The 143,006-nt window shown below is 41.8% G+C and overlaps 4 protein-coding genes across 17 annotated transcripts in view; 2 read left to right on the plus strand and 2 right to left on the minus strand.

Moving 5' to 3' along the window:
* Positions 1-16,005: 16,005 nt before the first annotated feature.
* Positions 16,006-17,983, minus strand: LOC104330472 (D(1)-like dopamine receptor; the record flags this gene model as incomplete). The annotated part of the gene is made up of 1 exon (XM_009935695.2): positions 16,006-17,983. A coding segment is annotated over one exon (1,407 nt), but the record flags the coding sequence as incomplete, so codon positions are not given.
* Positions 17,984-38,759: 20,776 nt separating this feature from the next.
* TBC1D12 (TBC1 domain family member 12) lies at positions 38,760-86,887 on the plus strand. Of its 5 annotated transcripts, XM_075423430.1 has the most exons (15): positions 38,839-38,905; positions 38,938-39,835; positions 58,198-58,321; positions 65,626-65,682; positions 71,797-71,912; positions 73,919-74,001; positions 75,634-75,751; positions 76,089-76,195; positions 76,844-76,924; positions 79,670-79,764; positions 80,469-80,540; positions 82,383-82,511; positions 82,833-82,942; positions 84,701-84,959; positions 85,192-86,887. In XM_075423430.1, exons 1-15 carry the CDS (start codon positions 38,839-38,841, stop codon positions 85,258-85,260), a joined length of 2,385 nt encoding a protein of 794 aa, XP_075279545.1. In that variant the 3' UTR covers positions 85,261-86,887. The 5 variants fall into 5 exon arrangements, with proteins under 5 accessions (XP_075279542.1, XP_075279543.1, XP_075279545.1 ...); XM_075423427.1 differs by lacking the exon at positions 38,938-39,835 and having other exon boundaries at positions 38,760-38,929; XM_075423426.1 differs by lacking the exon at positions 38,839-38,905 and having other exon boundaries at positions 39,045-39,835.
* Positions 86,888-87,069: 182 nt separating this feature from the next.
* NOC3L (NOC3 like DNA replication regulator) lies at positions 87,070-104,661 on the plus strand. Its single transcript, XM_075423440.1, has 22 exons — positions 87,070-87,135; positions 87,955-88,159; positions 88,579-88,705; positions 90,975-91,132; positions 91,244-91,300; positions 92,296-92,426; positions 93,040-93,201; positions 93,963-94,056; positions 94,265-94,440; positions 94,658-94,786; positions 95,273-95,404; positions 95,772-95,852; positions 96,432-96,532; positions 97,000-97,072; positions 97,150-97,213; positions 97,300-97,371; positions 98,357-98,538; positions 98,764-98,892; positions 99,514-99,611; positions 101,272-101,356; positions 101,580-102,435; positions 104,574-104,661. Exons 1-21 carry the CDS (start codon positions 87,127-87,129, stop codon positions 101,709-101,711), a joined length of 2,397 nt encoding a protein of 798 aa, XP_075279555.1. The 5' UTR covers positions 87,070-87,126; the 3' UTR covers positions 101,712-102,435; positions 104,574-104,661.
* Positions 104,662-106,356: 1,695 nt separating this feature from the next.
* PLCE1 (phospholipase C epsilon 1) overlaps positions 106,357-143,006 on the minus strand; it is a 167,386-nt gene continuing 130,736 nt past the window's right edge. For 7 of the 10 annotated variants that reach the window (XM_075423432.1, XM_075423434.1, XM_075423435.1 and 4 more), the window contains 27 exons: positions 142,168-142,834; positions 141,491-141,673; positions 140,503-140,620; positions 139,954-140,110; positions 133,703-133,825; positions 133,487-133,623; positions 132,304-132,542; positions 131,222-131,283; positions 130,902-131,067; positions 128,970-129,077; positions 128,418-128,534; positions 128,177-128,335; positions 127,061-127,184; positions 124,211-124,252; positions 123,331-123,455; positions 122,507-122,624; positions 118,159-118,290; positions 116,694-116,984; positions 115,888-116,051; positions 114,696-114,957; positions 113,650-113,768; positions 112,177-112,305; positions 111,225-111,434; positions 109,230-109,391; positions 108,842-109,060; positions 107,870-108,082; positions 106,357-106,802 (listed from right to left, as the gene is read on the minus strand). In XM_075423432.1, the coding sequence (XP_075279547.1) occupies positions 107,900-108,082; positions 108,842-109,060; positions 109,230-109,391; positions 111,225-111,434; positions 112,177-112,305; positions 113,650-113,768; positions 114,696-114,957; positions 115,888-116,051; positions 116,694-116,984; positions 118,159-118,290; positions 122,507-122,624; positions 123,331-123,455; positions 124,211-124,252; positions 127,061-127,184; positions 128,177-128,335; positions 128,418-128,534; positions 128,970-129,077; positions 130,902-131,067; positions 131,222-131,283; positions 132,304-132,542; positions 133,487-133,623; positions 133,703-133,825; positions 139,954-140,110; positions 140,503-140,620; positions 141,491-141,673; positions 142,168-142,834 (4,516 nt within the window). In that variant the 3' untranslated portion in view covers positions 106,357-106,802; positions 107,870-107,899. The remainder of the gene's footprint in view (positions 106,803-107,869; positions 108,083-108,841; positions 109,061-109,229; positions 109,392-111,224; positions 111,435-112,176; positions 112,306-113,649; positions 113,769-114,695; positions 114,958-115,887; positions 116,052-116,693; positions 116,985-118,158; positions 118,291-122,506; positions 122,625-123,330; positions 123,456-124,210; positions 124,253-127,060; positions 127,185-128,176; positions 128,336-128,417; positions 128,535-128,969; positions 129,078-130,901; positions 131,068-131,221; positions 131,284-132,303; positions 132,543-133,486; positions 133,624-133,702; positions 133,826-139,953; positions 140,111-140,502; positions 140,621-141,490; positions 141,674-142,167; positions 142,835-143,006) is intronic. The other 3 variants (XM_075423437.1, XM_075423436.1, XM_075423439.1) reach the window with 1 other exon arrangement.

The following is a 143,006-nucleotide window of genomic DNA, read 5'->3' on the forward strand; positions in this document are numbered from 1 at the left end:
TAAATTATCCTGTTAAATTTTAGCTCTGAACTGAAAAACCTATGTTCTGTTTATAGGCTACTTCACCCACACTGAAGATACTGAATAAGGAGTTGGGTTAGGGCTTTGACCTCAGGGTTTTGAGCTTTTAAAATTCAGTTGAGTTAACCATTTGTTTTTTTCTGAAAACTCTCGTCGCTATGAAGAATCAAACTTATTGCTCTTATTTTAGTCCCTAGGATTGCAGCAACAATTGCTAATGACTGCAAGAATACTTTTGCTTTACAAGTGGAAAGTAGCCACAGTCTCCAGCCCTGTCATTATAAGATCATTTTCAGAGAAGTGGGCAGTGTAAAGAACATTGATGATTCATAAACCTTAATTTTTCTAAATACACAGCGTGAGCATAGCTGTGTTTAACCTACTTGAGCTACCAATTTTCTGATTTCTTGTTACTGGCTCAAGAGAATAAAATCATATTTCATGTGGTAATGAGCGTCGTCTACAGGGAAATAGACTGACCTTCTCAGTTACCTGGTTTTGTTCAGGGCCAGCCAAGCTCTGCATGGTCTAAAAGACAGAAACTGGTGGCTGAAGAACTGCGCAGAGAGAGATTTCTCAGTTTGGTCATGAAGCGGAGTAAAACACTGCCTTACACTGGGAAGGTGCCCAACACTCCCATTCATCTTTGCTGGGCACCTCAGAAGTTCATTCCCTAAAGGGTATCATGTATTTACTGGCTTTACTGGTGGAGGTGTCTAATGCTTGATGTTCGATTATGCTGGGGGATCTTCTGAATGCAGACAGTTATGTGGCCTCCGACCCCGATCTAGAGCACTTGCAAGGCAAAGTTGTGAAGCATTTTTCATCATGTTTGCTCCTCCCATCATAAGCTGGCAAATAAACTGAAAAGATTTTTTGTAAGATTATTTACTAGTTAATATATTTTTAGTGCCTTTAACCTGCAGATAGCTGAAATTGTGGGGTTTGTGTCCCGTTAACAAGTACATAGATGGAACAAAGTGAAACAAGAATTTCCTTGTTCACATTTTGCTTTTAAGTCTCTTTTAGATCCGATATAAGCACTTCTCCAGGGTCAGACATCGCCTTTGTTAGGATTTTTGGCATGTTTGCATGCTGGTTCTTTCCTTTCCTGCCAATAAAGTTCCAATGAAGTTCAACCCAGCCTTTCATTCAAAAGATGGCTTCTTGCAAAATGGTAGAACAGTTAAAGGCGTAGTGTTGAGCAGAGATTAGAAGATTTACAAGTCAGTTTCTTATGCTGCAGAATATGTTTAAAACCATCCATGTGCCCGTCTTTCAGTCAGCAGATCATGCAGCTGCTGAGCGCTCTGCTGGAAGCCAGGCCGTGGCAGGGCGCTTCAGAACCATCCCAGGATATGGTTTCTCTTCAATTCATTTGCTTTAAGAAAAAATGTTCCACATATGTTTCCACCATCTTTTCTGTCTCGCATTGCCTGCAGGTTTTTTCACAAGCTGCTCTGAGTCATCCGCTTTGTGTTCTCCAGCGCTGTGTTTTTCACACTGCAGTTCAGGAAAACTTAGTGATTTGAGCTTTTGGTAGTGGTTCCATTGCTCCATAGGAACTGCTTTGTTCCTCGCAGCATGTGTATGTTCTTTTCTTGCTTTAACTTCTGTATTCTCACCTCAGGTTGTTGTATTTCTGACTAGAGATACATAACTACATGTTAATTTTTCTAAGCATGTCATTTTTCCTAATTTAAAATGCCACCTCTTAAACGTTTTCTTCTACAAGCTGCCTTCCACTGTGAGGGTGCTTCTTTTTCAGTCGTGTAAAGGTTACTGTGTTTTTTCTTTACCTTCACCAGCAGACCTATGAAGCTTTTTCGGTTTTGTTTCTCAAAAGTTTGTCGAAGAGTCATTGTTGTCTCCTTTCACAGAGAACCCACATGACCACTATTTCCTACCTTCATTCTTCACTGTGTAATTAATGGAGTGACCTCAGCATTGACAATGCCCCTTGTTGAGCTTGGTCTGGGAGCTGCTAGAACACCCTTACCACCCAGGCTTTTCTAGCAGCTGAACAAGTCTTCTGAAAGGCTGAACTTCGGCTTTGCCTTTCGCGTTATTTAAGCTGGTTCAAAATAAATCAGCCTCTGCCCTCTAATACTGAAGCAAATCACAGAAAGAATTGATTTCAAGTGCTATGAAACAGAGGACTTCATTAGAATACCAAAAATGACCATTTCCTCTCATAGAACTTACAGCTAATCATTCTACGGTTGATTTAAAGAAGCAGAAAATATATTCCTCATTGTTGCAACATGCATACAGACCCACACTATGCAAATAAAAAAACTATGCAAGCATTGTAGAATGAAATGAGTTGCCTTTTAAATTGATCTTGGCTACTTGTTTTAGACTTAGACAGAAGGAGAGGAGGGGGAAAACCTAACATCTAATCCGAACATTTCTAGAAATGTGAAGTGTTAAAATTAATTCAACAAATGCATCCTGAGACTATTTCTTTGCAGTCTTTCACAACGTGGTGGAGATGACCAATATGCCATGAAAGTCTTATTTCATCATTTAAGTGAGAAGAATAGCTAGAGTAGAAAGCGAGGGAAAAGCCAGAATGATCCAAGAGAACAGCTATTAAAATGTTACCAGAAAATGCTTGTATCAGGTGGCGTGAGAAAGCATTTTTATTCAAGAAGCAGCAGGCACAGCATGAGGATAGCAGACGGCTGGTAATGTAAAACCTGGTACTGCAGCCTGCACTCCCCATTTGCCACGTGTGGGAGGAAGCGTGTTGTACAGATCACGGAGAAAACTCAGAGAGGTGGGACTGCCTCTTATTTCTCTTCTTTTTGTGAAATGCAAGGAAATTTCACATTCTGAAAGTGCAAGGTCTGAGGGTTTTGTTAACAAAATGCAGTTGAAGAGCTCTTCCAAAAGGAAACAAAAATTATAATTATTTGACAACCAAGTTGTAAACAGAAGACAGGGTTCTTCAAAATAGATTAACTATCTTGTAGCTTGGGTACAAAATTTCAAAACCATATATTACAATATGAGTTTTAAAAAATAATAATTTCTATAACAAAAGTATGGGTTTTTTCTGAGGAAAAATGTAACATGGATAATGTTTTCTGTATATCAGCACAATAAAGTACATTTCCTGAAACTGGAGCAAGTTCAGACACCCAATTTGTTCAGACATTCAGTTTATTCAGAGCTTAATTCTTTTACCAAACTGCTCACAAGCTGAAGGCTGGATATTGGTTTTCCACGATGCGAGCTTATATGTAGACTATTACAAGGAAGAGTAAATGTTAAGGGATAATTATGAAAGATGTCACTTACCTAAAAGGTGGGTGTTTTTTCCCCCAAAAAATCCAACTCGATTGTGTAGAATAGTGTGTTTATTTTTGTTTATACTGTGGTTTTATCTAAAGACCTGAGGTAGTGGGGAGAACGCTGATGTGTTAGGCACTAGCAAACGATGAAGTTGGCCCTGCCCTATAAATTAAAGTGACTTTTATGGGGCAGAAATATGCAGGCTATACAAGCCCATGTATACTCTGAGAACATATGATTCATAGCTCCTATATATTACAAAATTAAAACCGGTTTGATATTGTGGTTTTTAAGCAGAGTTCTAATATGCATAAGCACCAAATAGAAAAACCCCGCAACAAACATCAAGGCAAGACACTGGACTAAAAGGAGAACTAAGAACCCAATATTAATAAAAGCAGCATGTTCTTGCTGGTGTTTGTTTGCCTTGATGCTACACAGGCCACCAAGTTTCCCAAAGGGTGTTTTCTGGTTTGATACAAATGTGCGTTCTGTTACCAAGCCTGGGCTGCAAGCACAGCTTTCCAAGCAGTTCTTTTAATGGCATTTACTTTTGTGTGTTAGAAGATGTGGTATTTTATTCTTGTGGTACAAGATATCGAATAATCTAAGTATAAAAATGAGTAATAGTAAACCCTGCGCTTGTACATTTTTACCCAGCTCTTTGGTCTGGATCCCTCAAAGCCCAGGTGCACCGTAGCCTCCAAGGGTTCTGCTGCCGGGCTCTGCCTGCACGCGTAGTCCTAACATGCCTAGAAAGGCTTCTGGTGCACGTGGAGAACTTCACGTAGGCAGCTGTGGAGAGTTTAGAAGTGATAACAGAACTTATACCCAGAACATAGTTTTCCCTTCACATTCCATAGTTGCTGTTCTTCCCAAAGAGTGTAAATACTTTCCCTGTTGCCTTGCTATTCTCAGTGTGTACCAAGGGATTAGCAAAGTAGGACAGAATTGGACAACTGATAAAGTGAAGTTCCTTCTCTTAAGCATGATAAAAACTACTCTAAGAGTTTTTTTCCTCAATTTAGAAAGAAAAATGAATCACAAAACCTGGGACCCTTTCTGTTGCACCTGTGCTAGTGCTTCAAAGAGTTGTGGGGAAACTAGTTAATTCATCCCCTTTGCTCCGCAAGGAAGGAAATTAGTATTATTTTTGTGGTACACACAGAAAAACTGACATGCCGATGGAATACATGTTCCCATCCCTAAATCAGGAACGGCAAAACCCCAGGCATCCTGACGAACAGCCGGACAAGCCTATCCCACTGGAGATGTGGGCTGGCTCTGGCTATGGTTTGGTGAGGTCCGAAGGAGAAAATCTCATAAATAAAGCCCTGCCCTGATACTCCGCTGCTGTCCCTGTGCTGCAGCCCACCATCCCCTCTGCTATGTGGTGGCCATTGCTGGGTGACCACCGAGCCTCCAAGCAGTGCCTGCGTTTTGTTAAGCCTGGAAAGGGTCATCCTCTGGGATCTACATTTTAATCTTTCTGAAGACCTGATGTTTCTGAAAGAACTCTTCCCATTGTGGACTGAGTGCATCCAGAAGACAGCTACTAGTTGGAGACCGGGCACAAGAGGTGTGCAGAGTTAGTTCCGTCACTGGACAAAGCACCTTGCACGTGCACTTTGCCCTTTTGTGCAGCCTCTCCACATCCAACATGGTCAGGTATGTGCCTTTTCTGCTCTTAGCAGATTATAGTTGCTTTCCCCTTTCTGCATCCTGGTCTCTCTGGGCCTAAAAGGCACCATTAGAAATGGAAAATATTTTTTCCACACCTTGACTTATTAGGAGAGCATAGTGATGAGACCTTTATAATTACCAGGTCGGGTGGTAACAGAATGATAGCAAACACCGCAGTATCTGGCAGGGAAGAAACCGTTTGTAGTGTACAGAGGATGTATGCCAGCATGGTAGCAGGCAATACAGAGCAGTGGGATTGCAAGCAGGCAGACTGAAATTAGGAAAATTTATTTTGTGGATGTAAGATTGCATGATGTTAGATGCTTGGCCTAAAGGTATCAAAATTACAACTCCTTCTGCTGGTACATCCAGTCCTTCCAGGTTAGACCCTTGGGGGTGCTGAAGTTCTTTGCATTTTCCATTGTAACATGTACCAGTAGACTGAAGTTAGAGGTCTGTGTTCCTGGGGCAATACACCTTGAAGAGATTTTTTTCTTTCTTACCGCACATATGATACCTTCACTGAGAGTGATGGGTTTTCTGCCTCTCAAATCCTGTAGCCTAAGTCAGAATATAAGGTTAATGAGGAAAAATGCCTGTTTGATTGAAGCTGCATTGTAGCTGAAGCTGAGACAGTGATGAGCATTTTCTGAATGGAAATGTATGATTTTTCTAAGTAATGTAGAAATATTATTGTCCATACTCAGTGGTAGTAAACTGCATTAAAGTATTCCCCTGTTCTGCTGTTCTGTCTTCAAGTTTCTTTCTTTTTTTTATTCTATACAGATTTCCTTCGTCCTCTGTCAGTGCTTTTCCCAGGAATTACTCTTTTGACTGGAGTGCAGGGGAGTAGGCACATTGTAGCAAAACCTGGGGAGAAAAAATACATTTGGAAGCACATGACTTGAGGCATTGTGCCACTCCAAAATTACACATTTCAGCTTTACAAAGTAAGGTATACTAAACAACAACTGAAGCTCCACAAGACATTTACAATTCAGATTTTGTTGCTTGTCCAGCTTGCTTGTCTCTGAAAGTTAGGCTTAAATTCACAAAGGGGAATGTTCAGAAGTGAAATAAAATGTTGTTTCTATAAAAAATAATAAAGGTAATGCATATTCAGATCAGTACAGCTATTGTGCATTATCTGGAAGCAGAAGTGATGGTAGTAATGCGTGCAGTGACCTGTGCTTCAAATAAAATCAGTTTATTTGATTTGTCAGATATCAGCGCAGCACAAAAGGCATTTCACTTTATGTCTATTCGCTTGGCCCTGGACTAGCCCCAGATCTGCTAAGATGGTGCCTCTGCGGATCATCATAGCAACTTTTTACCCCACCTCAAGGAAACGGCTTCCACCACAAACATCTTTAAAGCTACTTGATGTTCCTTCAGTAGCATAAATTGTCAGCAGCACAGGGAATGTCCAGCCCCTTTCTGAAAGAAGCCTGCAGTACGCTGTTATGTCCCCAAAACACCCACTTGTTCCCCGTAACAGTTCTCTATATGTTATGCTTTCTTGTGCCTTGTATATGCAAATTTTATGAAGACATCTAGGCAGCTATCTTGAGAGCTAGCTATCTTGATGGGTATTAAAATCTAGCCTTAAAGGGTTCTCAGAATGCATCAGTGGTGCAGAACTTTTATTGATGGAGCTGCAATAAAAATTGCCCTTTTTTTTTTTTTTTTTTCTTTTTTCCCCCAAGAAGAGTCTTCCTCTGAGTAAAATGCCGTTGGGCTGGGTTAAAAAGCAGTCTAGGTGGCCGGACTGGCCCTGTGGTGAACACCTGTGGTCAGTGCCAAAGCGTTACGACAAAACAGGGGCCTAACAATATGCAGCTGGAAATGAAAAGTGTGAAAGGAAACACAAGCAGAAGTAGTCACTGTTATTTTTTTAAAACTGTTTGAAAGGAGAATATCATACTGGAGGAATATTTGCATAAATGTAACAGCAAATGTGGCTTTTGTTGTTGATGCCGCTTATCTAACGATTTGGTTTGTAAAGGCTTCTCCTCTTCCAAGCTTCTTCATAGATGCTGTGAAGACAACAGCGTGACGGCCCTACCAGCCATGCCGTGAGAGAAGGCGCAGGCGCAGCACGCTGACACCCTGCAACACCCTGCGAACCCAACGGCTGCCACAGCAGGGACAGAGACAGTGCCAGGAGTAACGCAGCCGCGCGAGCAGAGTGCCTCAAGGATGTCCTGTCCGTGTGCAACAGCCACCGTCCCCAGGTGCCAGCATCACGGGAAAGGGACAGGCTTTTAAGAATATGGGCGAAGGCTTTCCTTTTTTTTTTTGGAGGTCCACCTAACTGATCGGAAGATGTCTTTTGACCATTGCTGTGGATGTGAAAGGCTTAATAGTGGGAGTAACTGTAGCAGAGGGCTTTCTGGGTTATGAGAGAGATAAAGTTTTCTCTTTTAAGCTTGAAAGAGCTTCAGACTGAAGGCTAGCGGCACACCAAGGAGATACCAGTCTGATGCTACTGGGCAATGTACTGGGACCTGACGAGATGCATCCAAGTCCTGAGGGAACTGGCTGATGTAGTTGCCAAGCCACTCTCCATGATATTTGAAAGATCATGGCAGTCAGGTGAAGTCCCTGGTGACTGGAAGAAGGAAAACATTGTGCCCATTTTTAAGAAGGATAGAAAGGAGGACCCTGGGCACTACCGACCTGTCAGCCTCACCTCTGTGCCTGGGAAGATCATGGAATAGATCCTCCTGGAAGCTGTGCTAAGGCACATGGAGGACAGGGAGGTGATTTGAGACAGCCAGCATGGCTTCACCAAGGGCAAGTCCTGCCTGACCAACCTAGTGGCTTTCTATGATGGAGTGGCTGCATCAGTGGACAAGGGAAAAGCAACGGATATCATCTGTCCGCACTTCTGTAAAGCCTTTGACATGCTTCCCCACAACATCCTTCTCTCTAAATTGGAGAGATATGGATTTGATGGGTGGACTGTTTGGTGGCTAAGGAATTGGTTGGAAGGTCACAGCCAGAGGGCAGTGGTCAATGGCTCAATGTCCAAATGGACACCAGTGACAAGTGGTGTCCCTCAGGGGTCCGTACTGGGACCGGTGCTGTTTAACATTTTCATCAATGACTTAGCGAGATCGAGTGCACCCTCAGCAAGTTTGCAGATGACACTAAGCTGAGTGGTGCAGTTGACACGCCAAAAGGACAGGATGCCATCCAGAGGGACCTGGACAAGCTGGAGAAGTAGGCCTGTGTGAACCTTATGAGGTTCAACAGGGTCAAGTAAAGGGTCCTGCACCTGGGTCAGGGCAACCCCCACTATCAACACAGGCTGGGGGATGAGGGGATTGAGATCAGTCTGGCCGAGAAGGACTTGGGGGTACTGGTGGATGAAAAGCTGGACACAGGCCACCAATGTGCGCTCGCAGCCCAGAAGACCAACCGTATCCTGGACTGCATCAAGAGAAGCGTGGCCAGCAGGCTGAGGGAGGGAATTCTGCCCCTCTACTCTGCTCTGGTGAGACCCTACCTGGAGTCCTACATCCAGCTCTGGAGCCCCCAGCACAAGAAGGACACGGAGCTGTTGGAGTGAGCCCAGAGGAGGGCCACAAAGCTGCTCTGAGGGCTGGAGCATCTCTCCTAGGAGGAAGGCTGAGAGAGTTGGGGCTGTTCAGCCTGGAGAAGAGAAGGCTGCAGGGAGACCTTATAGCAGCCTTCCAGTACCTGAAGGGGCCTATGGGAAAGATGGGGAAAATCTTTTTAGCAGGGCCTGTTGTGATAGGACAAGGGGTTATGGTTTTAAACTAAGGGAGGGTAGATTTAGACTAGATATAAGGAAGAAACTTTTTACCATGAGGGTGGTGAAACACTGGCACGGGGCTCTGAGCAACCTGGTCTAGTTGAAGATGTCCCCGCTTACTTCAGGGGGGTTGGGCTAGATGACCTCTAAATGTCCCTTCCAACCCAAAGCATTCTATGAATTTACTACAGGATAAGCATGCTTAGAGTGAAAATTATGGTTGTTAATTATTACTCTCAATTTGTTGTCACAGTGTAGTTTGGCAGCACTAATATTCTGCTATAGTCCAAAACATAAAGACAAAATGTCCAATTACAAGTTTGCTGTCTTGAAACCCAGCTCTGTTATCTATTTCCCTCCCTCCGTTAACAAGTGTGCACAAAGAACATTTGTCATGATGCTGCTTCTGTTGACTATTATTGATTGAGGCATTAGTAAATACTCTATGATCTGGATTGGTTTATGCATTCATTTATTTAAACTACTTTGGAAAATTGGTAGTTCTTATCACTTTGATGGCTTGCATCTTTCTATTTCCTGAAATCTAAATGGGATGTTAGACTCTTCAGATTGACCATCAAACAAAAAAGCAAATCTAGCTCTGCAAACATAGTACAGCTCGTTGCCTGTTATCAGGTTTTTAGTATGATCTCTAACTGATTCACTTTCTTACCAACAGCAAAAAATGCAATTAATTTGCACACTTGATCGTGTTCTCCTGTCTGTTACTATGCTGCATCACTGGTGGGTTTTTTTTATTTCCCCTTCAGCTAGTCTGAGTCTAGGGAGTTTTCCCTCTCATCCTAGAGTAGGAATCATCACCTGGCCCAATAAATCACTCTAGACACATCTGACTGCCTGGCCCAGATCTCCATTGACTGTAATAGAAGCTCAGACAACTTGCTCACATGTAGTTAGTTGCCTTTCGTGCAAAGGTCACCGCAGGATTTGAGCCCATGAAATAGTGTATATAAACTCCATTCAGTCGGTTCAGATTTAAATATGGAAAAAGTAAAATGAAGTGATGTGTTCTCACTGAGGGTGGGTGCAAAGACTGAGTTAGTTAAAAATGTATTAAAATGTTGAATTGCAGAAAATGATGAAAATGCCCTTTAAAGGGGAACCTAGCAACGGTTTCTGCAAATTTTACAAATCGAAACATCTCACTACCAAAACTAAAATAAAACTGGCTCAAGATGAAATTCTGCCTCTCTGGTAAATGTAGATAGACCTACATTTTCCCCAGCATCTTCATTCTTTTTATGCTATGCACATGTAAAGCTCCTGCACACATGTCCCCACCTCATTTATCACTCTCAGTAGTTCCACTGATCGGTGAGTTTCCTATCATGTAGCTAGTTGACTTAGAAAAATGTGAAATGCAGGCATAAGCCCTGGGTTTTCTAAAATGTCTCAAATGATTAGACACAGGTAAGGATTGGTGAGGGACAAGAAGCCCAGATCAGGATTACCACAAGTTCTTTTTAAACCAGATATGCTAGGAAAATTCATTACTCTAACAAACATCTTTGTGCCTTTCTTTGGTGTAAATGCAAATCGAGCCTTAAGAGAAGGAGAAATCTGAGGAGTAGCCCGTGCTCAGGGGGTGCATCCTGCTGTGTGTCCCTTTGCTGTGGGGAAGGGGAGGAGCTTCAGGAAAGTGAGTTAAATTATAGCAATGAGATAGATAAAATTAAGAGTTATGTGGTGGGAGTCTGTAACCATGGTGACGAAACCACTTAAGTACATCAGAGTCCCGGGTACTGGACTGGTAGTGCTTAACGCTGCAACCCCCCAGGTGAGGAAAGAAACAATTTATGAAGAATAGAGAATTTTTCAGAAAAGAATTTTTACTGAGAAATACTCGATTGAAATATAGTTAATATGGTATGAGTAGGTGCATCATCTGAAATCCAACACAAGAGGCATGATTTTGGCAAAAGCAAAACAACAGATGCTATTGGCCACCGAGTTTTATTACAGATTTCTTTTTGCTACCTGGGTCAGCTGTTCCTCACTGAAATTAAAGTTTTACTGAAATGTTAGGGCATCAGCTCAGTATTGGAAGGATAAGAAAAAAGATACACAGCTGAGGTATGATCTTGACTTCCTTTAAATTTGTCTTTCCACTGAATTCAGCATTTGTTAAAGTTACGCATAATAATAAACTTGTGGATGAGATTTAATATTTTTACCTTTGTCCTACCAACTATACCTAATAGTTGCTAAATCAGAACTATTTAATTTTCCATTTGTACATGTATTTAGATGGACAGACACAATGTTATTTACTCTGCATTCAACTCAGCAAAACAAATTACAACAATTTAGCAAGAAATAAAGGGAGGAAGAGGGAAGACTAATTTTTGAAAAATATTATCTCTTCTGATGCCTTGGAAATGTATTTTGCAATAGATAAAGGCTAAAATGACTTTCATGAAGTGCCCTTCCTGAAAACCTCCAAGTGGAGGAATCCAAAATCTTGTATAAATATAAAGCTGAACATCTGGCTGCTTAGATTTTGGACAGTGGAATCGTTTTGGTAGTGGAGGTGGTTTCCTTTTGATTTTTCTTTTTCTTCTGCTTTGCTTATTATCAAAGATGGAGCAGCGGGTTGTGGGCAGGAGGGGAAGAGTCAGAGCTGGAAACCTTTTCCCTCTGCAATATCCTCATGTCTGCGTGCATTTGTGAAGGAGAAGGAAGATCAGGAAGATGGAAAACTTTCCCTGCATACTGGATATACGTATAGACTTCTAATCCGAGGGGAGGGAAAGACTGAGAGGAAATCTAATCTTTTTAGGTTTTGCTTATTAGGATTTTGCTAATGGCAAGTTTCTTTGAGAATGTCTTTTTCTGTCGTTACAGTTTGAATTGTAGAATTGTCCCAAGGGTTTATGTTTTCTTGTGCAAAGTGACGTGCTTTTTCAGTCCCTTCCTGTTCCTGGAACCGATATGTGTAGAGGTAGTGCTGTAGCTGTAACAAGCTGCTTAAAGTGGATGGTGATCTCCTGGAAGTCTGTGTGTAATGCAAAATAACACCCTACATAAACAAGATGACAGGCAAACAGATAAGCAATAACCAACAGAACACAAAAGTGTAAGCATAATGTCACGGAGGCATGTGTGTTGCAGTTAATCTTTTAAAAGTATTGCTTAGAAAGCAGGATGAAACTTTGCACCAGCATGGTGTTCAACTACACCTTTGCCGTCCTACTGTCGCCTTCTGCTACAAAGGTGCTGTGTGTAACTGGTGGCACTACATTTGGTCTGAGAACCAACAGCCTGATGGCTGATTATGGAAATGTCACCTGGCATCTCTGCTGGCACCTCTGCCACACAGGGGTGTGGGAACCAGCCTTGGTCTTTCATGAGGAAGCAGTTCTTGTCCTCGCCCTGCTGTGTCTCCAGCTCCAGAGAGCCCTACCTTGAAGCTTGTGTTTCCTTTTCCTTGAAGAACACTCTTTCTAGTCCAGTTTTCTAAGAAGGTATGCACGCATGCATCCACATATCTGTCTCTGCTCCCATGATTAACTTTTAAACCCAATGAACAACTTCAGAGAAATCTGACAGGAGGGGAAAGCTCTCAGCTGGATAAGCATCTCTACAGCCACCCAAGCAGGCTACAGAGACGTTATCCCTATCTCTCATGTGCGATGTAATAGTGAGAAGGGCTGCAGTGTCGGCTCAGCTACAAAAGCTTTTAATTGACCACAAGAAGTTTGTATTCATTTCAGCTGTGTAGCAGCAAGAAATAAGCACTCTCAGGAGGTGTAGCTGGTTGAAAACTTCGCAGACTGACAGCAGGAAAGGGAGTGGGAATTATGCGCCTGAACAGAGGCGGCATTTGGTGAACATCATAAAGCCCTAATTGCTGAACTGGAACATGTTTTGAGTCAGGTGCTTAGACATTAGCCAACAGATATGGCTATTAAGAGTCTTTACATTAACGCTATCTGTGAGGTTGGACTGTTTTGGCACCAAGGCTATTTAAAAGTTATTTTTTAGGTCATTGTGATGTTAACGGTGTTATAAATGTGGAACTACTAGGCATGGAAGTGAAACGCTTTTAGTCAGTAAAATACCTTACATATGTTGTGGTGAACACATAAAGTAGTATGTAGATTTCATGATCTGAGTTACAAAACGTGTTTGAGGAACAGCCGTAGATCTCCCTAAAATAACACCTTCACGATTTGTGATTCATTTTGTCCTGCCAAGCCAAGACAGTTGTGACCCAGAAATGCATAACAAAGTACTACCAAGGTTTTGCCTTGGAAGGTGTTCTTTTGAGTAACTGTAATGGTGTAAGTAGAAAATAATTTTGCCTCTTAATTTCTGTTGAAGTAAACCTTTGGCTTTTTGTAATAATTTTAATATATCTCATCAGACTTGAACCTAACAATGCTAATTGATTCTTGTGTAATCTAACACAGCAGCTTGCCCTGTCATGAGAAAAATGTCAATTAGAAATCACAGTTAATCACTAGCAAAAATTCTTGGGAAAATAAGTCGTGCTCATTTACTGTTCACAGAACTGTGTGGTCTGTAGTATGCTTAACGTTCGGGAGCCTTCCCAGTCTAGGAAAATAAAAATACATACAGAATCAATATTTATGTGTTATTAAATCAGCAACAGCAGAAGATGTAGTCTGAAGGGCTATGCAGTATAGCTTTCCTATGAAGTACCTTCAGTAATATGCCACTTTAAAATGAGTATAAATAGTTTGTAATATGGGATTTCTGAAATTTATTGCAACCTTGAACATTACACTGCACATACTACAATGGACCATACAGCTGTAAACTATTGTAACATGTATCATCTGCACATCACTAATGACCATTACCAATGAGATACAAACAATTATTTCCAGCCTTACTTACAAAGAGCAATGTTAAATTGTCCCTTTAAAAAGCTTCAGTAAAGGTCAGGGTTTTTTCTTCAGGTAAATATCCATTTATTTTCAACTACACTCTGACCTGTTAATGAACCTTATTTAAACTATAGCCACATGCACTGATACAAATAGCTTTTTTCCATTCTTATCACAAATATAGTTTCATAAATCAAAGCTACCATGAATTTCTGATTATTCTTAAAACATTATTCAAATATATTCATTGCTTAACTTCTGCCACCCACCCTGTCACACACGAAGTTTTCATCCCCCTGTGTATTAAGTCCAGACTACTTCCTGGGCAAGACAGCTCCCATAGGCAGGGCAAACCTCCTGAGAAGGTAAATCTTTCCCTTCCATTAATTAACAGCTTTTATCACTAATAATGAAATGGTGTGCACACTAAAAAAAAAAAAAAAAAGCTGCTGTGCATGTGTGGCCTTAACTGCCAGAAGACTTGCCTGCCCTTGAGGAGGAGGAAGACGCATGTGGGCAGGGAGAGTTAAGGCTGAGGGATGGAGCCACCTGAAGCTCTTACGACAGCAACAGCAGTGTAGCAGGTGGTGAGGGGGTCACACGTCGTGATAGTGTCTTATCAGGTGTGTCAGTATCTCCCCAGGATGGGTTTTAGTGTCGAGGGGATGAGATGAGAAGTCTCTTACAGTTCTAAGGCATAATTTTGGGTTTTTTGAGATAAAAGATGCTGACACTCTTACGATACATGTTTCTGGTTTATGTAAGAAAGAAGAAATGTAGCAAGGAAAATCCTCTCACGAATTCATTGACCCTTTAGCATCTGAATCCATGTACAGTTCATGTATGATCACCTAGAAAATAAAAAGGGAATCAAAACAAAAACACAGATCTTGTATCTCTTTTGAGGAAATGCTAGGTTTATTTCAGGGTTGCTCTCCAGAGGAGGCACTAGGCATGCTGTATGATAGCTGTTAAACGCTAAGAAAAATGGGTGATCACTAAGAAGAAGGGTCATACACCAATGTGATCTCAGAGTTCTTATCTGTTTGCTTCTTTGACTTCAAGAAAATAGCCAAAGATCATTGCGTGCAAAAAAAAAATATCAAACATTTTAAGCTCAATGCTTAGGAATCATGTGCTCATAGTGAAGCAGGACTAGAAAAGATCTCAAGAGACCATTGCACAACGCCTCTGCCCCAAGACAGGATTAACAATGCCAATGTCATTTCTGACAGATGTTTAGCAATGTCATCTTAAAGACTTTTACTGAGAGAGATGTCATCACCTCCCCAGGCAATCTACTCCAGTGCTTAATTAGCCTTATTCTCAGGAAGTTTTTCCAAAGTCTTGCCTTGGTCTTTCTTATAGTTAAGCCCATTACCTCTTCTCCTGCCAGTATTGGCCATGAAGAACAGATTACAGTCACACCCAGCTATCCATCAAGGACACGTTCCTGAAAAGAGCAGCATATCAAAAGCAATTTTTTCCATAAGAATTCATGTGATGGGGGGAAATGCATGCAGGGGCTTAAGAACTGCACATCTTTTAAACTCATAGGAAGCAGGATGACTGAGAGGAGACTCTGGGTTTTCAGCATGGATCACTGTTCTGAAAGATATCAGCTGTGCCATCTACAAGATGTCCAAGTAAACTCTTGCAGTTTAACGTCTCTTCTTGGACAGTTGCATCTTCATCACCTTCCTTAGATGAGTCAAGGCCAATCAACTCAGTCATAGGCGAAGGGCAGAAAAATGGGGTAATGATGGTTGTTAGTGGAGCACAGTATTAAGTGGTCAGCAGCAGAACTCCAAAGTGGTGGACAGAGCAGTGGAGGACAGTGAGGTGCCACTGTATTCCCCTAATGTCTGCTGAACCATTTTTCACAGACAGAAATGATCACCAAGTTCACACAGAATTTTCTCTCCCGTTAGCCACCCTACACCCATTTGCTCTGCTTTTTGCCGCTGTTCAGGCCTACAAGTAGTGAAATGGGTTCAGAGAGATGACCTGCTCACTTTTGATTTTGCAGACCAGCTTGCTTTCTGGAAGGATCGGCTGCCTGAACTAGTAGGAGCAGGAAGGATTGCAGCTGCCTCAGCTAATAGGAGCTTAAATTGCTCTGGAGTTGTAGTGTTCGTTCACAAATACCATCCTGCTGTAACCTCAGCCTAATACAATACTACATTTTCTAACGTTTTCTAACATTTCAGGATGAGGAAGATCCTAGCTCAGTATCATTAAGTCTGGATACCAAAGTTTGGCACCTGAAACTGTGTTTGGTGTCCTACATGAAAGTAACTTAATTTTCCAGGGTTTTGAGCAGCCTTTTGACTCAACATAAGATAGTGATGTTTCAACAGAGCAACTTTTATTTAAGAGCCTAAACACAGATTCAGACGTGTAAATCCAGAGAGGCAGCTTTGAAATAAACACAGAAGTAAAACCAAACACAAACCTTTTAAGACCAGAACTGCGCACCTGTATGATGTGAAACCATGAGATGGGGGAAAAATAGCTTTTAGCAATGAAGCTAAATCTAAGATTAGCTTATCTATGTCAGATAATATGATGGAGTCTCAAACTATGAGTTGTTTTTATTTTGATTTAATTATCTTACTATTATTAATAAATATCACAAGTTTGATTGAATCGTGAGGGTGAACAAATGCATGGGAAATGCCTACTGACTATGAAAGAGAGTAAGGGGTGAAGGTGGCCATGGGAAGAGGTTAATATGTGGTTGCTGTCTGCTTTTGGGGTGGACTTCACACACCCATCACCGCTCTAGGGTACGAGCAGCAGGTCCCCATCCCTCGGGGATGGGACATTGTTTGCTGGGGGATGGCCGTATCGCATGTGCAGGCAGAGCGGACTCTCCCCGTGGGATGGCTGCGTGTGTGAGAAACACTCAAATCACTTATCCCTCTGGAACAGGGTGATGGGGCCCCTCGCACCGGCCAAGCCCCATACGGGGGGTAATAGTTTCCTGGGACAGCTCTGCCTTACAGTCAGATTGCAGAATGGCTGGCACCTGACGGCTCTTGGGGCTGATGCTGGGGGCAGCCTGCACCTGAGAAGTCACAGGCCTCTTCTCCATAGACATCTCCTCACTGCTGTCCTCCCCCTGAAGGCTTACGGCGTGGGGTAGAGGCTGCACCCAGGCAGCGACGGCAGCCGGGGGGGCCGACGATGAGGCAGCTCCTTCCTTCTGGCAGGTGGTGTCGTGGTGATAGGAAACCAGCTCGTTGCTGAAGTTGACCCTCTCCACAGTGGACCTGGGTGTGCCGCAGCAGTAGCACCGGCAGCCCAGCAGGTTGCTGAAAGCCCGCCTGAAGTCTGCATTGAAAGCATAGATCACCGGATTCACCGAGGAGTTGGCCCAGCCGAACCACACAAAGATGTTGAAGGTGGTCTGGCCAACACAGGGTGACTGTCCTTCACGGTCACTCTCCAGCTCGGGCTGGCAGAAAGGCAGCAGACAGTTGAGCAGGAAGAAGGGCAGCCAGCAGCAAACGAAGACTCCCATTATGATGGAGAGGGTCTGCAGCACCTTGGTCTCCTTGTGCAGGGAACTCCGCAAAGAGGAGGTGGGCTCCTTGCCGTGAGCCGACCACTGTCCCCCTGCTCGCTCGAGGGTGGAGATGCGGCGGATCTGGGCCTGGGCGATTCGGTAGATCCTGGTATAGGTGACGATCATGACGGCCACGGGGATGTAGAAGCTGATAAGGGAGGAGGTGATGGCGTAAGTGCGGTTCAGGCTGACGTCGCAGCGGGGCGTCCCAGGCAGCCAGGAGCCTGGGTATCTCACGTCCTCAGCTTTATGCCAGTGTAGCTGCACCGGGACGAAGGAGATGAGGACGGAGAGGGCCCAGACCACGGCTATCATGGCACAGGCAAGGCGCCGGGTCATCCTGCGCTCGTAGCGGAAGGGGCTGGCGATGGCCCAGTACCGGTCCAGGCTGATGATGCAGAGGTGGAGGATGGAGGCGGTGGAGCACATGATGTCGAAGGCCACCCAGGTGTCACAGAAGCGGCTGCCGAAGAGCCAGGAGCCGCCGGCCACCTCGGTGACCGCCTTCCAGGGCATCACCAGGAGGGCCACACAGAGGTCGGAGACGGCCAGCGACAGCACGAACCAGTTGGTGACCTTGGCGCGCAGCTGGCGGGAGCGCAGCACGGCCAGGCACACCAGCGCGTTGCCCGCCAGCGTGCTCAGCACCAGCGCGCCCAGCAGGCACCCGGTGAGGGCCCGCAGCGAGCGCGGGCCGCCCCCCGCCATCACCGCCGCTCCCCCGCCCGCGGGACGCCGCCAGCCCCGCTGCCCCCGCCGCTCCCGCCGCCGCCGGGACGGCCCCCCGGGCGCGGCGGGACCCCCACCTCCGGGCGCCGGCCGGGGCTGGGGGGCCGCCCGCCCGCCGCCGCCGCCGGGGGAGCGGGGGGGCGAGCCCGCCGTCGGACGGGGCCGGCGGCCGCGGGGACCCAGCGAGCGCCGTGCCTGCGCGGGGGGGCGGCCACCGCGGCGCCGCCCGGGGTAGGGCTTCCCGGCTCCCCTCGGGCCGCGCCGGGCGGGGCGGGGGCCGGCGCTGCCCGGCGTCCCCCGGCCCCGGGGGAGCAGCGCCGAGCTTCGGGGCGGGTGAGGAGCGGGAGGGCGCTTCACGTCTGGCCGCGTGGAGAACGCCCTGAAAGCGGGGTGCTGGGGGCCGTGCCCTCCCTGGGGCGGCATTTGGCCCGCGGCGTTTTGTTCGGGGTTGAAACCCTGCGCCAAGAAACCAAGCGCACAGAAACCTAGGACAGCCCGAGCCTGGATCCCGCGCGTTTTGGCAGCAGGCTGTGCCCGCGTCTCCTCGGACACACGCACCCAAAACCTGCCTCTCTGTTTTTCAGCCAAAGGTGTTTTCTGAGGTATTCCAACGGTCTTGCATTTGCTGTTTTAATTATGTACCTCTCATATGTGTATGTAATTATATACATCTTGTCATATAAATGTCCTGCATATATTTACAGCCCGCTTTGAATAAAGTATCCTAATGCAAATAGGGTATAATCCTTTATTTTGGAAGAATTTATTCGGTAATCCTGTAATGAGAAAAAAGAGACTGGGTTGTGAATAGAAAATACCAACTCATGTAATTAATTAACACGGCAAACAGGTATTTATTTTTAGATTAGGTATTTTATATTTTTGCCTCTTAATTAAAACTACTTCATCCAGTAGTGCCAATGTAAATAATTTTCAGTCCCGTCAGTATCTGATTTCCATTGTGCTGTCATGATATTCTTGGTAGTTAGAACAGAGACTGGAAATTTTTTAAACAAATTTTCACCAGCAAAGCCGGCAGCTTAGCCTGTAAAAATCAGCATATTTAAGATAAACTAGCTGGATTGTATCAGTTCATAACAGATTGTTAACATTTGGTCGTGTTTTTTAAGATCCTGGTTGCTTTGTGTCTTGGAGACCACAGTCTTCATAATGCAGCCCACTGTGTGGTTCTTGCTGTGACACTGAAAATTGGAAAACATTTCTTGTTAGCGTCTTTGCCTGTAAGACTAACCCGTAATTCAAATAATTTATCTATAGTCTTTGTTAAAACAGTAGCAGCTGTCAAAATAACACAAGGTGTCAGGTAAGAGCCAACTCCACGCTTTGCCTTACAGGACTAGAGAACCATCTGTAGTTCCACGTACATGGATTTTGCCAACATCTGCAAACCACAGCAGGTCTCTGATTTTCATTCCAATAGTAGGTTCTAAATTTTAGTTTGTAAGAATTATCTACACATTTGCTAGTTTGCCTCAAGAGATTTACTCTTATTTAACAATCGGTCAAATGACCCTGCAGAACAGAACGTATTTGTGAAGAATTGTAAATGGGACAGCAGATGGAATTAAGGCAATATAGCACTGAAAAAGGAAGAGCAATGCTTTTGCGTATTCAGCAGACAGCGGTGCTACAGGGCTCTGTTGCGGAAGGTAGCTAGCGTCACCCTTATAAAAACAACTGTTTGCAGTGTCTCTGTGTCTCTCCAGTTCGCAGGATCTCATTATGCTCCACGAAGATCTCTAGCTCCTTTTCAGCATGTATTATAAAGGGAAGCGTATGTGGTTATGCTGGTTTGTGTGCATATTTTTTTATGCAAGTGGATAAATTCATGCAAAATTTTGAGGCTGTTGGCTGAAGTCAAATCTGACTGAGAGGTAGATGTCTCGAAAAATTAATTTCATACAGTTATAACTAAAGTAGGCAACTGGGTAGTAATCAGAACCCCTACTAACATCCTCACCAACAGGAAGGTTGCAGTGCAGACTCAGCCCTCATTAAACACAAGAGAATCCACACAGAGGGAGACATTACAAACGATCTTATCCTAAAGAAAACAGCAACAGACGCATTCATCTTCTTGGATACCAAAGGATCCAAGTGCAAGATGCAAATGCTTAAGGAACTACACAGTGAGTCAGTGGCAAAGACAGGAATAGAAACACTGCCCCGCTCTTACTCCTATATCGGGCACGGTGGAGTGAAGTGTGAGCTTGTCGGAGAGGGAGGAAAGCGACACACAGGGGAAAACACAACGCTGTGTGAAAATCAGCCTGTGCAGTGAGTTGAAAATGCTGTAAACTTTAATTTTAAGGCCTGTAGCTATTGAGTTAATCTTACTCAGGATAGACTAGGAAGGGTGTGAGCAAAATAATGTGAAAAATACTGATGGACTGGATAAAACGGTCTCTTGTGGCTCCAGAAAATTTGCAAGCTCATTCCAGCTGTCAAAAAATAAACTTACCCAGAGAATATACGTAAAACATATTGCAATGTATATAATGTCTCTATATTGCACACTTTTTAAATGCAGTCACTGTATTTAAAATCTCTCTTCCTCCAAGAAGAGAAAGAAGGAAGTCTCGTCAGGCAGACCTATACAAGAAACCAGAACTGGTTTCCTTCTCCTTGTCTCACTTCTCTCTTGTAAAACTATCTCACCCTAGACTCAGTGCTCACATATTTACAGCAGATATTATGATTAAGAGGAGACCTGATTCAGAACTCAAAATTAAGCCTTTGATGGTTTACTGTGATTGCATTTGGAGCTCATGCCTCTGTCGAGGTCCCTGATGCGCTAGCCAGCTGGGGAACTGGAACAGGCTAGAACCCAACGCTTCAACAGGACGTGTATTTGCACCCAAGGGTGCCTCCTGCGAGGGCACGGCAGCTCCCACCTCCCGTGCCTTCGCTCTGCAGGCTGCTGGGGAGAGCGAGCCTGCAGCCAGGTTAGTGGCAGGGGCCGCGCTGTGCTTGCAAGCTGCATGCAGATTGATGCCAAATCTCACTGACGCCACATGGTTTTATGAAGACAGTGACTGTAGATTTCAGCCACGTTTATCCAGTGCCAGTCATTACTGCTTTGTCAAAAGAATATAACACCAAGTGGTTAATTAAATAGTTCATTTAATTGTCCAAATGGGGGAGCACTATTATAACAAACTTCATGACATCAACAACTTCATCAACTTCATCAACATCGTCTTTGGCAACAGGCTAGCCAACCTGGTGTGGAGGGCTTTAAACTGAAGGACTTGGGGCTAGGGGCAAAGTCAGAATGCTCAAGCCATCCCATCTGCCTGGGGATTAACAGTGGCTAATCAGAGCAGAGACAAATATTCCTCAGCTGTGTCCCAAACTGAGAAGCAAAAGACCAACAGCCTTAAGGGTAGGCATGGACACGGCAGATCCTCTTGCACCCCTCCAGGGAAACCAGCATGCTCGAGTTCCTCTCTGAAATGTCTGCACACCAATGCACGCAGCACGGGAATAAGTGAGAATCAGAGATCTGTGCGTGGTCGCAGGGTCACGATCCCATTGCAATTACAGAGACATGGTGGGACAGCTCGCATGACTGGCATGCTGTCATGGATAGCTACACACTCTTTAGCAAAGACAGGCTAACAAGGTGAGGTGGTGGAGTTGCTCTGTATGTGAGGGAGCAGCTGGAATGTATTGAGCTCTGCCTGGGGGCTGATGAAGAAGGAGTCGAGAGCTTATGGGTTAGAATTAAGGGACAGCCTCATATGGGTGATGTTATTGTGGGTGTGTAATACAGGCCACCTGACCAGGAGGAGGAAGTTGATGAGACCTTCTATAGACAGCTGAAAGTAGCCTCAAAGTTGCAGGCCCTGGTTCTCATGGGGGACTTCAACCACCCTGACTTCTGCTGGGAAGACCATACAGCCAGGCACATGTAGTCCAGAAGGTTCCTGCAGAGCATCGATGATAACTTTCTGATGCAAGTGCTAGAGGAGCCGATGAGGAGAGGCGCTCTGCTGGACCTTGTACTAATGGACAAAAAGGGACTGGTTGAGAATGTGAAGGTTGGAGGCAGCCTCGGCAGCAGTGACCATGAAATGGTGAACTTCAGGATCCTGGGTGGAGGAAGCAGGGCGATAAGCAGGAACAAAATCTTGGACTTCAGAAGAGCCAACTTTGGCCTCTTCAAGGAGCTAACCTGGGAGGAGTCCTGTGGGCCAGGGCTCTCGAAGGCAGGGGGGTCCAAGAGAGCTGGTCTCTGTTTAAACGTCACTTCCTCCATGCTCAGGATCGGTGCATCCCTCTGCACAAGAAATCTAGCAAAGGAGGCAGGAGATCCGCATGGATGAGCAAGGAGCTTTTAGCGGAACACAGACGGAAGAGAAAGTTCTAAGGAATGTGGAAAGAGGGGCAGGCCACTTGGGAGGAGTACAGGAATGTTGTCAAAGCATGCAGGGATGCAACGAGGAAGGCTAAGGTCCACCTGGAACTGAATCTGGCAAGGGATGTCAAGGACAACAAGAAAAGCTTCTTCAAGTACATTAGCAGCAAATGGAAGACTAGGGATAATGTGGGGCGGCTGCTGAACGAGGTGGGTGCCCTGGTGACGGAGGATGCAGAGTTACTGAATGCCTTCTTTGTTTCAGTCTTCAGTGCTAAGGCCAGCCCTCAGGACTCCCAGGCCCTGGAGGTAAGAGAGGAAGCCTGCAGAAAAGATGACCTTCCCTTGGTCGAGGAGGACAATCTGGACACCCACAAATCCATGGGCCCCAATGGAATGCACCCACGAGTACTGAGGGAGCTGGCAGATGTCATTGCTGAGCCACTCTCCATCATCTTTGAAAGGTCCTGGAGGACAGGAGAGGTGCCCAGGGACTACAGAAAAGCCAGTGTCACTCCAGTCTTCAAAAAGGGCAAGAAGGAGGACCCAGGGAACTACAGGCCATTCAGCCTCACCTCCATCCCTGGAAAGATGATAGAGCAGCTCATTCTGGAGGTTGTCATTGAGCAAGTGGAGGAAAAGAAGGTCATCAGGAGTAGTCAACATGGATTCACCAAGGGGAAATCATGCTTGACCAATCTGATAGCTTTCTACGATGGCATGACTGGCTGGGTAGATGAGGGGAGAGCAGTGGATGTTGTCTACCTTGACTGCAGCAAGGCTTTCGACACAGTCTCCCATGATATCCTCCTAGGGAAGCTGAGGAAGTGTGGGCTGGATGAGTGGACAGTGAGGTGGATAGAGAACTGGCTGAATGGCAGAGCTCAGAGGGTTATCATCAGTGACGCTGAGTCCAGTTGGAGACCTGTAACTATTGGTGTCCCTCAGGGGTCAGTATCTGGCCCAGTCTTGTTCAACTAACTCATCACTGACCTGCATGAAGAGTTAGAGTGTACCCTCAGCAAGTTTGCTGATGACACCAAACTGGTAGGAGTGGTGGATACACCAGAAGGCTGTGCTGCCATTCAGCGAGACCTGGACAGGGTGGAGTGCTGGGCAGAGCTCAGCCCATCTGATGAAATTCAACACAGTCAAGTGCAGGGTCCTGCACCTGGGGAGGAACAACCCAATGCACCAATACAGGCTTGGGGCGGACCTGCTGGAGAGCAGCTCTACGGAGAGGGACCTTGGTGTCCTGGTGGATGACAGGTTGACCATGAGCCAGCAGTGTGCCCTGGTTGCCAAGAAGGCCAATGGGATCCTGGGGTGCCTTAAGAAGAGTGTGGCCAGCAAGTCGAGGGAGGTTCTCCTTCCCCTCTACTCTGCCCTGGGGAGGCCCCATCTGGAGTACTGTGTCCAGTTCTGGTCTCCCCAGTTCAAGAAAGATGAGGAGCTACTGGAGAGAGTCCAGAGGAGGGCTACGAGGATTATGAGGGGACTGGAGCATCTCTCCTATGAGGAAAGGCTGAGGGAGCTGGGCTTGTTCAGCCTGAAGAAGAGAAGGCTGACAGGGGACCTTATAAATGCCTATAAATATCTGAAGGGTGGGTGTCAGGAGGATGGGGCCAAACTCTTTTCAGTGGTGCCCAGCGACAGGACAAGGGGCAATGGGCACAAACTGAAGCATAGGAAGTTCCGTCTGAACATGAGGAAGAACTTCTTCCCTCTGAGGGTGATGGAGCACTGGAACAGGCTGCCCAGGGAGGCTGTGGAGTCTCCCTCTCTGGAGATATTCAAGACCTGCCTGGACAAGGTCCTGTGCAGCCTGCTGTAGGTGACCCTGCTTCAGCAGAGGGGATGGACTAGATGACCCACAGAGGTCCCTTCCAACCCCTAACATTCTATGCTTCTGTGATTCTATGATTCTAAGACAGTATTTTATACCAGCTCAGCAAGAGATGATGTCTCTCTGCAGAAACTTTGCCAATCAGATCCTTTCCCACCATAATAAATAAGGTTTTTTTACTGAAGTGGTGGTTGACAAATCGAGTAGGTGCAGGGTCTCTGCATTACCTGTGCCTCTGTTTTATGCAATTTAAACAGAGTGGCTCTATATTCTTCTAGTGACTGGACCATTCAAGCTTTGCCTAAATTGAGCTGTAGGTGTTCCCGCAGCCAGACCGGGAACTTGGCTGCAGCACGTCCTGGCTCCCTTCCTGTTGTTGTACCTGAGTTCTCTTCCCATGGATGCCAGCGTGCCCAGGGAGTGACTGGGTTAGCAGACACTGGAGTCTCTCGCTGCAGCTGGGTCAGAACATATCTAGGCAGTATACACGAGAACATCTGGACCTAAAAGTTGAGATGTTTTCAGAGTTTCCACACTGTCAAGATCCTGAGTGTTAGTTAGGGCCTGATACCGGCTGCTAGCAGATACTGAGGCATTTTGCTGAGACTCTACTGAGCTATGCTTTTCAATCCAATGTCTGGAGTAAATCCCCCTTTGGCAACGCCTGGAGACAGCGCTGTAGAGTTATAATTTAAATACAGATTCACTATTTTGATCTTTCAGGTCCCACACAAAAGCTGCGTATTTTTGCTAACAGCCTAACCGCTTCATCTATAAGTACTTTCAGAGTTCTTGCATATGCCACCTGGACATGATGACTCTTACACTTTTAAAACGACAGGATTGCTCGGATTTATCTTGTAGCTACTCTTCAGTCTGAGAGAATACTGTATTTTCACTAGTAGAAAAGATTAGGTCAGGGGTAGCTGTCTTCCCATCATGTTCTCCAGTTTAGAACTGAAGTAGAGAAGACAACATTGTCCTTCCTCGTACTGCCTAAATCTTCTTTGATTATTCCCTTTAACCTCTGGTGATACAGCAAACGCACAGATCCATTTAGGGCCCTTCTAATTTCTTTCTTATCCTCTGTTTGCTGTAGTTTACTATTCCTGAGGCTTTTTTCAGTAGTTAGTTTTGGAGCTGGACCCCAGAAATCAAAAAGACTGCACTTTGGCTTAGCTAACGCTGGGCATTCATCATTTCACCACCCTGGGGTTTTGCCTAATTGCTTTGAAAGGTATTCAGAGGTACACATCTATCTGAACGTCTCTGTAACTTCCTTAAGCAATAGCTAGCACTAATATAAAGATTCTGCCTCCTTCACTATTCTCTTATTTGAGCATTTTTATTAGTTTTGTCATTTTATGGAAGTCTACCATTTCAAATATAATTAATGTGATTAGCATATGACTACTCTAAATAATAGCTACTGTAAATAACAAAAGAGTACAAGGTATATTTAAATGATAAACTGTTTTTTTAAATAGTAGGTAGATTTTAAAATTCTTTTAAAAGGTATAAAAATAAATGTGTGAAGACTGAAACAGTGTAGGAGGTCCAATCAAGTGTCATTTGAATTGCAGCTTTAATGTGAACAGCATGAAAGAGAACAACTAATTCAAAAGGATTTGCAAAGCAACATTTCATAACTGTGCATTTAACCTGAGCTATCTTACTTCAAATTTCTATTTAATCTTTTCTATTAGCGATAAATGCACATAAAGAAATGTAACATTTCTAGACTTTTTCCTTCAAAAAGTCAAATAAATGAGTTCAGCACTGTGCCAAGAAACAAGCTAATACTTACTACTAAATAGAAGAATCATGCTTATATTTCACCACAGATAATGCTAAAAGGAGTCTTTGTCCTTTATTTTAGTCTGCTGGGTAAGGCTTAGTTTAAAGGCGAAATCCATCTTTTGAGCATCCTGCGTTGCACATTTTCAATAGGTCACCTTTGGTGATGGCACTTTTCTGATCAGCTTCAGTAATTCAGCCTGTTCCCCAGGGAAGTTCTGTGTTGATATCACACGGATGAGCTCATCATGTTGTTTTCTTTTATCAAGATATTATTCCTTCCATTATTCTCCAGAACTAGCATAAGTGAACCTTTTGGTTTTTCCCATGTGGTGTTCTCAGTGGCCCAGCTTTTATCTCCACTCGTCCCTCCCCAGCACAGCTCTCGTTAGCTGCTTCCACCAAAGAAGCTCAGGTCAGAGGACAGGGCTGGCAGTTCATCACCGCTGGCCCGCTGCCTTGGACCTTCCTGGGAGGGAGCCGGTAGCTGAACACGAGTATTTTTAATTCAGCACCTTCAAAGGCAAATACCTGTGAGCGGGTACCCTTCCCGATTCAGGCAGGGATGAAATGCCCAGTGTGACATTTTGGTACAGTCCAAAATCCAGAAGGTAAACCCAGAAGCTTTAATGCCCAGGCAGCCCCGGGACAGTGCTCCTGACTATTCTGATCTGGAGCACCATTCACTGGCAGCCTTTACTGTGAGGCGAAGCAGCATACAGGGCTGACTGGAGCAATGGCGGGGCTGAGCTAGCTCCTGACACAACCCATAATTTAGGAGGCAGAAAGATGGTTTTAATGCAATCTTTTCCCTCTTGCACAAGAGCCGTATTTTCAAGTTGCACAGCACAAAAGCCAGCACTTTCTCTACTGAAGAAAGCAACGTATCCAGCTACTTAGGTGTTTTATGACAGTGGCTGCCTCTTTCCAGAGAGGCAGGGCAAAGAGCTTTTTGATTTTGCTTTTTAGACAGAAATGTAAAATACATTACATTGCTATAGTAATCAGTACCTATGTTATTTTCGCCAGTGTTTAATCTAGATTAATCAAGACAGTAATAATGTGAAAAACAGTCTATAATAAAGTGTTATTTCAAAATGCTACCTCCGTATACTTTAGGATACAAATGCTTCATTGACTGTCATTGCATTTATAAAACAAGCTTTAGAATTAAGATTTAAAAATGCAATCCATCATATGATTCCAATAGGGGGCACACAGAGCACTTTGCAGAATGAAAAATTTTTGAAATTCGCTCTTACTAACTGATGTGACAGAACTATTCCCAAATCATGTTCTGATTTCTACAGAAATTAATAATTTGTGCTCCACTTCTAACAAAAATTTATCTGCTCAGTTGGGAATATATCTGTTTAGTTTGCTTCAGAATATGCAAATTTTAATTATTTAGAAAATCAACATGAGTTTACCTTACTTTTTTGCCCATGTCCCCACAATGTGTAAATAGTTTTCTGAGAGAAGTTGTGCGATATTTGCAAAGGATAGACTGCAAATGGATTTTCTGTCTACACAGGGCAGTGCTCAGCACTCAGCATTAAGAAGTGCAATTTAACCTGTGCTCGAAATGATTTGACTTCAACGAATTTCAGACAGCCTCGGCATTGCTTTTTGGTTTGTTTTATGTTTGCTTATTTTAAAGATTTAGTGAAACAGAGCCTGTCAGCAAGCTGGAAAGCTTTCTAGTACCCAGCAGATGTGACAGATGATAGCCACTGAATGTTAGTGTTTGACAAGGACCCTTTCAGTCTCTCGTTAAAAGTCTGCATGCAGCCACTATGGGAGCTGGTTGGACTGCACGGTCAGACAAACACACAGAGGATGTGCAGTGGTTTCTGTCCTGAAGAGACGACCACGCCACTGCCACCAGTAAGGCTTGGTGCTTGGATAACCTGTGTGTGAGGAATAACAACAGTTAGGTACACAGAATGTAAGCAAGGCAGCAGTGGTGCCATGAGGCAGATACAAACCTTTTGAAGGCTTCACAACCCTATATTCATTCTGCTTTCTTTGAAGATCCCACATCCATACAATCTATCTAACCTGTATTTTAGAACAATCTTTGGATACCTCTCAAACACTTATTTGACAGCACAAGCTTTGTATTATCTAAGCTAGGTTATTAGCCCATTCTGGCAAGCAATGGCAAGCCTAATTTACCCACTTACTGCAAGCTCATGGCTGGACTGCAGCATTTGAAGTAACTGGGCATTGATGTTCGAGGACACCTACAGACAAGTGGGCACAACAGGTAAGGTCTCCACAGCCTACACTGACTGCTTTGGAGATTGATTCAGATTCAAGTTCTTGTTCTTTATCTTCAAGGTCTTCCCAGACGTCATGCTGGTAAAGGCCACAGTAAAGGTCATGGTTAATAACTCCTTGGGAACTGTCCCTGGTCAGAAGAAAATCCGTCCTGCAGGAGTTGCTTGATTGCAGTCTTTACCTCAGAAGTTCCAGCACCTCACACACCTTGCCACTTAGTGCTCCATGTTTCTTCTCTAGCAAAAGCTGAGCAAATTTTTGTTTGAATACAAAACAAATAAACAAAAGTCCTTGACTGTAGTATGTGCTTCTTTTCCTGTGGTAGAATATGACAAATATTAGTTGCACTGGCTGTATCTTGATGGTGTGGCAGGTACTTCCTATGAGACGTCCCAACCATTTAGACTGGGGACCAGGTGCCTTTCAGTCTTTCCTTGGCTTTCCATCTATGGAAACCGCTGCATGGAGACATGGAGGCATGATGGATGATTAGCTCTTAACATCGAGTCAAGATAAAATGAGTTATACCCCTGGAACTGAGAAATGAGATGTGTTCCACTGTCCCACAGTTCAGACATAGCCATTATCTAATGGCTGCGCATATAACCGTTACTTAAAGCACTGCTGGGTCGTGATGCTGCAGTGATGAACGTAGCATAAAAAACTGTATAGAAGAACTCAGCAACACAAGCTTTCAATGCTGTCTGGAAAACAGCTCAGGATATGCGTAGGATGCAACACTGCATAATCAGAAGGTGATATTTCTGCATAGTAAATATATGCCTCATTTTTTTTCTCATTTTCCTCATTCCTATCCATCCAGGGTGCCAAATGTCGCATGTTGGTTTTTATAAATAGACAAATATTTCTTAGTAAATATACTTAACAAATGGCCTTAAATAAAACACTTAAGAAGTTTCTCCCCTTTTGCACTGCCTGTGATTAGCTCCAGTTGTACTGCCTGTGCCTGGCTGCAGCGTTTCCCAAGGGACTGTCTGCCAGTTCAGCGCAGCTTAAACACAGAGCAGTAAATTGAACCTTACCCTTTCCAACCACTCCCTGTTATTCTGTTTGCCCAAGATAAGGGAGACCTGTTCTTTTAAGGAGAAACTCTTGTGTACTGGTATTTAGGACCTGGTTCAGCGTTCACAAGAAGCACTTTGTAAACTGAGGCAGGCAACTCCTACTTCCAGCTATTTATTCATGTGTCTGCATCACCCAGCTGCATGTGCTGTGAAGCCAAAAGAACTGCTAGGGTTGTAAAGTAACAGGGAAAAAAAAAATTATGTTTCAGCCATATCACTTTCTCCATCTGATTCATTACATTGCCACACAAGCAGCTGAGATGGCCTAACAGCAGGCAGGATTAGGAAGGTGAATGCATGGCCAGGAGCTGGGACAGAGAAAGGTCTGTTCACACCAACATTGTCACTGAAAAATTGTTCACTCTTTCTACCATTTGCTCTTATACACCTGTGACAATTTCTTCAACTTTCCATGAAAAGTTTGAAAACTTTTATGTCGGTCATCTCTCAAGAAAATGTTTTACAATAAAATTCACTTTAAAGATTTCATTGCAAGTAGTCCTAAGCCCAGTTCAGTTCTCGCTGAATTTAGGAGGAAAGACTCTTTCGAGTTTCATCTGTTTTTCTTGGTGGACTTCTCTTGCCATTAAATTTAGTGGACGGAATTCCAGAGTGCCCAGGACCTGATGCTCAGCCTCAGCAAACGTTTTAAGCACATGCTGTATATTTATACATAGCACCTGTATGTTCAGGGCAGTATAAAATCAGATCAACTACATTATTCCTAGAAAGTTAATATGACCTTAGCTTATGAAGCAAAGAGAATGTGTTTGGAGAATGCAAAGACTAAGTCCTGTTTTTGTAGCCCCCAATGTGCATTACACCACTTTTTTTTTTTTTTTTTAGAGAATACATATTCAATATGACTTGGCAAGAATTAAAAGGAAAAATCCCAAGAACCCATTATTGTTTTGCTGCTTATATTTTATCAGCCATAGAAGTTATTTTATTAGTATTAGTGACACAGCAAGCAAACAGAGCACAAGACTGAGACGGGAATTTGTGATACAGTTGTAATCACTAACAAATCTTTATCAACTACATATTAACTTTACAAAAGCAAACAAAAAAATTATAAAACACTCTGATTGCATGGGACAATAAATGTCGGTAGGAAAAGTGCAAAGTAGAGTCCATGCAGTTGAATGAGCTCCCACAAAAATATTTACCACTGTAGGGTAAGGACCATGCTGATATCCTGCCTGGAAACAGGAAAGGGTTGAGGCTGAATGTAAGTAATTCAAAATGGGTCTAACTAGGGGATGGAATAAATAAAGGAAGAGCTGTTGTTAGTCCTCAAAACCAAAACAAAACCCCAAACAACTCAGATTGGGCTAACTGGCCAAAATATTCCCAGGGAAGGCAGAAAAGGGCTCAGATCTCTGCTTCATTACAGCGAATCCCCTTTCATTTCACCCCAAAAATATGCCTTCACTAACACCACAGCATTACTGCCTGAGGGAGTGAGGATCCCAGGCTGAGGAATGTGAGGTCCTGTGCTGCCTGTTTACCCTCATTTGTTCCTTTTCTTCTGCTTTAGCTGTGTCTGCCCTCTGCCAGCTTGCATCTACTCCTCTGGTGGATCCCAAAGGGCGCAGCTGAACAAAAAGAAAGAGAAAATTCACAGTCTTCAAAAGCAACCTGAGGTTTCTGGCAGGCAGATAAACGAAGCCTGTGGATTAAGTAAGTGTCTGATTAGCTGGATAGAAAGAAGAAAATTTTTAAAATGCCCAAATCCAAAAATCCTTTTGGAACATACCAGAAGCCGGTAATTTTTTTTTTCCTTAATTTCTGTCTTTTGTTCTATTAAGAATCAGTGTAATTACATTTATGTTTGTGATGTGGTAATAAATATTTATATTTGTTTTTCTCTTAACATGGTTTCAGATAAGGGTGATTGCTAGGTAACTAACTCTCTGTCCCTACGGGTTTGGTGACATTTAAACCAGGAATATTGAGATATGTTAGCAGTCTTTAGCTTCTCAGTGACTTGATGGTTATATCCAGAGGGTAACAGAAGTCTCTACACAGGTATGTCATCTACATGACCAGTGTGGCAGTGAGCAATATGGAGGTTACATGGAAGGAGAGTCCCCCAATGACACTCAATAACCCGGAAAGCCTCCTTGCCCCTAGCAGAGCAATGGCAAACATAGCTTACCCCGCTGCAGTGCTCAGGGAGGTTTTGGCACTTTGTCTGAACCACAGCAAGCATAAGCACACACAAGCAAAGCACCACAGGCTGAATTATCTTAATACGGGTATACAGCATGTTTGGTCTACAAGCAGTGTAGTTTAATTCTAGGACTGCGGCACCACTGGGAGTATGCTAAGGAGAAGCTTGCAGTGTGCAGGAGTCTGCCAAACGTCGTGTCCCTGAACATCTTAATTAATTGTTAGTTACACTCTGTCATGAGATCTTGTCCAGAAGGCATTGCATTAAAAGTGCAAACTGCTGTTAGTGGGGTGCAAAGATGTTCTTGCCAGAGTAGCATTGCCAAAGAAATGAGAGCCTCTGGAGTGAACTGCCAAAGAGCACAACCATATTGAAAATAGAAGAACATCTGAGGTTTTGGGAGCCCTAGGGTGCAGTTCTTCATATATCCTGATTTGAGGAAGCCATTCCATATTTTAATTACAGAAGTCATGAAACAACACAGGCAAAGCAATAGCTACATATTGGTTATGTGTGTAACTATTAAATGTGTATTTCAGTTATCAGTATTGGTTGGCACAAGAGGTAAACTAGTATCTGTGGCCTTCCTGTGTTGTTCTTTTGAAAAAGAGAACCAAGTGATAGTTATTGACTTACTTTTTCTACAGTTTGCTTGTTTTGGTTTTTTACAGAGTAGTGTTGTTTCTCAGCAACTGGGAACAAATTATAAATTGACAGTTTCCTCATTCATAATTTCCAGAACTGCAGAGAGTGTCTGATTCATGAGCTGCGGACAGGAACTGGAGATGAGCACAGGAACGTACATAAGAACATAAGAAAAGTCATTCCCGTCAGACTAAGGGTCTGTTCACTTCAGTATGCTGCCTCTAAACCAGAGGCTGGGGCTCTCTTACCACTGCTAGGAAAACGTCTGAGTCTCCCCGGGAGCACAAGCTGCTGTACAAGCTCCATCTCAGTGGCCTCAACTTTGAAAAAATGGATGAGAGTCCCTGAAAGCTCTCTGAGCAGTGGCATGCTCTGACTGACTGGACTGACTGTACCTTGCCAGATCTCTCAGCCAAGCACTTGCCCGGTTGCCCCTTGAATCCCTGCAAGTGTTTTGCATCCATAGCGCCCAAAGCTTCCCCTCTCACTCTTCCCTAGGAGACAGCCCCTTGCCTGTCTGTTGCCTGAGCGCTCCTTCTGTGGACAGCGCTGATGGGCTTGTGAGACTGATTCCAAGTGAGCGTAATTTGCCCATTACAGAAGCTCTCTCTCCATTGCCTACAGAGGGGACCTGTAAAAATGCTCAGAAATAGGGAGGATGAGTCTGGGCCTTGGACTCTCCATCTCTTAGCCTCAGCAAATCATTTGCTATTCTTATCCTTGAAGAAGCATAAATAGAGAAGAGAGGAATACTGGCTGGAGCTTAGGCGACTACATCTACTGTGGCAGACAGCTCTGGCCAAAACAGTTGTTGTGATTTTGGAGTCAATAGGGACATTGTCTTTGCTTCTCACCACCAGACCAGTTTTATAAAGAAAATTATTTTATGTAGTTTCAGGCTTAGCGCTTTCAATAGCCATTCCGATGTTAAAGTTTACTGGTTTATTAGGTTTTGTGTGCAGGCATTCAAAATACAAAGCCATATCTTCTTGATGGCAAAATTCTAGTGATAAGAAAAGACTTAGGTGTTTACTTTTCTTAGATCAGTTTTCCCAAGTCTCATTCAATATCACAGCTGGCTAGCATCTGCATTGGGATATATTAATGCTAGGGCTAGTCCAAAAAATCTCAGATATCTGGCCCTGAAGAGGAAAGATCGTTCCTGGTTTATGTCAAAGGTGTGCTCTTGAAGAGACTCTACCAGCATTTGATGAGCAGTCTGGGTAAACATAGAGTGTTACTGTAAACTAAGAATGTTTATGGTAATATTAGTTTGCAGGCTTTGTGATCTAACTTCACTGTGCTAAAATGATGGTCAAGAGAACTGTAGTCACAGTCCTTTTTTTGCTTTTGTGGTAGAGATCAGTCCAGACAGACCTTTGAACCTAACTACTAGATACTTTTGCTGAAGGTGTTAAACTTCTCAGGTTTTTAAAATTTCCCACTAGACCTGAGCCCCCATGGAGATGCCAGTTTGGTGGGTAAATCAGATCACCACATTATGCATTTCAGCAACAGGTTCTTGTTCCTGAACGAATGCCTTCTGATTTTCTTCACACTGCCAGTAGCGTTGTGAGTCTAGTTTTGCAAGGACTACACACCAAAGTATGCAGAGTTCACAATTACGTGTTTTTAGCACTGTTCACAGTATACTTTGTCAGAAATATTTGCAAGAAATATTTGCCTGTGTTCACGGCCTCATTGAAAACGATTTCCTGGCTTATGTTACTGCAGGATATTCCTTACGCTTTAAACATGGGAGTAAAAAATGGTCTGTGGCACTAAAATCCGTAACTGCATGGGGCAAGGCAAATCAAAACGGAAACCAGAGCTGAAACTAATAACCTAGAATTGTGCTAATTATATGAGAGATGTGTGACATTTCCTAAGTGTTCAGACCTTTGACAGGGTGCAGTTACAGACAGGGGCTGTTCCTAATGAGGGACTGTATTGAAAGGTCAGCTGTCAAAAACAGTCAAGGATGCAGACCGGTCTAGTTCTCAGTTGCCCGTGTATTTAACACCCAACAAGGCTGCCTCTCTCAGGCATCGAGTCCAGGTCACTGAAGCACACTATAAATCTCTGGAACGAGGGGCAGGGTTGCAGTTCGTGCAAACCTTAACCAAAGAGTATTGAAAAGACTTACATTGTTCCTTACATGGTATTTTAATTGTAAACTCTTTGGAGCAAAGTCTACATGCATTATTTATTTCTAGACTGTCTTGGTGAGGACTTGTTTAGCTGAAAGTTGTACGTGCTGCTTGTAACATAAAATAATGGATCCAGTGAAGATTGCTTCCTTTCTCTTTCAATGACTAACAGCAGGAACAAACTAGCCAGATTCCTCTCACTTAGCTCCTGTTTCATCTGTATTCTCTTGCTACCATGCCAAAACTGGCGTAGCACCCAGAGCTGACAGCCTTCTAAGGTAGAAAAGATACTGCTGTCTTCTTTCTGTCATCCCAAATGCCTGGATTATCTTCTCCATAGCTGAGATATTTCACAAATTGAGCTAGAGGCTTTGTTACTGCAGAAAAGTTTTCAGCAAAAGAACTCAGCTTCACGTATATGTCATGTGACTCACTCTGTCTTCACAGAATCTGATTTGGTGAAGTTGGCTCCTTTGTAAGAGTCAGCTTAGAGAGCCAGGAGCACAGAGGATTCTGCTACATGCAGATTGCCCTAATCAGTTTGAGGACAACACAAAATTACTGCCTAATAAGTTATTCACAATATTCAACTAAGCAGCTATTTTCACCAATAAATTATACTATTTCACATGTGAATATCGCTAAAATATTGGGTACTAAGGACCTCACTACCAGATAAGAATTATAGTATAAACGTCATTTTTAACAGTATCAGGCAACGGCACAGTTACAGTATGGTGTGGTTAGGGTAGAATCCCATGTTGTAATTTCTTCAATGTCAAGGTGAAGATAAGAGGTTCCCACTCTGGCCAATCATTCCCAACCTCCAGCCGCAGCTTAACTCTCTTTCACTTGTGATGATTAAATTGGGGGGGGGGGGGGGTTGTCTTTAAAACGCATCAGTGAAATAATATGAGATTTTGATTTTCTGAACCAGACAATTTCACAGATCTGCTGTAATAATTGTAACATGGGACTGCACTCTCGCAAGGCTCAAAGTGTGTTTCTTCACTCCTAGTCCTTTCAGCAACCTTGCTTTTAAAATAGGAGGATTTTATAACCACCTATCTGCTGTTTACTCCCCACTTCTTCCCTGTGGATTGCTGACAATCCTCTACAGACTCCAGATTACCTGCTCATCCTCGCTCATCCAAATCAGAATGACCTTCTAACATGAAACTAGTTGCTCCAGGAAGCATGCACTTTTCTGTAAATTATTGCCTCGGCTTTCAGATACTTGCCTCAAAGCTGTTTCATTATCAGCTACGTGCTGTGTAATACGTATCCCTGCTAATCACATCTTGAATTCTTTAGTTCATTGAGGTATTCATCAGGATTGAGCATTTCTGGAAAATACAACACAGAGTTTCAAAATCCTTATTCAGCTCTAAGATCCATCCTATAGGAGTGATTTAAAATCCAGAATACTATTTGGAAATATGGGGTTTTTTTAAATATGTAAGATTAATCTGCATGTCTAGCATGTCCCAGAGGTGGAGATCAATGCAAACACAGTGAACTAAGTGGTTTTATTTTGTGCAAAACAACCTGCTGTCCTTCGGAATCCCTGGCATAATTACCAACTCTTCCAGCTGGAGTGACTGAAATAAGTTCACCATAAGCCAATCTTGTGTTACAATCTCAGTGCCAGTCTTAATTTTGCTCAGCTTCTTTAACATCTGGTACTGTTTTGCAGGTTCTGCATTAATTAAATCATAGGAGTCTATTCAAGAGTGACACTGCCATACAGCATCCCAGTTAAACAGTGAACAGTTTGTTGAAAATGAGCACAAACACTTCATGGATTTACAAGTGTTTGCTTAAACCTAAAATCCTCACTAGTAAAGACAGATGTATCTCTCATTTTGTCCTGGTGCAGAATGAGCTCCTGGATAATTTGTACTTTATGGACTCACATTGCATCCAGCCCTTCCTTACTTCATGGCATAGAGCACTGCTGTGTTTCCACAATAGAATCACAGAATCAACCACAGAACATTCGGGGTTGGAAGGGACCTCTGTGGGTCATCTAGTCCAACCCCCCTGCCAAAGCAGGGTCACCTACAGCAGGCTGCGTAGGACCTTGTCCAGGCAGGTCTTGAATATCTCCAGAGAGGGAGACTCCACAACCTCCCTGGGCAACCTGTTCCAGTGCTCCATCACCCTCAGAGTGAAGAAGTTCTTCCTCATGTTCAGACGGAACTTCCTGTGCTTCAGTTTGTGCCCATTGCCCCTTGTCCTGTCGCTGGGCACCACTGAAGAGAGTCTGGCCCCGTCCTCTTGACACCCATCCTGAAGATATTTGTAGGCCTTTTTAAGGTCCCCTCTCAGACTTCTCCAGGCTGAACAAGCCCAGCTCCCTCAGCCTTTCCTCATAGGAGAGATGCTCCAGTCCCCTCATCATCCTTGTAAGCCCTCCGCTGGACTCTCTCCAGTAATTCACTTCATATCACATTATCCAGGGTAACAATGACTATGTAGATGTTAAGTGAAATCACTGTTGATCCCTTCTTACAGTGTACAATGTCACCAATTTAAGGTGGGTAGAACAATAACAAGACTAATTTTTTGTATCACCTTTGAAGACACAGTATCATCTACCCTCCCTGTGGCCACTGGCTACTCAAGTACTCTTTGGGATATTCTGCTTACTACATCAGTTTAAATAAAATACAACAGCAGTGCAAGGTGGATGGACGAGCCACCTGCCCAGACCCATAGTCTGAAAGAGGATCCACAACATAGGCTGCACATGAGTTGCATAGTCTCTTTGCACAGAAAGCCACTATAGCACCCAGGATGTACGTTCACTCAGCAGGCACGGTGATCAGACACCATGTGTTTGAGATGACCCAGACCACAGTGGAGAACAGAAAACCTACCATCTCAGTTACAGCAAAAAGCTTAATTAGTTCATCTTTGCTAGTGGTTTGTTTTGACCAAAGTAGCCTGTGAAGTGCTCCCACGAGGCGTTCAGCTGGCATATCCAAAGGATAGGTAATCCTGGCAGTCTTTACTGGGCATTTTTGCAAGCAGCTGAGGCCAGTGGTCCTTTATCTGGCACAGCTGTAGCTGGATAAGGCTGCACGCCTGCTACCAAAGTAGGCAAGGCAAAACACCTCAAAATCAGATTCGTTTCTTCTCCAGCCTCAGGGATCCCAAGTACTCGCCAGCTCCTCAAGTCAAAAGGGGTGAGATCGGACTCGCCGGTCACGTGTAGCACACCCAGTGTTGCACAGCTGACCTCAGAAGTACAGTTACAAGATGACAAGGGGGGGGGGGGGAATCACAAGCTTCATTTTTTATTTCTTTACTACAGCAAAGCCCAAAAGGCTTTATATTGCAAAGTCCTAACAAGAAGTTGTAACACAGCAAAATCCATCCACGTTTTATTTGGGTGAAGAGTCCCAGTTTAAACCTGTCTTTCTAAAACGGCCACAATTTTTAAGAAAAACCCACCAGCAAAGGATGGCTGCTCCTCGCCCCTCTCCATGTGGGGGGTGAGGCCCCTCTCCCCGGGCATGCCCCCCTCGCCTGCCTTTAAAAGCAAGGACCTGCACAGCACCGCGGGACTGCTGAAGGTGCGGTCACCAGATGGAGGACTTCTCTGGCCAAGGGCTTCCAGGAGAATGGTACCTCCCTTGTTACCAGCTGTGAGTACCTGCTGTACGAACGCAAGAGCTGCCTGCCGGCTTGAGGCGCTGCCTCTGGCGCTTGCCTAGACCCAGCGGCAGCCTGCCGGGCCTTGCGCGGGGCCCGCGCTGCCGCCGCGGGGACTCGAAGCCCCTTCGCCCTTTCAGTCGCCTTTTGGCTTTCCTCCCTCCCTCCCTCGGCAGAGGGGCCGGTAATCCCTTGGTTTTCCTCAGGCAGGCACGGTAAGGAACAGGGTGCGGGCACCCGCCGGCGACGCGCCCAGCGCCGGCCCGAGGAGCTGTGGGGCCCCCGCGCCGCTCTGCGAAAGGGTCTTCCCGCCCCGGAACCGCTCTGCGGGTCCGCGCCCGCCGCCCCGCCCCGGCTCGGCTCTCGGGAGCGCGGCGACACCGAGCCCGCGGGAAGCCGGTGCCGGCGCTCCGTGAGCCCTCCGCCGTCCCCTGGGAGGGAGCGCGACCTGCTCCGCGGCCCGGCACTGCAGCTTGCCCCGCCCCACCCCCCGAGCACACCGTGACCCGCGCTACCGGGCGCCCCTGGCTGCTGTTAAGCGTCGCTTTATTGTCGTTATTCCTCCGGCAAAAGGGCAACGGTGAAAACACCGAGCGCGTCCCCCTGTGCGCCCCCTCCCCCCGTTCCCCGCTGCGGCCGCCGCCCGGGGGCCTCGCCGGGCAGGGCGCTGGGGTGGGCGCCGGCGGAATACGGTAGCTGCTGCGCGCGGCGAGCCTTTAGCTGGAATACGGTAGCGGGGAGGCCTCCGAGGCACCTCTCTGGCGGGGAAGATCATGTCTCGTTGGCATCTCTATGGTCCCGGATGTGGTCGCGCCGGGGTGGGCGGACGGGCGCGCTGCTCCCGCCCTGCCTCTCTATGGTGACTTTCCGGGGGGAAGGGCCGGCGCCGCGCGCCTGCGTGAAGCGGGCCCGCTGCCGCCCCCACGCCGAGGCCGCCGTCCGACGCGGTGAGCGGCGCCGGCTGCCAGCGCTCGCGGCGCCGCCGGTGCGGAGGGACGCGCGCGCCCCGCCCCCGTCGGCCCCCGCCGCGCCGGGGGGGCCGCGCCCCCGCCCCGCTGCGCCGCTGGCATCCCCGGGGCTCCGCGGCGGCAAATGGTGGGGCCGGACGATGCCGGAGCTCCGGGCAGCGCAGCCGTGCTTCCCGCGGGCCGGCAGGAGGCGGCGGCGGAGGCGGCGGAGGAGGAGGAGGAGGAGGACGGGGAGCGGGATGGGAGCCGGGGCCTGAGCCGGGGGAGCGGCGGGCCGGGGCGGGAGCGGCTGCTGCAGCGGTACCTGGCGGCGGCGGCTGGTGGGAAGCGCTGCCCGGAGAAGCCCGCCAACGGGGCCGCCTACGGCGTGGGCCCCCGCGGGAGGATGACCAACGGGGACGTCGGCTTCCTGCTGCCGCCAGAGGAGCCGCCGCCGCCCCCTCGGGCAGGACGGGCTGAGCCGGAGCGAGGGGAGGAGGAGGAGGAAGCGAAACTGCAGAATGGGGGCTTCCTCCCCGGCGTCCCCGCGGGAACCGCCTTGGAAGAACCGCTGCGGAGCTGCCGGCTGCGGGGCGAGGCGGGGCGGCGCGGGGAGGCGGCGGCGGCGGGCAGCCCCCCGCCGCCCCTTGGCCCGGGGGACGCTGCCGGCGCGCGGATCTCCCGGGGCCGGTCGGAGCTCGCCGCCCCGCCCCCGGCGCCCCTTGGCTTCACCGACGTGAGCCTGAACTCCCGCAACACCTACGAGGTGAGCCGCCGCCGCAGCGCCCCGGAGCGCCTGCCGCACGGCGGGACTGCTCCCGCCGCCCCGGCGCCGACCCCGGAGCCGGCGGAGAGGGCCCGGCGGGCGGGCGGCGCCGGCAGCAGCTTCGCCGAGTTCTTCGCCAGGTAAAGGAGCGGGCGGCGGCGGGGCCGGCACCGGCGTCCCGGGGGTGGGAGCGGGCTGGGCGCGCCGGGTCAGGCTCTGCCCCGGGCCCGGCGGGCGGACTGTGCCCCCGCGGTGCTTCGCCGCTGTGCGGCGGGTTCCAGCCCCAACGGGCTCCCCGGGCCCCGGCTCCGTGTTCCTGCGGCAGGGAAGGGGCCGTGCGTTGGCCCCGAGGGTGAGGTGGCGGAGACCCCCTCGCCGCTGCCGGCTGCGCGGGCTTCGGGCTGGGGTTTGTCCCTGAGCTGGCTGAGCGGGCTCCGCGGCGCTGGTCGGGCTGCTCGGGGGCGAGGTGAGCGTGGTCGGTGCTGGAAGCCGCTTTCGGGGGGTTCTGAGCAGCGTCGCGGGAGTGGCGAAGGCTCGTAAGGCTTTTGCTACTTGTTGACAGTGTGGATACAGTTCGCTCATTTATTCCAGAGTGGTGTGGAAAGCTTCCAGAGCTAGGCCTTGTGCGCAGACTAATGGGGCTCCCGTTAAGTTTCGAGCACAAAACCAGAAGACATCCAGCTCTTCATTGCCCCGGGGCTCTGTAGCATCGCTCATTCGATAGTGTACTACACAGCAGGTGCATCTTCACTATAGTAATTCATAGCATACTCCATATTACTTTTTTTGCATTTAAAGAGAGGAGTTTAATTTCCAAATTTCTGAGGGTTTTTATTCTCTGGAACTCCGGGGCAGTAGTTACTGTGTGACAGTCACTCTGACAGCACGGTGGGTCTGTTGAGTGTTTTGAGAAGACAGACTAAGATTAAATCTATTAACTGAAGAATTGATGCGGAAGAGGAGGGGTCTGATCTCAAGGCAGGATCGTAGACTGAGAAATAGGCTCCCTCTGCTACCCCTCAGCAAGGGGCGAGATGGATTCCTGCCCGAGGGCAGGGACAGTGGCAGTCGCAGGGTAGGTTTGATGCCTCCACTTTGTTTGAAGGACGGGTTGAGAGATGTCCCTCTGTTTTCCCACTGTTTCTTACTGGTGTTCTTCCCTCCCATACCCCTTTTTTTTCCCCTCATGGTCTGTGGACTGCGGTATATTACTTTCCCTTTTCCTTGTTACCTGAACACTTTGAGCAGTAGCATTCTTGCTGCTTTTTGCCCCGGAATGATAGTGAAAGAAATTCTGGTGATTCTTCCTCACAGAAAAGACTGAACTGGGTGTGCAGTAGGTGTTATTGTCAATATACACTGATGTTTGCTGTCTTCAGTGAAGGCTTGGATAATACATAGAGAAATTTAATTGTGTCTATCCTGGCAAAAGCTACAGTGCTGACACTTCGGTGGAAAAGGGATTTGCCAGAGAGCCAACTTTGTAGCCCCTGCCTGGCCGAGCTGGCTGTGCCTTTTGTGCCTTTGGCCTGGTGAGCAACGTTGGCTACAGAGACTTCATCTGCAGCTCTGCCCATGCATTCATAGAAGTACCTTAGTTCCAACTAATCTCATCTAAGCAGCCAAAATGAGATCCACTAATAAAAACCACTTTGGGTTTGTTTAAAAAAAAAAAAAACAAAAACCAAAACTTCTCTTCCTTTATAGATTTGTCTCCAGATACAGGAATACTAGAGCTCGTAGTCTCCATTGCTTAGAAAAGTGGTAATAATTCATCATTTTCTTGAGTAGTTCTTGTCTTCTGAACCATTTCTGATACTTTAAAAGCTTAGGTTTCTCACTTTTTTAAAAAACTGCTCAGATTCATTCAAAACTGACAGTTGCTGTTGTGAGTGGATTTTTTCCAGTTCTTGGAAAGCGAGTACCTTGGCTCTCAGTAATGAGGACCTGGATTGTTAAAAACTGTCCTGTGATTGAGCATTGGTAGCAACTCTGTCTCTTTGCGAAGCTTCTCAGCAGGTGGTTGCTTGCATTTTTGAATGGGCACAGAGCCATAAATGATGTTGATTCCCAAAGTTTAAGTTGTAGCAGTTGGACGGGTTATATCAAAAGTGCTTGCTAAGACAGAACCACTCACTTGTGTGTTGTCAGAATATGTACCTGCTCCCACAGTGCACGAGAGAAGGTATTGCCTGTGCTAAACACAGGTAGTTCAGCAGTCCAGAGAATCTTATGTGGGACATTTTGCAGTTGTGATGCTCTTTGTCTAGTTTACAAACTGTCTAAAATTTGGTAGCTCCCATTGTGTGTGTTTGTTTTTTTTTCTAGTGGTCATAATTATATGGAAATTCTTTTTAAAAGGTGGACATTTCCTGTTACTTAAAAACTGAGAGAAGGCAAGGGGGAAGTCCTGCTGCCTTCAGTGTGAAAGCTTCATTGTTGTAATTGCCCGATCAGACAAACTGTTCGGTCATGGCAGATCTGGGTTAGCTGCTTGTTCCCATTTCCTCAGTTATCGGACTATCCTGCTTTGCAGTTCTTTGAAATCATCCTTGTTAATTGTCTGTCTTCATTTTGCTGAACCAGAGGAGAAACTGATGAGGTGAGGTAGGGAAAAAGTGAGCAGCATCTTGCCTGAGCTCTGCGACAGGAAGAGTGGCTGTGCCCTTCAGATCGGCAGTAATTATTCTAAGATCATGGGAAAGTTTACATCAGTGATTAAAGCTCCGCCCCCCCCCCCCCCCCCCCCCTCCCCCCGGTATTAGGTGTAACATTTGGCCCTGGGATCTTAAGTTGTATTTGTGCCCAATTATTAAGCCTGTCAAATAAATGCTAACAACTTGTAACTGAAAAATAATCAGTTTTGCTGTCTTTGCATTCTACCTCTTTGTTTCTCGCAGCATGTGAAGTGGGATGCTTCGAGTAAACCAGAGGTATGTGGAGCAGAGTGCCACGGCGAGGAAAATTGCATGGCTATGGTCACTTGTCTGCAATGTGCTACTGTTTTGGTCAGAACATGAAGTGGCTTCTGTCACTGCTTTGTACTCCTGTGTGTGGTTCATAATGCAGACATACATAGGCACTGTTCACGTAGTTTGTGGTCTTACTTAGCAGCTTACAAGCACAGCACTCTGTTCCCAGTACTCCCAGTGGATTGCTGTTGGGCACAGAATGGCTCAGTGAGGAGGAATGTTGTGTGGACAGTAGGATTAAAGCCATGATGGTTGCCTTGATTGCAGTATGCTTTATCCCCCAAAGCAGCACATACAGAGCAGAACAGTAAACCAAAAGGGGCAAGCAGAAGTGAGTATTCCAGGGCTGAGATAAAGCCACGGTGATTCCGAACCTATTTAAAGCTGAATTATACTTCATAGTTCTACGTGTGCATACCAGGCATCTTCTCAGCTTGTGTAGTTATTGTTCCCTTCTGAATTGTGTATTTACTAGATGAATCTAGGTATCTGGTAGTTGGCAGAGTTTCTAATTCCTGGATTCAAATCTTACTTGCTGATGACAGCAGTGATACTTACTTTGTTGTAGTAAAGCACTGTTTTCCCAAATACTTTTTTTCCAGATTTCATCCAAAAGTTTTCGTGATAAAATCTCAAAGAGCTTAATTCCTAACTGCCACTTCTTGTAGGTCTTTAGGAAGTGCTGTGAGCAACAGGTGTAAGGAGTTGTAAGCACGTGTGATAGTTGGCACATATATGCTTAGAAAAGTTGTCTGTAGTCTCATCCTGCCTTCCCTCACCCAGAACGGTTGTGCTTATTGTCCAGAAGTTTTGAAAAATCTTCAGTCGGGGAGATGATGGAAGCTTGAAGGGGGTTGATGTATGTGGGAAGAAAGAATTGAGAAATTGCTGAAGCCCACATCTTTTTCTCCCTGTTTGTAAACACAGTTCTGTGGTTCGATAAGTAGGCAGTTCTTCAAAAGCTGCTAATCTAATTGCTCCTACAAATGTCCTTGACAGAGACTGTGGAGGGTTCCAAAGAGGTTCACTTCCCTGAGTATTGTTACTTGTGTACATAGTAATGTCTCTAGATCTGTAGTTTATATTTCAATTTATTGCTAAGTAGCACTTGCAGCTCTTTGAGCTGTATAGGCATACACCTTGTCTACAGTTACATCTTGTGAACGTTTAATACCAGAATCAGTGTTTCTCTTTGTATACAGAGCTTTTCTGTTTCATAAATCGGCATGAAACTGTGCATCTATGGGGAAGAATCCTGTTTTGCGGGGTTTTCGTCAAAAATGAGAGTTAAGGGGGGGAAGGGTCTGTCCTAGTTGTGACAGATCTTCTAAACCATCTGTTTGCCTAAAGATCAAAGAACAGATTAACGGGGCGCATCACAATGCTTTATTTATATTCCTGTATTGTCCGTGCCTATATCTTGGTCAGTTCTTGCTGACATGTCAAAAGACCTGTGTTTGTTTTTGATTTTGGGGTTGGTTTTCACCCTGCCCACATTAAAAAAAAAAAAAAAAAAAAGAGAGGGGAGGAAGTCCAGACTGCTTCTAACAGTTTGAGGAAATATACTGACAATATATTGGAGGGAAGAGCTAAGGGAATACAACCAAGCTTTCCCCCAGAAATTGTGAGGGCACACTTCACACTTCTGTCTTTGTCTTTGTTGGACCTAGGTTTTTTTTGCCATTTTTAAGCAATGTTGTAACTTAAATGAACAAGTGGATACTTACAATTGATTTGAATTAAAGCTGACTGGAGAAAGTAGGCAAGAGCACCTGGACCCAAATCTGTGACTAACTTCAAACAGTAGTCTTTTTTCCTGTGGTAGTCATGATTATCTTGATATACATAGAAATAAACATTCATATTATCAAAGTGAGAAGATTCTCCGTAGATTCTTCATTTACTGTTTGGTAAGAATGATTTATGAAGTTGTGTTGACACGTTGGCCAGTTTCTGCCTTTCAGTTATATGAATAGCAAATATAATGACAACTTAAATAAATGTAATCTCCAGAGTAAAACAAACTGTAGCAAACTTTGAAGATGAATGCTCAGCTTTTTTTTTTTGGCTCCCAACTTTTTTAGTAACTGTGTACATAGAAAATTTTACCAAAGTATGTAAAACTTCTACTCATAAAAAGGTCAAGGAAATATCTCTGCACACCTGAAGTCTCTCTTGCAAGAGCGGATTCCGCTGTAGCAAATTAAATCTATGTGACAGCAGCCTTGATTTTGTTAGTGAAGCAGTTCCAAGCAGCTCACAAAAATGAGCAAGTCCTCGAGGTATGGGATTTGGATATGCCAGTTTGAAAGAGTTTCATTCCCAGGCCTCGAGATGTATTTTAGAGTTTTGTGTTTCTGAAAAACATTAGCAATGGGTGTTTCACCGTAAGTATGTAAGATGCTGTGCACCCAGGTTGTCATTTTGGTTAGGATGTCTGTTGAGCAGCAAACCAAAGTTAAATTTTGGGTGCGCAAGTGGAAGAACCGTATGTCGGTTGAACTCTGGATAGGTATCAGGTTGCTGTATTGCCCCAACTTCTGTCTGCAGCTCATCCCCCTCACCCCAGCTGACTAAAAAGATGCCAATTCTAAGACCTCAGAGTGATGCATATAATCTTTATTAATTTAAACCACACAAGGTATCATGAGCAATTTCTCTGCTCTCCTTGGTAGACAGGGTAATATTCTACGTTGGTACAAGTATTTGCACTGGGAGTCTTATAATCCTAAGAGGATTCTTCCTGAAGTAAGTTCTCCGTAATGTTATAGTTTTGGGGGGATTTTGTGTGTGTGTTTTTTCAAGCCAAACAGCTGAAATAGCTGTTTAGTGTGCAACAGACTGTTGGAGTTGTAGCTTGTGTTGCTGAGGAGTGTTTTACTGAGGCGTTTAAACTTAACCTGAAAGTATCTTCTCTCCCCCCTTCATTTCACAGAAGGCCTTTTTCATTCCTTGGTCTCTTCTGCTTATTTTGTGTCACAGAATTTCTTACAGACTCAATATATTGAGAGTAGTGTGACAAAGTGAATGGGACCTCTTCTGAATAGGCCATGACTAAAAGGAGAATATTTTGCATGGAAAACAACAACCAAAGGAGGTTGCTTTGATTGCAGCTGGCCTCTAAGAAAATGATAGTTTTATATTTTTGCTCTTCTGGCTGTTCAATTATTCATTAGGCTATTTTGCCTTGATTGTTTAAGAATAAAAAAGTTTGAGGATTTTGGTCACATTTCATTCACATGGATGCAAAAATTGTTGTTTATCTTCTCGGTTTCTGGGAACTGCTGAGAAGTTTGATATAAAGCCGATCTTTTTTTTTTTTTTTTTTTTTTGTCCCTTCTTGGTCTTGTTTGTTGTTCAGCTGGGAAGGGACCAGAGTTGTTAGACTGGGTGGTAGGCATTGCTTTAAGCTTCTCAGCCTCACACTGTGGTGTGGTTCTCAGCCTTTTTATTACTGCTTTCTAAGGAAGTGAAGCTTAGGCAGTCACTGCCTGATCTCGCTGATACTGCAGCCTGTTAGTTAGCCAGGTTCAGTCAAACCTCTCTGAGACTGAGAGGAATCGAATATAAAAATCCTGCAGGTTTTTGAATGAAGGCTGAGCATAAGGAGAGCCTGCAAAAGAGAGACTCTGCTGATTTGGCTCTGTATTTGCAGAAACCAGTCAGCAGGGCAAACCTCCTGCAGAGCGTGATGCTTGTGGCCTGGCACTGGGGTAGCAGTGCGAGAGGTGGATGGATGTTGTGCAGGTGAAGTTATGGCTTCACTTAGTAGAAAACTAGTTTTGTAGGTCATAGACAAATTTATTCTTCCAGAACTTCCGAGTGCCAAATGCTCAGACTGGCGTTCTTGTAAATTCCGTTCCTCCTGACTGAAAATAATACGTGTAGCCTATGGGAGGAAGCTCTTTGCAGTTTTGCTCCATACTTCTCCAAGGCTCTCCTTTATTAAGAAGAAACCATTTCAATTTCCATTGTTATATTGGGAACTTTTATTTAATGTGCTCTCGGGTAAGTGAAAAGAGTCTCTCTTGATCAGGTACTATGATAAAATCTGCCTTGTTGACTCCCCTCGCCTAGGGCAGTTCTGTTGCTCTAAGCAAACTTTCTGAAGGCCAGCTCTAGGAATAGGCAAACTGAGCAATTGTCTAGAAGTAAAGGAGGAAAAAAAAGACACCAGAGAGAGCAACAAAACATCTACAGCTCATCTGCTGGAGCTACAAAACCCTGGGTGTGCTGCTGCTGTCTCTGTGGCTGAAGCCTGGTTTGATGTGCTGAGTGAGATGCTATGGGAGAGGGATGGTTGTGCTGGACACATCTCACTCATGCTGCAAGAACAGCAGGGTTGTCGACACCAGCTGCTCTGCTTTCTGTAGCAGTGGAGGCTTGGCCCTAGCCAGGTCTCAGACCCAGCAAAGCTCAGTCCTGTCTGTATTGCTTCAGTTGCCTAATGCACACACTAATGTTGGACCTTGTCTGTCTTGCTGCTGGGCAATGATGAAGCCGTTTGTATGCTGGATGCTAGAATGGCGTGACAGCCAAACCAGCCATGAACCACCGAAGGTATTTGGGCAGCTTGTAGCTGTGAAATGGGAAGCAGTGCAGGTTCCAGAGCACAAAGTGTCTATGGCTTTTTGTTGTTGTGAACTTTAGGTGTTTTGCAAGTTGCTCGCTGTTCCTCAAATTCTGTAGGCAGCTGAGTGGTAGATTGGGGAATTTCTTCCTTGCTTTGTAAAACTTGAAGCCATCAGGCAAAACTGAAAGGAATCCGGCTCTGACATATTAATATCAGCTGTCTAACAGATAAAAATGGATTCTTGCATTTTTGTAGTATTTCCACAACTTATCACTGAAGCAGTGACATAAAGTATATTGTGAATTGCTAACCACAGCAGAAACCTGATACATTGAGTGGCTACAGAAGTAGCACGGTAGTACTATATTACACAGTCCAGTAGTGGACAGACACTCTGTCTGGGACCAGAAGGGACAAACGTTAACTGAGGCTTAACCAGGCTGGCCGGAGTAGTAAGCATTGCCAACTCTTGGGACAGGCTTCAGAATAAAACTCTGCCGTGTGTTTGAGCTTACAGTTCACAAACTTGTAGGCTTTGTCAAAGGCTGGAAATCTTTCTCACCTTTGTCTTGAAAACCTATCTCGTATAGCAACATTTGGACTATACATATAGTGACTGCCCTGATAAAGCTGGTGACTTTTGCCTGAACTGACAGAGGAGGTTTTGGGCAGTTTGCTTCATTAGGTTGTACTTTCGTGAAGTATCTTGGTGAGCTGACTGAAGAATTTGCTGTTGTCAGGAAACAAAGGGAATGTCTTTTCCCTGCTTCTGGTATTTATTTGATCCTCTGTGAGCTGCTGTAGCTCATTAAGCTGAGGAGTGAAAAAATGTGGATGGTTTTCTTGGGATTAGTGAGTTGAATTGACTTGCAAGATATGGAGAGTCTTGGAATCGATGCAGCAAAGGGAGTGTAGGATATTACTAGTACAAGGAAGAGAAATGGGCTTCCCCTTAGTGGAGCTGGAACGGCTTGGCTATTAGGCGGGTGTGTGGGAGGAGGGGTCGTCTTCCTCTTTAAGTTTTGCTTAAAGTATGTTGCTGATTAACCAGCTGTGGCTTTGCTGGAGTGGATATTCTTGGCCGTGCAAAAAATAGCAGAACATCTGTAGTCAGCTGGTAGAAATTCTCCACTTCTTGCAGCTGTGATCTAGGATTTTGGTTTAGATTCTGTGGGCAAGTGACACTTGGTTATTATTACAGAAGGTTGACCATAGTGTTTGGTGTAGTGTAAAAACAGCTGCTGAACTGCCTGAAAAAATACGAAGATGATAGAGTAGTTTGGTGTAGAACTCTGTTTTGCTTTGAAAAGTAAAGGTGAGACTGCACTGATTATCTTCCTTTACTCTTTTTGTACTTCAGCATTCTAAAATTTAACCACGTCTGTTACCTTGCATGTGTGTCTGCTTCTTTGCTTATGTTTTTGAATGCTTGAGCCTGTTTGTAAAGCTGACCTGTGCAACAGCTCTTTAAGAGTGTAATGTAGACTGTTAAAATACTATTTACCAGTAAGTGTCTGTAATACTGTGAAATGCTTTCAACTCTTAAAAACTTCACAAGAGTTTATGTACCTGTAGTAAAACTGTTTCGCCAGCAGAGTTTGTAAAGCTGATTTGAGACTGGTATCAGTAGTTCTGTTAATCTTTGTGGACTCTTTAAGAGACTAGAAACCTCCTTCCCTACCCCTCAGTCCTTAGCAGCTACTCCTTGACAGTTCATTAGATTTCAGGTATTATACTTAATTGTAGCTGAGGCTGTAGTTGACCAGTAATATCAATGGCAATGTCATAGTTTCATTAAAAAAAAATACTGCAAGCTTGGTCTTGCTGAAGATGCTGTTCTCCTGGTTAGGATTTTTTGGTTTCCTTATTTTAATTCTTTGGGGGGAGGGAGAGGCAACCAAAAACTTGCTTGTATAGCACATAAGGCTGTAGTTTTAGATGATTACAGATGCAGACATTGAAGTTTCTTTGAAGAGGGTGGTTCTCCTTGGGTTGTCTTGGTGTGGAGAGAAAGAAGAGATCTTTGTACTGGTAAAAGGTGCTAAAACTAGAAACATCCTGTAATAGATCTGTGTTCAGGGGTAACAGTTCAAAGAGAAGCTGGTGTCTGGCTTCTTGTAGCAAGATGGTGGAAGATGTGAACTGTAAAATTGGTTGTATCACCTCTCCTCAAGTATTGGGCAGAGCTTGGAAATTTGTGCTTAGAGAAACTATATAAATGTATTAAAAAAAAATGGGCTGATGATATTCTAAGTTATTGAAACTCAAAATATAGAATGCGTAATAAATTCTAAATTTATTAGTGTTCTAAACCTAAAAACAGTTGCATGTTAACTTAAAAATTAAGGTTGAAAAGTGAGAGTAAAAGATGAGTTGAAAAGTGTATTTGTAAATTAGGGAGTATTTGCTCTTAGTACTTTCATGTTTGTGTCACTTTTCCAGCCATGTGAAAGTGAGCAAATAGCTCCAGGATAATGTCATATAAATCAGATCTAAAATAGCAAGGATACCCTGTCCGTTGGTGTAAGAAATAATTACTGTGTGCACTCTGAACATGCACTGTAACTTTCTGGACACACTTTTGTCAATTCCTACAAATGGTATACTGTATATAAACAGTTTAAAATGTAGAAATGGAAACCTACTTTTGTTGCTCTGCAAGCTTAGTAAGTGGCTAATGAAAAAGGTTTTATTTCGTTTTAATGATTCATTATTTATGTTTAGAGTTGAGTTACGTTTGTTTCTGTATGTAAATTATTGAAAAGTCCTCTGTAAAGCAGAGGAGCTAATTATCTATAATCAGTGTTCTTATGTTGTTATTTCCAAATTGCTGCACATAACACCTTGGCAAAATGGACAAGTATGAAGAAAAACGCTGTTGTGTTAAGCAGCTTTTGTGTTTTACACATGGTAAAAGCATGTCAGTGTGAATGTAATAATTCTTATGTGCTTAGTTATAGCCATGAGGGAATAGGGAATTGCAGTCTTGCAGGGGTCTTCAGAATTTGTGCGGACTGTTCTGAAAGTGCAGTTTTTAAGTCAAAATTACTCATTTTAATGCTATACCAATAAAAACATATCTATAACAATTCCTGCGACATAGCTTTTCTAACTCCTCACTGATACAGCTCTCTGCATAAAGATTATTAGGTAGATAAGTGACTTCCTTATCAGTTTGTCTTTCAGCTAATTCACATTTCAACAAATTTCAAACATAGACCTATTTTATATGTCTAGGAAGCTTATTTAAAAATTAATGTAGGAATCACAGACTGTTAGGGGTTGGAAGGGATCTCTGTGGGTCATCTAGTCCAACCCCCCTGCCAAAGCAGGGTCACCTACAGCAGGCTGCGTAGGACCTTGTCCAGGCAGGTCTTGAATATCTCCAGAGAGGGAGACTCCACAACCTCCCTGGGCAGCCTGTTCCAGCGCTCCGTCACCCTCAGAGGGAAGAAGTTCTTCCTCATGTTCAGATGGAACTTCCTGTGCTTCAGTTTGTGCCTATTGCCCCTTGTCCTGTTGCTGGGCACCACTGAAAAGAGTCTGGCCCCATACTCCTGATACCCACCCTTGAGATATTTGTAGGCCTTTATAAAGTCCCCTCGCAGCCTTCTCTTCTTCAGGCTGAACAAGCCCAGCTCCCTCAGCCTTTCCTCATAGCAGAGATGTTCCAGTCCCCTCACCATCCTTGTAGCCCTCTGGACTCTCTCCAGTAGCCCCTCATCTTTCTTGAAGTGGGGAGCCCAGAACTGGACATGGTACTCCAGATGGTGCCTCCCCAGGGCAGAGTAGAGGGGGAGGAGAACCTCCCTCGTCCTGCTGGCTACACTCTTCTTAATGCATCCCAGGCTCCCATTGGCCTTCTTGGCAGCCAGGGCACACTGCTGGCTCATGGTCAACTCTCCAGCCTGTCTAGGTCTTGCTGAATGGCAGCACAGCCTTCTGGTGTATCCACCACTCCTACCAGTTTGGTGTCATCAGCAAACTTGCTGAGGGTACACTCTAACTCTTCATGCAGGTCAGTGATGAGTTAGTTGAACAAGACTGGGCCAGATACTGACCCCTGAGGGACACCAATAGTTACAGGTCTCCAACTGGACTCAGTGCCACTGATGGCAACCCTCTGAGCTCTGCCATTCAGCCGGTTCTCTATCCACCTCACCGTCCGCTCATTTAGCCCACACTTCCTGAGCTTCCTTAGGAGGATGTTATGGGAGACAGTGTCAAAAGCCTTGCTGCAGTCAAGGTAGACAACATCCACGGCTCTCCCCTCATCTACCCAGCCAGTCATGCCATCTTAGAAAGCTATCAGATTGGTCAAGCATGATTTCCCCTTGGTGAATCCATGTTGACTACTCCTGATGACCTTCTTTTCCTCCACTTGCTCAATGACAACCTCCAGAATGAGCTGCTCTATCATCTTTCCAGGGATGGAGGTGAGGCTGAATGGCCTGTGGTTCCCTGGGTCCTCCTTCTTGCCCTTTTTGAAGACTGGAGTGACACTGGCTTTTCTGTAGTCCCTGGGCACCTCTCCTGTCCTCCAGGACCTTTCAAAGATGATGGAGAGTGGCTCAGCAATGACATCTGCCAGCTCCCTCAGTACTCGTGGGTGCATTCCATTAGGGCCCATGGATTTGTGGGTGTCCAGATTGCTGGAGTGATCTTCCCTTGGTCAAGGAGGACTGTGTGAGAGATCATCCTTTCTGCAGGCTTCCTCTCTTACCTCCAGGGCCTGGAATTCCTGAGGGCCAGCCTTAGCACTGAAGACTGAAGCAAAGAAGGCATTCAGTAACTCTGCCTTCTCTGCATCCTCTGTCACCCACCTTGTTCAGCAGCAGCCCCACATTATCCTCCCAAGTCTTCCATTTGCTGCTAATGTACTTGAAGAAGCTTTTCTTGTTGTACTTGACCTCTCTTGCCAGATTCAGTTCCAGGTGGACCTTAGCCTTCCTCGTTGCATCCCTGCATGCTTTGACAACATTCTGTACTCCTCCCAAATGACCTGTCCCTCTTTCCACATTCCATAGACCTTTCTCTTCCACCTGAGTTCTGCTAGAAGCTCCTTGCTCATCCATGTGGGTCTCCTGCCTCCTTTGCTAGATTTCTTGCTCAGGAGGATGCACCAATCCTGAACATGAATATGACAGTAAACCAGATTGTTGGGTGTGTAAAGCAAAGGTCAGAAAAATGTTTTAAGAGTAAATTGGGGTTTTTTTACGCTAAAATAACTGAAGAGTTCTCTTGTTGAAACTATTTTTATTTGTAGATTTTGAGCAAGGTCAAAGTTACCTTCCAAGGAAAGTAAATTAGAGAATAGTAGTCAAGCTTTCAGCATCAAGATTTAAACACAGTATTTGTTTATTTCCAAGATAACCCAGAATTCTGAATATTTTATTTGGAAAAAAATTGTCTTTGATGCCATGCGTAAAGGCTTCAAGTTTTACAAGGATTACTTTCCAAGGATGTCCACAGGCGTGTTTGGGTTTGTTTTTTTTTTTTGTCTGACATGGTGCAGCATTTTGTATTTTAAAATGAACTGTAAGGAAGCTTTGGTTGCTCAGGTGTAATGGTGATGATGATCACATGTTTTATGCTCTCTTCTGAGACCATATCCATGTCTTGGTAGTTGATATCACTTGATTTTTGCCATTTTTCACAGTGCAGGATTAACAGATTGGAGAAAGGTAGGCTCATTTTAATATGGTTTATTCTGTTACTCGCCATAAGTGGTTCAGGCGTAAGATCCAACCTTCCTCTGCACTTGAAATTTGTATATAGATAATCAAAAGCAGCAGAATAGGTGAAGCTTAGGTCTGAAGGTGGAGTTCTAATGATGTGATTCTCTAACATCTGATAAGTAGAATGATGCTGCAACCTTTCCTTCAGTGCGGAGCTGGCAAATCCCTGTTAGGACACCTGTCTGCTTTGGCTGACTATCTTTTGAGTTTGCTGTGCCATTGAAAAATCACTGCGTTACTAGACTCACTGGCTAAACAGTTAGGATGGGTTGCTAGGCAATCACATAGAAAGTACTTTAACAATACAGAGTAAGCTATGCACACCAGAACTGCATTTTTAGCTTGCCATCTTGCAGCTGAGTTGCATTTCACAGATTTCTAAACTACTGTTTTCTTTTTCCTTTGTGGTTGTAGCACTATTCACGCTCCTGCTTCTCTACTGTGCTAGAGCAGTTGTGCTGCCGAAAGACTTGCTTTAGTCCCGTAGCATTCCATGCTTGGGCTGGCACTGCACAAGTGGTGGTGAATGTGTGGGTTTAAAGGTTACAGGTTACAGTTCTACGGAGGGAGACATGAGTCAGGATCTGTATCTTGTTTTAAAGCTAGAGGACTAAGGGCAGATGGAGGCTTATGAACGCTATTTCCAAGTGTTATTGTGAAGAATGCTGGACTCAGATGGAAGATTTGGGGAAAAATGGGAAGTAAATGATGTTGATTGCTTCCAGTAATGCAGTACTATATCTCAGCAACATCAGAGCTCTGAATCATCAGAGGTGATTCTTCTGGCAGGCTCATTTGAGGCTCAAAGTTAAAATTGGAGACCCAAGGATGTGCATTTGGAGTGGGGAGGAAAGCAACTTCGATTTCTGTTGGGATGCTCAAAGCAGTGAAATGCTCATAGCCTGTTACTGACACACAGTGGAGTTGTAGAAAGGGAAAGCCAGTATGTGTGATTTTTGTTGAAAGAACTGTAGCACAAGGACATCTAACTTAAAACTAGATTTGAGTTTGACGATTTTGGACAAATGGAAGACTATCACAAGACTACTTGGTCTTGTGAAGACATGAATCAGTTATACCTAGAGGCAGAGTGCTGAAGTTGTATGTAGCCCGGTGCCTTTCCCTACCTGCTGATGTTCACGTTTGCTGCTATTCAAAACACTTCAGTTTTCTTTGAGTGGCCATTATGCAAATATGGTAGCCCAGGTTCTAGTCGAGTGTTGGATGAGATTTAAGATCAAGCTTGAATTAATTGTCTCTAGTATTTTCCAGTAACTTCATCTAAAATTTGGAAATCTGTCATGCTCTTGGGCTGGCATATAGCTAGCTCAGGTAGTGGAAAAAAGGTTTGTGTTCAGGTTTTATGGTGGTGATAGGGAAAGCTAAAACCCAAAAGTAAACAAACAAACAAAAAAATCCCATTAAATATCAAGTTCCACCTATCCCTCTCTGAGACTAAATTCCAACTGCCTTTAGACTTTACCAATTTATCTTAAATAGCAACAAAAAAGTGATTGGAAAATCAAAAGCAGAGTGGAAACAAGCAATTGCATTACTAGAACATCACCTTAATGCTACCTGTGGAAATGGCTAACATCTTTGAATTACTGAACCATCAGTATGGTGAAACTCTTGCACAGAGAGCTGTGGGCACAGGTGGGAATAGTTGATGTTGTTAAGTAAGGAAGAAAACTGCCACTTGTAGCTGTTACTGTAGCTGTTGTAGTTGTGCGATTGTGACAGCCCATAGGTTTTTGTGTAGTGTAATCCAAACAATGCTAGGAATAGATGTCTTGGTATGTGCCAATAACGGCTGCTTATTCTGTGGCCCTTCAGTTATTTTCAAGCTCTTCAGTGCACCTACTGAAACATTTTTGAGTGTCATTTGAGAGTGTTAATATGTGTTCCAGAGTGGTTGTATAAAACTAGCAGGGAAAAAAACTGACAGCTCTTCCACTGGGCTTAAAACCAGAGCTTAAATCAATGAACGAATTTAATACTTGTGTCCCACAGGTCCTTTCAACAGAAAGCATTATTCAGTTCTAAAGTGTAGGCTTGTATTTAAGGAATTTTGAAGTTTTCAAAAGGATTTTGAGATTCTGTACCAAAGTGCTGTTGACTTTTCAATCCATCTCAATGGATGACTTTTCCTGGGATCATTGAAGCTCATGAATATTCTAAGCAGCAACAAATATATCAAATCTAGTACACTTCCTGCAATTCAGTGAATGCAACTTGTAAGCCTTCACAGATGCTGTTCCTTAACAGGGCTTTTGTAAGGCTTTACTGTTGTCAACAGCGCATCAGATGTGATACTGTTAGCTGCCAAAATAATCTATTCAAATTGCCCTTCCGTCTTTAGCAAAGCTTATTTGTAAACGTCCCATTAATTTCTCTTGGATTGGAATTGCTATGTGCAGTTTATTCTGACATGATAGAAAGTTTGACTAGCTTTTTGCCTTCACAAGAAACAGACTTCAATGAACATCTACTCAATAAAAGTAAAATCATATATTTTTCACTTGTGCATTCATAAAAAGTGAAACAAGCCTTTGCTTAATTTAGTATGCCAAAAATATTAAAAAAAATTAAAACCCTTCGAGATTCATTATGGTGGGGACTACATTCTGGAAGGTTTGTTTTAATGTCATTTTTGTTTAAAAAAAATTTAAAAATCAAATCTCATAAAAGCCATGAGCATGCTTAAATCTTTTGTACAGGAATATTAATTAAAATCTTCTGTGTGTTTACACATTTTTCATTTTTAAATATGCTAGCTTGCTAGTTAATCATCAAACAGCTTTGGTAGAGTGACAGATTGCCATCAATGTCAAAGGCATATATCTTTTCAGCTTCCACAAGTGCACGAAGCAGTGGAGCTGAACTGCTGGGTAATCCTGGTGCTGTTCTGTAGTATGTGCAGAGACTGGATGATTGTGGCTATCCATGAAGCCAGGATGCATGGGCTATTTTGTATTTCAGAAACAGTGCTCTAGAATGGATCTTCCTGCATACCTGTCTCTGGGGAAAAAATCTCCTCTGATTAAGTTCAAATACAGCTGCTGCCGTAGTTGCAGGTATAAGGGCAAGGCTGTAGCACAGTATTTAGTGACATGATCGTCTTCAGCATACTTTGTCTTGTTTTCTTGATGTTCTTTGAACACTCCTCCTTCCCTCCTGAAGACAGTGTAAAGCACTGTGAAAGGTGTCCTGTACTTGTGAAATGAGTCTATTATTTACGTGAGCACACTTCTAAAATATTTTTTTCTTTTGTGGATGGACCTGTTCATTTCACTAGTGGTGTGCAGTCCTGGGGCTGACTGAGGACAGTGTATTTTAAAGATGTTGGTACCATGGCTTGGCTCTTTCATCAGCCCTTCCTTCCAAGGTCATGTGTCAGAAACCGCTAGTTTGGTGTTCTGGGTTCTTGCTTTGCTTCCACAGGGATGGCCTAAGATATTGCAAGTTTCCGTGATGGGGACAGCATTGCAGGATATGTAGATCACAACCAATGTTTACTAGAGGACCTTGTATTAATTAAGCTGTTAATAGCAACACCTTGATTCCATTAATAGCAGGTAACTATTCGTATGGTGCAAGCTTCTCAGATGTGCTTACTCAGTTACTGGGTTGGGACAACAGCTGGGAGACCTCCACAGAAGCGGTGGGGTGTACTGATGCACCAACAGCTTCTACATGGGCATTCAAAAATAAAAAAAAATTTGTCAAAGCACACTCTTTCTTCAGGTGTGTCTGTAATCCCATACTCCCTGCCTACCTATAGGAGCTGCTGCTTTCTCAACTGCAGTCTCTTTCCTTATTGTAGCAACCTGTTGTTGATGGTAGTGTGTGGCGGTGGCCTTGAACATCTAGTTCTACTCTCCAGCTTGCTGTTTTCTGGTGGCTAAACCTTCAGCTACAGATACAAGTATCTGTAGAGTCCGTTCACGCAGACTAGCACAGAAGGGACTTTTGTGACAGGCTTAGCTTGTCCCAAATAACAAAACATTCTGGGCACTGGAAAGATAGTTTGTACTTGAAAGCTATACAATGTCTTACAAACACTAACAGTTCCTAATTGTAAAACTGTGCTACCTGGTCAGAAACCCTGACAGTGCTGGAATGTGAGACTAACTGTGCGCTTTTCAGACGGGTTGGGGTCGTTGATGTGTGCTACTTCTGTGTGGGCGAAGCTAAGAGGCTGTGTTCTGTGCACAAACGTGACTGCATTCAATTTGAGAAGGAAATATGTTTTGAAATACAGCAGATGCTTGCTTTAATAAATCTGGGGATCTCTTTCCAGAGGAAGAGTGTGAAAGTACAAAATCAGCTAGTTAGCACTGCGCAAAAACCTCTTCCAATAGAAGTACTCAATATTCTGCTCGCTCAGAGGTCAACTTGTAAGCATCCTGAGAAGTAACCTTACAGACTACTGAACTTCTAATTCCCTCTCTGTTAAGTTTCTGGAAAGTAACTCTCCAATATTCAGAATAAATGCACTTCTTTTATTTTTAGAGCACTCATACATGGCATCCTCTGTGGGAACTTGTGATGGAGTTGAATAGTACAGCTGTGTATCTAGACAAATGGTTGCTAATATGATCTTGTTATGGTTAGCTTTCTAAGAAGTAATAGAGCAGTGCAGTCATCTGGCTGTTTGAGTGTAATTGCTTTAGCACTGGCAAAGGTTATCTGCTGAACTAAAGCTGTGTGCATGTTCCCTTGTTTCCTAGTCCATGTTATAAAAGTTGAAGGTGTGAAGACTGCGGAAAATGGTAGTAGAAGTAATAGTTCACCGTTTCTTTTTTATATTGCTCAGTTACACAGTGATTTCCAGCTATTTTCAGTCTCCACATAGCTTCATAAGACACACTAAACCAAATCCCAAACAAAATCCTGAGAGCTGTTGCATGCTACTAACTTACATTTAAGAAAGTGTCTGGTATTACTAAAAGAGCTTTGATATTACATAAAGCAGCTTAGAATTCAGAGGTAAAACTGAGTGTTAAGTACAAATATTAGCATCAAAGCATCTGTAATGAAAGCTGCTCCACTTCAAGTTTTGAAGTATAAAAGAAAGCTAAGGTAGCACATTATGCATTTGCTGAGCAGTAAATCTCTACGGTGGCGAACTTGGTTTAAAGAAATGTAAGTGGGTACAAATACCATTTGTTTATATGCTTATAATAAACAAAAAGAAAACCCTCCTCTCTTTTCAGAAACTTTTTCACTAAAAGGACAAAGGAACTCAAACCTGCTGTCCAAAGCGCTCCTGGTTGGAAGCTGTTTGGAAAAGTCCCACCCAGGGAAAACCTTTTGAAAGATTCCAAAATTATTCAGCAGGTGAGTAAACATCACGCAACTCTGGATACAAAACTTGTAAAAAAATTAATGCATCAGTATTGCAGTCCTCTGCTGTTATCTCCACGTCTGGGAAGAACACTTTTGGGGCTTTGTCTAAAGAATAGTAGTTACTGAGAAGGAGTTTGAGTTTTATGATTATCTACTAGATTCTTTAGTACATCTCAGTGCTTATAAAAAGGTGGTATGTGTTCAAGAAGCATTTAAGCTGTTTCAGTCAAAACATCAGAACTTAGGTATTAATTTCTCCTAAAAATTTGCCTTATTTATCATGATATGGTACAATTTTTTAATGGTGGAGTGATTGTGAAATACTGTAGACTTCCTTTATGAAGTTCAGTTCCAAATTACTTTTGCATGTTTTGTGCAATAAAACCAGTCATACCTGTATACTCGTTTTTTCTTCAAACTAGATGTTAATCTAGAAAAATTTATCCTTTTCAAGCATTCTTGGATATTCTAGTGCTACAAAACTGGGTGGGGGTTTTTTTTGTTTGTTTGTTTTTTTCTTATTTGGATCTAACTCATCTTTCCATAGTCCCTCTTGCCTGGAAGACTTGCTATCTGGGTAACTTTGACAAATTGCTTAGAATTCTGAAACATGTAGTATTGTTCTGTTTAGACTTTTAACCTCACTGAAGATATTTTTGTTTCAAAATAGTACTGTAAGTTGAACTTGTTTTGGAGTTACTGAGGTACTACAGAAAGATAATTCTGATTTCCTTCCTGTAATAATACAAAGTTGCACTTCCACATATTTGTTCATGTAGAGTCTGTCTTTAATTTGATAAAATAGTAATGAAATGGCATAGTCTTTAAAGATGAGCAATTGGGAATGTAACATTAACTTAATGTTAACACGAGATCCTGAAGTTGAAGGATTTGTTGACACAAATGTGAATGTCCCTTGTGTTGGTGAAAAGAGTAACCTGAATCTTTTGAGAGCTGCTTTCTCTGTCTCCTTGCTTAAATTCTATATAAGCTGATGTGTTTGCAAATGGCTGTGAATGAAGCAGTGTTCAGCCATCTTCTAGAAAGAGCTTCGTGGTGAAGAGGGCTTTTTGGGAGCAACTGAAGTGAAAAACAAGAGGTTCTTTTTGAAGGACTTCCATGTAATGGGACTTACCATACAATAAAATGTTGTAGGAGAATGATGAGATTACAGAAAGTGTGATCTTGGGGGTTGGACTAGATGATCCTTAAAGGTCCTGTCCAACCTAAACCATTCTATGATTTACTGTGAAGTAAACCGAATGCTTTTTCAACACTTTTAAATAAGGAAAATTATATTTGAACAGTTTCCCTTTTTGGGTGGGAGAGGGAAAGTGTTCCTAGTTTACTTGCAGATGAATGCTGTTGGCCTTGTGCTGTGAAAATACTGTGGTAAAAATCCAGATGTCTCTTCCATCCTGAGAAATGGAGAATGTGCATGATGTTACCAGTCATCTGCTTCCCGTTTTGTAGTAATGAAGATGTTTGTTCTGGGGACCAACTCATATTCTGCAGAAAGTCTTACTTGCTGATGCTGTTGTCCCTCAGTGGCTGTTTTTCTTTTAACTGTAGTGTTCCCATTTTTTTTTAACTTCTCCAAAATGGCAGAAAAGCAAATATATTAAAACAATGTGTTGTCTTTAAACATGATTGAGTTGGTCCTAGCTGCTAGTCATGGGGCTTGTGTTATAGTGGATGACAGATTAGGGTCACTATTGGATTTCTATAATCTTGAGTAATGTGTCGGTAATAGCTAATATTTTTAGCTTTTAATTTAGCTAAAGCACGCGTGGTCTTTAGATAAAGCATCATGAGCTAAATACGTAGTTATCAAAGGGAGATCCAGATTGATGGTATACTCTGCACAGAGTTAGATCTGCAATACCTCAGAAAATTTGATTCTTAAATTGAGGTGACCTTACTGTCCCCATATTTAATGTATGTCATATGTCTTGCATGTGTATTTGAAATTTACAGTATAGCTCCTTGTGCATATGCCTTTGAAGAAAAGCCAGTGGTTTCTCAAAAACATTCAAATTTGCTAAGCCAGCAGTGTGTTAGAATAAATACAGGCACACTTTATTGTTGCTGAAGGTCAGCGGAAAATAGTATCTTCACTTTTAAATGGCTGACTGAAGTCCCTAGACTAAATTCCTCGCTATACAGGAGATGCGAGTGAAAGAAGCATCGACAAGAATGCAGTTATGAGGCCTTTAAGAAGTTGGTAGAAACATGATTAAAGCTTAATATGTTCTCTTTGCAAGTAATTCTGTGAACCTGGCAGAATACTTCATATCTTACATGGAGTGTCTCTACAAACTTCCACTTTTGACTTTCTAAATGGAAGTCAAGGGATCAAGTATGATCTGAAACACAAAACTCACTTTTTTCCCCCAGTTTTTTTTTTAGCCATCTCTGGTCAGAACAGTGGCTACTAACTGTTTACCAGCTTTTGTAAAATGAGCTTCTAGGTATAAGGCTATGCAAATAGAATGGGCTTAAGCTGTAGGCGAGCTGCCTGAGGGAGTTTACGGTAGTTTATTATTAGCAACAAATCTGGCCGTTCCTGAACAGGTATGGTGTTCTCGATGGTTGAACACAGTTCTGTGACTTTACTGATGCGAGTGGCCAGCTTTGGGAGGGTGCAAATAAACTCTTGATTAAGGAAGCTCAATGAGTCAGCATCCTTCAGATGAAGAGTGAGATCTTAAGAAGCCTTTTTGCAGGAAAAATTAACTCACGACTGGAAAAACTTTGTAACTAATAGAAGGAAGTTGTCTTTTGGGTAAGAGTAATACTTGCATCAAAGCTTTATGGCAATATTGTGAAGCTTAAGGGACTTTTCTGTTAGTAAAACAAGAAAAAAAATTGCATCGTTGTAGATTTATAGTAAAAAGGTTGGTAGAGCTCACATGCCGTGTTTCCATCCTGGCTGACGGAAGCATCCTATGTTATCTTTGTTTTGGTAAGGATGATGTAGTAAATCAGTAATTACATTTAAATGAATGCTGGTGGCTCCCAGTCACTGTCTGTCAACTAGACACTGCTATATGTGTCTCTCCAGAGAAATCAGGTAATGATTCTAATACCTTGAATAACTTCCAAGAAAATCTGGACCTCAGTTTGGGATACAGTTTCAGACATTTTTCAGACAGCGATGCTAGCCAGCTCTGCCTTCAAAGATTCTCTAATGAATATTACTGTAAATAATTTCTTGCAAGTTTCTCGGCATATGTAGAAGAGGACAAATATTTGCGTCGAAAAGCAAGCTGCAGGGTTTGCCTGGCCGGGGCGATGGCAGTGCCCTGCAGCGGTGCCGCCGACAACGTGCTCTGGGCAAGATGCTCGAGCTCCAGCTGGGTCAGAGGCTGGAAGTTCTTGGCAGCTGCATCTCCCCGCTCGCAGCTGCTGGCACGCTCAGCTCTGCGTGGATTTAGAGCTGCCCAAGCAGGATGTGATTGAGGCCAACTCTTTTGCTGGACGTCTCCCTCCTCTGGGCTTCCTTCCTTCACTGTTTTTTAAAAAGGGAAAACAGCAACTGCTTAGGACTGCAGATGTCAAATGCGTTTGATTTGAGCAAGTGTGTCTTTTTTCATGAACTGCAGCTAATAAGACGGGCTATTATGAGAAGTATGTGGTCATTAATAATCAGTCTGGTAAATTCTTTTGGGTCTGTACAGAAATCTGCTTTAAATTAGACTGCTGAAATATTTTAATATAGAAGCATTCAAAGCAGAAACCAACTTGTGGGCTGATGTGTAACATTTTCGTGTGTATTGACTGAAGTGCAAGTTCTGTTTAAAAATACAAGCTCAATTTCATTTTTTGTGCTTATGGTTAATAAGAGAGCTTTTAATCTATGAACAAAATGATTCTGAATATCAAGTAATTAAGTTTAGCTCTTGCTTTTTATTAAAGCAATCTTGAATACTTTATTAATTTGGTTAAAGCAGAATGGTGATTTTTTTCCTAATATGCCTGAATTAAAGTAAACTCAAAATATGGAAATATACAGTGCAGGATAAAGAAAAGTAAAACATATACCAAATTCAGATATCAGCAATTTTAATAATGTACTGTCAGTGACAGGCTTAAATAGGAGCAGGAAAAAAAGCACTGCTTTTCTATTTGAATCTAACACACCGTGAAAAGCTTGCAGTGATTTGGAACTAATTGCTTATTCAGAAGTGAAGCAAAACCATCTTTTCCACGAGCTGTCACCTTGCGTACAAAATGGAAGGTATTAATGTTAGACAGTCAGTTAAATACTGACTCTGATTTTGATGACTGGGTCACTGTCCTACAACTAACCTCAGAAAATACTATTTTTGGGTGGCTCTGAAATACTTTAGAAAAAAAAAAAAAGGTAAATTACTGTACTTGAGGGCTAAGAAACAGTGTCTTCACTTGCGTATTTTTCTGATGTTGTTGTCGCCAGTCTGAAATTTAACAGAGAAATGGCATTCACTGAATCAGCACAACTCCCATGGTCTCCCGGGGACAAGAATTGTGGGAGGTTTCTCTTCAGAGGAACAGATGCACTTTTGAATCAGTTTTCGTACAACTCGGACCTTCTAATTTGCAATATTAACTCTTCCCTCCAATTTTTGTTGTTTCAGTTTAACATGCATGAAGCTCCTGATGCTTAAAAAGTGTGTACGGCATGTTTATCAACAAATCTAAGCATTTGAATGTCTAAGAAGTAGGTAAATACAGTGCTAGATGCTTTTTCATAGGAGTGGTTCTTAAGCAGATAGTTACCTAGATAGAGGTCCTGTTGGATCATCTTGCACTGGAGAGAAGAAAAAGGCAAGACTTCTGCATTTTTAGCAGATGCAGGTAGAAATACATTGCTAACTAACTGCCTTCAAACCGGGACAGACAATAAATGGGGGTATTGGGTCTTGGAAGGAACATGTAACACATGAATAACTGCCTGCTAGCAGCAGTGAGAAGGCTGTGATGGTTTTCTTTGTAGGCACTGTAGCAGTCAGATTCTCAAGACTTGGCCGTCATCTTTCCGGAGTCACATGTAGTCAGTAAAATGCTATGCTAGAGATAAAACAAAGTGTTATACTGCAGTTTTTCGAAGGCATTTCCCAGCATTTTAGACTTTTGCAGTGATTATCTTGTCAATAACATGGTAATGAAACTGGTAGGCCATCGATGAGACAAATGCCTCCTTTTGTTTGCCTGAAGGACATAAAATACACTTCAGCTCCTAGTACCAGGGCTCACTCAGCTGCTTTGACAAGGTAAACTTGTCAGGGAGAACTTCTCATGATGTCAGTGCTATGTTGGTGGCACAAATGCGTCTTCAGGGGTGTACTATACAGTCAGTGTGAGACTAATGTTTTGAAAATACTGTGGAGGTGTTGACCGTGCTGATGTGAGTTCTTCCGATTGCTGTGTGGTGTTTTGGCTTTTTTTTTTTAAAAAAAGTCTTTGAGGTCAACTATGAAGAGTATTGAAGCAAGCTTTCTCTTCCTGAAGCCTGAAATAGAAAGCATAAGCTTTTTTTTGTATGTATTAGTTTCTGTCCTTGAAAGTTGCTGGTTTTTGGGGAAATAAAAAAATTTAGAAACAATTGAGGTTAGGAAGATGGTAGAACTTCTTTTACCTTGGTTTGGTGGGACACTGGAATTTTTTTTTTTTTTTGTCTTCTAGGCCCTCTTTTTGGTGGGATGCCTCCTGCTCTTTTGGGTCTATGAATTTCTTTAGCGAAGGATGGCACGGATAAAAATAATTTATTTTTGTAAATTAAAAACTTTGCTTTTTCTTCTCTTAAGAAGTGAGCTTTTGCAGGTTAAGCAGACTTATGCTGATGAACTTGAGGTGCTGCAGTAGCAAAATCATCATCTAGGCAGGCTGTATCAAAGTCCAAAAGGATAGGATTTAGCAGAAAGATTCAGGTGGTAAAGATGCTGTCTTTTGTGGATGTTTTTTAGAATTTTTTTTTTAATATAAGCCTTATCCTCTGAGGCTGGCATGGTACTTCAGTATTGAAAAGGAGAAAATAGTATGGCAAGGGAGAAGGAAGCCTTTAAAATGCTTTTTATTAGTCTAGGGTATGCACGGTACAAGAACGCTGCAGATATGTTCAGAAAGAACGTTGAAGGCATGATGAAGAGCTTGTTTTCCTTCTTCCAGGTGCTGTAATCCAGTGCTTAAAAGCAACGGCTGTGTCCATGTGTTGTGTATCTGTCTGTGTCCCCCCCTTTAAGTTTGGGTTTTCCATCAGGAAACCAGCTTTGACTTTGGAATGGAAACATGCAGGGCTGTGGCTGTACAGTCTCCTGTAGCTGGGCGTGCTTTTGGCTGATTGCCTTGCTACAGTGTGGTATGAGAGGTTTCAGACTGCTGTTCAGAATCTTACTTTAATTTAAGTGACTGTTTCTCAAAGCCTTACAAATGTATCATGGTTCTCATCAGGTCACCAGTGAGGCTGAGGCGTAGTCCACTTCTGAGCTTTCAATGTAGAAATTCTAAGTATAATATGGCAGGTGGGAAGGTGGAGGACTTACAGGCCCGCTTTAAGTCACTGTGCTATTTAGTGACATTTTTTGCACTCATGTTAAATAGAAAACCCCACTTAATGTGAAAGTTCTGTTTGCACGTTACCCTAGCATTTTGTGTCTTGCCAAATGCTTGTTCAAGTCCACTTATGTTTCTTTTCCCTTTCTCCACAGTGCAAGTGCTACTCTTGAGAATTCATTTTGATCTTTAAAGCTAACTAGCTTATGGGTAAAGATCTAGTTGGGTGTGGGATGCAATCTTAAGGTGAGCTGAATGACAGCAAAATCTTCAAGATTCGTTTTCAGAGCAAACAATTTCTGTTTTCTTGTGTCAGACTATAGATGATGTTTTGTTCTTTCCTTTTTAACAGTGTATCTTACAAAGCTAGTGTTTAAGTAGGTGTAACTTGTGGATGGTGTCGACTAGGGAGAGACAGTATGTCAGGGAACGCCTTTTGTCATGCACCTGGGATGTGCCATGGAAAAAGATCTCTCTTCGGGCAAAGGTGCTGATTGTAGAAACTACAAAACTTCAGTTAAAATGGAAAAATAGTCCAACAGATGTCTATACACATTTTGCACAAGTGGGGAGTCTTTGTATGTATGTTTGTATATTCTGAGGCCTGGAGAAGAAGGAGGAACAGACACACCTGTGTTTCTTCAAACATAGAGTATAAATACTCTACATGTGATTTTAAATTTTGACTTGCATGTTGCTGTATTGTAATGACATTTTCCTTCATTTATTCACTAAGGCTTTGCTTCTGTTTTTCTCATTAGGATGACAGTTCTGGCAGTCTTGCGTCAATATCTGCTCTCAGTCTATTAAACACAGGGGTATGAAATTTAATATATATATTTTTAGTTGTATTCAGTGCCATGCATGGGACTATGTAGCACTCATTAAAATAGAACAAACATCACATTTTCACAGTAGCATGAATATTTTATGGTACTAACCATCAACTCATTAGATACCATTAGTATAATAAACAGACGAATAAACTTCACACATGAATCTCACTAACAACTTTAAGTGATAGAGTATTATTGTTTGTTATTGTTTATATTGCATGTTATTGAATAGCAGGAAATAGGTAATGCTGGAGCTTGACAGTAATTTACTTTCTATGTTTGTTGTGCCTCCTTGCTTAATGAGAAAAGTTGTGAAAAGGCTTAACTTGTAATATTTTTGAACACCTTGTATTAGCTTTGAAAACTGATATTGTAGAATCTTTTTTTTTCCCCATGTCACTAAGTCACACAGGCTATTAACAGTGGCACTTCAGAAGTCCAGACACTTTTAATCACTATTTCCAATATGAAATTGGAAACCTGGAAAAATGTAGCGATTGAAACTTCTGTTACATGTTACATCTTCTCTTTGCTGTGACTGGTATCCTTCTGAAACTGGTCCAATGCACATGCCTGTTCCTTTGAAAACTTTTTATGTTAATCCCACACTCGGTGTTAAACAGGAATAGTAGAAGTTGACTTTTTAGTTCTATGGCTCTGTTACTCTGACTTTGTGAAACAGAGCAGTAATGTAGCTGCTAGTTGATACGTGATGCCTATGGTTCACGTTACATGGTCCAGCCACTCTCAGCTCTTCTTTACTGGGCCCAAAGCCCATGGCTTCATGCTCGTCTGTAAACAACAAAAGATGCAACTTGATGCTAGTTGTTTAATATCCAATTGAGGGGAAAAAAGTAAATGAACAATTGAAGATGGATGGCATTAGTTTGGAAGGTTGACCTAGAAACTCACACAGAACGACAGAATGGTAGGGGTTCAGTGTCTGTTTGGTTGTTCTCTTGTACTATGTGAAGATTAGTATTTTTCCCTCCTTCAATAACAGTCATATGCAGGGCGCATGCTTTGTTTAATTGGAATATTGTTGACATCTGCTTGAAGCAGAGGCAATCCTCAAGACAGTGAAAGTTAATTCAGTGTTGCCTGTCAGGTCCCTGTTTCCTCCAGAATACCTAAAACATAATTGGATCTGTGGTGCTTAGTCTATATAATTGGTACTTTCAGGACCGTGAGGACTTTCGCAGTCCTTGCAAGGCTTTTATCACTCATTTCCAGGAGTTCAGCTTTTGTTGTTGGATCCTAGATAGGTCAAAACTTATCCCAGCAAGATGCATGTTAAATTTCATGGTCAGTATTTATTTCTTTAAAGCTCTATAGTTTGGGCACTGTAGATGCAAGTTTGTCTTCTAAAATTGAATCATTATTTGCACACTTAATTGAATACTTTATCCCTCCAAGCATACCCTGCTTAAGGTCAGCTAATGCTTTTGGAATGCTGCGATGCAGTTGGCTTTCCTTTCTGTAAGATAGTTTCCTTAGATGCTGGAATAAGCAGCTATGGGCAACTACACGTACGTTACACGGTGCAATCCACAAGTGCTTAGAGGTATCTAAAATAACTCTGAATAGTCTAGCTGTCCTGTACAGCCATCCTGAGGAAGGATGAAAGAAACTTCAGTTTCTTATGTTTTCCATGTAGATATCAAAAAGTGCAGGCAATAAAGACCTCTGCAGGCTTATTATTTTTCTTTTGTTTAAAACACCAGGGGATTTTTATATTTTGTTTGTGTGGTGGGTTTTTTTTTTTAGAGAAGAAATAGCTTGGGATATTTTTATCTTCTTAAGCACAAAGGCAGTTTATAAGCAAAAGACTTTTTTTTTTTTTTTTTTCCCCCTAGCCTCATTTACCTGTTACCTGTCTGTAGGTTAATAGGCTTATCTATTTCTGTAGGAATAAATACCAGAAATACAAGTCCCTCCACATACCGAAGTGCTCTTAAATGTACTGTCACTGGCTTTGTCAGGAAAAACATGCTTTTAGCTTGTTAACAGGTTAATTATTGGCAGTAGATGAGAGGATGCAGTTCCAGCCTTAATAAGGAGATAACTCTCTATTAAAGCGATACTCTCTACTAAGAGTATCTAGAAGATAAGTATCTAAGAGATACTCTCTATGAAAGTTGAGATTTGTTTTTCTTTTATTTTGAGATTGTGAAATGTTCCATAACTTTCAATGAATGCCAGATACGCTATAATAAAGAATTTTTGAACATTCCCTAAGCCACAGAAACCATACATATGACCCTTCCAATTTTTTTTTTTTTTAACATAAAAAGGTCTTATGTAGTCTTGAATCTTAGCTGTCAACTGTTCTGTCCTCTGGTGTATGCCCTGCATGTTAAGCATTTGACAAGGCATTTGACTTTAAATTGTATTTTTACCTTGTCAGGGAAGAATACTCACTCAGATCTTTTGAATTGAAATTCTGTCAGCGCGAGCTTTGTATCTCATGCTGAGAATTTTAGATTGTGCATCAAATAAATGGTTAAGGCTATTGGATTCTTTGCATCTAGTCTTACAAAATATTCCAGAAAAAAAGGATGGATATTTTAGTTGCTCAAACTAGTGAGTTCCATGCATGTCTGGTTCTGGGATGTAATATTCAGAGAAGTTTCCTAGAGCACAGGCTTCTTGAGGAAGAAGCATCTTCCATTGGTAAGTTCTGATACTTTGGAATGTATTTCATCTTGGGGAATGTGCAGCCATGGCAGTTTGAGCTGGAAGCTATTTTGGTCTCTGCTTTGACTCCTCCTAGTAATGCTTACAGTTTTCCCTCTCTGTTAATGTATTCTTTTCTTGCAAAAACCAGCTGTTCATGAAACATACTCACTTCCAGAAACATAGTTGGGTGATGAGTTCTGCCTTGTGTGGAAATCCCTGATGAAGATTCTTCCTTTTTTTTTTTTTTTTGTTTTGTTTCTCTGTTGCTTTGGAAATAGTATGTCAGTTCTTAGCATGTGCAACAGCCAGAAGCATTAGCACCATTCAAGCATGTTACTTGTAATAAAAAGGTGAGAGTGGCTTCGTTTCTAATGTCCATCTTGCAGTGCTTTTTTTTGTTTAACTTTCATACAAATTAGGTATGTAGGAACATTGAAAAAAGTGGTACCATTTGAGCGTCCTCATCTCTGACCACTAAATGAACTTGATTTTGTGGCTTCTGTTACAAAGTACTGGAAAATGCGAAAGTAAATCGGAACTTCCACCAAGAATGTGAGGGATGGCATTGCTACTCTACTGCAGCCTGGATGCTGATCTCCAGGTGCTATCACAGGATGCATGCCTAACTTAAGAATGTGCTGGGGTATCCTGAGGAATAAGGCATGGCCCGAGTGCCTATAATGTCTCTGTGTTCAGGTGGAATTAAATAATATTAGGCTTAAGAATATGTATATTCGTTCATACAGTGAATGTTGTTTTTCTGATTTTTCCTGTGATTATGTGAATTACAACAGAACTCTACCAATCCTATATGTCCAGTTGTTCACGATACTTGTTTGAATGTGCTGAATGATGTTCGATGCGTATTATTTTAATCAAAAGTTTTCTTGGTAATTGCGCTTCAGAAGAAGAATATGTTCTAGGAAATTTGTATAGCCAGAGACTATGTTCTTGGCCAGAGACTAAGAAATATTTAGAATTAAGTTGTATTTAAGAACAGTTGGCTAGTAACTTTTAAGTCATTGTGTTTACAAAGAATTAGGTTTTTAGTGTGCACATATGTATAAATGATGATAGTAAACAGTTCCACTTTTTTTTTTATAAGGTGTGTATTTGGGCTTTTTTGAAGACCGAAAAGCAACAGAGCTCCTCTAGTTGAAACAGTAGGCTGATTTCTATAGATTTGTGCCTGTCTTTCCAGGGCACTAACAAAATGAGGTATTTGGTACACTGCCATGGGGCAGACTATGATACAGTGGTTACAGGGTGGAAGGGTAGCTGAAGGCGGCTTGAGAGGGGTGGAGTGGAAATCACTTCCAAAGATACTGAGACTGTTTCAAAACAATTTTTTGGCTTGTTTGTGGAGGTGCAAACACCCTTCCTCATCCATTAAACTATTGTTTTGACTCCCACAAACTAGAAAAAGAGAAGGACAAGAAGTCCAGATCACACCTCAGGATCTGACAAGTGTCGTGGCATGTAGTGCATATGGCCTTACCACTGTGAACGCACCGGGTCTGCTCTGATCTCTGATGTTAACAGGTTGGGCCTGGCTGGTACTTGGATGGGAAACCACTTGGGAGTACCAGGTGCTGTAGCCTCTGCCTAGCAAGAGTGGAGCCTCTATCCTTGGTGACGTTAAGAACCTGGCAGAACAAGGCCCTGCTGTAGTTGACCTTGCTTTGAGCGGGGAGGCTGGACTAGGTGATCTCCAGAGGTCCGTCCCAACCTCAGTGATTCTGTGATAATGTCCTCTGGAGATGAGATTACCATGACTTCACTGAGGTGATACTTTCCAGATCATTTAATATATTATGCCAATGTGGAGGAACAGAAGTGTTGTTAGAGATTGTTAAAGTGGGTAGGGTAAGGAGGCTGTTGAGCAGCAAGCTTTAAGCCACCTTAGTGTTGGGCGAATGATTTGTGTCTTCTCTGGAGATCTGAGGCTGCATTGTTGTGTTTGTAAGAGGTCTCTTCCCGTTTAACTTAATGGACTTCAACTGTGTACTGAACTTTTAAGTTATATAATGGATTTAAAGTTGTCAGCTCTGTTTCTGTAATGCTATCGATGAACACTGAATGTATGAAGCCCTCTGTTTCTCCCTGGGAGAACTAATGCATACAGGAAGCTGTGTGTTAGGTGTGAGATTCATTTGGGAGCAGTTTATAGACACAAGTTTATGTTTGATTGGGAAGATACATGACCTAATTGGTAATTGATAATTTTTTTTTATTTTTGGTTACTTATACATAAGATGCTTTGGTTGTTCCAAGACTGAATTTACTTACACGATTATTAAAGCAACAGATGTACAAGAACAAACTGTGTTTAGATAACAAAAAAGCTTGTACAAATTAGAGTTCACTTGGCTGTGCTTAAGAATAGAGCTGTGTGATCTGTCAAAGTACATTAGTAAAGTGCCTTGAATTTGTTATCTTAAAAAGATGATTTTTCAGCTCTTAGTATTCTATGTTTAAGTTCCAGCAAGTGGAAGACTTGCAGAGAAACTAGTATTTAGCCTTCATGCCTAAGGAGAGTGTGAACACACAAGCTAATTTAATGGTTTGGGAATAAGTTGAAAGTCTCCTCACAGATAATCTTTTAAGATTTGATGGATCATAAGAATGGATTTCCTAGTAACTTGGCAGTAAATTTTTATTTACAGAGACTAAAAAAAAGGGAATGTGAAATTTGAGTTTTTCGTGTGGCTCTGTCTAGCCTTTTTCCTGAAGACTGTCTCATGTTTCTGTTTTGTTGAGTTGCTCTGTGGAAAAAGGAATGGAATTCTTTCTCTCTCAGAATCTTCTGTGTATTAAAGGCTCTTAAATATTTCTTTCTTGCATGTAGATTGCATGTTTTAACCTTTGAGAAAGAAATAATGTGAAACAGACTTGTAATGATAAATATACTCAGGGACAATGTAACAATAGTGTAGGTAGTTCTGGATCATGTTTCTGAAGCCTTTAGCAAGGCTTATCTACATGAAGGATACCTGATATTAAGGATGGCTAGAATAGAAAAGAAAGAAATGAGGAGACACACACATTCTTGGTTAGGGGTTTTTGTGGGGGTTGTCAACTTCACAGTTTACTTAAATATACTTGCGCACTAATTAGTTTGGGGAGATCATGCAGATTTTCTAACTGTAACTGATCCCTGGATGCTTAGTAGTAATATTGAACTAGAATAGGCCAAAGATTAAGTTGATGCAAGAAATTGCTTCCTCATTCATCTTTACTTAGCAGTCCTGGAAAGCTACACTGTCTTGCTATAAGCAGTTTCAATTTGTAATGTTAGCTCCTTGCTGTTGTAAATTACTGAATATAATATATTTTAACATTATTTAGTAAGTGTTAAGTAACATTAGAAGTGAGGCAGAAAGTTGAAATTTAATTTTTACTAATAATACTGTTTAGGAATATGAAGCACGGACAGGAAGAATGTATAAACCTCCACCTCCATCAGCAAGACGCAAAAACATTGAATTTGAACCACTTTCAACTACTGCTTTGATTCTGGAGGATCGACCAGCGTAAGTATGATTCTGCTGTGGAGCTGATGGCGACTGAACTTGTTAGATATGCTTCTGATGAGCTAAACTTCCGAAGTCTTACACAAAAGTATCACTGGATTATTCCACCCCAGCTAATAGCCTAACAAATACATCTGGAAGAACATTTAAGTATAATACAGTCTATATGAAGATTTCTTTCTCACTATAATGGGGCCAGCAGTTTGTTATCTACTGTGTATCACAGCTTCCTGTGACAGTGTTGTGGGCATCCTTAATTGCTAAAATTCCTGAAGACTTTTATGGATTTCTTCCCTGCCATCTCAGTGTGCACTCCCTTCTCCTTCCCCTATTCTGGAAACTTAATTTTTTAGACCAGTCAGGAAGACTAAACAGTGGCAGTTGTTACTTCAGCAAACCTGGATTTGACTTACCAGAAGAGTCTTTTAAAAAACTAAAAAAAGAATAAGTATTAGGTAGGTAACCGCAGGAGTGGGAAGAATTGCCTTTGAAACACAAAAAATACCTTCCTGTCACAAATGTGAAATGCTTGTTTTGTATCTGGCAACTACAGTCAAACGCTTTGTTGGTACCGAGATGATAGTGTTTACCGATACTGTTCCTTGCCCCTGTTCCAGTTATGTTTTCATGGCTCCTAAAACCCACAGCTCAAGGCAAGGAAACAGCAGATGAAGATGCAACAAAAACTGCATTAAGTACAAATAAGAATAGTAATGAAAAATGGATAATAAATTGGTCAGTATTTTCAGCTATAGTCTTCAACAGTTTGAAGGAATGAGGAGGACCTGCTGACTAGGAACATGCTGCGAGGAAAGCAAATGGAGCAAAGCTTCCAAACTGCACCTTGAGAAGGCTTGTGATGGCACTGTTAAATGCTTGCTCTAATCAGTTCCAGTTAGAAAATGGAAAATAGAACTTATAGTGTTTCCTTTGATACTTTCTCTCGTGGTATATAAGCTCATTCAGTGCTAAGACAGAAATATCCTGAATGGAGGTATGGATTGCTATGATGCTTTTTTTTGGATGCGTTCTTTCTTTTACTGTGTGGTGGAGAGTAAGGTATGCAGTAACTGGTTTGCTAATGCTTTTCTGTACTTTCAAAATATCACAATTCACAACCTAAGTATCTTTTTACAAATTACACTTTTGCTTGTTTCAAATTGGAGTGCCATTCCAAGTGTGTAGTGTGTTGTCGCAATGTCATCATTGAAAATATATTCTGCTCTCACTTCCGTTGGAAATATTAATATAATATATTGTGTAAGAGGAGATGGAATACTACTCTCTTTTACGCTAAAATGACAAAACTGTCTTCTGTTTATTTTGAACCTAAGTAGACTAGAGATTGGGTAAGAGACTGAGACCAAACATTGTGTTCTGATTTGTTTTGGAGTGATTCTGCTTGGTCGAAAGGTAGTGTGTCTTTGGCAATTAGGGGATCACTATGCAGCCAAAACCCAAACGTGTTTTAAGCTGGTGGTCTTGCAGCGCTGCAGCAAGCTTCCTTAGCTTTAGCTCTGACATAAATGAGGGTCTGTCCTTTCTTCCTTTGGGAAACCTATCTTCTTTTGTGGGAGTTTTAAAGGGCTAACTGTAATGAATAAACCCAGTACCTTTTATGGAAAATACCTCATTGTAGATTTCATATGAACAAATAGAGTATCGATATGCAGGTATATTTAATGATTAAAATATACATACGCAGAAATGTATTGGAACACATAACTCTGGAATATCAGTGTTTCCCTTTTGTCACTTCATGCAAACTTCATTTGAGCATCATTCCAGATGTTCAGCAAATCCAGTAATGCTGCTTTGGGGGAGTCTGTAGGAGAACTAATCAACACAAGCAGTAAACATCTGGTAGTTCCCTACTGCCATTACTGAAACACTGATGGTGTGACAACCCCAAAGCTCACCTTAGAGAGAAGCCAAATTAAAACATGTTTTGAAATGGTTCAGAATGTCATTTGTGTGTATTGAATTCAGGAACAACTTGTTTTCAGAAATCTTCCTGCCAAATCAGTGGAGGAGGCTTTACGTCACCGCCAGGAATATGATGAGATGGTGGCAGAGGCAAAAAAACGAGGTATGTTAACTGCCAATGATCACTATGGGTTTGTTTTTAACTATGCAGCAAAAGAGAGTAATTTCTGGCTTGTAGGCTAGTAGGTACAGTAAAGAACAACCTTGGTTAATATCTAAGTTATTCTGTGCTACGTATGTACACACAGTTTAAAACAGAACTCAGTTATCAAATTGGTTTCTTAATCCACCACAGTGACCATAACTAGGTTCAGAAGTCACTTTAACCCTTTCTTTAATTTTTGAGTAAGAACTTGATGATTTTTTTTTTAAATTACTTGCGTAATGTGATCAGCTAGAAACTTGCTGCATACTTGGACTCTTTCAAGCTGTGTTGCTGCAGTTGCCACTGTGAGGCAAAATATAATAAAGCTGACTGCTTAAAGATCTTTTTTCCCAGGAATTTGAGATCAATTGCAGTGTGAAGACAGATGAATACTTTGGGGTTTTTTTCCAACCAGCTGTACCTGTGTGAACCTTCCTGCTCCCACTAGATCTATTTTTTAAATTAAACATATCTGTAGCATCTGGTAGTGTGTCAATCTATGAATAGTTGTTGAAAGGACTTCTGTATTCTCATGCCCAGTATTCGGGGATTAGGCTATTTTAAGAATCTGTGCTGAATGTTTTACTTGGGCTATTGGCAGAGATACAGGCTTCTGAACTGATTGAGCCTCTCTGGGTCTGTGGCAGCTTACTCTGAAAGATGTAATAAGAAATCCAAGGCATTTGACAGCTCATTTCATTCTTCTCTTGTGGTGTGCATCTTGTAAGGTGTGATCTGTGGTCCATGTTCTCTAACTGCATCTTTGGAGGGTCAGCCATGTGCAATGTTTTGGTGTGTGTGCCCCAGTATTCATTAAATTAACTGTTGCATTGCACAAAGCTTCAGTAAAAACTTAATGAAGCTGGTCAGCTGTATTGGTTTACCACGGATGGCATGTTTACTCTGTTGATGTGTCTAATGCCTTGACAAATAGAAAATGTCTTCCAATTTCATAGTTGTTCTTACTGATGTCAAGATAGCACTGCTGTGTCCTTTTAGAATTTTCAATAAAGAGGGATCTACAAATGGTCCTTTTTTAACATAAGGCAGAATACTTTTCTCTTGTTCAGTATTGTGGCTTTGTCTCAGATCTTTAGGTACTCTTTCCAGAAAAGAAAATACATAATCCTTCCAGGTGGAAGCTTCAGTAAAATTTGAATAATTGTAAAATGGGTGTAGAATTGCACTTCTGAATAATAATTTTATCTGTAATTGTTGCTGATTAGTCTAAGTAAAAAGTCAGGTTTTGGTAGAAAGGGTGTGAAATTCATTACAGGAAAAACAACGCTGATGATGTGCTTGCTTTTTAGTCATTCTGTGTACTGCAGAAAAGAGTGCTAAGTTTTCTAGCCAGATTTTTGCTTGTCTAAATCACTGTGTACTTGAATAATTTAAAAGTAGCTTAAATTTAAAAATTGCCTGAGAAATACACCTACAATCAATAGAAATAGTACCAGGTAGCTCTTGTGCAGCTGTAACTTACCCTTGATCTCCTTCAAACATTATCTAAATACTTATATAATAGCTGAATTATTTACCTAATAATTCATATACACTAATACAGAATTATTAACATGTTGCACTTAACAGAAATTAAAGAAGCACATAAAAGGAAAAAAATAATGAGAGAGCGTTTCAAGCAAGAAGAGAATATCGCTAGTGCTATGGTGATTTGGGTCAATGAAATACTGCCTAACTGGGAAGGCATGTAAGTAAAATTCTGTTGTAAATGAGACAAGGCTGGCTTGTTTTTGCTGTGGAAACAGAGGAACCACATGCCTTATTTTCCTTTTCATTTCTCTTTTGTCAAGAAGTCAGTTTTTGTTGCCATGATAGTGAGAAGTCATTACAGAGCAACATGAAATGTGCATTCTGGGAGCTTAATGTTTTGTGTTGTTTTAATGGGACTTTAGCATAAGCAGAGATCCTTGAATATTGATTTGGGAAATAGTATGTTATTTTGCCTGTAAGTGGCTCAATGATTTTAGAAAACAAGATGTGCAATTTGTGCCTTTTTTCTCCCCTACCCTGCTTTGCTATCCTAGGCGTGCTACCCGAAGAGTTCGAGAGCTGTGGTGGCAGGGGTTACCCCCAAGTGTACGTGGGAAGGTCTGGAGTCTAGCTGTGGGAAATGAATTAAATATCACTCCTGGTATGCCTTAACAGATCACATTTTAATGCAACATTAAGTTGGTTATTTTTAAAGAAAAATTTAAACTTTTGTTACAAAAAAAATAACTGAGGGTATATTTGCTTTTTGGAAAAACTGTACTTAACCTCAGGAGTAGATGTTTTTTACAAATAGAGGTCATAGACTGGTAAATTATGGAAACAGTTCAAAACCTGCTTACAAAAACATTTTAGCCTTACAAGAGTTAAGGTGGTCCTCCCCACCAAAAAATAATTTTTGTGTTTAAAATTGAGAATTTCTAGCTTTGCTTTCTTAAGGGGTGGAAAGGAGAATTGCTTTATTTCATAACTAATGATTTTGATGAACTGGAAGTGTTCTAACCTGTTCACAAAAATGAAAACCTGAATTATGTCAGACATGATTTCCTTCTTGTAATTTGCGTCTTCGCAGAGGAAAGCGTAATACAGTGCACACTATAAAACTGTGTATAGTGGTACTCCCGTGGTTAGTGGTAACCACCTAATAGATTCTTCCCATGCCCCCAGTCGTTAAGATGAAACCAAGCAACAAACCCAATGCCAAGAATGCTTAGTGTGCTTTGGTTTTGGATGGGTGCTTTTCTTACTTAGCTCTTCCTTCTTTGTTGTTGGTTTGTTTTTTTTCTTGCAGAACTTTATGAAATCTTCTTGTCGAGAGCTAAGGAACGATGGAAAAGCTTCAGTGAGACAAGTTCTGAGAATGACATAGAAGGTGAGATCTCCTGAATGCTAGACAGCCTCCTGTTCACTTTTACAAACCCAGAAAGTCTCGCAAGTGCAGCTGCAATTGCAGTGTTAGGAATACTTGTTAAAAGGGCTGTGGGTCATTCCCTGCTTAAAAGTTTGTTTCCTTGTAACGAGTCAGTGAGTGAGGAACTTAACAGTATGTACTGTGTCAGTGAAAGGTGCATTGAAATGCTGCATGTGCTAGTTTACTTTCAATTGAATGTGTTTTCCTCTGAATTCCTGAAATACCAGGACTAAGCTCTCATGGCAATTTTAGATGAAATACGAAAAAAGAAATAATGCAAAACTAAATTACAGTATGTGCTCTTGCTTAGCTCTGCTTAGATGGTTCTTTTGTTGGTATCCCTTCCACAATTTTGGGAAACAAAAAAATTATTCTGTTTTTTTTAATTGTGGAACTGAAAGGTGAAGATTATGTAACATACTACACATTTTGGATCCCACTTGGGTTTCCTTGGTTGCCCACGTGGCCTTTCCTCCCTAATCTATTAAGTGGGGATGTTAGCGCACTTGTATGTATAATGGAGTTTTATCACTGGCATATTGCTGTCTCCTGTGGCTGTTCTCCCTGTTAAAAATAGCATCAATGATGTTTATATGGTGGATATATCCCTGTTGTAAACATTAACTACTCATGCTGTTAACAGTTACTTTTTAAAATGCTGTCTTAAGTGATACTGTCAGTACCAGCTGCTATGAAACAACTATTTTTTTGGGTTGGTCTCTTTTTTGGGGAAAAAAAATTCCATTGTAATACAAGAAGTACTTTTTGTTTGCGCTTATCATAGCCCATCCTGACTGATTGGCTACTTTGACTGTAAATTATTTGGGCCTTCGTTAGGCTACCTCTGTGACTCGTCTGAAACTTGTGTAAAACAAATTGGCTGTGTACATGTCTGTAAATATGCCTATCTTTGGAAAACATGTTTGCAGTGCCCCTTGGTTTGCAAGGGTGTGGGGATTTGTGTGTTCTTTCGTTGTGGGGTGTGGGCTGAGTGTGGGGGAAGGCTCAGGTAACTTCTTTATTTTGGAAAGGTGGTAGTTCTGGATGGGCGTGAAAGAGGGAAAGGTCCAGTTTGATTGCATCAAATGTCCTGGGAAATGCAGTAATAAGGGAAAAATTAAAATAATAGGATTTTCATCTCTGGTTGAAAAGCAAACCAGCCCACTGTGCTTACTGCTAATCTTTGGTAGCAAAGTCTGGAAGATCAATTACTGTAGCCTCATTTAACATATTAGACTAGTTCTGAAGGTTTTTCATGTTTAAATATCATTAACACTTTATTTTGGCAGATTAAAGCATGAAAAGTGTCTTTTTGTGTCTTGAAGAAAAAGCATTCATCAAAAGATGTGTTCTCTGTGAGATCTGTTCAAAAGACCCCCAGCAACTCCTCTTTTGGAGTTGAACTGAATTTCTTGTATAAATCCAGAGCTGCTTCTGCTCTATACAGTAGATTATAATATTCCTTGGAATACTCTAAATGGATACTGTTCCAAATGAAATGATCCCAGATTAACCAATATAAACCTGTTCCTTTTGAAAGAGGAAGGAGGGACTAAGCAGCAGTTCTTGAACTTTTTATTTTAGATTGTGTATGTTCTTTCCCTGTAATAATAATTGCCTTCTTTCTCCCAAATTCCCCTAATGCAGCGTGCAGCAGTTCCACTCACTCCTGAATGCAACTACCTTAGTTTTAGGAGGACTGGAAGAAAATGCAGCTTTCCAGGCTTCAGCAGAGCAGGTTCTGTTTAGCCTGTTCACCAAATTCTGCAATCTTCCACTTCTCAGGTGGCTCTTGACTGGTTTAGACCTCTGAAAGAGCCTTTTGCCTACATGCCACATGTATTTTTCTCCTCTCTATCACTAGTGAAAGCTGCCTTCTTTCCTGCCATCTGAGGAATGCCACTCCTAAGGATGTGAAAACATTTGAGTCTAATGAGAGCTCAGAAGTAATGTAACTTCTGCAGATCATAACTGTGTGGTAAAGTCTAGAAACTTCAGTGAAGTTTATCTGTATATTTTAGTTACCTTCAGTAAAAGTGGGACATGAGAAAAGCATGACTTTAAAAGTAATATGCTTGACTTTGCACGTAAAGAAGTGCTGGCTTCTTGTGATGATGCAATTCATCTTTTTCTTCTAGTGTACAGAGTATATTTCAATGCTGCTGGTTGAAATGGGCCACTAAGTGAGCCAATTAGGAATGAAAATTTTCAAAAGTGAGGTTCCACTGGATCATCTTTAGATTAAGAGCAGTGCTCTCACTCTGTGCTCTTGCACAAACTCAGTAACTGAAGTCACAGTAGAAGAAAAGTAAGAAAACGAGGTTTTGAGGACTGGCCTGGGCAAAGTTCAAATTCTAGTGAATACAGGGCCAGTCTGGGCCTGGATAGAGTGTTATACAGAAGAAAAAGGTGACCTGTTGTTTTTAACTGTGAATGGTGTAAAGGTGTATGACTTGAAAAAGAACAAGTAGACAGGTAGTAATTACTGATAGTTTCCTTCACTTTTTGGAGTTGATGGCATATACCAGATCTCAATGGACAGTTTTAGCTCTTGACATATAGCACTGTAGAAGTGCACTCCAAGAATTAGAACTAGGTAACTTTTTTTTCCTTAGATCCGAAAAGTCTTTATGTGCCTATGGCAGTTTTATTCTGAAGTTTGTAGAATTTAATATCAGTTTCAGTAAGTGTTGGTTTTGCTTGCAGATGCAGGTGCATCTGTTGCTGATCGTGAGGCCAGTCTGGAGCTAATTAAGTTGGATATATCACGCACATTTCCATCCCTGTATATTTTCCAGAAGGTGAGATTTCTGTAACTTTAGTTATGACAACTTTAAACTTCTGAATAGTTAAGCAAGAAAAGAAACCTAGCTGGCTAAACATGGAATAGTTTTTAGAAGCTTTCTATATAAAACAACAAAAGTAAAATTAGTTCTCTTCTACATACAAAAGTAAATAGTCATCTGTTTTTTATTTTTTTTATTTTTTTTTAATGAGAATAAAGTAGGGACACTTAAAGATGCACTATAAGGCTTTTTCTCCTGGAAAAATTCAGTGTGGTTCCAATAATGTTCATGACATTACATGAAAAAATGAGAATATTCTCACGGCTTCTACAGAAATCTTGATGTGTTTTCAGGCTTTTGGATTATATACACATGTATATAAAATAGCATGCACCACTGTAATACAGTAACTTGGGTTACTAAGAATTAAAACATCTACTGTCTCTGCAAAGGAAAAACCAACCCTGGATGTGTACCAGATATTGTCATTTTCCGTTATGTACTGATTTCAACTGAATTATTTCATAGGATTATTGGTCTGTTACTTTAACATCTTAAAAGCATACATGGTAATGCTTAGAGTAAAAACTGGTGGTATTCTAGATATGACCAAAGCAATAACGCACTGGTTTGCTTGCATCTTCAAATACTGACTTGTTATCTTCCTGATTTTGAAAAAAATTTTTTTTCTTTCCCCCTCCTCCCTCCCTCTGTATTAGGGTGGTCCTTATCATGATCTCCTGCATAGTGTTTTAGGAGCATATACATGTTACAGACCGGATGTGGGATATGTAAGTATTTGCTGTAAAGTACTTGTAACATGGCAAATAAGCTTAAGACGTCATGTGTTAAGAGTGTATTTAATAAGTAGGTTATCTAAGCTTTATGCTACTAGCACTTAAAAATAATTCAACTTTGGCAGTTGCTTATTTCATAGAAGTTACAAAGATGGTAGTTCTTATAGATAATTAAACAGCTGAAAAGGTACTGAATGTCAAGGATGAGTATACTGTCTGACTTGCATGGAAAATTTTAAATGAATGTGTTCACAAGGCATTGTAGTTCTGACAGACCCACAGTATCTGTGGAAAAAACCAAAATGTTAGTGGACTTCCAGTGAGCACTTGGCCTGTTCTGTTCTGGTCCCATTGCTGCCATTTCCATAGTGATGCTCTCTGCTTCACTACCATTCATCCTAAAATCCAAAAACTCCTTAGCGATATCTTCTTGTCGAAGATTAATAGCTCCATCTGAGTTCAGTGAAGATTGTTTGCAGCATTTTTTTTTTTTTTAAACCAAACCGAAAACCCATTAAAAACTGCCCAAAACCCTGCAAACCAGCCAACTAAACCTAACATTTCTGAATGGTGTCAGCTTACAGAAGCAATTAAATAATACAGATGGGTTTTTTTCTTCTTTCTTTATTCCTGGCAGTAGCTAGGAACACCTTTCACAAGGTCTAATCGCTTCTGGGTGAAAAAGAAGAGTTTTAAGTCTGATCCATGCAACAAAGAATTTAGCGCAGGGTGTGTTTTCCTGTCTAAATCGCACATGCTTGGGACTCTACATCAATATCTAGTTGGTTTTTCATGTTCACATGTTTTTAGCCCTGAATTCTGTCATCTATTACTTATTTGTGGAGACCCTCCCATAGTGTTTAAGTGAGATTCCCAGGACCTGCAGAGTTTGTACTGCTTGTTCCCAGGGTGGAGTTTTGAAAGGCAAATAAATAATTTTTCATGGATAGATCTTCTCTTTTTCACTAGGAACACAGAGAGCCTGGATATTCCTGATCAGGGGTGGTGGGGTGGTGGTGTGTGGTAATGTTAATATGGCAGTAAATGTAATGTAATCTTATTGCCACACCCATCTATCCCACAAAAATTGAAAGCTGAGGGACTGGTTTTGATGCATATCAATGCTTTTTCCCCCTGTTTGGTTAAAATACTGAGTGCATGTTTTTAAATTAGGAGCAGGCAGCATAAATGCCTAGAAACAGCACAGTAATCATCAATTGGAGTTGAAATTGGTAACATTTTTTAATACTATGAGTATTCAGATCATCAGTTAACAACTACAAGAATAACGGTCTTCACTTTTATTGCAGGCTGAAGTGTTTTTGAGAGAGTAATCGTGGAAAAATGTAAACTTGCATTGTAGCTAACCACTTAAAAGTAATTTTGTGCATGTGAACAAATACCGTTGTATTGACTGTTCTGAAACAGAATTTTGTCTCAATTCCAGCATATCTGTCTGGGTCTAAACTGTCCCATATGTGAGGTTTTTCTCTATGTTGGCTTTTCCCATAGCTTAACAATGAACTTACAGCCAGTTTTGGCTCTTATGAGCTCTGTGTCCAGGCTCTGTGGTTTTAACTTTCTTGCATTCCAAGTCCCAAGCACTTGTGCTCATGAGACCTCCCAGAACTTCCTGAAGAAACACTCTTATGTCTTGCTGAAATGAAATTGCTTGCATGCATAAAAATTTTTGATCCGTATTGTTTCTGTTCATCTGGAAATGTTATGCAATGGTATGTGATGTATTGCAGACTGTAAATGTTTGCATTTCCAAAGATGTAAGATGTACTGAACATACTCACCTATATTTGCCCGATGCTTTTCCCACTTTTGAAGGTACAAGGGATGTCCTTCATTGCTGCTGTGCTCATTCTCAATCTGGAAGAGGCAGATGCTTTCATTGCCTTTGCTAACCTTCTAAATAAGCCATGCCAGCTGGCCTTTTTCCGTGTGGATCACAGCATGGTATGCACAGAGTTTTCTGGTTTTGAACCATAATGTTCTTTTGACTTGAAGCATAGTTGATTTACTGATGACTTCCTTTTGACCTGTTGAATAATGGACAACTTTAACCTGTGGTTACAAAACTGAGAATACCAGGTACTAATCCGTAAAATGCATCCTAGTGTTTTGATTTTTTCCTCTAGAAACACTTACTGTTTGTACTTACCCTAAGAAGTCATATTGTGCTATGTTGACGTCCTCAGTTCTTGGTGGGGTTTGTGTAACTTCACAACTAAACATTATTTTGATGACTGCTCATGAGGTGCTTTACTGTCTCTACAGATGCTGAAATACTTTGCAGCCTTTGAAGTATTCTTTGAAGAAAATCTTCCCAAATTGTTTCTTCATTTCAAATCATACAGTCTTAGTCCAGACATATATTTGATAGACTGGTGAGTTCAAAGAACGTAGCAAATATAACCTTACAACTGCTGGAACGTTTTCCATTTTGCTGTGGGTTTTTCAACGATAGAAATACAGCATAAAAGAAGCATTCAGTAGATGTTTGTGTACCTCAGCTTCCTAAGTCTTGTGAAATCGTGGTGAACTGTTTTGTGGAACCACAGTTCTTCTGGCAGAATTCAAATTTTATGAACTGGGATTAGAAGTGACATCTATTCAGACAGAAAAGCAGACACACAGGAGTCCTGTGTGTCTCATTTTCTTGTTGCTGCAGGTAAGAGTCAACTGTGTGTAACATAAGTAGGGGAGAGGAGACTACTACGCCATAGTCGTCTTTATGACTTGATCGCAAGTGACTTGATGAAATGAACATCATCAGCTACTGAAGAAAGTACGGATATAGGAATCTAGACTTCAAAACAGGAGGAGAATGAAATTTAGGATCTGGTTTGGGAAGAGATAAACTTGGAAATACAGTGAACAGTTTGAAGTAATGAATGTTCTAAAGCAGAGAGTACCAAACCATATTATGTTTCTGCAATGGAAGGCAGTAATACAAGCATCCTTGAAGTATGTGTAGTGCTGCCAAATACAGAATATCTGTTCAGAAGTGTGTGTGTGGATAAGGATGTGCTTCATATAGGGCTATTATATGGGTTAGACATTTCTAAGAATAAATTGAATTGGGTAGAATCAAATAATATAAAAACGTCATGTCATCTGAGTGCTTGGGAATCAAGAACTTTGGCTCTAAGATGCAGCTGATGAGTAAGCAGTAAGTCCCAGCAGGAGCAGGTTATACAACAGCAGCGTTGAATCAGGAGCTCACTGCAGTCCTGAGAGTTCAGGCAGATTGCGAGGGGTACATATGTTGAGGAAATAGTGCTGCTGTACAAGTACTAGAATATGCTGCTTCCAGTCACCTGTGAGAAACGAAGACTGTTATTCCTGCATGTGTTCCAAAGACGGCCTTGAAATAGAGAGCACTCCCCTTACAAAAGGAGAGTAGAAGAGGTTGTGGTAGTCTGCAGTAAGGAGCATTCTGAGCTTCCTGAACCACTTCCCAGTAGGAAACAGAGAACGCTGTGCTTTGTATCAAAGGAACCACTACAAATATATGGTACACACAGCAGACTGAACTCTCTGCCCATGTGTAATGAATATTTTTTTAAAAATAAGCTTGCAATAAGAGATGGAATTGGACTCTTCCCATTAAGAACAGAACAGTGATTGTCTTTAAATTTTGTTGTTTTTTAACATGAACAGAAATTTTAAAATGTGTCATGGAAATGTAGTTGCTGAATTCTCGTTAGTACATTAAAGGGATATAGCCTTCTATTGAGATGATTTGTGCTTTAGATTTAGTTTAGAAAGCAAATCATGAATAGATCTGTTAAACTGTATGCCTTAAAGAATGGGAAGGGTTAAGTTCTTATTTGTATATTACACCCTGTTGGAGTGTAAAGATATTTGTAACTACTCTAGCCAGAGCTTCCTAAAGGCGGTGGCTTTCAGATGGAGGATTTCCTGTACTTGTAGCATGAAAAGAGATAGGTTTCAGAGTAGGAGTTCTGACTTTAAAAACTTGAAACTTGTGGATCTTTGAAATATGGAAAAAATAAGAAAATACGAAATAATTTGTCATCTGCTTACTCTCAGTTAATGTAACTGAGATTTAGAAGGGGTTGTATTTTCACCTTTCTGACACAGGTTAAAGTTATAACTGTGCCTTTGTTTCTCAATTGTAGGATTTTTACACTCTACAGCAAGTCATTACCACTTGATCTGGCCTGTCGTGTCTGGGACGTTTTCTGTAGAGATGGAGAAGAATTTTTGTTTAGGACAGGGTTAGGAATCCTTCGGTTATATGAAGATATTCTCCTACAGATGGACTTTATTCATATAGCACAGTTTCTAACAAAACTTCCAGAAGACATTACATCGGAAAAGCTTTTTAGTTGTATTGCAGCTATTCAGATGCAAAATAGTAACAAAAAATGGGCACAGGTGAGTTTCTTGGGTACATATATATGTCTCAACACAGACATGTCAGCATGAGAGTATATGGGGCACTTTTCTTAACAACTGCTTTATGCTGCATGTCTGACTTCTGAGGTGATTCCTTTCTAGTATCTCATTCTAGAAATTAATCTCCATGCTAATATTGTGGTGGTTAATATAGATTTTTTTTTTTATAATACTGGCTTTTTTCTATTCATTAAATAATTTACTTTCCCAGGTGTTTGCCTCACTGATGAAGGACAACAAAGAAGGGGACAAGAACCATAGCCCAGCACTGAAAAGCTAATCATCGTAATGTTGAGGTCAGTTGAAAACGTGGAAAACCACTTGATGACAAAGGAGTTTTCACATCGCTTCTATGTGGAAAAGCACTACAGAAAATGTGAACGTGAGATGGAAAACCGACACAGTTCTCAGTGGAGTAATGAACTGATGAATCTTCACCCTTTTGCCAGTATTAGCTTTTGTCATGGGAAGATTTGTTTTCACACAGAATACTAAAACCTCTGAAACTGAGAAGCGGGAGAGTTCATATTTAACACTTTAAAAGAATCAGCTCAATGCAATAAACATTTGTAATAACTTCTGTTGGTACTTAAAAAAAAAAATTTTGAGGCATAACTTTTTTTACAAATACCACAAAGGCACTTTTTTGGGGGGGGGGGAGGATGAGGGAAGTGCTAAATCTTAATGTCCCAAAACTGCTATCCAAACCAAATGCTTTGGTACAAATATTACCTCCAAAATTAACCATTTGAAAGTACTGAGGACCAAATAATGTTGTTTGGTATGTTTATGTGCAAGATGGTTAAAATTTGGGAAGGGATATTGTCTTATTTACTTGTGGTGAGTTGTTTTTTTTTTTAAGTTGCAGCTTCATTCTTCAGTCTGGGCAAATGTAATTAACTCAGGAACTGTGGAAGTATTGTGCCCAAACCTGTTAGAGCAAAAAATCCTCTGAATTTTAAACAGTGGTAAGATCAGGGCTGTTATTTTTAGAGTGCACAGCTTTCCAAGCGAGTGCTGTTAAGCATTTGTTTTGGTGTATTGGTTGTGCAGCTTATTAAAAATGGAGCGGATATTTTGTGAAGGGGTTTTGCCACCAGAAGTTTTATTTTTGTTGAGCCATTTCCAACTAAGAAATACTTGTATGTAATGGTGAACACTAGGAACCGTCAAAGCTAGCTGCAGACTTCGTGCTGCCAAAGGCGCGGCCACTTTTAACACTTCAGAATTATGCAGACATAGAATTGTTTTTGAAACTCTCTTTTTTTTTAGTGTGCAATACTGAAATCCAAAAAGCATCTGGTTTAGTGATACTTAGTTCTTCAACATCTTTTAACTGTGAGACATAAGGTCACGTTGTACGTGTTACTGCAGGTATTTTCAAACATTTCCTATGCTTGAAGATGCTGTGCAACGACTTGTGATGGTAGGGGATGGAAATTTGAAATGGGTAGCACTGCAGGTGAGGACACGTGCACTCTCTTGGTCCATTTTTGCTAATATTTAATGTAAATAAACTCCTTACATGTAGGTTTTTGTAACTGGTCCCTCTGTGGAAATCAAGTCAAAACATTACCATTGCGTACTTCCAAGGGCAGGAGGCTTCCAGCTGTCTGGTGTTTAAAAGCAGAGTCTACATAATTGGGGTAAAGATTTTAGTGTGGTGTAACTTACGTTGCTATCTGGTTTAAAAACTACATATATACTACTTGTAACATTACAATTTGAAATTTAAATGTCAGATTTTTCTTATGTATTCACTACTTTAATTGGATCCAATTTGTCTTATATTTTTGTGTTATCTTGTACAGTTTTCTTACTTTTCAACTATAAATCTGTATATAGCTGTAAATAGAAGGATCGAGCATTCCGAGACCACTCCTAACAGCTCTGTAAATAAAACTGAGAGCAGAGGCGCGCTGTTGGCTCTCTTCCCTCGCGCCGTCACGGCCCCGCCCCTCTCCCCTTTACCCGCCCCGGCCGCTCCGCCTTCGCCTACCAGAGGGTGGATGGGACGCACGCCCCTCTGTCCCCGCCCGTCGCTGCCAGGGGGCGCTGCGGCCCCGCGGACTGGTCGGGTCGGCCCCGCCCCCAGCCGGCGCTTCCGCTGCCCGCGCCGGGGCAGCACGCGCGCGGGGCCGCCGCCATGAAGCCGGTAGGGCGCGGGGAGGGGGGGTGGAAGCGGTGCCCGCGCCTGCCGCTGCGCCGTGCGGGGCGCGCCGGCCTGGGCTGAGGGGGCGGGGGCGGCCCTCGCGCCTCCGCCGTGGGCTCCTCGGGGGGAGGCCGCTGCCCTGTGCTGGCCCCGCCTCCCCTCGGGCCCAGCCGGGTTGCACGGGGCCGCTGGCGGCGGCGGAAGGCCGAGCCGCGGGGGCTGTGTTGCGGACCGCACCGATCCGCGCCCCTGGGCTCTCCCCGAGCCCTCCTCCTCCTCCCGGCCGCCGTGGCTGCCCCGGGACCCGTGGCGTTCGGGGCCTCGCAGCGGGCAGCCTTGTCCGTGCCGCGCAGCGGGGGGGCGGGAGGGAGCCGGAGGTCGGCGGGGGGCCGGGGGCTGCCGGGACACCTGCCTGAGGTTGAGCCTTGCGCCGGGCCCTCCCGGCCGGGCGGGGCGGGGTGCTGGGGACGGGCAGCGTCGTGAGGGGAGCAGACAGAGTGCCCGGGAGCACGCGGGCAGAGAACTGTCCCTTGACGGTGTGTTTGCCGTACTTTGAGCGTTCACGTGTTTAAAAGCGATGGACCTAGGGTTTAACAAAAAAGTTGCCAAAGGATAGTTCTGTAAAACGTTCTTTGCAGGTTTCCCTTTTCAAAAATGTAGCACAGTTGGGGAAGTGTGGAGCTAACTGATGGTGCTGCTTGGAAGAAACACATTCCTCAGCCCTGACAGAAGCCTGAACTCAAGGAGATCTGAAACAGCGAAATAAATTTCATAAAGGCTATGAACGTGTCAGTTACTTGCATTTTTCTGTTTATTTCCTAGAGAAAAAACACCAAACGAGTTCCCAGCTTTCGCAAGTTACTGAGAACTAGTAAAATAAAACTTGAGAACAAATTAAAGAATAAACAGTACAAGCAGCAGAGTGCTGCTAGGAAGTACCGAAAAGAACAAAAGAAGCTAAGGGAGGCTGTCAGAGATGCTGTCTCTAGAAAACCTTTTCCACTGGAAGAATGCAAGAAAAAAGTTGGTAAGTGTTTGCTCAGTGTTGTTTTGCTAAGCGAAAAGGTGTGAGGGTTACTAAATACCCTGCTGCTTTGGGCTGTGGAATTATGTATCAAGAAAGCAACATTTCATTTTCTGTGTACAAATAATTGCTGTTTTTGTTTAAAGGAAAGGAAGGGAGAGTTATGAAAAATACAAAGTGTGGGCATTCTGGCAACAAGATCTGACAATTGGAGATGGTAGAAATGTGTTTGTCCTTATCATTATGGGATGCCGCAATAAAAGGGCCATTTTCTGGGATAACACAAAACACATGCATTAAGGTTGATCAGTTCAAGGTTGAAGTACGGTGTAAAATGGTTGCAGAAGTGTGGGCAGGGTTGGATTTTCAAGTTTGAATATACATACAGGATCTTAATTTGTACACGTCATCTTCTGAAATAGCTGAAAAATGGGAAGAACAAGAGGAAGAAGGTGCTCTTCCACTGGACATGATGGATGAAGATGACTTAAAATTAATGGAGGATTTGGCTCAAAAAGCATCCTTTTTAACCAGAGATCTTTCTTCTAAGTGAGTGTTGTTTTGATGTCTGCTTTTTGTACTAATTCAGCTTTGGTGGTTAATACGTAATTAGTATGTAATGCAATACACATATCAGGAGGTCACTTTCAGTCTGGTGTTTCTTTGCAGTTCCAGTTTAGTGTTTCCTTTGCCTGTCAGTACATGCAGTATTAATGTGTTGATGTGTATCAGCACGTTCACGTGCTCTGCCAGACCTTCGGGATGCTGTCTCTGCACAGTGTTCCCTCCCATGAGGTCCCTGGCTCTAAGATGAGTAGCATTCCTCAGACTGAAAGAAATGCTTTAATCCGTGTAGAGAGTCTTCTCTTGTGTCTAGAGCATTCAGGACATGCCCTGGACTTTGGGCCACTATGCTTGCTTTCACGTTGCATTGCAGATTGCTTTAAAAAAAAAGGGGTTCTGGAAGCCATGTCTGTAAATACATGCAACACCAAAACATTCATACAAAAAATTTGTTACCAGTTTTCTGAAGCAAGGTGGTAGGTAGAGTTCACAATGAAATACACAGAAGGATAGTTGCTCTTTTACCTGTTATTACTAGCTTTTAGCTCATTCCATAATGTTCCCTTAAACTGGAGAATTTGTCTTTTTAATCTGCTTTACTCTGATCAGCTATAATAATTTGTAAGAACTTGTCAAATATTACCTCACTTACAAATTACATGTTCATATTAGCACAGACTAACTACTAATGTTGTTGTATACTTATGTGCAGGTTAGGAATATATCCTGCGAAAGCGTGGTACACCATGCTGCGTTATTTCTCTTATCCTTGGAGGGTGGGGTATGACACAGGCATTCCCAGTGAGCAGTGTACACAAGTCGTAGTAGTAGTGGTAGAAGTTAACATGGAGTAGGAATAAGTGAAAATGTGCACGGACCCACTCATTATCGCCTCGTGGTTAGGTGTCGCCTGGGAAGTCAAGGCAGGGTAGGGGAAAGCGAGGCTGTGGGACAGGATATCTTAAGGAAGACACTGGACTATTTGCCTGGTGAGAGGGTCCTGGTCTTGCTTGCTTGCTGATGAAGACCTTCATGGCAGGACTGCTCAGGGTTGTTTTTAGTGAGCCTCAGCCATGCCAGGGCACCTGCTCATGGCGTGAGGTAGGCAGGTAAAGCAACACGCTGGCCTAGGCGAGAGACAGGCTGTGCTGAGATCTGAGTAGTTTCTATTTTTCATCTTTGTATTTTATTTATTCTTCTCCAAAATTTTTAATGCTTAAAGGCTGAAATCATGTTTCCAAGTGATGTTTGCCTTTACAAGCTTCATCTGGTTTGTTCCCTGTTGCCTTGCTTTGAAGGGTCCCTGAGTCCCTTACCACCACATGAATGGGAGCAGTGCCATCTCAAAACCCATCAGCCAATACTAGGGTTTCTGGATGTCTGGTATGACCCAGAATTTCCCTTATTGTCACTGCAGCTGTATTTTCTTCATGCTCAACAGATAAATCACAGACGTGTAGAATTCCTGTGCTTGTTAAGTAGGATTTGGGTACACAGGAAAGGTTTGATCTGCATAGGCAGAGCAAGGCTGAGGCTGGTGCAGTGTCCTTTTGATACATCCATAGGGTGACTGTGTGTGCAGGGAATCTGGGTAAACTCTGGGATATAAAATTACTTCTCATCAGGTGATTTTTATGTTCTGAATCCTAGCAGTCTCGGAGCCCAGAGCTTTCGGAGTCCTTCACACATCCATAGTTGAAACTCTGCCCCTTACAAGAGCAAAAGCAGTGTTCCTGTTATAAGACAAACCGTGTGGCTTCAACAGTGTGATTCTTTATCCCTAGCTTTTAGTTTTTTAGTAAGATGAACAGATAACACACGTCATAGTGTGCCTGTATTATAAGCGATTAAACCAGTTATTTTTTTTGTAAATTCAAAATCAGTGCAAGCATTTTGCATGTGCGTGTGTGTTTACACTTATATTCCAACGCATCAAAATACACAAAATTGTCTGACCTGCCAGATCAACTAAATCTCATTTTGCCTTTGCTCATTTCACATTTAGTTTCCTATAAAAAGGAGATGGGAAGCACCGTATTGTCCTGAATTCAAAGATCCTGTACAGATCCACGTTGGCATTGTTTTATTGAGAGTTGACTGGTGCTGTCGATTGTGAACACACTCAAACATTCCACTTAATAAGATCAGCCATTATTTATTTTTCTAAGTGCGGACACTTAATCCAGCTAGTATACTGTCATAAATGGTTCATGTCTAGATGGTTAATTCATTTAGTTTGCCTTGTATTTTTCAGTGAACCTGTTCATGTCAAAAAACGAAAACATGAAAGTGTGATTGAGAAATATGAGAAGGTGCCAAGACGCACACAGACTGAGCCAGAAAAGGAACTCATCCATCTGCTCCCCATCAAAGACAAGGGTGGCATTATACCCCAAACTATAGAAAAGCCAGGTAAGACACAGATTCCAGAATTGGCATAGTAGCCAGGATGTATATAATTTATTTTTTTACAATTCCACAGTGTTTATTACGTGCTTGACATTCGACATTATGTTTTTGCAGTTCTCAATGTTGCACAGGATGAAGAAGAGGATACAGAAGAAATGGAGGAAGCAGAGGGTAATAAAACATCACGTTTGCTTCATGTTGTTTTGTTAGGGTTTTTTTTCCAAATCTGAAGAGCACTTTGCTGTTCCCTAAGAAAGTTTGTAATTGAAGTGTATTTCTGTGTTGCCCCCAAAGCATAACAGTGATTCAGAGCTTGCTTTCTTACCTGTTAGGATCCCAGGAGCAGGGGAACAGCTGGCTTCAGAATCTCTTTCTTTAAAATTATTTTGGTTTTCACCTGGAACTGATGTTTGCATGAAGTTCCTTGTGTCAATTATGTCATCTTTGCTAGTGAGAAGGGAAATCTTGGTCTTCTTAAGGATTATATGCTGTGGTTCTTGCTTGATGACTCCGAGATCATTTTGAAATGCAGTTCAGGGCACAGATTTTTGTAGGCTTTTGAGTGCCTGTCTTTGAAATTTTTTACTTAAAACATGAGAATACTAGGAAGTTCAGATTCCAATTTGCAGTTTGCTGTCCAGTTAAGAGTCATACACAAATAGCAGTTACAGTTGTAACCCTGCTAATTCCGTGTCATTATTCTCTAAAGATAATCTGAAATTGAGAAGGGCGTGCTGGCGGCAGAGTAATCCTCAGAAAAAGCAAATAAAACAATTGTATTTTTAAAAGAAGAAGTGAATGGTGAATAATTGGCTTCAAATGGCAGAACACTGCAGTTTCCTGGTACAGTTGGGGTCATACATGGAGGTTATATGTTGCTACTGTACTCAGAGAGTACCATTTGCAGATCAAAGAACATTTGGTCTGTTTCTTTTTGCAAGAGTGAGGTTTTGGAGTGGAGGAAAAATTAATTTCTGAGTTAATATAAGCTATAACAAGGTCATTCTTAAAACTGCTTTTGCTGTGGCATTGCGTGTGTTACTCTTGTGTGGGGTTATCACAGTGCACATCTGAAATGCAGTGTCTGGAACTGTAGTTTGTGATGTGGTATTTGTTAAGTGGCTTCCATAGTGACCTTCCTTTCTAACTCTCACACCTCGTGCCAGACTTTAATGAAGAAGTCCTGCCTGTTCTCACTCCTGAGGAAATGGCTGCTCAAAGGAGACAAAAGCTGCAGGAAAGGAAGGCGCACATAGCTGCCTTAGCATCGGCCATTCTCTCTGAGCCAGACAACAATGTAGGTAGCATTTACTTAACATGCATGCATGTGTGTCTGTGTTGTGCAGTAAGTCAATAAATAAAGGTCTGAAGTGACCAAACAATAGCAAAAGCACAAAAGTACATGAGTAGAAAAAGGTCAGCATTGTATGGCTTCTCAGGGAGGGGCAAGCAGTGAATCGGCTGCTACAAAGGATTTGAATCAGGTGAAGATCCAGGTGACTGTGTGTGTGCCCCTCTGGCGTAATTTGTCCCTCTGAATACTTGTGGTGTTAGGAATAATACTGTCTGTGATATGTCCTGTCGAAACTACCTTGGTCCTTAAGCATGACGTTTTTTAAGCTCAGGGTTGTATCTGATAGTTCGCAATGCTTCAGGACATGTAATTTTCTGTAATTCTGTGCAAGTTCACAATAGCAGGCTAGTTTGAACACTCCCAAGATAAAATTTGTATTGAGGCTGTTTATGCAGTGCTAAATAGAGTCTGAAGAACTGCGGAGTTAATTTTTTTCTCTTTCTAGGATTTAAAATTGAGGCACTTATAGGTAGACTTTTGCTGAAATCTACACTGTGCTTGTACATTGGTTTGTAGGTGGTCTTCAGCTGACTTGTCTGCCTCTTTTCTTAATCAGATTAAAAAGTTGAAGGAGCTGCGTGCCATGCTGATGGAACAGGATCCTAACGTGGCTGTGATTGTTCGGAAGCTGGTCATGGTTTCTTTGATGGAGATATTCAAAGATATTGCACCTTCTTACAAAATTCGGCCTCTGACTGAAGTAGAAAAGGCTACCAAGGTGAAATAAGAGATTTCTTTATAGAGTATTGTGAGTAGTTCAGATTTTTTTAAGTTACTCGAAATACTAATGCTGGTTTGTTTAATATGAAATTATAGTTTTAAGCAGAGGGTGATAAATACACAAGCACTTGTGGAAATTGTGGAACCGTGACACTTTCACGGGTAGAGGTCTTTGTTTTGAACCTTTAATTCGTATGTACTTCCTTCAATAAGTAGGTGACAGACTGGTGGTAATGGAGAGAAAAAATAATGTATGAAAGTAGTTATACCAAACCCGGGTGACTCTCTTCATAAACCTTGGAATAAGATGGTGTTTTGTGTCACACTGAAGGGAACTAGAAAGAAAGCGAATTGTGCAACATTGTCACCTAGCTGGCACAGATTTCTTTGAAATGTGTTCAGTCATTTGCTGAACAAATGCAAGTAACTTGTTTCCTGGAGCTTGTTTTTAATCAATTCTTTAGAACATTTCTTGAACGTAAGTAGTGCAGTTTAGAGTCATGGCTTTAAAATAACGTCTCGTTACAAATTTAACTTCAGTCTATATAAATGAAATAGGCACAGTTGGAAAAGGTCCTCTGAGCACAAGAACATGTGTAGAAATATGTAGAAATAGTTTATTTTTAGTACATTTCTAGGAATGTCTGTCTAGAAGAAAAAAATACTTAGATATTGGTTAGATATTTGTTTTAAAACTTCCCTCGGGTAATTTCAGGATTTAGCTCTCCAAGTAAAATTTCTTTTGTATTCTGCTTACAGGTTAAAAAAGAAACTCGGAAGTTGAGAGAATTTGAAGAAGGCCTTGTGAGCCAGTATAAATTTTACTTGGAAAATCTGGAGCAAACAATTAAAGGTACAGTCAACACTTCGCATTGTTTGTAGTAAATGCAAAATTGTTTGCAGCATCACAATTAACTTCCTCTGATTGAATGCTGCCTGCAATCGTAGAAATAGTACTTGAAGGAATTATGCAGGAGAATGCCTGCACTAACTAAAAATGTAAATATTAGAAGCTCCTCTACATTCTGAACATTAATGACTAAAAATAATATTCCATGCAGATTGGAAACAAAGGAAGTTGAAGAAAAGCAATGTCATCTCATTAAAAGCATATAAAAGTCTAGCAGAGATTGCAGTGAAGTGTCTGTGTGAGCTGTTTGTGGCCTTACCCCACTTTAACTTCCACAATAACATCATTGTTCTCGTTGTTCCACTCATGAATGATGCATCAAAAATGGTAAGTGGTTTTCTGATTAGGGAAAGAGTTCTTGTTTTGCATGAAAAATAATCTGCTTCTGAGCTTTATTCCACAATATCCAGATCTTGTGGCCATATCTTTTTGCTATTTTACAGGCTGTGTCCACTTTCTAATTAGTAAATACCATCGGTATTATCAGTTAGCTGTTGTCGTGGACTTGGCTCTACAGAAGGATTTGTTTGACTTCACTTTTCAGATTTCTGAACTGTGCGTTGAGGCAGTTAAGAAGCTCTTTAAACAAGACAAGTTGGGCTATGCTTCACTCGGTGTAGTTAAGGTCATTTCCGGCCTTGTGAGGGGCAGAAATTACGATGTCAGACCTGAGGTAAGAGTCTTTCTGTTGTACTACACAATTTTTTTCTGTCAGTAGTTTACAAAAAAAAAAATCTGAAAGTTAAGGTTAGTGCAGCTGCTGACTGCAGACAAGCAGAATTTCCTCACTCTGTCAGAACACAGGCAGCTTAGGAATGGGCTGAGCCAGAAGGTAAGGGAGAGAGATAAGGGCTAGGGGAAGGAGACTGGGAGGAGGAGATGAGATCCTGATGGAGACATGGGTTAAGTCAGGCAGGGAGACTTGAAATGAGAGAGGCAAATGGAAGAATGGATAGAATTGGACAGTGCTGCGGAAGGAACTGGGAGCAGAGACGAGAGATACAGGTGTGAAGGAATGGGAGGAGAGTAAACAGAAGAAACTTTGACCGACAAAGCCCATTAGCTGGAATGGAATTCAGGATTTCTTACCCTCCATTCCTCTGCTGTGGATCAGCTTTCATTGATTTTTTTTTTTTTTTTTTTTTTTATTTTACAATAGGTGTTAAAAGTATTTCTTCACTTAAGAATTAAGGAAGTAGAATTACAAAAGGATTCTGAAGACATCGCACCAAAGAAGAAGTTCATGACTTACAAAGAGAAAAGAAAAAATCTTTCAAGAATGCAAAGAAAGGTATGACGTGTGCTTTCTCATGCTCGACTTCAGTGACTTTGTGTAGAAATTTGTTCTAGCAATGATTGCACTTCTATTGCCAATGTTAACTCTTGGCATCAGTGATCAGTGTTTATGTTGTACTTGAACATTTATGATCTACAGGGAATTTAATTATCTTCTTAATTTTTTTCTCTTTCTGGTGTTGATTGGTTGTTTCTGATAGGAAGGAATTTATCTTAAGTTGGTTGTCAAGTAGCATCACACAGTGACTTTAGCAACTCACCAAATGTGGAAGATTTGTTCTCTGGGTGTCTTTGGAACCTGGATATCCAGGCTGGTTGGAAACTTTTAATCTGTTGTCTTAAAATTAACTGTATGTTTTCAGTGGAAGAAAGCAGAAGAGAAACTAGAACGAGAACTCTTGGAAGTGGAAGCATCAGAAAGTAAAGAAAAGAAACTGAAGCTGGTAAGTAATTTAGGGATTATTTTCCTTTCTTTGCAAAGTAGCAGCTCCTAAGCTTTTTGTAACCAAGTTCTCCCCTCCATCTCAACCTGTCAGCATTCCACACCATTAGATAATGTTGGCAGCTTGCAAACATTTTGCCTGTGCCAGAGGCGCAGGTTTTAGTAAACCAAGCCCTCTCAGTTTACCCAAGAAAGCCAACTTAGCTGTTCAGGTTTCCTTCTATTCTCTGCACAAGAAGGTGTTTGAATCCCTTGACAGATGTCCTCCAGGTGCCCTGCTTGGTATGACACTATGTAATGGCTGCTGCCAGCCTCTCGGAGTGGCCTCAGGCAAAGGAGGAGTGTGACCAGCATGGACTGAGGGGAAGAGAGGCTGTTTAGTTTGGGGAGGGTGAGGGGACAGAGCGGGTGCCAGGAGAGCAGCACTTCAGCTTTTCAGCATAAGAAGAGCAGAGATGGCAGTGCCAGGGCTGGTTTGGAAGGCACAGGACAGAGAGGAGCATTTTAAATTGAGTTCTAAGTGGAGCAGAAATGTCTGTTTTCCATGCTTAAGTAATTTATTTTGTTTTCTTTCCTTCAGCACACAGAGACCTTGAATATTGTATTTGTAACATACTTTAGAATCTTGAAGAAAGCTCAGAAGTCTCCGCTTTTGCCAGCTGTGCTAGAAGGTCTTGCAAAGTAAGAACTGAGGCCACTTTCTTTTGTGTGTGTTGGAAAAGGCATAAAGCACTGAAGGGATTTTTGACTTTGAAAGGGATTTATAAGCAGTGAGAGAAGACTGTCCCTGAAAAATTTGTTGAAGTTATTGTGTTTATTTGCTGAAGTTTTCACCTACTTCTAAAAATATTTCAATGGGATGTGAAATGTCCTATGATAGAATTGATGTGATGCAAACCCAGCAGGGTGTGTTGCAATTCCATTATTTTGTCTGATTACTTCCTGAAGAACACTGAGCATGTCTCTAGTGCTACAGGGAAGCTGTGATTAGCAGCTGGGGACTAAATCGTCCATCTGTGTGGAGATACCATGTTCAGCATTTGATTTAGCTCTGCTTTTAAGGTGGGGATTCTGGTGATTCAAAATACTTTGAACTGACTTTGCAGATAATGTCTGTAGCTTAAAAATAAAAATCCCTTTGATTCAAGGTTTGCTCATCTCATAAACGTGGAATTTTTTGATGACCTGTTGGTTGTCCTTCATTCTCTCATTGCATCTGGGGTAAGTTGAGCTTGCTTTTATTACAGTTTTCTTAAAATTATGTTCTTTTGGGTACTTAATCAGTTTTGTATTCTTAGGGTTTAAGCTATCGTGAGAGTCTTCATTGCATTCTCAGTGCTTTTCATATACTCTCTGGTCAAGGTAAGAGATCTTTAAAACAGACTTTTGTTTAATATTATCTGATAACTTAATGGAGTAAATGTATTTATTTGGGATTATGTTAATAGGTGATGTTCTTAACATTGATCCGATGAAATTCTACACACATCTGTACAAGACACTGTTCAGCCTACATGCAGGTAACTCCAGATTCTTATTTTCAGTGTTTACCTAGATAATGTTTATTCTGCTTATTTGGTATCATAGCCCTAATATGGTGTTAATAAACTACAGTTGTTTTAAGACATCTGAGTTCTGAAAAGAGTAGTGTCTGTTTTAATCTACTTTTTTATTGAGTTGCTCATTACACTACCGCAATAGAAATACTAGAAGTATTATTGCAATACATGGTAACAGGTTCTAATCATGTCACTCACTTCATTAGGGAATGCTGAGCGTGTGATCTTGGATAAGCATTTATCCTGTCCTCAGTTTATGTTTTTTGATTTCCTTATAAATGTTTCTTTCAGTGGCAATTTAAAAATTCTCTGTTTTTTCTCTAATTCTCTAATAGAGAAAAATCTCTAATGTTTCTAATATAATTTTTAAAATAATTTCAATTTAAATTCTGTTTTCTAAAATCTTCTGGTTTATAGTTCTGATTTTTTAAATTCTTGACGTTCTAATTTTCTAATCTAAAATTTCTAATAGTTCTGAGAAGCTGAATAGTTTATAAAAAAAGATACAAAGTTTGAAATTAGCATAATTTGAATTAACTTCATAAATTTGTATTCACTAAGGAGGAAACATTGAGAAAACACATTCTACAGTTCTGGATGGGTAAAAGACTAAATCTTTGCACCATTTAACAATTTATAAAAGGTGGTAGAGTGAACGCACTTAGGGTTAAAACACTAACCTCTTCTAATGTATAGACGTTTCTGATGGAACAAGTATTTTCTTAGAAAGGAGCACAGAAACAATGATACATTTTTTCTGTTCAAAGCTGGACTATTTTTACCAAAAAAGGATGGATGCTTATGTGTGTATCACATTGGTGCTGTGTCTGAACCTCTTAGCTTTCATGCTGTTTTTCAGGTTCCAGTCTACAGTCAGTAGCAGAGTATTTAGCTGTATGTTCCTCAAAATGCTTATTTACTCTTTGTATGAAATTCTGCTTTTGAGGTGGTACCAATGATGATATAGGGATTGTGCTCCAGTGCCTGGATGTCATGTTTGCCAAGCGGAGAAAGCAAGTTTCCCAGCAACGAGCTCTTGCTTTCCTGAAGCGACTTTCCACGCTTGCTCTTCATGTGCTTCCAAACTCCAGTGTTGGAATCTTGGCAACAAACAGGGTATTCATGCAAGTAAGTTTTACTTGTTGGAATTTTTAACTTACTGGTTAAGGGTTTTTGAATTTTTTGACAGATTGATTTTATGCAAAATATTTTGAAGCATCTTAAGCAAGAATGATGAAAATAGAGTATCCTTAAATGCTGCTGAGTAACATGGAATGAATCCTGATCTTAACTTAACCATGTTATAATTGGATGTGTAATATAAGCAACTCAGTCCTATTTTTTGTGTTGTAGATATTCCCAAAGATGGACCTCTTACTGGACAACGACTCTCAGGGCAGTGGAGTTTACCTCCCCGAACTAGATGAACCAGAGCATTGCAACGCTCAGAACACAGCTCTGTGGGAGCTGCATTTACTGCAGGTTAGTGAGTAGCTGGGTGATTTGGGAAGCAAAAGTCAGCAGTATATAGCTGCTGAATGTTTATGTGCTTCACACAGGGGGTTTCAGGCTTATCAATCAAATCTACCCCACATGAGCCTGTTCCATGCAAAGAGGAAGAGCAGCACAGGTGTATAGGGAAGGAGTGAGTCAAAACGGGAGGTTGCACATCCCCTATGATAGTACCGCGCTGGGTCTTACTGCTGGTTGCCTCATAAGACTCCTTTAGAGTCTTAAGTTCCCTTGCAGTCCAGCCCTTCTCAGGAGCAACTGACACCTTGCCTTGACCTGTTATTCCAGCCAGGGTTTAGAGTTAGGGGCTTGGGGAGGGCTTCCTCTGCCCTTTCTCCTGCCTTCTGCGAGTAGGAGTTAGATTAACTGTGGAGAGCCATGCTCACAGAGCGACGTGCTAGTGAGTAAACGTATGACTGGGTGTTCTCATTCACTTAACCCCAGAAACTGACTGATTTTGGGGTGCTTAGTTTCTCTAAAACAAAAGCAGAACCTTCCATCTTACTGAAATAGAAATAAATGCAAGAATCAATAGATAAATATAGCGTCTCTTATCTGTCAGTGACTGCCTTCTTTCGTCCTCTCTTTCAGAGGCACTATCATCCAACGGTGCAGAAATTTGCATCTCACCTTATTGCGGGAGCTCCAACTGAAGGCTCGGGAGCTCTTTCACTTGATTTGAGCCAAAGGTGAGTTACCAAAGAGTTCTGTTTTTAAAAATAGTGCCCTGAAAAGTAGCTGTTGCTCATACTTTATTAAAGGAATCCCTAAAAATAATTATCCATAAAATTAAAGATTCTGTTCTGTAAGCTGACTTTCTTTGTTCTTTTGCCAGTACGGAATGTTGGCTGCCTTTTTATTTTTTTCTTTCGAGGCTTTATGCCAGGCTGTGACAAGAGCAAAAATCTCAAAGTGCAGTGTGCTTTCTTCCTATGGAGCAAAATATCTGCGTTTCCTCAGTAGCAGCCCTGATCTGAATATGGATCAGGATCACTGGACCGTGGCTGTGTAAACTGGAAAGCAAGTTGCTGCATAATGTCCATAGTATGTTAAAACATACGAACAGCCATCCTGGTTCAGAAGAAGGATCTAATGCTGCATTCTGTCTTCGGCAGTGGCCCGAAGCAGATGCCTCAGAAGAGTAAAAACAGGGCAAGCGCGTAAGACTAATGCTCTGCGCAATGTCCTGGCCTCCGACTGGTTTCAGCCTGGTGGGTTTCAGGAACCTGATACCATTTTCTGTTGAGTGCCTCTTCATGGAATTCTTTTCAGAGCTGTTCAGTGTCCCTTGAGCCAAAGCACGCATTTTGCAGATGCACCATTGTTTGGTAAGGGTTCCATGAGCCCACAGCTCCTTCCATTAAGACCGACCTTTTTTTGTTTTGAACCTGGTGCCAGCATGCATCATTGAACAGCCCCTGGTTCTTGCTCTGGGAGGTGAAATGAACAGTCTGCTCTAATACACTCCTGCGCCTCGCACGCCTCTGTAGACCTCTGTCATACTGTCCCACCGATCATCGTCTCTTCTGGCTGAAGGGATCCGGCCCCGACAGGAGCTGTTCCATACTTCCCATCATCTGTCTGTCATTACAACCGTATTTTTTTTTTTGAAGTGACAGTGGTCAGTTCAGAGCCTGTTGGTTTTATGTGACATTGAGATTGCTTTTGCTGTATGGTTGGGGGTTTTTTCCCACTAAATTTCATTTGCCCTTTTACTGACCATCTCATGCAGTCTGTCTGCAGTTCTTCACAGGTAGCTCATTCTTGCCACTGCAAGTAACTTGGTACTCTCCAGCTCATCTTGAGTGTCTTGAAAAGCACAGGTCCTGGCACAGGCCTTGTGGAAATCCATAGTTTCTTCCTACCTTTGCAAAAAGATCATAGACTCGTGTCCTCTGTTTCCTCTCTTTTAACCAGTTCTCTTCCCATGTGATGGTCTGCCCTGTTCTCCCATGGCTGCTTCGTTTTCATAAAACCCTGTAGTAAGGAACTGTTGGAAATTCAGGCAGATTGTATCAGCTAGGTAACCTTTATCCACATGTTTTGTATTTTTTCAAATACGTACAGGGCAAGCAGTGACTGCTTGGAGCGCAGGCAAGCCAACAGAACTGTTTTCTTGTCTCCTATTTCTTCTTCTGTTGCCCAGCTGAGTATTTAGACACATTTTGCTTTTATGTGTAGTTCCCCAGCTGTTGGCTTCTGATCTTTTCCAGGAACTCTGAGGAGTTCTCTTAAAGTGTGGTGGCGGGTGTGAAAGGTGTGTGTGGGAGAAGCCGTTCGTGGTTTGGGGATGTGTTATTTGGAAAGGTACCTGTTGCCATTTTTCTTCCCCTGTGTTTTTTGCTCTAGGCCTGCTACAGAACTGTTTGAGGCATACAGTATGAGTGGAATGACCTTTAATCCTCCCGTTGCATCAGGAACACCCAGAAGAAAGGTACCATCTTATTGCTCTGTGTCATTTTTTAAACATATGATACACCACCATAATCTGTGTCCGCTGGCTCACCAGGCAGGCCAGGTGGACGAGAGCTGCCTGTTCCATAGGTCTGCTCTAGATGGCCGGGGGCATGGGGAGAAACAGGACTGCTCATTTAAGCTATGCGTGGAAAACACGTACTGGCCTTGTTGAGTAATGCAACTAATTTTGTAATTTTCAGGATACATTCTCAAAAATGGATTCATTTATAGATGAAGAGCTAAACAAACAGCTTCAACAACACATCACTGAGACTGTTGTTCACAGTCCCTTGGATTTTGCTAAACACCTGAAGGAATCATCCTCGTCGTAAATGTATCTGTCGATCATGTTCAGTTGGCTTCTTAATTATGGGGAAAGATTGGCTGAAAGAAATTTCCACTCATCATTAAAAGAATTCAAGCAGGCTTTTGTTTGAATATAGAAACACACAAAAAATGTAACAGCAGTTTTTCACAGTGTTACAAGGCCTCTCCACTTAACCACTAAGCCCATGTTCTCAGGGCTTGGGAATGACAATGAACAGTCACATTGGTAATTTAAAAAGATACAAACCCCGGTCATTTAAAACCTGTTTGCAACCATGCATTATAGTATTTTTGTTTATGTATTTTCTAATTTTTATAACAGAACAGACATATGTGTTTCTGAGAAATCACAGGGTTGTGTTGCTAAATTAATAAATATTTTGGAAATTGTAATATAATATTGACTTTGATGTTTAAGATACCTAGAGATTTGGAGTATGTATTGCAGTTTTTGTTTTTCTTCTGACGTCTCCGAACTGTCCCCCCTCCACTGGGGGGGAGGGGTGAGCGAGCGGCTGCCTAGTGCTTGGCTGCCGGCTGGCGGGTTAAACCATGACGCTGATCTTGAAATGATGTTGCATTTGGTGGGGGGTTTTTTGCCTCTGATGACTCTTGGTATTGGCAAATTGAGACTACTGAATTTCAGTTCTGAACTATCCTCATGATTGAATGCTCTACCACGATGTCGTCAGTAAACCACTGCTATCAAGAATACTGGACAAATTCAAGGTAAGAATTTGAATTTTTAAAAATTTTTTTCCCCCAAATATTAGTTATTGCCTGATTGTTTTAGAATCCATTTTCAGCTGCCTGTTGGCTTTGCAAACAGTAAGTAAAATACACAGGGGAGTGTGGTGGGCTGTCCCTGGCTGGCAGCTCCTACGCTTTGTAGCGTTTAGTCTATGGTGTGGTAATGATGGATGTTGCAAGTTTTGCAAAGCTTTTGTTCAAGTCGCTTAACCTCCTTACAATAATCAGAAAGTATTTCTTTTTCTCCAAGGTATTAGTCCTTTATCCTGATTTACAGTTCTTAGATAGTTTTATAAGTGATTTATTTTTATCTTAATATATGTTTTTAGTATTACTCGGACTAGTTCACCAAATTTCAAGTAGTTAAACATAAATTCACAAACATTCTTGGAATAGACATCTATTAATGGATTAGAAAATAGATATTTTAGTATGTAGATTACAAAACTGCCTACATAATACTCGTGGTAATACATGTGTTTCTGTCTGTTTAGGCTGCCATTCCCATAGCGTTGGAGTAGTTCTTTTTAGTTGCAAATACGGATGTGATTTAAATTCTGAAACATTCCAGGGGGCCATTTGCCAATTTGCCAGTACTGTGTCAGTTCAGGCAGGCAGAAGCAAAGAGTCAACATCTTAAACCATTTATTTTTTTTGCAACACATACAAATACAAGTTTATTCTTCAAGTTAGTGGAGAGAAAATCCAGGTGGAAAAGTCACTTTTAAAATTGCTCATTGTACATAGTTTCCAGTCAATATAAAGACTGGCACATAGTGATGCTGCATTGTCAGAATACTTTGATGTGCTTTGAGAGGCAGAGGAAGACAACTGTACAACTAGGCCATTCTGAAATATCCTATACATGTACTGAGGCAAAATCTATTTACTACTATTTATTTTTGCATTCAATTTGCTAACTCCGCCAAATGTCTGTCATTATTGAAGTTACAAAATAGTTATCATCACAGACAGGAGAAAAATGCCACCATTGTTCCACGTAGTGGGCTACCCTAGAAGTAAACTGAGTTTTATAGTGGAATAGTAAGAGCCAGAGATAAAAAACCAAGTGAAGCACTCAGAGAGCTAGAGCAGAACAGACGGCTCAGTTTCAGAAGCTGCAGACTCAGCCTCTCACGACGCAAGGAAAATGTAAGGAATTGGTAGAAAAGTAACAGTGGTTTAAAAATCGTATAAAATAAAGGTCTTCTGTAGTTTTGCCACCAGGCAACAGAGCGTGAGATTTCCACCTGTAAACTGCTCAGCGTGAGGCCTGCTGCTGCTCGGAGACTGCAGGTTTCTGGATGTTGATTGTTTACATTCCTTTCTTTCAAACTTTATCCTGGAAGCAGCTTTCCGTAAATGGTCTGTAATGTAAAAATGAATGTATTTTCCTAATTGATGTCCGTGCCCAGCCAAATCACAGAAAGGGGCAAAGTTATTTTGTCAGTCTTGTCATAGGAATGCGTGGACAGGCATTCCTGTAGGAATGCAAGCTGTAGCTAAGCAGAATAAACTTTCCTATTAGAATAATAACTCAGCACATGAAAAATGTTTAACTGGGCTTTCACAAAAGTTAACAAAAACCCCTGTGTCATGCTTCAAGTGGTGGCGTATTTTCGTTATTGGGTGACTTGGCACCAACAGAAAGGGCACAGGATACTGTGTTCCTTTCCAGCTCCACCCCAAAATGTACCACATGTCACCAACAAAAGTTTGCTCGGATGTTTATGAATACCTAAACTGGAAATGAAGTGATGTGTGTACACTAATGAAAATACTGGCACAGTGTAATTAGCCTTACACAATTCCAGATGTCTACATGCCTATAAAGTTGGGGTTTTTAATAGAAAGCCAAGTATTTTGCTGTTCTCTTTCACTGTGACAAATAGCAGCAAAAGCAGATTTAGACTTTGATTGATGAGCAAGTTATTTGTATTAATAAACTATTCCCACAGCTAGAAAATTGCTGTATTAGCAGAAATAGTACAAAACTACTGTTTTTAAATGGCCACTAGCCTTAAGGCCTGGCGTTAGCCCTGCGCTACACAATGTGACGAGGCTGCTGGTGTCGCTGGGTTTCCCAAGGGCTTTTTCTTTTTGAATCTGTGTGACAGAAAGCCACTTGTGGAGGATGACGTTCTGTGTTGACTCTAACGAATTAGCAAGCACGTCTTCCAGACTACTCCAATACTACAGGAGATGATGTTACGAATTTTATTTTCAGTGTTGCTGAGTATAACAACAACAACGAAAAAGCGCCAAACAGGTAAGGGCAGACTCTATAGGAAGGTTCATATTGTTTCTAAAACGCCATAGAAACACCAAAACAAAAGTTCTTAGCAATGTGAAACTGCTGCTGTGTTAAAATAACAGACAGACTGAAACTAACATAAAAAAATTTAAAAGTTGCCTTAGCTGAATTGCGCAGTGGTTTGCTGTATTTCCCAGTAATTCCAAAACACTGCATCTAAGCTCTGGGCAAGCCGTCCCTGGTGACGCTTTGCTCCGTACCAGCCCTGCGCCAGACGACCCCGTCCTTCCTGGCCTTGGCCTTGGCCCTGCGTGAGCCAGGCAGCGCGGCGCGACGCCGGGGTTTGGAACCGGCTCGGCGTGCGGAGTTGCAAAATGCTGCGGTGCTGCATCAGCGCTGAGGTACGCGGCGGGAAGTGCACGGCCGCGGGGGGCTACGCCATGGGGACTGGGACTGCTCGGTGTGTCTGGGGTTGTTTTCCCCGAGAGCCGGCAGTGCCCTCCAGAGAGCACCTTTTGGCTTTGGCAGCGGCTGTTTTGTAGGAACTGTCTGTAGTGTACAGTGACAGACTTCAGAGGTTCTGGTGACAGAATGCAGGTTCTGCCTGCTGCTTTACATGCCAGTTAATGACTGCACTTTCTTTTATTTCATTTACTAATTGTTGGGGGGTGTTGGTTGTTGGGGGCCTGCTGCCTGTAGCTTCTTTCCTTTTCGTCCTTACTGTCCGAAGGAAACCTCACCGTAGCGACACGGCTGTTTGCTCCGTCGCGGCTGCAGCGTCTCTCTGGGGAGCAGCAGCGCTGTGCGGAGCGCTCCAGGCGCCGTGGAGCCACCGCGTGCACGAATCACTCCCTGTATTCATGGATTTCTTGATTGACTCGCAGCAGGTGACCGAAAGGCTCTGTTCAGGGACTGCTCCAGGGAGACAAAACACACAGGGCAGCGCGTTCCGAGCCGCACGTCCTGTGGAAAATCACAGGGCTGGCTGATTTCAGCAGCGGTCTCACTGGTGCCCCGTAAGGTGCTATGGATTGTTTGAGCCAGCAAAGCATGTGAACAGCTCCCATGGAGGGAAAAAAAGAGACCACCACAACTAACTTCAATATCAAAAGATGAATTCAGCAAATGCAAAACTTTACAACAGTGTTTCTATGTAAACAAAAACATCAAGAGTTATAGTGTAAGAGTTCTTTATACTCTCTGGGTTTAACAGACAAGTAAAAAGACATTTTCTGACTGTATGGAAGAATGTATTTTGAATTCAAAATTTTGAAATGTTAATTACATTTATCAATGCATTGTTTCAAGTTTGGTCAGTTTGGGGTGTTAAAGGTCTTGTGCTGAAAAGAAACAACCAGAAAAGCTCAAACATTTTTTCATCTAAATCCAGAGAGAGGTAAAAATTTTGCATTTTCTACAAAGGACTATATGACAAATATATTATACAATGGCATGTACTTTGGAACATGATAATAAATATTCTTTCTTTAAACACAAGCCTGGAAAACTAGAATTTATAAGAAGAAAATGTTGTTCCTTGTCAAAGTATCACTACCAGTTAGGTGTATTTAGCTATTGTACACTATTTTGTTAAACTAGATAAACCATAAATAATTTGAGTGTTTTGTGTATATTCACCAAAGTTAAACAGATATGCAAAGGAAGCTACAGTATATTTAAATCTCTTTACAATCACTTAACACAGTGTTTAACAGAAATCTTCAGTTAAAAGTGCATTATTTTAATATAATACACATAAAAGAACACTCTGGTTCTCTGCCTTCAGTTTCCCTAGAGGCAACTAGCTAAAATTATCTTTTGTTTAAAAAGGAGAGGGTGACAACACGTGTTTGTTTACAACACAGAGTCCAAGAAAACGTCTTCATCCTCCTGCCAAGAATCTGCAGATGTCTCTGCACGGGAAGCGGAGAACCTTCCGACAGCTGACAGGCATCTTTCCGGTCCACGCCATCCCATTTAGGATTCCCGGATTCTGGATGTTAATCCAGCAGCACTGCCTGGGTTAAGCATCTGTAGCGCAGGGCACACAGCTGCTGACCAGTTCCGTCCGCAGCAGGTTCCTTCGAAGGCACTGCAGGAGGATTCAGTGACGTAAATTCCAGTTTGCAAAAAAAAAATGAAAGAACAAATGCAGAAGAAGAGGGAATGACTGGGATCTTTCCATAATTTACTTTGCTTTTCCTGAATGCAGATTGTTGTGATGATTTAGGGGGGTTGTAGTAGCCTAGGAATAAGGTATGAAATCTGTCCCTTCATATTTGAAATACTTTGCAAATGAAAACATTATTTGAATTCTGTTGATTTAATGATTTAGCAGTAGCATGACAGTGCCTGTCAAATAATGCTTTAATAATTAGGTGTATGTGGAAAGAAAAACGTAATCTTGAATTGGCCATATGTGAGATGGGATTATCAATGCTGAACAAGACAACTTCTTCATTTACAGTGAGCTGGAACTTCTCAGATGATACCTCAGTGCTGTAGCAGCACTACACAAATACTGGCTAGTGGATGTCGGAGGACGAGTTACATGTACATGGGACAGTCTTAGGTTGTGTGTTTATTTCATTTGTTGTTTTAAGTCAAGCAAGATGGAAGAAATCAAAAAGATACAGAAAGGACAGTAAAAACATTTAAACATTTCTGGCAAAATTTCCATGGAGCGATATTAACACTATAAACTTGTTTTAGCTAGAAAGGAGATCATCATGCCTGACGATTTTATTCCATGCATGTAATAGAAGAGAACAAAAGCTGTACTGTTAACTTTGGCCTGGAGCAAGAGAGTAACAGGACATTGTTAATTCAGTTAACAGTTAGTCAAGAGTTAGTTGATTAAAAGGCATACTATAAAATCAACCAGGAAGCAATATTCTGGCTTTGTTTTTTAAATGGGCAGAGAAAGGGGGTGAAACTCCAGGCTCCACGCCAGTCTGATTCGCTGTAGCGAACGCTGTAACAAATGAGTGGAGACCGTAGGGATCTTACTGTGCCCACGCACACCAGTGGGTAAAGCTTCCATGGCTCCCTCGTCAGTCCCTTGTACCTCACTACGGCTCAATCAGCCGTAGGGAGGCCTTGAACAAAATACTCTGTAAACCCTGTACGAAATGGTCGCTCAGGGGCAGCATCGCATACCTGATGGGCCCGTGCTGTGGGCAGAGGTGGTTACTGCTCCATCAGGTCACCGAAAGCCAGGCTGCACGCAGACCTCTCGTCCTTGCTCTGCGGACTGTCCGGCAGGAGCTGCAGCGGCGGCGATACGAACCCCCGGTACTGCTTGCTGGCCTTGGTTAGCTTCTTGAGTTCACTGGCAAAGGAAATGCCTCTTCTTTTGTCATCTCGTGCTGCCTGTGGAAAAAACCAAACCGGACCACAGAAGTGGTTTAACAGGCTGTTTGTCAGCGGTGAAATACAGAACCGGTACGAAAACACCTAAAACACATTCCTAAGCAGGCCTCCCTTTTGAAATTCAGTGCGGCTGTGCTTCTGTAGCCAAGCACATTCTTCTGGTTGTCCTGAATAAATTAATTGAAAATTATGCACTGTCAAAGACAGGTTTAGCAAATTTGGTATAAACTTCTATAAAAATCTGTGGTTATGGCACAGTTACTTTAAAGCAACACCTGCTGTGGATTGGTGGCATCTGGCGGAAGGGAGCACTCAGCTCCTTCTCCCGGCAGGCACGTACCTCATTCCTGCCATTTGCCAAAGCCAGAGAGAAAGCAACAGAACAACTTTTTCACCGGGCAGGAACAAAAGGAAATTTATTCCAGTAGTTTCTGAGTTCTGCCCATTTTCATAGCCCTGCTGTGCTACGATGGCAAGCACAGCACGCACGGCCAGAAGACTGTAAAGAATAGCTGGCAGCAAAGGATAAAGGTTGTCAGGGGAGCTGCAGGCTGCGAAGGAATCGTGCTGCTGGGTGTAACTGATGCAGGTCCATGAAGAAAAAAGTAATGGAGGTGTGGAGAAAAGAGGAATCTGCTTTTTGCTGTTGCCTCTTCTCCCCACCCAGCCTCATGCCAGTCGTGTCTCCCTCCCATTGACAGTAGGTGCCCATTCAGCTGACCACACGTTGTCTACAAGACCGGCTGCAAAGTATTTTACCTGAACCTGTTCTTTGAGTTTAAGGATAAATTTTCCTGCTCCCTTCCACTTGCTTTGGGCCTGAAACACACACTCCTGATCAGAGAGGATCCTCTGAGATGGTTTAGATGTCGAGGACTTTTTGCTTGCTGGCTCTTTTGTCACCTCTTCCAAGAGCACGTAATCACTTGGGTTTGGATTGCTCAAAATGCTGTAGGAGTATTTGGCTTTGCAAAGAGTCTGTTTCAAAGCAGGAAAAAAAAAAAAACCAAAAAACGGCATTCCCTCAGATTCATGTTACGGAACCGATTCCTCAGCTCGTGCCGAGAACCAACCCCACCTCACCCTGTGTGAAACCAGCCTCCACCCTGCACACTACAGCCCCGCGAGATGGGAAGGTGCTGCTGACCTGCTGTATGACGTCCTGGGCTGTGCTGAAGCGGGGCGCTTTGATGACGGTGCGCGGCTGCTCTGGGGAGACATCATGGACCTGAACAAAGAAACTGTCATCCTCAGAGCTGATGGCTGCATCTTCCTTTGCTTCCTGAAAGACGTTTCTCTCGTTTAAATTCTACAGAAAAAAGGAGAGCCAAATTCATTTACTTCAGAGAAGTAACGAGTAGCTGGTGGTCAAAAAAGGTTTTTATCACATGAAAACTGGAGACTGTGCTGTTGCCCAGCTCCATTTCATTAAATAAAAGTCTTCTATGTAAGAGTTTTGACAAGCCACTATTGCTAATAATAAATACCTGTGTTTCTAAAACTGGTGTCTGACACACCTTCCATAGCAGGCAAGGAATGGAGACATACACATAGTACGGCATTATGCAAAAGCGCTCACCTAAATCCTTTATTTCCTCATGTATGCAAAATTATGTTTTGTCATGTAATGGTGGCATTAAGATGGGAGATGGTGGAAGTGTCCTTTTCTCTCCTTATCTCTGCGCTAAAGCCAAAAGAATTCAGAGAGCAAGAAGTCTGAGCAAACGTTTTCCCATGGCACAAGAGGAAGGCAGCTCCTCTGTCCTTTTCCAGGCTCTGTGACTACTGCAGATTTTCAACACAATTCTTCCCTGTGCCTTCTCCCAGCTAACGCCTGTCTCTCCAACCCCTTGTAACACAGCTTGAATTCTTAAGCTGTGAGCATGGGCTGCGTGTCACACCCTACAAGTGGACCCACACCTTGTTTCTCCACGCAAATTTGCAGCTTCATCTCTAGCTCCAAGATCTGAGGCTGCTGTCTACCGAAGTGCTCAGAATTAGAGATAATGCTTCGAGGTACCAGCACCGCAGGACAAAACTACAGCATAATTTTCACATACGCCAAGACAGATTTTAACCCATGTTTTTTGAAAGAACAGGGTTTGGCAGTGACACATTTGTGGTCGCGTACACTTAGAAAGTAAGCGCTGCAGTCAGCTGAATTAAGTAGGCTATTATTTCCACAAACAAAATTCTACCTAGTAATATTTGCTCCGAATATTAGAAATAGAGGAAAACAAAATATGGATTTTGCGTAATATAATTGTAATTAGTAAAACTGAAGTTTTATCAAGGGTTGTATCAAAATAATTAGTTAAAAATATTTTTTTTCACTTTATAAGATCCCAGAGGATCTGTCATTTGTGTATGTAAAATCTGTGTATAGAAACATACGTGCACATACCTGACTATGTTCAGACTGGGCAAGCATTATTCTACACTGAACTGGCCAAAGGAGGTGCCTCTGAAAATGAGACCATTAAGTGTCTTTCTCCTGCTTTTTTGCTTGTCTCTCAAAAGCCTGGGCACTACAGTATTTTCAAGCTGTGGATGTTTTGCTCATAGTTTAAACTGAAGTAACTGCTCTGTCTTCCTCCTTTGAATTAAGAAGAAATCGCCTATTTCATTATTTTAGGCTATCATTGATAATTGAGTCATCCTTTGAGGTTTTTAGACTTCTTTAATATTAAAATTCTTTCTAATTTTTCTGAACAGAGGAAGTTGCAGACATCTAAACTAATACTTGTAGTCTGGAGTTGTGTTATCTATGATCCTTTGGTATTTACTATTATCTTTCTTTCTTTACATTAATTTCCTATCACATCAAAAATCTAGATTTGCATTAAATTAGAACTATCAGTCAAAACAGTAAGCTAGTGGCACGGAATTGCTGACTAAGCGATAACGATTAAACATCACACAGCAGATGCTAGAGCCGAGTGAAGTCAACTCCGTGTCACACAGGTGTATAAAGTCTAGTTGGTTGTGCTCACTCCAGAGTGATCTTTGTTTTTAAACGATGTACACGGCATTGACATTACTCACCAAGTAGTGAAACAAATACTGCACCCTTTTGTTTCCTGGTCCCGACAGCTATTTTTAGCTACCTTTGTAAATAATAATTTATCTAAAACAGACTTACTTCCTCTCGGGTTTTAAAGAGAATCCTTCCAACATATCCTTCTTCTGGGAACCAACTGTTCAAAAGCTGCACTAGCCCCTCTTCAGGACCAATCACTCTCTGGAATGGGGGCTTTCTGCATTCACTCTTTTCCTTAGATATAAAACTTTTCTCTTCCATCAGAAAATAGTCTGCAGCACATGACTCAGTGCCTTTTGTGGTAGCCAAGAGCTAAGACAGACCACAATAAATACACAGCAATTAGAATGCTAAATATAAACACTGCATAATTAGTAGTTATAAATGAGAATGAATAAGGAAGCTTTAAGAATCAGGAACTATTCTGATAGTGCAGGCAAGATTTCTGATGTGCTATTTATTATTCAGATATTTTACTCCAGGGTAATGTACTGTTCTCTTTAGCCCAGCCAAGCAGTTCAACTATTCCAGACAAGGCAGTACTATTTAAGCTTATTTCTGTCCTGTTTGGCTGGCCAGACAATTTATTCATAATCCCAGGACAGTACAGTCTTTTCCCACTGCTGGAATAACAATCCCTGTTGAGTTAACTGGTTTTTCTACTCGTGAACTTAGCCCTCTAACTCTTACTCTGTGTTCCTACGGTGCTCAAGTTCAAAGAATTGCGCAGAAATGTTTGCCCTTGCTGTAAGGACAGCCCACTGCCTCTTTGGTCACTAGGATTGTTGTTTTCATCCGCATATGCCCAAATATTAAAATACTAATAGGGAATATTTTCTAAGATTATAAACCAATTCCCTGAAGCCAAGACTGGGAAAGTTCCACTGATGATATTCTGTGTTTGCAATGCAATTAATTTCACAGTAATACATTTCTAAAGCACCTGCATGCTGTGATGAGTGAACTACAGCAGCCCTGCGCGTGAGAAATGCAGGGAGACGAATGTCCTGAATGATGTTAGTGTGGATTCTCGCAACTTCAGCGGGCAGCTTACCTGATGGAGCAGCTGAGCAGCCGTGGTCCCCCCACTTATGTTAAAAACAGTGAAAGGCTCCGGGCTTGGAATTCCATGAATTGTCACTTTGCATGTCACAGCAGCTTTCCTTTCCCCCATGCTAAACAACTGTTCAGACAACATTCAACAGGTTACTGAATGTTTTTACACAGGCATAGTGTTTTGGGGTTGCTTAAAAGAAGCTGTACACACAAGTTGCCATCAGCGGCGCTGAGTCTAGTTGGAGGCCGGTAACCAGTAGTGTCCCTCAAGGGTCAGTACTTGGCCCAGTCTTACTCAACTTTTTCATCACTGTTAGAGTGTACCCTCAGCAAGTTTGCTGATGACACAAAACTGGGAGGAGTGGTAGATACACCAGAACGCTGTGCTGCCATTCAGCGTGACCTGGACAGGCTGGAAAGCTGGGCAGAGAGGAACCTGATGAAGTTCAACAAGGGCAAATGCAGGGTCCTGCACCTGGGGAGGAACAACCCAATGCACCAGTACAGGCTTGGGGCGGACCTGCTGGAGAGCAGCTCTGCGGAGAGGGACCTGGGTGTGCTGGTGGACGACAGGTTGACCATGAGCCAGCAGTGTGCCCTGGCTGCCCAGAAGGCCAATGGGATCCTGGGGTGCCTTAAGAAGAGTGTGGCCAGCAAGTCGAGGGAGGTTCTCCTTCCCCTCTACACTGCCCTAGTGAGGCCTCATCTGGAGTACTGCGTCCAGCTCTGGGCTCCCCAGTTCAAGAAAGATGAGGAGCTACTGGAGAGAGTCCAGCGGAGGGCTATGAGGATGGTGAGGGGATTGGAGCATCTCTCCTATGAGGAGAGGCTGAGGGAGCTGGGCTTGTTCAGCCTGAAGAAGAGAAGGCTGAGAGGGGACCTAATAAATGCTTATAAATATCTGAAGGGTGGGTGTCAGGAGGATGGGGCCAAACTTTTCAGTGGTGCCCAGCGACAGGACAAGGGGCAATGGGCACAAACTGAAGCACAGGAAGTTCCGTCTGAACATGAGGAAGAACTTCTTCCCTCTGAGGGTGACGGAGCACTGGAACAGGCTGCCCAGGGAGGTTGTGGAGTCTCCCTCTCTGGAGATATTCAAGACACGCCTGGACAAGGTCCTGTGCAGCCTGCTGTAGGTGACCCTGCTTCGGCAGGGGGGTTGGACTAGATGACCCACAGAGGTCCCTTCCAACCCCTAACATTCTGTGATTCTAGCACAGCAGGTTATGTTCTTTACAACCTAAATAGACCAGAAAGCAGACTTTGAACAGATTTGCCCTCCCACAGTTTCAGCCAGGTGAAACAACCTTACTTCCACCAAAGCCCAAAAGAACGAGGCATCGAGGTACTTCTGAGGAACGTTCAGGTTTAGGGGCTAACATCTTTGAACAGTCTGGTTCTAGAAGTCTTCAGCCCATAGTAGTCATTAAGACAAGAATACAGGGCACTCACAACAAAATAATTAAATTACCGTAGATGCAGGCAGAATGTTTCCAGAGGGACTTTCTTCCATCCTCCGACTGTTGATGAACAAACTAGAAATTTCTAATGCTTCATTGTGCAGGTTACGGAGCTGGACATGTCTATAGCCTAAAGAGACAAAACCCTTCTGTAAGTACTTTGGCACATCCTAGAACACAACTCTCATAAATGGAAAACTCAAATTTGCTATATTTATAGCTACAATTTGCCACCCCTATAGGATTTAAAGCACTGTAATAACGCTGCATTAACATTCTTTCTCTGTACAACAGTGTAACCCAAATGCTGAGTGGCTCATATAGCTGCCTACCTTTGTTTTGCCATAATATTCAATATATTCATACACAAAATAGCTAAATATAAGAATATGAATGAAACAAGGACAAATTCTCATGGGGAAAATGCATGTCTATGGCCAGATCTCCTCATATGCCAAGACTGTTGTGTGTGATGTTACAGTGGCATGAAGCAAGCATGGAAGTATTTTTACCGTTCTGCTGAAGAGCTGCTGGCAGTATGGAGACTCCCTCCCGCAGGTGTCACAGAAGTAAGGATGCTTCCTCATCTCTCTCTCACCTTTTTCTCACCCTTCCTTCACCTCCCCTCCAGCCATGGCTGCAAGAAGAGCAGTTCCCCTCTACCCAGTGATCACCAGTTACAGCAGTTCCTTGGGCGAAGGACAAGGCAGGGAGTGAAACCACTCCATGCTTGCTAAGGGAGCAGCAAGTGTCCTCAGAGTGAACACAACCTCGCAACCACAGCTCAGGATCAGAGCAACTGCGCAGAAGATGCCCCAGTCTCTGCATCCGCACAGGACCTGACTTTGTACAAGTCCCGGCGGCAGCCTCAACTCCCAGGGAGTCTTTTAGATCAGCATCGCACTGCCAGGGCAAAGCATGTTGTCTGATATTTGCTCCCTGTCTCCTCTAGAAAAATGCAACCAGCTGATTAAAAGTATCCCTCTGGCAGGATTCAGTCCAGGAATCTGCCGCAGGACCATTTGGGCATAGGGTGTCACTACAAACTATACTGTACCTCTCTTCAGAGCTTTTAGGGGAATGATTCTCTGAGCTGTTACAGCTGAGCTGTTATTTTCAACAACTGCGAACCGAAGAAAGACCAAATCTTCGAAGTGAACCCGGAAAAGGAACTGCTCGTTCCACATGGGGTTGAGAGTGTTGCGATGAATGGGCTTCGTCCGGAAGTGGCAGCTGTCCAGGGGCATCCCCAGCACATCGATTTCGATGCAGGGGCTGCCCGTGCTATTGCTGGGGCAGACGTTCTGTCCAGACACAATCTGAAGCCGAGGAGTACACAGAAAAACCAGTTAGTGGAGTAATTATTTTGCTGTCACAATTCTGAGCTAAAGATTGTTTAGCGCACACCTAAGCACCGTTTGTTAACATGCTGACTTAATTACAACGCTCCCCTACTTTCATAATTGCCAGGGCAGTAATTTCAGAAGTGAAGCTGCTTCAATGTCGCCCCCACCCCCCGCCGCCATTGCTGCGGTATCTTTCCTCTGAAAAAAATACACTACACATCATGAGTGTAACCGTTCAAGGCATCTGAAAGTTAATCCAGAAAGAATGTACCAGCAACATCCTCAAAAAGGATCAAATGTTCTTCTCCATTACACTGGGGCGATGGCACTGACCTCTGGCTTGCTTTGGCATACACAACACAAGAATTAGGTGTGCAGTTACCACAGCTGGGAGAATGTTGATTTCTTATGAATCTCACTTCTCTGAAACATTTCCTGGAAGGGACTAGCTTTGGAGAATACATTTTTTTTGGCCACAGATCCATGAATTATATATCTTCTTATATAACTTTAAAAAATATTTTTTTAAGATTCACTACAGCCTTTCATAATGGCTTTTTGTGTAGCTACTGAAGTGTTCACAAACGTGTGAAATATCCAGGCACACGTATAATTTTACACAGTTGTGCAGTCCCAGGGAGAATACTTCCAGGACTGGGTTTCAACAAATACTGTGAAAGAAACAGTGAAAGTAACTATGGATATAAGCCAGCCAATAAAATAATATAAAGATTATTTGCTCCTTCCCCCTCCAATTTCTGACAGTTATGCTGACCTTCAGAAGGAGAACTAAAGCTTCAATCTTTTCATACAGAAGCATGACTGTAATGCTGGTTAAAGACTGTAGTTAAACATCTACTTCTATCTGTTTGGCTGTATGACATTCCCTTTTAATGTACTTACTGTTAAAGAATATATAGCTGGCTCCTTATGATCAAGGTCTCTTTCTAACGGGCAAAACTGCTGGTACATTGAACAACTTTTATCCCACAGAACAGGAGGTTTCAAGACATATCCACAGCCGCCGTTAGCCTCAAACATCGCTGCATTAAGTTGCAGAGGAAGATCTGTGAAAGGAAGGCAGCCAAAACTGACAAAGAGCAATGGTACAACGGAAAAATGGTAAGTGATGACAAAGTATTGGTTTTAAATGTTAGTTGTGCAATCCAATCAATTCATTCTTGGTTGTCAAAGATAGCTGTAATTTATGTATCCAATCTATCCAACACTTGAGTGTACAAAACTATAAGCACGGTTCATTCTTTTCTATCCCTTTCTGTTGTCTTTATCCAGTGTTAGGGCTTGCCTACACCTATTCTCTGAGAAGTTTCTAGGTATTTGTCCTGAACTGCAGAATGAAAAAGCATTGACTGTGTTGCTTTGTAGATGACCTAATGGATCTGCCACAGAAAAGGTGAAGGAACACAAGACAGGTCAGAAAATGGCCCAAAAATGTTTCGATCAACATTAAACCAGCATCTAGTGTGGCACTTCTTCATAAAAAGCAGTTCAGTACCTTTTTATACTTGAAATTATCAGAAAGGGATAACGGCTACTCAAACTGGGGAAAAAAAAACAACCTTAAAAGTGGAAGGCATTGCTGCTTTCCCTCATGACAGCAGGGAAAAGCAATGTCAAATACCAATCCACACTTTAAGGACTTCTTTCACATTTAAAATGTATTAAGATGTGTGCGCGTGTGCCCATACCATCTGTCTGGTAGTTAAGAGCCACAAGCTGCACGCCGTGGAGCCAGAAGATGAGTGGATGGGGATTTGAGGAGTCAATGCGCGTGGCAGCGGGGTAGGTCCTCAGGAGCTGGCCAGTGGTGTGCTGGATCAGCTTCTGAGAGTACCGCCTGCAGAGCCGCTTGGCAGCGTTCTCATTCAGGGAGGAGATGTGGTAGCATTTGGGCGTCCTTATGATAGCACTGAGAGAAGCTGGAGAGTTGTAAGGAGAGCAAGGATCTTCCCAGGTTTGCCGCATCACATCAAAAGGACCTGGAAAATAAACAGTACCCTCAAGTTACAACTGCAGATCCAAAGACTCCAAAAATTCAGTGCTTTCTAGGGAAGTATCTATGCATACTTTGGTTATGGTAGAAAAAGGTGATCCTGGAAAATGACACTACTCAGTGAAAGTGTCACATTCCTTCTTATACAGTAAGAACAATCCATGAGAAGAAACATAACGTTGAAGTATTGACACCGTGATTAGATGTGCTACGAAATATTTCCATAAGTAAATACTTAACTGGCATTTGCCTGAATAAAACAAAGGAATTAAACTCCATTCTTCTCACTTACACATTTTACATGAGGAAGGGAGGCAAGATTGAAACCCATCTGCTAAGACTCCAAACAGGTGGTCTACAGAGGCTGTAAGAGTTAGGGGACAAAGCCAGCAAAATACTTATATCCTCTAGAATTAGGCACTAGACTTCCTCATTTTTAGGACACCAGCCTCTAGAAGGGAATCTAACCTGTCTGCTGCAGCCATACCCTTGGGCTGAAAGAAATGCAATGTTCCTTGAGCCAGACAAGGGGTACAAGAAAAGGTACAACTCTGTAACCTTCTGTTCATAGCGTCCACCTGAAAGGCCGGCGATCCCGGTCTCATCCCTGCTCTAGAACTTTGGTGTACTTTCTTTGTATTTCTTTACAACTGTTCATACGCAGAAGTACAGTTTCCAAGTTCAAAAACTGAATCACCTGCGGAGTCTAAATACCTCCAAGGTGGAACATGGGAGTTTGCATGATTACATGTTCGGACTTGGCTGAATTTTAGGCAACTAAGTCCTACTTCAGATGCTAAAAATCCTTCTCAGGATCCAGCCCAACAGTTCTGCCTTCCACTCATACTTTGAAAAATATTCATTCTTACCTTTTAAAATACAAACTTTAAGATACATCACTTAAAATGTATGTAACTTTTGATTCGTTTACGAATTAAGGTCTTCGTATTCCTGACCAAGTAATCCTATTTTAACATTCCACACTCAACACTTCAGTCACAATAGTGTTACTGTAATAGCTGCTGCACTAATGAAAAACCATTCCAAAGTTCAACATCTTACACATTGTAAAGTATTTGATCTTTAACAGCTTAGTCTCGTACATGTGTTGGATTACAGAGTCATTCCATGTGACTGGTGTAAGAAGATGCTAACTTTACCTTTTCCAGATGCTTTGGCAAGAGCAGCCGACTCCCCAGGGCTCAGCCTGCCAGGATTGTTGCCAAAAATGGACTTCCTGCTTTTTCTTTCTTTTCCTCTGCTAGAGCCAGATGGGTTTAGAGTTGACAAGCCTGTTCCCATAAATGTGAAATAAATGAGCCAAAAAACATGACCAAGGGGGCACGACATTTTCCATCATATTTTACATTATTTTTGAAGGCATGAATACTCCTGTTATATAGTACACAGGGCAAGCAGTGTATTTTTCTCCATAATTTAATTTTAACATCTTTACATACATACAAGCATTTATATATGTACATGTTATATATGTTTATATATATATTGTATATAAAAACTTACATGAAGCAATACAATATACAGTTATTTTTCTGTGACACAACTTTTCTCCATTTTCTCTTTTTGGCTTGAGGAAAGTAGTGGCTCTGTCTCAAATTACCAAATGGTCCTAATTAATACTGAAAAATCTGCAGTAACACTCCCGATGTATTCATCCTTAGCATAATTACAAAAAAAATCTATTCTACAGAAGCAGTAAATCTGTATAGTAGTGAATATCACAGAATTCATCCAGGATAGGATACCTATGTAACTAAACATATGCAAGAATATGATTTAAAGATATAATCTAAAGGAAAAAGCCCAAATGCTGTTGGTTAAACAGCTTACCCTCAAGATGTTTTCAGAGTTATCTTCTTCTGTTTAGAATTTGTACTTCAGTGATGGGAAATATGGCTGGTGTGCAAAATCCATTAAGCATTTAATAGCCAATATGTACTACAAGTGGAGCTGGAAAGCTCTAGTATAGCTATTATTCAAACATATGCATTCTAGCAAAATAATCATTAAAATCATGACCTAAATCCCAGTGAAGTAAACAGACCTAATCCCCCTTAAGGTCAGTTTCTTTCTGTTGACTTGGAGACAGCACACAGCAGACCAAACTTCAGTCAAAATGCAGGACAGTTATTCTGACACCCACAGCAGTGAGGTGGGGGATGCTCCCAGAGACCCAAGGTCTACTTGTGATATAAAATATAGCAAAGCAAGTACACTGTTATTTGCCTAACTGTGACTCGTAAAACGACCCTCATGAACTCACATCAATTTACACCCGCCTCAAGACAGTTCTGGATTTAATGCTATTATTTCAACTGCAAATGTAAAACACAGAGGATACATTAGACTCTCTTCTACTGAAGTTTGTCCACAGCTGCACATTTTCAACTTTCAATCTTTACAGCATGTCTACATGTACTTAGTAAAATCATGCTGATAGTTTCAATGGAACTGCTTGGGTTAGTAAAATTTAGGATATACACAAATGTTTTCAGCATAGGAGACATCCTGTCTCTTTGGGCCAAAGCATACACATAAACCACAGAAGATGGTAGAAGCTGAGCTCAAGGAATATGAACTGACTAGAAGAATGAGGAGTTATGCACTGTGTGCTTCCAGCACTATTTAATCTCAGTTTTCAATGGATCAAATGGATTTGGCAAGCAAGATCCAGGTTTCAAAATCCTGTTGTGGAGACAGTCACTGAGGAAACCGAGTAACCTCATATATCACCAGAGAGTGCAAAGCAAAACACACAGGTTAAATGAACCCAGTGCGATGGCCACAGGGTAAGCTGCAGCTGGGAGTTTGCTTCCAGTCTTTCCCATGGCCATGCTTTGCATGCGACACACCTCCTCCCAGAGGCAAGCTCTGTTTTTCATTCCAATCCAAACTTGACTCAAAATATAGCATCACCTATTCATCGAATCATAAATTCACAAAATAATGGAGGCTGGCAAGGATCTGGAAGTCACCTGGTCCAACTCTCTGATCAAAGCAGGACCAGCTTGGATCCCACCATATTGCACATAGATCCTATCATACTACCATAATGACAGAGTAAATGTTTTGTATTTCCCTACAACCCCTAAGCTATATCCTTCGAGTTACAGAACTTAGTGCCCATCTCTTGTGTGAGATATAACCACACTGCTTTACTGCTTTTAGATTTTTAATCCAGAGGATGGCAAACTTCCCTGCCCTTCCTATTCTAACCACACTAAAGTAACAGGTTAAACTGTAATTGTCACCTTCTCACCATGTGTTTCAGACCACAGCCAGTTAGTCTGCGGGTCTGCAGACCTTGAAGAAGAATTTATGGTACATTTCTATGTAGGGTGCCCTTTTTCGTGTTCACTTTAATTTCTTGAAAAGTGATACCATAGGGGGCAGATAGTCTGATACAATGGAGACGGTGACTAAATTTCATGCTGGTTAGCTCAGGTGACTCCCTACTCTTTGCACTTGATTGTGCAGATCCTGATTTTATGTACTCAACCTTCTCTGCTCATTGTGTAAGGATCCTCAGCACCAAGGCAATGAGCCATGTGCCAGTGGGTTACAGCTGCACTGGGCTCAAGTATGCTTCACTGCACTCACCTTGGGTGACCCAAAAGAACAGACCTTCACCCTCCTAGATAATGGTGTGATAATATCCAACAGACTGAAATTGCATTTAAGCAAGGACCGTAAGGGTCAAAACCCACTGAAACAAGAGCTGTGGTGGGCTCCTTGTTACCAGAGATTTTATAAACAAGAAATGTTGTTTTCTCCACATGATAAATTCTGTTTTGACCAGGGTGCACTTAGGGAAGTCTGTGTTACTCAGTAGGCTAGGGTAAGTGAACATAATGGTATTTGTCCTTTTTATAGTCACAAATCAGTGATTAACATTCAGGGACATAGGCAACTAAACACAGAATAGAAATATATGAAGAGAAATAAAATATTTACACCATGACATGAATTTTGCCCTCCTTACTTCCAAAACTCTTGCATTTTCTGAGTGGGTTAGGAATCCGATCAATAGAGCTATGCAGTCATGGCTCTGTCAGCCTTGTTCTCGTTATTAATGGACAATATCGGGGTATGGCAGTACACCATGTTTGTGCTCCCCAGCTGAGCAGAGGAATCCAATCAGTGGCATGGTGGCCATGGAAGTCTACAGATCTTGCAGAGAAGGCAGCCTTTATCTCAAAGGAGACAAAGTGTGTTGGAAAACTAATTTCCACAGCTTCATGCATTCATCTGCGAAAGGAACTCATTTTCTTAATTGTTGTATTCATGTCTCTTTTAAAGAGAGAGGAAGAAATCTGATAAGGAAAGCAGTTATTTCTTTTATAACTGAAATTACATTAAAAAACTGAAACATTCTGAAGTTTTTTTAGAAGATTAGAAAGTCTTTGTGTGTCAAAATGCTTGGAACAACTTAAAACTATCTCTGTTTAATCTTGAATATCATTCTTCAAAAGAAAATATTTTATTTGAAAGATATCTCATTTCAGATTTCATTAAACAGTATCAGATTTGAATTTTTAGAAGTTATAACTTTCACAAGTGACACCTACAATTCTTAAAGCTACAGAAGATTACAGAAGAACGTCTCTCCACTTTTCAGCGTGTTTATCTTGCTTATTTCACACTATTTTATGTTTGGTTAGCTTCTCTAATCTGATTCTAGTTCTGTTTGTATAAGATCATGATTTGGCAGAATTGCTAACTTTTCCACAGCAAACCATTCCATTAAAAAGCAGATTTTTCATTCCAAACATTAAACACATCAATAAACAATAAATTCTCAATTTAAAAATATTTATGTACATGGTATGAGCCAAAGCATACTCAACCTCACGTTTCAGCATCAAACAAGTAACTACCCGTGATCTCCTCTTCAATTACTCCCTCTCCTTTTCCTCTGCAAACATTATTCTTCCTACTGTACCAAGACGGCCCTCCTATTTCCTTAATCCCTTCCATAAAGCATGTGTGAGTGTCAGGCCAGCTGGCCTCACCCACGCCACGAAAAGGCTGCTCCCCCCGCCATGGCTCCCCTACTATCCACTTAGGAAAGAACAGAAGATGGTAGGCAAAGGTGAAAACATGCTAACCTGAGGTCGCTTAAAGAAATGTTACAAGCTCCTCCTGGAAGGTGTTAAGGGTATTTTCCTTCCTAATTCAATAGGTCCTTACATGGAAACTCGTTTCTGTCATCTGCCATTTGGCAATGAAACAGTTGTCCAAGTTCTGAAGACTGGCAAATTTCATTTTTCTGAACATTTTAATATGACAAACAATATGTCTTCACATAATTTATGGATACAACTTCTCAGCCAGGAGCTATTATTATGTAGACTACCAAATCATCAAGAAAAGAAGCTCCTTGACTACTTCAGTTTGAAAATGCTTATGCTAACTAATGCAAAACATAAACGTAATGTCTCCAAGAATTAGAAAGCTTAAAGCAGTAAAACAGGGCAGTGTACTTACCGGGGAACTTTACAGCTTGACAGTAAATGACAAGATCTGATAGCTCTGGGGCTATCTGTCTGCTTTCCTTCTTATTTTGCGGAAGATAGAATTCTTCACCCAGCTCCATGTCATAAACCTAAGTGACAATTCCAAGAACGCAGAATAATAAAATTACTGAATGTGAAAGTACTCGTGATTATGTCCTTAAAATCCTTTTTGTCATTCCTCCTATATGGTTTGTGGTCTTCACCTAACACATCTCCGTGTGCAGGTTTCTGCATCAATACCTGTTACCAATACTGTGGTAGTGCACAAAAGCCTCAGAGTCAGTTCTACAAACATTCAGACAAAAAACATCCTTGTTCAGGAGAAACTACAATTTACTAAACAGCAATGTGCTAGTTCAGTTGTCAGATGATTTAATACAAGGTAATGTGGCTATCTGATATCATAGCATGGTATTTAAAGTTACTTAGATACATAAAGATGCTGAAGATTCAGATGAAATCTTCAGTTCCATCAATGTTAATGGAAATTAAGTATCTAAACAAACTTCTGCATCTAGCTTCAATGAAGTCTTTCATTGAGAGCAACGACAGTTAAAATTCCCAAACAGCCAGCCTCTATATATAATAACCTCGAAGGACTTTTCTTGAACAGTATGTCGAGCTTTTATTCTATTTAATCTATTTTCTCTGGTGTTTTTCCATGCTTTCTACTATTTGTCTTCATTAAAGCGCATTTACCATCTGATATCTCAGTTACCTAAACTGCTCAAATCCTTTGAAGCTGCTTATATATCAAAGCATGGCTGAGAAGAAAGGGGGAAAAAGCAGAACTACCTTTCCTTTATTATTGTAAGTAGCACAATCAGCCTTCTTTATTCGTTTGGCAGTCTCTTCATTATATTCAAACTGCAGTTTATCACTTGACAATTTATTCTCAGGTCGGTCTTCAAGAATGTTATCTAAAAATTAATGGGATTTTAATGAACATAAAGCCAAACAATTTCAACTGGAAATTTAATTTGAATTAACAGTACTTGTGGACAATGGTGTGAATCTTAACTGAATAATCACATGCCAAAATAATGCATTACTGGTCAAAGCATTCTCTTTCAGTAGCAACTTTCTACTTTGAAAATGTAATGCTCTGCTTTGGTTAGTGTGTTGCACTTCTTTTAAAGCCCATCCTTTTGCTCTCAGAAGATGCTTAAAACAAAATCATCTAATGAATTAGGCTTGCCATCTGAAAACAACTGATATTCCTGAACAATAAGAATGGTTCAAGTCCAAACACAACCAACCACATCAAACATGTACACGCCTTTCTACAGCAAGTTTTGGCTTTCCTCTCCTTACATACACCATGAATAAGTATTTTTTACATCCACAGAAATTCCTCTTCAAAGCTACATTATTTATCAGAGAATAATACACCTACTAATTTGGTCTTTCTGGACCAAAATATTGTAACTGTCACAAAAGGAATGGTTTTAATTCCTGATATTCCTGACGCTTTGACCATATTCTTTTTATGCATAACCAGTGTCACACATGCAGCCTTGTAACAGCTCCTGACCAGTTAACAATGCCACATAAAAATATCTGATTGTATTTTTAATATGAAGTAGAAACCATATATTCACACTGTCCAATTTAACAGGCTGGAGATGCAGTGGTGATTTCATGCAGTTAAAATGCTCAACCAAGCGGCCTTTACCTTCTTGGCTGTTAGGAGCAGGAGAAGCGTTAAGGACATCCGCTACAGGGAAACGGAGTCAGAGAGGGAATAAGAGTAAAGGAAATTAAGATTTACAGCCAGAGAAATGAAAAATAAGTGTCAGTTGTAAAACTATTAGCCTTCTGCAAACCTAATGTATCAGTAAGGAAAATAACACCAAAATCTTTTAGAAAGTTAGACCATCTAAGTTTTAGACTATTATTTGGATTAATTTTGCCAAAATATTAACATAATTAAAGAACCCAAAGAATAATCATGGTAATAAAGCAGTAAACCATGCTGCAGATTCCTTCATATATTGGAAGGTGTGAATGCTTCTTGCCAGCTGCAGATTTCTCAAACCTTTTCTTAACTAGAACATTGCTCAAGCACTGCAGTTAGCTTGCAACTTTTCTGCAATTTTCCTGGCAAGTCTGTTAACAAACATCTAAAATTTTCACAGCAATTTACACCTACATCATCTCCACCCTGTCCCACACAAGGAGTATTCTCAAGTAGCCAGTTATGCCAAGTTTCTAGCAAGATGCAACTGAAGGCAGCACTCGTACATTTTCATATTAGCATAAATAATACTGCTATCCCACAAGCAGTGTCAGATCCTGAACTACATTCATTAATTTTGTGACTATTTTTGAAATCATTAAACAAGAGACCAACTGGAAAGAAGTCCTGTGCTGCAGGGCATGCTCGAGGCTTACATCTTCTCTGAACATGGTACCTAGAACTTCAACAGGTACCCATCAGCCTTAAAGGTTCAATGTGCAGAGTAGTTTACCTAGGAGAACAAGCCCAACTGCACCAGACCAATCTAGTTCAGTGTTCTCTTTGTGACAGTGGCAACGGGAGATGCTGTTTAAAGAGAACATCCAGCCACTAGTCATGGTCCACTTCCCTTGTACCACCTCAACATCCACAACTGCTGAATATTAGGGATGTTGGACCGTACATTTCTACATACAACATTTGCTTATAAACCTGTCCATGAATTTGTCCCATCCTTTTTTTTCAATCTGCTGATACCAATTCACTCTGCAGTTTCCCATGGCAGCAAATTCCAGAAGTTTATTACCAGCTGTACAAAGAAATACTTTAGTTTTCCTGGTTTAGACTGATCTTCTACCTGTTTTACTGACCACCTCCTAGATCTAATGATTAACGGCTCTGTACTCTCCTTATCCACCACTTCATGATTTAGTAAACCTACTTCATATTTCACCGCTCAGTCCTCTTCTTTACCAACTGGAAAATTCCAGCCTTTTCAGACTCATGCAAGGCCACTGCCACACTCCTCCTACCTTTTTGGTCGCCCCTCTCTCTAACTTCCTTAACTCCACCATAACTTTCTCGAGATCTGGAGGCAAGAACTGGACACACAACTCCAGTCATGGCACATTACAGTTTTATACAGAAGCAAAAAGATGTTTCGCTTTCAGTACTGTTCCTGATGATCCTCATCTTTTGGCTGCCACTGCACACCAAGCTGAGGATTTCACAGACCCTTCAATAATTCCATGACGTCCCAAATGGATACTGCCATTGTTGAGCTTAGAATCATGTAACTAAGGTTTAAGTTTTTTCTCCTAAATGTATAACCTTATGTTTATCTACACTAAAGCACATTGGTAACTTTTTGTCCCCTTGGTCAGTTTTGTGACCCATTTATGGAGTCTAACAGTGGTGCAGCATTTAACTACCGAAAGAGCTTGGTATTACTTGTACCATCACTGCTATCTCACTGGGTAAACGCACTGTGATCTACTTTCATGTATCGCAGAAGATTACCAATACTGAGTAACCCCTTCAGAGGCATTCAGCTTGTTCAACCCATGCATGGGGACAAACGTCCTTTGACAAAACTTGAGAGGATTAAATGTTCCTGACTCCAGCTGTTTGCTCTACCAGAACCTACCAGAGCCCCAGCAAGAGAAGCAAAAAAAGATGCATGACTTCAGCTCAGCCGCCTCCGTGTGGCACATTCTGTCCTTCCTCTGTAGTTAAATCGTCTGACTGAACTGTGGAGTTAAGGAAGTAGTGGTAGTAGAAATTACTAACTGCAGTGGTTTTTAACACCACTGGCATGCCAATCATTCTATCCAATCCATAAACTGCTCCTAAAGCTGGATTTATGCTAAACTGCCAGTTCCTGAAGGCTATCATAGCCGAGGCGTAGACAGCACACAAACTTATAAGGCAAGTCAGTAAGCCATGCCTTGGCATTTTTTCACTGAGCAGCTAAGCTTTAATAAAGCCATCTTTACTGAACAAACCAGGGACTCAGTGGCTTCTCTACCTTTACGCATGAAGTGAACAGCTGATGCTGAAAGTGTAACTAAAATAGGTACTTCAGGGGTCTCTGGGATTAGACAGCAACCAGGGAGGACTCTGGAGAGTCTGCATCTTAGGTCAATTTAATGGCAGTCATGCAGACGCAAGGGCTAAGCCTGTTGTGAACCCTGAACCAGATGTCTAAACTCCTTGTGAAAGACAATGCAGGTGAATGTAGATGGAGTACACTATGAACATAATCATTTTTGCATAATCTAAATAATATAAAATATACTTTATAAATACTACATTTTAGCATACACTGCACAGTTCAAATATCTAATGGTTGGAGTTGAAGTCACACTCAAGTCCTCTACACAGTCAAATTATTTTCACAGTATTATAGACTACTACCCCAAAGCGCCATCAAGGACATTTAGTACATCTTCCTGTCACAAGATACGACAACCTACCCACATTATTCCTGAACTAGAATATTTACATGCCTTATTGCTCCAATTCTAACAACAGCACTATAATAAATAAATAAATATATATTGTTACCATCCGAGAGAGATTCATAGTCATAGTCATATTCATCCTCTTCATCTTCTTCCTCTTCATTGGTAGGTGTGGGGTTGCTAGTACCATTGCTAGCCTGTGCTTGCATATGCGCCAGCTGGTGAGCCTACAGCAACAGAACCACTTGTTACGTTACTGGTAAAGTATTCTTAAAAAGCAACCACTGTTTGCATCTTATGTTATGTATATAAAAACACTGAACATATATAATGAGAAACAAGTAAGATTGTTAAGATCAAACTAAAATACCATTTTAAGGGTTTGACTACAAAGAAAACCTGTATTGGTAGAAAAACACCCAATAAGACATGAAACCTAATTAATTATGGGAAAATGTCCACTTTGCACACTATTCAGAGCAACACTGTCTTTTTCCAGTTTGAGGTATGCTGTTTTGGAAACAGTTTAAAACTTTAAAAGATGGAGAACGTCCATACACTGGTACGATCAGTGTGATTTACTTATTCTGATACAAGAATTCAATTCTAACACAATTGTGTTTACATTTTGGGTAAAAGCAATTAGTTTTCAAGGCTTCAGTCCAACTGCTGACTAACCACAGACATTGTTAAATTGAGACTACCAGAAATTCAGCCCTAATTTTTAGAAACCAAAAAAAATCTCATATAGGTGTAAGCACGCAGAGTCCCCCCAAAGAGGGAGTAAGAAAGAGACTCTTTGCCTGGCTTGAACATGAAAAAAGAAACAAAGCAGAATTCTACTAAAAATTACTACATACTCTACATATATATATGCATACTCAATGCATATCACTATCTCTCAGCAAGCATGAATAGCAAATGTTATAGCCTCAGAGTGAAACTTCATTTATGTTTATCACATAGGGCATGTGATGCCAATCATAATATTATGAATTGTTATAAAATTAAAATACACTAAAATTTTCTTACGCGGTATCTATACTGTATGTCTTGTCTACGTATCTGAAAGTGTTGCAATCCCCTGTGACTCTTACAAGCACGAATATGCATTAGATTATTCTGCTGTACATATTAGAATGGCAAAAGCTTCAAACACAAATGAATCATTTCTAATGACAGTTAGGTCTCAATGCTTGCTGCTAAGGAAGGACTTTACCTTTTGTTTCAATATATCCACTGGTGTTTGATGGGCTTTCAGCTTCTTGTTTTTAAGCAGGATTTTTCTTTTCAGTTGGCCGGGTGAAGGAAGCATGGGATCATCAGAAAAGTCACTCTCAAACAAAAACTTTGTTACCAACTTCTCTCCAAATACATTCTGAAATATTGAGAACATGTGATGTATAATGAAAAATCCCAAGACTTGTGCTTAGAATAATTCACCACAATTTATGTCCTACCTTGAAAATTTCAGCCATCTTGCGTTGCTGAGGCAACGAACAGTGGTTTTCTATTGATATGATGATTGGCAAGTCAGAGGTAATAAATGCATTGCGATCAATAGCTTCAACTACCTCCTGTGAGACAGAAAGGTCATTGAAAGAAGGTGTGGCTATTTTGCAGCATTCAGATAACTTACTGTTAGTTGAAAGGGGAGAAAGGAAGGCATCTGTTTTCCCCTCTAAGTATAAAGAATCCACAATTTGCTTTCAAAACAAGCTCCTAGAGATCAACCTAGCATCTAGTTACAACAGAACTGGTAACAGCTATTTATTGTTAGTTATGTTGACGACAAAAAGATACAAAAATACAGTACATATGCTACGAAACTAATTTGAAAAGCATCATGTTTACAATCGAGGAGTTCATGTCTGTAGTCCATAGCTCATATTCTATTAGGATTTAGCCCATTAGCATTTGTACTTTTCTAGTAGGTGAATAATTTCCTTCATTAGAGAAGAAGTTACTGATTTTCTTCTCATTTTTTGTTTCTGTGTGCAGTCCCAGCATACCTTAAAAGAGATCTTAGTAGTAAGAGTGTGTCCATGATAAATGATAGGCATCCCATCATCACCATCCCAGCAGTCTAATTCTACACTTCTGCAGCCTTGTAAAAGAACCTACAATGCAATTGAACAGTGTAAGCACATACAAACCAGTCTCACACCATCAAAGCAGAAGACAGACATTGCAGAGCTAAACAAAAGCCCAGTGATTCAGCACAAGTGCTAGAACGAGCAATCTCTGTGGAGTAAACATAGTCCACAGAAGCTATAGTCCCCAGCTAACTGCATTCCCTAGGTTGAGAAAGAGTGGGAAAATTAAGAAAGCGTTTATGTTCTTAGGAGAAGTACCATAAAGCTTTGAAATCTGTGGTATCTTACAGGACACATGGAATCTGCTTGCAGAAAGTGGTTCTTAATGTACAGCTTCATGTTCTGAGGGGGAGAAACATTTCCATATTTCTGCCTGCAGAAGCAGCTTATTATAAAGCAACATGGTAATTTATTTCAGGTTGCTACCATGACAGCTTATGGGCACAGCATCTGCAGCTTGTTTGCTGGTTCTTTTTGTTGTTGTTCTTAATATTTTAAACAGAAGACAGTCTGAAAATAATGTCTTATGAACAACTTCCATGAGGACAGTTACAATAGAAATGTGCCAGGCACATTTAATATTTAATGATATTAAGGTAATTTACAGACAGACAGCCATTCATCCATCCATTTCTTATTTATTAATTTATTTATTTTAGAAAGCCCTACCTGCTAGAAAACCACTTCAGAAAGAGAAGAGAAAGGGTGGAGGGAAAGATAATCTAACCCATCTGTTGGCAGCCCAGCTTATTATTGCTATCAATATTTAGCATGCCCATAATTGAAAGAGTTATCTGTAGCACAATTAAATATTTGACTGAAAACAAAGATGTCAACAATCAAAAACATTTCCAGCAAAACCATTCATGAACAAAGGAAAAAGGACTTCTCCTATTCCAAACCTGAATAATTAGATTTCAGGCAGTTGTGTCCATAGCTGTCACACCAGCACTTCTGTGAGAGCCGGACACACTGAGCCAGAACAAAGTGCCCCTGCTCTTCTGGCGACAGCTACTTGAGGGACAGAAAGCAGCTTTTCTGCACCATGCAAATTTTGGAGCCAGCTGAGCATTTTCTCCCTTCCTAACACAATACTGGCATCACTCTGTGCAGTGCTACTACAAGAACCTCCTTTGCAATTCTGTTACTCAATGCCATCATGGTATTTGGGCTTTCCTAACATGGCCTCACCCCTGTATCTTACAGCTCCAGGTGACGCAGCACATGGAACACCAGACGAGCCCTTCGCAATGATGAGTCATTAACATTAGGAGGAATGAAAACACAACTCGCAGAACGTTTGCTGCTTTCTCTAGCAGTTGGTAAATATGCAGACAGACAAATATATACATACACACACAAACCAACGCAGAACCAAAAGCCCTAGGGAGAAACCGTTCTTTTCCTGTTCACCACCAATCAGGCATAAAATCTAAAAAACTATACAATATTCCTAGAAGTAATGTTTGTAGAAGTTATAGTTCCATTTGCAATTTGTCTTTGCAGTGCAATGTACAGTATTTGAGTAGTGTTTCTGACATCTGAATGAACTAAAATATTAGATCAGTCTTTCCTGTGGGAAAGTCTAATTTTAGTAAGTCGGGTCAGACTGACTGGTGTCTAAATGCTATGAATCTCAAACTAAACCCATTTTTTTTTTGCCTTAGAAAAGACATTTGAGCCCAACTGTGCTTCCAGGCAGCTTTCCCACACATCATGTTTTCCAACATTTTGCAAGCAGGGGTTTAAGACATTTAGATTTTCAAAGCAAAAAGGTCATGTTCTGCAACTTGCCAGTCAAACAAACAAGTTCTTGTTGCAAACTATACAATGATCCAATTTGCATACCTGGCTGTAGAGCTCTACCGAGGACTCCCCTTTAAGCTGGTGGCCAGTAAGGTAAGTATTGTGTGAAGATTCTATGTAGTAATAAGACAGTGGAAAGTGCAAGTCCTCAGCATTCTCTTGTGACTCATCATTTTTGGAGGCAAAGTTTTCTTTATCCATCAAAAATCTAGAGGTGAGAAGACGTGAGGAAATTTTATGCTGTGCTGGGTATTTTGTGACTGTCACACACACATCAATACACTGGTGTCATGTTAACATACATATATATATATATATATATATATATATATATATATATATATAAACACATAAATAATTACCTTGCAAATCCTTCAAAAGATAGCAGCCCCTGCTGGCACATATTCACACTTGGTTCAAATTTCTATTAAGAGGAAGAAATTTTGAGAGCTATAATAACAATTCTTAGAAATATGGCTTTTTCATACTTTCATAGTGTAGTCTGCTCATTGAACTAAACAGTTAGTATGTAAAGCCAGTCTTTTTTGTGGATAAAGTAGTTAGGTGCCTGCAGTATGCTCATGCTTGTTTTACAAACCACTAAACAAGCAAAGTAAACTCAAATCATAAATCATAGAATCATTCAGGTTAGGAAGGATGGTGGGAGGCCATCTAATCCAACCTCCTGTTCAAAGCAGAGTCAGCACTTCAGCTGAAATTAAAAAGGATCTGTAATCAGGCATCCTTCTCCTATCTAATTGTGCTTAAACACATCACCATCTTGAATTAAAGAAACTTGTGGTATGTTAACTTGATGTTATTTTAGAATTTCTGTCTTCTAACCATTGCAATTTTATATCACATGTTTACAGTTGAAATCTACAGTTTTCAGGCTTTGTTAACTACTAAGTGGGGGCTTAATTTTGGAGTATATTAATCATGCATGTTTGGAGGAATTAAAAATTTTCTACATGCTTTCTAATCACTTCAGCCATTGTACATAAAGGAATAAAACGTCCAGGTCTGCTCTGGAAAATTTTTTATAACAAAATAAAAATATGTGTAAATGGTGTTTTTAAAGTTGCAAATTAGTGTTAAGCTCTATCAAAGGTGGTCACAGACAAGGAGAAAACAATGCACTGTCATCAATTCCCAAGTGGTGACATCCCTTTCTGGATAAAGCACACACAGCCAACAAGATTGTGTATTTTAATTTTTTTTTTCTTTTTATAGACATAGTTATGGACATCTGCACCATTTCATAGCCCAGAATAAGGACAGTATTAAATTTTAAATTCAAGTAAACTGTAGTGACAAAATCAGTGTGAAAGGAGATCTCCACACAGACACGCTATTCTGACTACAAGGTGGACAATGCTAGCAGGGAAAACAGAACTTGCAAGAGTTCAAGGAGAAGGAATTGCAGGATGTTTGTACTACAGACCTGGATAATACTGAGGATTTCATCATAGGTGCAGTGTTCTCCTTGGCAATTCACTAGGAAGTCGTTTAGCTGCTGGATTCCCACTCCAAATACTCCCAGCGATGTGCTTTCAACTCCAGTACCATTCGTTACGATACTGGCAGCAGCAATAGCATCAGATATTTGCCTCTGGTTGTCTGATAGCTGCTGTCTGCTCTTAATGAACAAACCAAGGTCTGAAACATTCCTAGTCAACAAATCTTAAAAGAGAAAAAAGGAAACATAAGTTATATAATTATGCGTATTGCATATACCATATAGAATATAATGTAATATATAATACTCATGCATATCTGACAATATTTTAGCACTGACTTAGTAAATTAGAACAAAACCATCTTGTTTCTGCCCACTAACAGAAGACGGAGTTTATTAAGCATGTATGAAAACAGTGGGAGCGGACTATAAGCGTGCAATTACTACAACCAAACTCCTGGAACCTTTAATATGGATTCATATCCTCTCACACACTGTCACCCAGGACCCTCCTGCCTCCTCTCGCCACCACGTACAGCCTCAAAGCCCTTCCTTCGCTGTGTATATCCCCATACCCTTCCTGTGCGATCACCCTTTATCTTCTGCCAGTCAACTGCACTGTGCCCTCCCCACAGGCTGCTTGGCAGAAAGACTGTTTTCTTTAAAAGTGGACAAAGCTTCAGGCTTAGATTACCGTAACTGAGGAATGTAAAAGGGGACAGAGGCTTCCTTCCCCCGTGTCCCACATAAAGCAGATCTACTATAAAACCAGACAGGAAAAAAACAACCAAATGAGACACGAGGCACAGCCTCCTCCTTTCTCCTCCCTACATTTGCTCAATGTTTCAGCCCTTCCAGAGCTCCTGCAACCAGCTACAGATCTCTGTGTTGGGCCCAGCCATTCAGCAACAACTTCTATGCCTTTGCTATACCAGTAACAAATATATCTGGCTAATGTAAAACAGGGATACTTTTCCTCCCCTTCATTTCTGAACAAAGAACCTGTCTTACATCCTGCTAACTAGGTATTAGTGGAGGTACAACTGCAATCCTCCACTTAAGCTTATAACTGATAGTTCTTTATGAGACTGACTGAGACACTTTTTCTGAAGGCCAATAACCAAAGCTGTTCAGCAACCTAACAACTGTATTCTCCTCTTTAACAAACCTAAATCAGGCTGGAATCCACTGCTGTTTTCATCAATCTTCAAATTAGTGTAAAGTGGAGCCGGCTCTAAACCGGATCGATTGCAAGGCACAGCATAGACATCAAAAAGGTCTTTCAGATCCTTGCGGCTGCGGACACTGCAAAAAGAGTTGAACAATCAAATTTTTGTCTTTTATAAACTTGGATGAATGAATATAGAATAAAAATATATTTTACCTGAAAGATTTGAAGAGCTCTACAAATTCCACAAAAGTCATGTTACTATCAGACACCATGAAGTTTTGAAAGCCCTTCATTCCTCCTTTAACGCGGCCATGCCAGCTACTGCTGCTCCATGTGCTAAATCAGAAAGAGACTGCTGCAGTTTGATCACATTAAATTTCCACTTATTGAAATATTATGCATCACTGCATTAACACTTTATTTGTGCTCTCCTTAATGCATTTTTTGCCACTATCTGGAAGAAGCAAATAAAGCAGTATCTTAGGAGATGCATTAATGATAGTTTGTACCTTTTTGTTTTATAGCAGTTATTCTTTTCCCTCAAGACAACTGCAGACTTTGCCAGAATTAATATGCACATGCATACTATTTAAAACTATTCCATGTGCAAAAGGGTTTGATGCAAATGACACAAATGAAAGCATTCTCATTTTCCCTTTAAAGAAAACAATGCCATTATTCTTGTAGTGTAGGCTGTTTATGAGGTTCATTGAAGATTTGCTAAGGGAAAAATAAAACGGATGTATAATTCTTTAAAGCTCTGTGCTGTCAAAATAAAATGGTAATATTCTGACTGGATATGCAAGAAAAAAAAATTTTTCCTTATGCACCTGGGGTCTCTTATATCTGGGAGCTTTAAAGGTGCAGATTTTAAGATGTATAACACTTTCCTGGCACTCAACCCTCGCTGTTTCCTGGATACGTCCCAAGAACAGTCAGGATTATCATCTGATACCTCAAAGACAGGTCAAGCTACCATCCTCCTCTTCTTTTAGGCTTGGACAGTAGCCTCTGGAGGCCATTTCCCTCTAGAAACGAGGTTCTAACAATTTCCTCCTTTCAGCTTTATGGGCTGAAGGAAGGAAAGCAGACCAGAATTTGTTGAGAGCAAAGGCAGAAAATGATCAGAGAAACAACTAGCTGTTTGGTGCTAATTATTATAGTTGACTTGAGTAATACCAAGCCCAGCCAATTTCTTTATAACTGCCATTGTTAACCTAAGTTGTGCAGTTGAACAGTTTTTGAAGCAGAACTAGCACATTTCCAAAAACCACATCCCAAAATCTTTAGGTTACTATGGGTTTTACACAAATAAGTGCAGTTAGACCCCAACTTGAGCTATCCTTTCAGAAGTATGGACAAGTTCTTAGTGAGTTTCATGTACTAATTTGCAATGATAGGCTGTGCTCTTGAGCCCCTTACTGGGCCTACACCCCAATGAACACCCACTGCAGGAATGGCACCCGCCAGCACTAGCATCCTGGAAAGGGAGGGATCTAAGCAGCCAGCACAAATATCAAGAATTGTCTAGCTTAAACCATAACTAACTCCAGAAGTTACAGTATTTGTTTCAAAATATCAGACTAGGTGACCATGTGTCAGACTTCATTGTCCTGTAATGTTCAAATCTACAAATCCATTAATCTATGAATTCTACCACCAGGTCCAGTACAAATAGTTCCAACAACTGTGATGGAAAAACAGGACCAGCTTGTTGTCCAGTGTTCCTAAAGACATTTCCAGTCACCTGCTGCAGCCAGGCGACTTCTTACATAAATATGCTAGATCAGATTCCTCAAGTCACTCCTGGCCTGGGATGGATGCATGCAATTGAAAACAGAATGTGACTTACAAGTATTAAAAAATACCATCTACTTTAGCTGATAACATTCAAGTTGTTTGGCATCACTATGGCAAGTACTGACATACTGCATGTAACTTCTTGGCTAAAATAATTCCTAACATTTTTATCAGACAAGAAAAATAAACCATGATGAGGCAAGTCTCTTGGCCCCAGAAAACAGACTGGAACTGTAGAGTACCGAATGGAAGACAAACAGCAGATGATAATGCTCAGTGTTTCACCAGATCTGATCACTAAAGAGTATCTTCCACAATTGTTCTATGAGTAATAAATACAGGTTGTTACAAAAGCACCAAAAACCCCAAGAAAACCCCACTGTCACCAACAACCAAAACTGTAATTAGTAGCAGTCTGGATTATACCTGTACACAGCTAACAAGAGAGGCAGTTTACTCTCTCTTAGCAAAAAAGCCCCCACCTCTAATTTTCCATACCCCGTTATCTGTTTCCCAGTGGTGCTACCACCCCTTCCCCTGCTTCCTCCACCTTACAAGTGGCACTAGATTCCGAAGAACTTGGGAATTTGCTGGATGCACATCTGCTTTGAACGAATGACAGAAGACAGCTGCAGGATACCCATGTTTGTACAGAGGTCAGGAATAGAGTTTGTGAGTTATATACGTAAAAATACCGTTTTTCATTCTCTACCTATAAGAATTACTATTATTTTAAATGTACAATAAAGATAGCCAGGTCCTCCTCTTTTTAAATTGCTACCATTATATTTAGATTTTTTTTTTTCACTTTAAAAAATTTTATTTTATTTAGTGCTTCTCGCTTTGTGGAGACGTTGATCTAATTTACTCTTCAGGTAAAGTTAAACCACATATTATATGGCAAGAGAAAAAGAAAAATAACTAGAAATCTTGCTCTCCTCTTCCTAGCTGCTACACTGCAGCTAACGATCATTTGTTACCCGCTCAGCTTTCTGTGCTGTAAAGGCTTCTGCGCAGCCCGGTGAGACCCTCTGCTTCCCGCTCTCCTAAGCTCTGGGTTCTGTGAGGGATCATGCACTCGCCTAACGTGCACAACCAGCTCATGTCCAGCACTGCCTCCAGCTACGAAGCTTTGTCAGTGTTTGAGTCTAAATCCAGTTGCTAATCTGAATTAATAAAATCTGTTGGTTCTAATCTGTGTAGAACCATACAAATGCATATAAGCACTGCCAGTGGATTGTGTATTTCCTAGGTTATTTCATTATCCAGGTCATTCCAACTTTCTGTTACTTTGGAAAATGGATACTTCCTTTTACCTTCATTTATGATGCTACTGACAAAAGTGGTTGGGTATAACTACATATATAACTTTATTTTTACAAGACTGCATAATTAACAACAAAAATGGAGCAAAAAGAAACAAGAGATGTCTGTGTTCAGTCTGTGCAGGTTCCCAAACTTACTTTGCTTGTATATCACCACTGTTAAAGGCAGCAGAATATTGTGCTGCTCACAGTATATGTACCACTGCCCCAGCCTGCTCCGCTGACAGTTATACCTATACCACTAAAGGTATCCAACCTGCCACTCCTGAGTGGGGTAGAAAGGCTCAAGCTCACATTGCTCTGCACTGCCCAGCAATTGGCTCAGGTCTGGTTTGGTCCCCCACGGTGCTTGTCTGTCTCTAAGGCATCACTTTCATGTTTGGTGTGTGTTCTATCCAAAGTGGCTGAAATAAGCTGTGGCATATGTTATTGCCTCACAGACTGCCAATTATTTAATGTAACACAAAGCAACAGGACACACCGTGACTGTGGGTGGATGGCCTGAAGGTACAATCCTTTCTGGTAGTGTGTCCTACAAGACAGTATGTTGTAGATGGTTTGAGACTGAGTAAGCTCTCCATACATACTAATTACAGAAGTCTCTGGAGCAAATATTCCCAGAACTGCACCTAAATTCCATCTTGGAAGCAATCAGCTGGTTTACTCCAAAAGTCATCCCAGGAGTGACTTAATGCACATATAGGGTGGATGATCACAGGACTTTGCAGCAAAGCAGAGAGCCAACTATGTGATAGCTTAGTCTTACTGATGACAGCTGAGGCACTACAGGTATTTCTCTCTTTCAGTACGTGTGATGTGTCCACACACATGAAAACTGGCAAGCACAATTCAGACCTATCAAGGGTCTGAAGGGTAAATACCAAGAATAAAGCTCTTTCCCATGCTCTAAGTCTCAGCTTTTCCATGCTTAACAGCTCATGAAAACTGGGTCAAGGTAATGGATAAAACATGTAATTCTGTTCTGAGGAAGATTTCCTCAGGACAGGTGAAACAGACATACAGCTGTAGAATCACAGAATCATAGAATGCTTTGGGTTGGAAGGGACCTTTAGAGGTCATCTAGCCCAAGCTCCCTGCAGTGAGCAGGGACATCTTCAACTAGACCAGGTTGCTCAGAGCCCCGTCCAACCTGGCCTTGAATGTTTCCAGCGATGGGGCATCTACCACCTCTCTGGGAAACCTGTGCCAGTGTTTCACCACTCTCATGGTAAAAAATCTCTTCTTTATATCCAGTCTAAATCTACCCTCCCTCAGTTTAAAACCATTACTCCTCGTCCTGTCACAACAGGCCTTGCTAAAAAGCCTGTCCCCATCTTTCCTATAGGCCCCCTTCAAGTACTGAAAGGCTGCAATCAGGTCTCCCTGCAGCCTTCTCCAGGCCGAACAGCCCCAACTCTCTCAGCCTTTCCTCATAGGAGAGGTGCTCCAGCCCTTGGATCGTTTTTGTGGCCTCCTCTGGGCCTGCTCCAACAGCTCCATGTCCTTCTTGTCCTGGGGACTCCAGAGCTGAACGCAGTACTCCAGGTGAGGTCTCACCAGAGCAGAGCAGAGGGACAGAATCACCTCCCTCGACCTGCTGGCCATGCTTCTCTTGATGCAGCCCAGGATACGGTTGGCCTTCTGGGCTGCGAGCGCATATTGGTGGCTCAAGTCCTGCTTTTCATACACCAGTACCCCCAAGTGCTTCTCGGCCGGGCTGCTCTCAGTCCCTTCATGCCCCAGTCTGTACTGATAGCGGGGTTTGCCCTGACCCAGGTGCAGGACTTTGCACTTGGCCTTTTTGAACCTCATGAGGTTCACATAGGACCACTTTTCAAGCTTGTCCAGGTCCCTCTGGATGGCATCCCGTCCTTCTGGCATTTCCTGAGCAAATTCTAGCAAGAAGGGTCACATCAAGCTGGGGAGAGCTCTACCAAGCGACACTGTTGTTCCAGACAACTTTGCCAGGGAACACCTGACGTAACTTAGGGAGGCCCACAGTGCTAAGCTGCGCAGGGATCAGTACAGAAACCCAGGACTGAGAGGATTTAAATGCACATTAGCTGTCCTTCTCCAAGGAACGCGAGTTCTCCATTGAGCCTTTTAATTTCATTTAGAGAACAGTTATTTTGGCATAAAAGCAAAAAGCAGATTTGCAAAACAGAGAAGCATTTTCCAGAGGTAGTAAAGCAGTATTTCTTCAGTTTAATGTAAACTAAAGCTGTTATAATCCTTTAAAAAAAAAAAAAGAGAAATGTCTTACAGAGATAAATCCTAGTTTGGCATGTTCATCCCATGGTTGTGAATCACAGTGAAGAACAAAATGTAAATAACATAGTAAGAGTCTCAGAAAGCAGTGTTAGAAGGAGAAGCAGCCAGCCACAGATGTCCATAGGTGGCTCCACTACTCACACCTATTGCCAAACCCAACTGCTTTAAGTGTATGAACAATCCCTACAAAATACATGACATAAACCATTACACAGGACACGTCCCTTCAAAAATAATGTTCTACTGGCAGTAGTAATCTCTCCTATTGTTTACCATTGCTCTCCTGGAAACTGAAAAATTCATATTCGTAACCATACCTAAGTATTCATTCTGCCAAAAGGCACTGGAAGGCCTGTGCTGAGACTGTCTTCTTGTATGTCATGAAGTACCACGCACATCCCTGACATATTACCGTTGTTATATTATTATTACTACTACCACCACCACCATTACTATTTATAGAATTAATACAATAGTGCACTATATCACTGCACAACCACAGCATAACCATTTGCACTGCCTAAGTGATACAGAAACAATGAATGTTCAAGGAGAGGCCTGTAAGAGAAAGATTTCTAATCTGTTCCCTCCAATTCCCTGAGACAGTACTGCAATCATCACCAGGAATGTCAGCAAAAGCTAACACTCTCCCACGTAGAAATGACTTGTGCTGAAACACCTCAGAACTTCAAGTTCACACATCTGTAACTTTTCTGTTGATTTTCATTACGCAGAAGACATCTATAACTCTGTTTTGGAGAAGATCTGGAGAAAGAGTTCAACTTCATATTTGTGCAGTTTTGGAACAGCATTCCAGCCTGCTTCTGTAACAGATAAACTGAACCGTACTGCTCAGGGACTTGCTACAAAGCCATCCTCAGATTCATGGTATTTCAGCTTAAGTGTCCTATGTTGTTCTACAATTTGTTTTAGATGTCTATCAGAAGGCTAATGACATTTCTGGCATTGTTTTTATCAGATTTCATCAGTTTGGCACAAAAAACCACAGTTGATAATAATTAAGTAAATTATTTTCTTTTTAAATCAAAGCATTGATTTTGTCCTTACCTAGACTGACTCTTGCTTGAAGACATTACAGGAGAGGAGACTGGTCTTGCTGGTGAAGATGTTGTAGCTCCTAAATTAGGAGATCCAGATGCTGTCAGAGAGTGAGCTCGTCTTGATGGCAGGTTATTAGATGGCGATGCAGTAATAATATTTTGATCTATGGAGAAAACCAAGGTTTGCAGCACAATTACAACATCTGGCTCAATAAGAATGCTTTTGTCCAAGAGACCTATATCATAACTCACTAACGCGTAGTAAGACAGTGTAGGGATTCTAGATTTGTCCCAAGATAGTAAAAAAACATACATTCTGGACAACACTTCTATACCCTTTTCATCTGAATGGAAAGGAAGTGCTACTGAAAGTAAAATGAAAGAACAATCATGAACAACTACAGAAAGTAATTTAAAAGTTTATAGCATTTGAAGTTTCAACTGCAAAAGTAGTTTCGTATCACAGATGTATTTTTAACACCACAAAAAATGTCTGTATAAAAAGACTTTGAGGAAAACCCTGAGCGACTTTTAAGTACTGAAGAGATATATTTACCTGGTTCTTCTTGTTCATCAATATCCTGAGGATCTGAACCACTTCTATTACGATATTCCTTATAGCTTTTTGCTTTCCGAGTTGCCATTTCATCATCAGTGGCCTCTCCGCTTTCACCCTAGAAATAATGAGCACCATAATAAACATCCCGAAAACACTACTATTCTCTATCTCTATCAGTGCGATCTGTAACAAAACCATGAGATAAATCCGCTATTCCTTATGAAACAGACTCCTGTAAGGCCGATACGAGTAGCAAAGAAACAACTTAAACAGGATACATATTGAAGTGTGGGACCATTAGGTGTTACCTCGGTTTGACACCACACAGAAGACGACAATGATCGTGCCTCTCTAAAGTGGTGCAGGTGGTTTTACACTATTCCGCTGGTGCACAGGAGCCCTACAGAGGATGGATCTTGGCATTTGAGGGTGTCCCCTGCCTGCCCACTGGAACATGTGGATAGTGTAGAGCTGCTAGTCCCTGCATTTTCCTCTCTCTTGGCTATTGCTGAAAGTGGTTGAGTCCAGGAAAAGAGAGGAGACTGCCAGATGAAGTCCAGTGTTCCTGTCATCCACATGAGATAAAACTGGGTGCTAACCCGAGGCAGAATAACTGTGGTAATGTGGGAACATGAAAACAAAAAGGAGCAAAGAAACTGACACAAATATCATTTTGCACATTAGTATTTTTATTATTGTCAATCTTTTACCTTTATACTGAAGTAGCACCTAGAGGTCTCAGCAAGACTCTGTCTCCTGCTAGCCCCAGCAACCACATGTCCTGAGAATGCTTCAAGCATGAGAAAAGAAACCCAGACTATTGGAAAACAATAAGCCCAAAACCCGAAACTGCAATAAACCATTTAAAAATTATCTTCTAACTTCTTTTCTCTGGTTCCAAAGACAGTTAGCTACACAGTAACTGCAGGAAGGAAACAAACAAGTCAGATAAGCAACAAAATATATGAATAACAAAATATTCTACCCGCATGAGTACTTTCTTCTTTTTCTTAGCTGCGCTTATTCCCAGAGTGTTGTTTCTCTGTACACCAGGTTTCTCGGTGCTTTTGGTGAGAGTTCCCGTGCTTGTGTTTCTTGCGCTCCATCGTCTGCCTCCAAACAGTTCAACAGCCTGAGCCAAGGTTGGGCCTTCAAACCTTCCATCCTCCTACAAAAATTCTCAGTGTTAACAAAACAAGGAGAACAAGAATAGACACGTTTTTTTTAAGCAATAATAAGGTATCTCTAAGGAACCAATGAAAGACAAAACATCAAGAGGAGGCAATTTTTAATTACTGCATGAATACTAAAGGGCTATTTTTTTTCTGTTTTGGGTTTTTTTGGCCCTAACTCTCATCACTCACTATTACAGCACCATTTTCAAGTACAATCATTGCTTTTTCTTTACTAAAATGCTTGTTCCAAAACTACAAACATACGAAGAGCTTCATAATAAAAAAAGATTTCATTTCAGTGTATTAAAAACATGCAAAGTTTGACAGAACATTCTGTGGAGAATCAGATCTTATTGACTTCAGCTGTGCTACAAAGTTGGCGATCTGGTATTCATCTTTAATCTTAGTTTACTTATAATAGAAACTAATTGCATTACATTAAATTGTTGCCATCTTTGAAGTTATAAAAAATCACAACATCTTTTACCTGGTAAAGGCTGACATACTGTCTCCGTAGCCACTGTAGTCTTTGATCAGGGAATCTCCTCATTTTTCTTACAGCTTTAGTCAATTCCAGCAATCCATCATACAGCATTCTGGCAGTATATTTTGGAGCAACAAAGTGCAGCAACTTATTATCAGTAGTCTGAAGTCCATAAAGTAGTGTTATACCATTTTCTTCAAGGGACATATTACAAAGCTTATTTTGAACACACACAGTGTGCATATCAATGCCAGAGTGTCCCATATATACAGCCTTGGCTGAAAACAAGTCCAAAAAACCTTCCACTAGTCCAGTATTACCAAGAAACTGGTATTTACCAAGCTCAGCAGTATTACTCAGCACACTCAGCTTTGCCTTAGCATTTGCAGGGCAAACCGTTGTGGGTTTTGTCCAAGTTAAAGTACTGTTGTCAGGCTGCAGTTGAAGAAAGCAACGCGCTGAGAGATGCGTCTCCTGGTCATAATGAATGACAGTTGCCCCTTGTTGCATGAACTGATGGACATCAGCCCTGACAGATAACACGTACCAGGGAATGAGTTCTATCCCATGGCAGAAAGCCTTTTGTTGCTCTTCTGTTGAATTTGTGTCCCACTCCTTCAACTGCTCAAATATATCACTTTCAGAATCTGAAAGGTCTCCGATTATAAATCTGTATGTAAACAAAGATGAGAGACTTACATTTAGTGATATATGTGCTGATTTATGGTATGATTGATGAATATTTTTTTCTGCTGTAGTTTAAATAAAAAGAATACTATCGTCACTATGTAATTTGGATTTACAGAAACATCTGTAGTTCCTATAGTATTATAACTGCAATT

Source organism: Opisthocomus hoazin, chromosome 6 (assembly GCF_030867145.1).
Source record: "Opisthocomus hoazin isolate bOpiHoa1 chromosome 6, bOpiHoa1.hap1, whole genome shotgun sequence".
Taxonomy (NCBI): domain Eukaryota; kingdom Metazoa; phylum Chordata; class Aves; order Opisthocomiformes; family Opisthocomidae; genus Opisthocomus; species Opisthocomus hoazin.

Bases quoted from the DNA above. Each gene is read 5' to 3' on its own strand.
- TBC1D12 (XM_075423430.1), top strand. From the start codon at position 38,839: ATGGTGACTTTCCGGGGGGAAGGGCCGGCGCCGCGCGCCTGCGTGAAG. The intron at 76,925-79,669 runs GTGAGATCTCCT...TTTTGCTTGCAG, and splicing joins TTCTGAGAATGACATAGAAG to ATGCAGGTGCATCTGTTGCT. The intron at 82,943-84,700 runs GTGAGTTCAAAG...TCTCAATTGTAG, and splicing joins GACATATATTTGATAGACTG to GATTTTTACACTCTACAGCA.
- NOC3L (XM_075423440.1), top strand. The intron at 94,057-94,264 runs GTACAGTCAACA...TATTCCATGCAG, and splicing joins TCTGGAGCAAACAATTAAAG to ATTGGAAACAAAGGAAGTTG. The intron at 94,787-95,272 runs GTAAGAGTCTTT...ATTTTACAATAG, and splicing joins ATTACGATGTCAGACCTGAG to GTGTTAAAAGTATTTCTTCA.